This window comes from Pituophis catenifer, unplaced genomic scaffold (assembly GCF_029215685.1).
Source record: "Pituophis catenifer annectens isolate HBS135680 unplaced genomic scaffold, rPitCat1.0.hap2 SCAF_1, whole genome shotgun sequence".
Lineage (NCBI taxonomy): Eukaryota > Metazoa > Chordata > Lepidosauria > Squamata > Colubridae > Pituophis > Pituophis catenifer.
Genome location: NW_027256881.1, coordinates 345,385,416 through 345,519,358, shown reverse-complemented (window position 1 = coordinate 345,519,358; position 133,943 = coordinate 345,385,416). Strand labels below are relative to the sequence as shown.

Below are 133,943 nucleotides of genomic sequence, written 5' to 3'. Positions count from 1 at the left end.
TTGGGGCTCGGTTGCAGTCATACGTCGAGGACTACCTGTGTACAATTTTAGAATGGAAATTTTAACAAGGTAAAGCTCATCTGGCTATTCGGAAGAAATATTAAGGAACAGCCTGTAACTGATAAGGTAGAAATAATAAAAATAAAAATAATAACTGATAAGGTGGCTCAGGATGGAGAGGAGACACCAGGTATGTTCCAGACATCCTAACTCAGGGATCTCCAACCTTAGCAACTTTTAAGATTTGCGGACTTCGACTCCCAGAATTCCTCGGCTAGTTTTGCTGGCTGAGGAATTCTGGGAGTTGAAGTCCACAAGTCTGTCTATTATGAAGTCCACTATGAAGTTGCTAAGGATGGAGACCCCTGTCCTAACTGCTCTAGAGAAAAGAAGGATGGAGGGGGGGCATGAGAGCAGTATTCCAGAATTTGAGGGGCTGCCACAAAGAGGAGAAGGTCAATTGTATATTCCAAAGCACCTGAAGGCAGGACAAGAAACAACAGATGGAAACTAATCAAGGAGAGAAGGAACCTAGAAGTAAGGAAAAACTTCCTAACAGTAAGGACAATTAACCAGTGGAACTGCTTGCCACCAGAAGTTGTGCTTGCTTCATTACTGGAGGCTTTTAAGAAGAGACTGGACAGTCACTTGTCTGAGGTGATAGGGTCTCCTGCTTGAGTTGGACTAGAACAGGGGTCACCAACCTTTCGGACCTCAGGGATCATTAAATTCATAATTTTAAATCCTGTGGACCACTAATACGATCTGCCTAATGACCGGCTGGGTGGGCGTCGCTCGGTGGGCGTGTGACTGGGTGGGTGTGGCCAACTTAATGTCACTCACATCGAGGGGCGCCTCACCGGCCTCTACTCACCCCTCCCCTCCCAGCCACTCCTCACCTGCCCAACTGGGCTCCTTAGGGCCCCAACAGGAAGCAGTTGTAGGAGCTAAGCAGCCACCACGAGAAAGAGTTGGCAAAACAGCTGACTCGGCTCAAATTTTCTAGACTGGGACTCATTACGCACAATCACTCAAGTCCTCATCATTTCCCGACTTGACTACTGCAATGCTCTCTACATGGGGCTCCCCTTGAAGTGCACCCGGAAGCTCCAACTGGTCCAGAATGTGGCCACGTGAGTAATTATGAGAACAACATGGCGCTCACATGTAACACCTCTTCTACGCGAGCTGCACTGGCTTCCGGTGGCCTTCCGAGTGTGCTTCAAGGTGTTGGTTCTTACCTTTAAAGTGCTCCATGGCTTAGGACCTGAGTACTTACGAGACCACCTGCTGCAACCGATAACCTCCCACCAACCAATACGCTCTCACAGAGTAGGCCTACTCATAGTCCCATCATTAAAACAATGTCGTCTAGTAGTTCCAAGGGAGAGAGCCTTCTCTGTGGGGGCACCTACTCTTTGGAACAAAATACCCCCCGGAATACGAATAATCCCAGATCTTCGCACTTTTTTTTTTTTTTTTAATTTGATTTATATGCCGCCCTTCTCCGAAGACTCAGGGCGGCTTACAATGTGCTCAGCAATAGCCTTCATCCTTTTGTATATTTATACAAAGTCAGCTTATTGCCCCCACAACTGGGTCCTCATTTCACCTACCTTAGAAAGGATGGAAGGCTGAGTCAACCTTGAGCCTTGGCGAGATTCGAACCCTGCAGTAATTGCAGGCAGCTGGTCTTAATAAGCTTAATAACAGGGTGCTTTAAACCCCTGTACCACCAAGGCTCTTTCCGACGTGCCCTGAAGACCTCTCTGTTTCAACAAGCAGGGCTAGTGTAAACATCTAAATTCTATGCCAAGGTCTTAGCAGATACACCAAGTTGACTCAATTTATTATTTACTGTTTATTAAAAAAAAACAACTATTATATGTATATGAAATCTTAATCTGTTCACCGCCCTGAGTCCTTCGGGAGAAGGGCGGTATAGACATTCAATAAATAAATAAAATTGGATCTGGTCGAGAAGGAGGCTCAGCAAAAGTACCTCACTGAGGACTAGGAGCATAGGCTTTCCAAGCAGAGGGAAGACCTGCGGGAGTGCAAGGCCAGGTACCGGTGCCTGGAGGCTCAGCGGGCTGAGATGGTCAGCCAGTTCCAGGCCATGATGCTGTCCCACTGGAACGAGGCCCTCCCGCTCTTCGCCACCAGCGGCGCTTCCCTCCAGCCTTCGTACCAGGAGCCCCATACCAGGAGGCTAAAGCAGACCCCGAGTCGGAATTTCTGCCCCACACAAAAAGACCCCGAAGGGGGAGACTCTCTGCAGCAACACAAACGTTCATTGCACGTATCCAGCCCAGGGGGCCGTAGTTTGAGGACCCCTGATTTAGTGCAATATCAAAAATGCAAGTAATTTTTCTCCGGATCACCAAAATTTTCTTGGGGACCACCAGTGGTCCACGGACCACCAGTTGGTGACCACTGGACTAAAAGACCTCCAATGTCCCTTCCAGCTCTATTCTGATTGATTATATTTCTGATTGATTGGATGCTTTTGTTGGAAGGAATGTCCTTCTGGGTTCAGCTCCAAGTGGGGAAAAAGACACTGGAAACATGGAGACTGCTTGGAAAGATGGTTTAATGGTGGACAGGATCACATGGTTTGAGTTCCTGAACAGAAAAGGGGCGAGATGCAGTGAGTCCCCGGGTTTTATGCCCTCTCTGGCTTTGAAGTTCCTGGGGCCCAGAAAGAGTATCCTGATTGGTTGTCAGATTCCCAGGGGGTGGGGGTCTTAGCTAGCCTTGCTGGCTGATGTAATCTTCCCAAGTGCCATGTGGTGAGTTTCTGTGGCTAGATGGGTCCTATTGTGTTAGTTTCTGTTGCTAGATGGGTCCTATTGTGTTGCAGGTGATGGTCGTTTGACAAAGATTGAGTTTCTGCCTCTGGCCCATTGACAAAGGGTGGGGGAAGGAAGATGGGAGCTGCTTCGTCTTTAAAACATGCTTCTCCATTTCTCATCCAGGGAAACATAATATTCTGCCTTTTTAATATTTCCCAAAATATTTCATTCTTCTAGGAAAGGGGTGGGTGCTAACTTCCTACACTTTCCATCTCAGGTGAGACCAGGGGTGGGTTCTCTACCAGTTCACAATGGGATCGCGTGAGCGAAGAGAGCACACGCGCCTTGCTTCTGTACATGCGCAGATCGCCGATGATGATATCCAGGGCTTCGCACCGGTTTTATTACCGGTTCTTGCGAACCGGTCTGAACCAGGGGCAACCCATCACTGGGTGAGACCCAATTACCCCATCCTTAGCATAGCCCTGGGAGTCCATCTCCAAGCATCTGGTTGGGAGAAGCTGCAGGAGCCCACAGGGTTTTCTACAGGCAGTCCTCAGACAGTTCAAAGTTACAGCGGCACTGGAAAAAAGCGACTGAGGACCGTGTTTCACACCTACGACCGTTGCAGCATCTGGATGCCTGGTAACTGACTTACATTTATGACGGTGTCAGTGTCCCGGGGTCATGTGATTCCCCCTTTTGCAACCTTCTGACAATGGAGAAATCAGATTCATTTTACAACTGCATTGTTAATTTAATAACTGCAGCGACTCACTTAACAAATGTGGCAAGGAAAGCCGTAAAATGAGACGGAGCTCCCTTAACAAATTTTTCGCTTAGCAGCATACATTTTGGGCTCAGTTGTAGTCGTAAATCCAGGAGTACCTGTATTTTAATGTCTTTCTTTTCTTTAATATATTTTGCTGTAAGCCACCCAGAGTCTTTGGATATGAGACGAGCAGCCAATAAAATTTTCTAAATAAATATAAACCCTTAGGCATGGACGTCATATTTTTTAATATAATTTTTTAAATTTTATTTTAATCCATCTTTTATTAAACACTGTGTTGTCTGGGTACAAATGTTTGTGCAATAACAGTTAAAATTTAGAATCATATTATTTAATCTATTCTTAGCTTAATACATTAAATATCTAATACTTTACATCCTCTTAATTTGCTTAACTCTATTAACTATTTTCTACATTTTACTCATCTACTTTTATTTCTAATTTTTATATTTGTCCTTTTAACCATCGATAACGTTTCCCATATCGCCTAATAACCAGTTTCTCCTTTCTCTTTAATTGCCAGTGTTAATCTATTCATTTCTGCACGTTCTAATATTTTCCTTATCATATTCTCCTCTGTAGGAATCTCTTCGCTTTTCCAAGGGCCCGTTTAGAATTTTTACACTCTAAATCAGCTTTTTTTTTTTTTACATTCTAAATTGGCTTTTTTTACATTCTAAATCGGCTTTTTTTTTCTTTTAACATTCTAGATCAGCTTTGAAATCGCTCTCACTCCATTTTTCTCTGTAAGGGTTTTTATTTTTATTTATTATTTAATTGTTCCAGCTCCCGCAGATTTTGCTTTCCAGCAGTTCCTAAACAAAAGTGTTCTCTTGGGTTTACCTTATTTGCATTATTTTTTCTTCTCCCAAATTCTAGTTAAGGTAGTTTTTAGGAACTCTCTGGTTTTATGAGCACTAGCTGTTTATGCCTAGGGTCCGTGATGAAGGGAGGGGTGCGTTTTGAAGGCAAATGACAACAAGAAATGGGTGAATATAACGTCCCTTTACAGGCCTCCAGTGGTTGGGATTTTCTTTAGGACAAATTTAATTTTATTCCTCCGTTCAGCCCTCCTTGCCTTGTTCAGGAAGCTGGGGAGGGGAGTGGGGGGGGGAACGGAAAAAAAAAAGCAGAGAATGGGGAGGGCAAAGCAGGACAGATAGTTGTTGACGTTGTGGGTTGACCTTGCCTGCTCTCCAGCCAACTTTTTTTATCACTTCTCTGCAATGTCAGACCCTGAAAAAATGTGCCCGTGAAATGCTGCGGCAGAACCGAAGGAAACCACTGACATCACTTTGCCTTGGGATTCCTGGGCTGCTTCCCACCAGCCATCGTTTCGGGGAAGGGAAGCAAAACCTCAACTGTTAAATCAGGGCTTGGTTGCTTTCAAAGGGATGAGCTGCATCGTTCGCATTGTTTTTTTTTTTTTTTTTTAAATGTATTCAGTTTAGGGACGCCCAGGGTCAGGGATGTGAGATGGGCAGTTCTACCTACCTACCTTTATCTATCTATCTATCTATCTATCTATCTATCTATCTATCTATCTATCTACCTACCTACCTATTATCATCAATCTATCCATCCATCCATCGTCTATCATCTATCGTCTATCATCTATCCATCTATCTATATCATCTATCGTCTATCATTTATCTATCCATCTATGTCTTATATCTATCCCTCTATCTATATCGTCTATCTCTATCCACTGTCTATCTTTCTATCTAATCTACCTACCTATCATCATCAATCCATCGTCTTATCATCTATCCATCTATCTATATCATCTATCATCTATCCATCTATGTCTTATATCTATCCCTCTATATCTATCGTCTCTCTATCCACTATCTATCTTTATCCAGTTTGTGTATCTATCTCTATCTACTATCTTTCTATCATCAATCTATCCATCCATCCATCGTCTATCATCTATCGTCTATCATCTATCCATCTATCTATATCATCTATCGTCTATCATTTATCTATCCATCTATGTCTGTTTATCCCTCTATATCGTCTATCTCTATCCACTGTCTATCTAATCTACCTACCTATCATCATCAATCCATCTGTCTATTAATCCATCGTCTATCATCTATCCATCTATCTATATCATCTATCATCTATCCATCTATGTCTTATATCTATCCCTCTATCTCTATCTATCGTCTATCTCTATCCACTATCTTTATCCAGTTTGTGTATCTATATCTACTATCTCTTTCTATCTATCATTATCAATCTATCCATTCATCCATCGTCTATCATCTATCTATATCATCTATTGTCTCATTTATCTATCCATCTATATCATCTGTCTATCCCTCTATATCTATTGTCTATCTCTATCCAGTCTGTCTGTGTATGTATGTATGTATGTATGTATGTATGTATGTATGTATCTATCTATCTATCTATCTATCTATCTATCTATCTATCTATCTATCTATCTATCATCTATCTCTATTCACTATTTGTGTATCTATTTCTATCCACTCTCTCTCTCTCTCGTCTATCTATCTATCCATCCATCAGCCCTTATAAATATACAGTACAGGTAGTCCTCAACTTACAACCACAATAAAGACCAGAATTTATGTTGCTAAGTGAGGCAGCTGTTAAGCGAGTTTTGCTCCCTTTTACAACCTTTCTTGCCACCGTTGTTAAGTGAATCACTGCATTTGTTAAGTTAGTCACCCGGTGGGGTTGAGTCTGGCTTTCCCCCTTGACTTTATCAGAAGGTCGCAAAAGGGGAACTCACATGACTGTGGGACACTGCAACCGTCATAAACATGAGTCACTTGCCAAGCGTCTGAATTTTGATCACACATGGCTGTGGGGATGCTGCAGCGGTCGCAAGTATGAGAAATGGTCATAAGTGACTTTTTTTTCCAGTGCAGTGGTAACTTTGAACGGTCACTAAATGAACTGTTGAAATGAACATCATTTGCACTTTTATTTCATATTGTTTGTTTTTATCTAGTCTGCTCAGGGTCACAAGATGTGAGGTGGGCAGCTCTATAAATACATTAATAAATAAACAAACAAACCCTTATATAGAGTATTAATCTTTTGGAAGCAGATCTATGGAGATTCTCCGTCATCCGGGTCATGGTTGTCCCAAATACGCTTTTTTTTCCCTTCCAAAGGCAACTGCACTCTTTGTTTTTCCTTGAAGACATTTCGCTTCTCATCCAAGAAGCTTCTTCAGTTCCAACTGAATGGTGGAGGGTGGCACGACATAAGCAGTTCCAAGAAGGTAAGAATTCTGTATTGGCTGAGCGTGATTGGACCCACATGGATCCACACCAGGGGTGAAATGCTCCCGGATCAGACCGATTGCCCGATCCAGTAGCGATTTTTCCCTGTTGTTCGGTGATCCAGTAGCGATCGCTGCCCGGGTGTCATTACTTCCTGGTTTTAACCAGGTAGTCCTCGAAGTACAACCTTTCGTTTAGTGACCATTCAAAATTGCGACGGGGGTGAAAAATATGACTTACGACCATTTCTTGGAGTTGGAAATCCATAACTCATAAAGTTGCCACGGTTGAGACCCCTGTGCTAGAGTCTGTCATTGGATTGCTGAGAGCGACTCCAAGGTTGATGATCCTTCTGGAGAACTCCACTGGTCCCATGTGGTGTGGAGTCTTAAGTCTAGGAGTTCAAGGTCAACATAGTGACCGACTCTTAACCTGACCAACGGTTTATTCCATACATGTCCTTGCTGGCTGGCGAAAGCCCCACAGAAGGTGATGTGTGGTGGAGTCCATGTGGTGACGATTGCTTTATTGAGGGAAGGGATGACACAAAGCCCTCAAGAGGTTCTAGCTGGTCACAATAATCCTGGACAGGCTCCATGAGAAACTGGTTGGGGTGCTCCTCAGAGGTTCCTGGAGGATAGTGATGATCTAGACCTCAAGGCACGTTTGGACAAGGACGTCATGCTGATAGGACATTAGTCACGCTTGATGACCTTCAACAAAGCCAGGACAATTGTAGAACCATCCTGGTTTCTCTTGTCTCTCAATGGCTTTGGATACCATTGACCCAGAAATCTTCCTGGACCATCATGTTGGAAGTCAAGAGGTCCAGTGTTACACGAGGACTGTCCTCCGTGGTAGTCACATCCAATTGTTGTGTCCGTGGGGTGGAGGAAGAGATCAAGCTTGGGACCCTTAAGTTGGGTTGACTCAAGGCTCAACTCTCCACTTTGTTTTATACTTATACGAGGCTGCTGAGTGAGGTCATCCATTGGGGTCAACTATCAACTGTCAAATACTGTTGGCATTTGACATCAACGGATGTCTCAACTAGCACGATACCTTGACCTTGGTCAATACTGTGACCTTGGTAGATTAGCTCTCGGTCTTCTCATGTCTAAAAGTTCAGTGGGAGGAATTTACTCCTGACTTTCAACACAGGGGTGGGATTCAGCCTATTCGGACCAGTTCGGGTGAACTGGTAGCTCCGACGATCAGCTGAGAGCGAACTGGTTCGTCCCCCTCGCGCTATACTGACCTATATTTCCTTTGCTTGAAGCGCAGCTGATCGGCGCGGCAGAGCGGATTGCTGTGCCTCAGCTGTTTTACTCAACGGGGCTGCAGTAGAAGGTAAGTTTTAGAGCTGTTTTCAAAAGTGCGTGCTCAGTGAACTGGTTTTACACTGGTTGAATCCCACCACTGGTTCAACAGCTCTGGATAATTGGACCACTAGATAATTGGATCACGCAGGAGGTTGTTGCCCTTTGGTGTACAGCCCGAGTCAGTCACTCACTAGTGGTCTACTGTTCACTAATGGTCACAGTCACTCATAGAGTAGGCAATGTTTGTGTCCTGGAAGACCTTCTGCATTGGGAGCTAAGCTCGTTCCCAGTTGCCTTCTTGGAAGTGACCGTTATCCCATCTAAAGTGATTCCTGATACAGGACCAGCCCGTTTCCCCGTGGTTTCTACCAATCTGCTTAATCAGGCGTATTATGTCATAGCAGCACAGTGGCCTAGTGGTGAAGATGCTCGCCTCCCATTTGGAAGGTTGAGAGTTCAAATCCTAGGTAGCGGCAGATGTTTCTCGCTCGGGGTACAAAGGGAAAATATTTACTGTGAACTCTCTGTTAGGCATCAGGAAGGGCATCCAGCCAGTAAACGCTCAGCTCCATTCAGTCACCTTGACTCCATCCCAAATTAAGGGGCGTAAAAAGAAAAAAAAAATTCTGGGTCGTGTCAATTAAAATGCCACTTGATGGGGCCCAGAAAATGGGCCTCCTCTGTGTTGGCAGCCTCTCGGCAGAACATTATAGATCCATATGAAAACTAGCGCCCCCCCCCTCCCAATTTTGTTTAAATGATTTCTTAAACCTGGCTCTTCCGCTGCAGTCATGATGGAATTGGCCTTAAAAGTATTAATAACATGAAAACAAAAACAAAAAAACAACTAAGGGATGATTGGTTTGCTATTTTCTTCCAGGATGGCATTCTGGGTCCCTATCATGCCTATACTATGCATTACATGGTGGTCTCCCATCCCTGCTTGGTTTTGGAGCCTAGTCTAGTCTTACCACTAAAATCTAAAATTCTTGTTCAATTGCATCCTAATATAATGAACTTAACCAGTGTTACTTGGCTGAATTGGCTGACTATAGAAACTGAAGAAATGAATGAACGAAGCAATCAATGAAGCTGATGAGAAATTTAAATGTATTTTATAGCAATGGAATCACTGGATAAGGATTTCTTTCTCTCAATAGACACCATTTTGTTTTGTTTTTTAGCTTTACAATTTGCAGCATTATTCAGGTAGTCCTCAACTTAAAACCACAACGGAGCCCCACATTTTCGCTGCTAAGTGAGACATCTGTGAAGTGAATTTTTCTCCACTTTACGACCTTTCTTGCCACGGTTGTTAAACGAACCGCTGCCGTTAAGTTAGTGACACGGCGGTTAAGTGAATCTGGCTTCCGCGTTGACATTGCTTATTAGAAGTGTTTCTCAACTTTGGAAGCTTGAAGATGGGTAGACTTCAACTCCCAGAATCCCCCAAGGTTGAGAGACAATGTATTAGAAAGTCACACCCCCGGTCATAAATATGAGTCGGTTACCAAATGTCTGAATTTTGATCAGGTGACCATGGGGAGGCTGCAACGGTCGTTAAGTGTGAAAACCAGTCATAAATCCCTTCTTTTCAGTGCCGTTGCAATTCAAACGGTCACTAAATGAACTGTTACAAGTGGAGGACTACTTGTAATGGTTTCTTGCAGGGGTGGGCAAATACGGCCCCTTTATGACCTGTGGACTTCAACTCCCAGAATTCCTGAGCCAGCTTGGCTGTCTCAGGAATTCTGGGAGTTGAAGTCCACAGGTTGTAAAAGGGCCACATTTGCCCACCCCTGGTTTATGGAAATAATTTCCTTGAACTGAGCTAATGAAACCCACAGGGATACATCTGCAAAGTTTTCTTGGAAGTAAGAAAGAAATGGCCACGCACTGTCACCTATATTTATACTTTTTTTAAAAAAAAGAGAGAGAAAAAGAAGCACATTGTAATGTAAAGTGCCATTTATTTTATCTCCCCATGATGAAAATATTTCCTTAAAAAAAATTGCACCATCATAATGCTGAACATTCTCCTTAAAACACCCCTAAAACAACTAAAGCCAAAAATGAAGAAAAAAAAATACCCCCAAACAAACAAATTAAAAAAACAAAACCAGAGCAAAACATACCGAACTGTCAAACATTTTTTACTAAGTTATTTTTTTTTTTTTGTTGGTTGGTTGGTTGAAAAATTTAAATAGAGGCAAGAGAAACACGAAAGACATCCCTGGGGCGCACGGACAGTCCCCCACCCCCCCATTTCCCTCCCGTCCCAGCTAAAGCTTCACTGTGCAGATATGGGTTCTCTCGAAATACTCATAATTAAAAAAGGAAAGAAGAAGAAAAAAAAAAAGCAGTGCCCGTTTTTGGACGGAGCGACCTCTGGGACTGCTTCTCAACTCCAAATGCTGAATAGGGTACATTCAAATCTGCAGGAGTCACGTCGCCCCCCCCCAAATCGGAGCAAAATGCGTTCGCGCAGGGGAGACAAGAGAGAATTACAATAGCAGCTAGTGGGGAAATTAAACCCCCCCCAAAAAAAACCAGAGAGCCATGCGCCACAGAATCCTCCTGCCGTCACGCTGCGACACGGGCCACCTCGCAGGGGTGTAAGGTCCAAAATGTCTCGAGCTGGAAGGTTGCAATCGGAGAACGGACGCTCATTTGCAGTGAGCCGCATAAAAACGGACAGGAAGATTCATTCGACCGGACCGTTTTATGATTTGCCATCTCAAAATGTTTTGGACGCAACCCGGCTTTTCAGGATTGCCTAAAGATTTTTATTTTTAGTTTTCTTTGCATTTTTGGGGGGCTCTTCCTGGGGAGAATCCACCATTTCCCCTCACCCTTCTCTCATCGCTCTCCAGCAGTGTTGGGGAGGAATGGAAGCCTCCGCAATAGTGCGCGCACCCTCCATGCTCCACGCACTCTTAGCTGCACAGATCAGGATGGCAGCAATGTGGGTGGAGGCCTTTAAAGCATTCAAATACAGCAGGAGCCTGCAAAGATGGCCGCTTTAAGACTTGTGGACTTCAACTCCCAGAATTCCCCAGCCAGCTGTGCTGGCTGGGGAATTCTGGGAGCTGAAGTCCACAAGTCTTAAAGCGGCCACCTTTGCAGGCTCCTGCAATAGAGCAAGTCCAAAATGAAAGCTTTCAATTGATTGACTTATAGAGCTATGGCCGAGCCAGTTTAAAAAACAAACAAACAATACAATCATTTTTTTTTACTTGCAATATCTGAAACTCAAACCAGCAGCACAGGCTGGATTCAAAGGAGAAATGTGAATCCCATCCCACCCCAGGCTCAAATTGTTCCTCCCGACAGTCTGCTCTGAGTTAACTGCTAGCCTTTTTGCATCTTTTTTTCCTCTGAAGGAAGCCCAGATTTGCTACCTGGGCCGCTGCCCGCTCCTTTCGTCCCTCAAATGAAATTAGTTGAAAGGGAAGGAAAAACAGAAAAGAGAAAAAGAGACCGATGGGCTTTCCTGGACAGTAGACAGATGTCTACTACATCTCTACTACAGAAAGGTAGTAGAACCGGGGAGAAATTCAAAGGAGGAGGAAGAGAAGCAGCGGTCCAGCATTTCTTCTCCATCAGAAGACATCCCTGAGAAGTCCTCTCCCTCTTCCCCCCCCCTAAAAAAAAGGAAGGCCGCAGACTCCATCAGAAAAAGCTGCAACCTGAGCGGCAACCAATTAAAAATCCTTCCTCGCCTTTGAATTTCCTGAGAGCAAGACAATGAAAAACGATCTGCTGCGAACTCCGCAATGGCGACAGGAAAGGCATCCGGCCAGTAAACACTCAGCTCCATTCAGTTGCCCCGACTCCACCCCAATTGCAAGGGATTACAGGGTCATTAAAAGAGAGAGAGAGAAAAAAGACGTAGCTTGAACAAGGAGGCTAACGCAAGCAGATCCTACAAATTTGACTTCCCAGAGTTGTGGGTGCTCCATCACTGGAGGTTTAAAACAAAACAAAAAAAGACCGGACAACTATACCAGGATGGTATAGGGCAGTGATGGCTAACCTTTTTGCCATCGCGTGCCAGGAGAGGGGTGGGGGGTGGGGGGAGGGTCGCGCATGCACGTGCCCACACGCATGCGCACATAACCCCACCCACCCCCGCTCCTGGCACATGATGGCCTGGTAGGCCCATTTTTCTTTCTTACCTGATTCCAGATCCTTTCTATGGATCTGGGAAGGTCGAAAACAGTCTTTCCCACTCCCTTGGAGGCCCTACGGAGGCTGAAAGGGCCCATTTCCCAACTCTCGGTGGGACAGGAAGTGACGTTTTTTGCTGTCCCCAGCCTCCAGAACCTCTCTAGGAGTCTGTAGGAGCCTCTCTAGGAGTCTGTAGGAGCCTCTCTAGGAGTCTCTGGAGGCTAGGGACAGAAAAAAAGTCACTTCCTGTCCCACCGGGAGTTGGGAAATGGGCCCTTTCAGCCTCCGTAGGGCCTCCAAGGGAGTGGGAAAGGCTGTTTTCGCCCTTCCCAGATCCATAGAAAGGATCTGGAGCCTTCCCCACCCCCCCAGGCCCTCTAGAGGCAGGAAATAGCCTGTTTCCCTACTTCTGGCGGGCCCAGAAGGCCCAAAAATCAGCTGTCCAGCACGTGCATGCGCCCCAGAGTTGAGCTGGCATGCCCACTAATATGGCTCCGCGTATAGGTTCACCATCACGGGTATAGGGTCTCTTGCCTTGAGCAGGGGGTTGGACTAGAAGACCTCCGAGGTTCCTTCCAATCCTACTACCCAACTACGGTTGTGGGATCCAGCTACACTTCTACAGGTGCCAGCCATATTCATGGGGACTAATAGGAAAGTCTTGCGAGAAGAGAATGCGTCCATTTTGCTACGAATTTGAAAAAAGAAAAGAGCTTGGATATTCAGTGGTCTTCTGTAAGACTTGGGTGTGAGTCTGTGGGAGCTGGAAAGTATGGACAGCCGAATGGCGTCCGACTGGACAAAGCCGCTAATTAGACCGCTTTCATTGTTGACTTCCTTGCTCCAGGGAGCTTGGAGAATTTACTCTGGCACCTCTGGGCTTGGGGCTGCCACTTTAGGATGGCAGTAGATGAAGTTGGGCGAGGTTGCTCTAAGGGCAACTGAGATAAGATGGCTTCAGCAAGCAGTGGGCTCGAGTATCCGAGGTGCAAACTCTTTGCAAGCATCAGGGCTCCTGGTTAGCCAGCCAGCAGATCAATAGGCCACAGAGGACAGCTCTGTCTGGCCGAGGCCCTTGCTGAGATTTCCTCCCAAATGGAGGCCGAGTGATCGATGGATCAAGGAGAGGAGATTCACTTCCAAGGGGCCGTGGAGGGAGGGGCGAGGTAAAAGGCTACAACCCTTCAAGGAGGCAACGGGCTGATTTGGGACATTTATCATTCCCCTCCAGTAATAACATCACCCTGTTCTTGGTCCTGCAGGACTGTAACCGTTTTTTTTGGGAACCAACAAGTCCGTGTTGGCAATCAAAGCGTGCCTTTAGCCCACGTGGAAATTTTAAGAAGGGGAAGAGACAGAAAAAGAAAAAGGGGAAGGGAGAGGAGAGGGAAGGAAGGAATAGATGAGAAGGGAGGGAGGAAGAAAGGAAATGGAAAGAAAGGGATAAACAAGAAGGAAGGGAGGAAGATGGAAAGACAGGAAGGATAAACAGATGGCAGAGAGGGAGAGGAAGGAAATGGAAGGAGGGAGAAAGAAAAAGATAAATAGGATGGATGGTTGGATGGGAGGGAGGGAGGGAGGGAAGGAAGGGGATGGAGGCAAGGGGGCTGAAAACCTGGCCCAGCCAATGAAACTTTTAGTCCTCCTCCTCCTCCTCCTCCTCCTCCTCCGCAGTGGCTGCCTTTCCCCACAGCCAGGGAGGCTGAGGGCAGCAGCCCCACCCAGAAGAGCCCCAGGTGTGCAGCCCAACTGCTATGATGACACCGCAGCCTCCTGGGACAGCGGTGCAGAAGCAGCCGAGCCCAAAGAAAGGAAAACAGAAGAAGCCGGGCGAGCCTTAAGGGGGAATACAGCCAGAGCGATGCCTGGCTGTATCCAAGCAGCAAAACACGGGAGGGGAGAAGGGACGGCCAAGGCCAGAGGCGCTGCTGGCGTTCAAGGCCCTGAAAAAAAAAAGGGATGGACAACCGGTCCTCGCACTTACAACCGTCACAGAACCACGACCCGACAGCTTTTCTGCCCACCGCGACCTCAAGCTATCCTCCGAGGGCATCCCCCCCTCCCCTGCCAAAATCCAGCATGCTGTAATGGCTTCAGACTCGTCGTGTCACCGAAGCCTTGGACGGAGAAGGTCCTTCAAGTGTGCCAAGTCTGAAGGCAGAGCCAGGACACCTCCTGCCTGCCTCTTCACCCCCAGGCCTCAATTCCTGCCCACTCCCCTTCAAAGGAAGGTCCCAGAACAAAACCGCAGGCAGGCAGGCAAGCGGAGCAGAAGAGAGGATGGTCACAGGAAGGAGTTGAGAGCTTGGCCAGAGACGCATTTCCTTAATCGGGCTGTTTTTTTTCACTATCTGCTCCCAAACAGCTTCCAGGAAGTCAACAGGCCATGGGCCCTTCCGCTTCCTGGGCCAGGGGTCCAAGAGGCAACCACAAAGCCGTCTGATTGGCTAAACTGCCCGCTTTGCCCTGGCTGCCCCAGACAGTGAGATCTCTGCCCATCAGCAAATGCCCACCCTTAGATTCACCTACAGAAAAGGAGAGTGGGAAAGGGAGAGAGGGGGAAGGAGACAGAAAGAGGGAGGGAGAGAAAGAAAGAGACACAGAGAGACAGAAATGGGAAGGAAGGAAAGGAAAGGAGAGGGAAAGAGAAAAAGATAGGTAGGTAGGTAGATGATAGATAGATAGATAGATAGATAGATAGATAGATAGATAGATAGATAGATAAAAACCAAAATAACAGAGTTGGAAGGGTACTTGGAAGTCTTAGTCCAACCCTCTGCTCTAGCAGGAAACCCTATATTATTTTGGATAAATGTTTGTCCAAAAAGAAAGAGAAAATGAGACAGAGAGGAAGAGAGGAAGCTAGAGAGAAAAAGAAAGAGGAAAAGAAGAAAAGAGAGAGGAAGGGAGAGACAAAGAGATAGATGAGAAAGGAGAGAGGAGAGGAGAGGAGAGGAGAAGAAGAAAGGAAGGAAGGAAGGAAGGAAGGAAGGAAGGAAGGAAGGAAGGAAGGAAGGAAGGAAGGAAGGAAGGAAAAGAGAGATACAGCCAGCCTATCCTGGAAACTCTTTCCTCTCTTCTCGAAACCAATCAGCAGCCAGGCCCATCTCGGCCAGCCCTACCCACCCAAACCCGAGAGCTTGCAGAGAGCGAGGGATTCTCCCACCGCAGGAAGAGAAACCAAACCAAACCCGAGAACAGTCACAGGAGGGAGAAGCTGAGGCTCCTTTCTGCTCTCGGGGCCGCAAGAGAGAGAGAGAGAGAGAGAGAGAGAGAAAGAGAGGGACAATCTCTTTCTTGACAACTCTCCTGCCTGGCTTGTTCCGGGTGCAAAGACTGAGGGAGGCGAGGCAAGGGGCTTCTTCCTTCTGCCGGGAGGGCAGCGAACAGCAGCAGACAAGCAGGTGCACGAGAGAGGGAGGGAGGAAGGGAGGGAGGAGGAGGAAGGACAAGGCAGCTGGCGTGGTGGTCACATGGCCGTGCGGGTGGGGGTGCTGGGCTGCTTCAACCGCAGCGTCTTGCATAGCCAGCCGGCAAAATCCACCACTTCCACCTCGGCGCACTTGATGAAGGTGTGATTCTGGAAAGCAGATGGGAGAAAGAAAAAAAAAAAGAAAAGGGGGTTAGAACCAGAGACGACATCGTCAGACATACGGACAGGAAGTGGTGGCCTTGCAGAGGGTGGGGAAAACAAGGGTCAGGGGTCAAACGGAAGCCACAGGGGTTGAATTTCCCTGTCCGAGCCTTTTTGTGAAAGGTGTGGGATAGAGGTATCCAAGCGTGGCCTCTTTTAAGATTTGTGGACTTCAACTCCCAGAATTCCCCAGCCAGCTCTGGGAGTTGAAGTCCACAAGTCTTAAAGGGGCCACGATTGGAGACTGCTGGGTGTGGGGCTTTTGAAAAAGGACACAAAAAATATCCGTCACAGTACAGGTTATCCTCAAATTACAACCAACCGTCTGAAGTTACAAAAAAAGCAACATAAGGACAGTCCTTGCACTTATGACCGTCACAGCACATCAACAAAATTCAGAGGCATGGCAAATGTGTGTGTGTGTTTTACGGGAGGTGCAGCCTCCCAGGACCGGGTGATGGCCATTTGTGACCTTCCCAGATGGCTTCCGACAATGGGACAATCTGGATTCACTTTAACGCCGTGATTCACTTAACAACGGCACTGAATTTCTTAACCATGGTGGCAAAAAAAAAAAGTCCCAAAGGTGCTTTTTCCCAATAGACAACTTAAGTTTCATTGATTTTTTTTTCCCCCCTCTGAAAAAGTTTCGCTTCTCATCCAAGAAGTCTCTTCAGAACTGAAGAAGAAAAAAGCTTCTTGGATGAGAAGCGAAACATTTTCAAAGTCACAAACCAAAAAAGGCCAGTTGCTCTTTTGGAAAGGGCACCTTTGCGACAACCGTGAGAACTGGATGACGGATAATCTCCGTAGACACGTGCAAAAAAGGTTGTAAAATCAGCAGCCACTCATTTAATAAGTGCAGAGAAGAGCAATGAAGATGATCAGGGGACTGGAGGCTAAAACATATGAAGAACGGTTGCTGGAATTGGGGATGTCTAGTTTAATGAAAAGAAGGACCAGGGGAGACAGGATAGCAGTCTTCCAGTGTTTGAGGGGCTGCCACTCTGTGACTTTTTCGGATATAGTGAAAGGTAAGGAAATGGCTGAGCAGCAGCTGCTCCTTGGGGCTTCCTGCCAAGCAGCCTCCAGGGCCCTGCCAGAGGTCGCCTTGAGCGGGGAATTCGGAATAACTGAGTTGGAAGGGACCTTGGAGGTCTTCTAGTCCAACTCCCTGCCCAGGCAGGAGTCTTTATTCCATCCCCGACAAATGGCTGCCCAGTCTCTTCATAAAACATATGAAGAACGGTTGCAGGAACTGGGTGTGTCTAGTCTGATGAAAAGAAGGACTAGGGGAGACATGATAGGAGTCTTCCAGTATCTCAGGGGCTGCCCCAAAGAAGAGGGAGTCAAGCTATTCTCCAAAGCACCTGAAGGCAGGAGAAGAAACAACGGATGGAAACTCATCAAGGAGAGAAGCAACTTAGAACTAAGGAGAAATTTCTTGACAGTTAGAACAATTAATCAGTGGAACAACTTGCCTCCAGAAGTTGTAAATGCTCCAACACTGGAAGTTTTAAAGAAGAGGTTGGACAACTATTTGTTATCCAACCGAAGTGGTGTAGGGTTGCCTGCCTAAGCAGGGGGTTGGATTAGAAGATCTCCAAGGTTCCTCCTATTCTAAATAATTTTAATTTCAATTCTTATTCTTAATTCCATTCCTATTCCTATTCCTATTCCTATGGCATAGGACCTAGCTATCTTCGAGACCGCCTGCTGCCACCGACGACCTCCCATCGACCCGTGCGCTCCCACAGAGAGGGCCTCCTCGGGGTGCCATCAGCCAAACAGTGCAGGCTGGTGACCCCCAGGGGGAGGGCCTTCTCTGTGGGGGCACCTACCCTCTGGAATCAATTGCCCCCTGAGATAAGGAGAATCCATGACCTCGGTGCCTTCCGCCGTGCCCTTAAAACTTTCCTTTTTCAACAAGCCGGGCTGGCCTAATTTTTTAAGTGTTTTTAAGTGTTTTGTTTATTGTTTTTAATTAATGGGGCCAAATTTATATATGTATATTTTAACTGTATTTTAATATTTGTACTTGATGTTTTTACTTGGTTGTTCACCGCCCTGAGTCCTCAGGGAGAAGGGCGGTATACAAATTCAAAATAAAATAAAAAATAAAATAAAAATAAATATTCTATCCACTGGGCTTAGCAATGGAAAATTTGGTCCCAATTGTCTTTGTAAGTTGAGGGATATCTGTAAATTTTGGGGGAGCCCTGTCTAGGTTGTGGCTCTGCAAAACTGGTGAGGAGCACAACAGCAACATTTAGCATAGGCAGCGGCAAGGAATGCTGAAAACTGCAGCTCGTCCGCATTTAAAGAGACACGGGGCTCTTTGACCTTAATGCAAAACTGTATTAAGTAGCAAAAGGCAAATTTTAATTTCCCCTATTTACAAATAATAATAATGGGGAAGCCTTCAAGAATAAAAGATGGACATTTGAATTTAAAGAAAAAAATTAAAATTCCACGCACACACATTGACACATCTTGAATGTACAGGCAGTCCTCGGCTTACGACCGTTTGTTTAGTGACCGTTCGAATTTATAACGGCACTGAAAAAAAATGACTTACAGCTGTTTTTCAGAGTTACGACCTTTGATTATGTGATTAGAATTCAAGGCGCTTGGCAACCGGTTCAAACTTATGACCGTTGCTGCGTCCCAAGGTCACGGAATCCCCTTTTGCGACCTTCTGAGAAGCAAAGTCAAGGGCGGAAGCCAGATTCACTTAACAACCGGGTTACTCATTTATCAACGGTGGCGATTCGCTTAACAACGGTGGGCAAGAAAGGTTGTAAAAACGGGGCCAAACTCGCTTAACCGAAGTCTCGCTTAACAGCAGAAATTTTGGGCTCAGTTGGTGGTCTTAAGTCGGGGATTGCCTGTATTTTAATTTAGGGTGGATTCCTGCCCCAGGTTGTTATTTTCCCCACTGTCATTAATTTGGTTCTCATTTGTTGACGGAGGGGTTGGCTGGGAGCGGAAAGCCCCGTCTTGAAGGCCTCTGTCGAATTTCTGTTCCTCGTAGATAGCAGACCCCTCCTTCAATGCACACATGGCTTTAGAAGGAAGTCAAACCCACCCTGCTGTTTCACATCACATTTGTGTCACATGTGCTTATTCATGACTTTGCGCTCTCTGGACGATATTGGGAGTAAGAAATGCAAGTGGGGAAAAAACGGGGGGATTATCTCACCAGCGCAGAGCTGGATACAATTCTCCTGTTTGGAGATAAGCGGACAGACGAGTCCAATGCAGAGCCCACTTTCTGTTTCTATCAAAAGCCGTATTTTTCAGCCTTGGCAGTTATTAAGATATGTGGACTTCAATTCCCAGAATTCCTCAGCCAGCATGGCTCTTGAGAGTGGGGACAGCAAAAAATGGGCCTTCCAGTCCCACCGGAAGTTGTTAAATGGGCTGCTTCTGGCCTCTGGAGAGCCTCTGGGGGAGGGGCCCTTTTCGTCCTCCCCAGACTCCTAGAAAGGCTCTGGAACCAGGTGAGAGAGAAAAACAGGCCTTCCCCACCCCTCCCACCCCTTGAGGCCCTCCGGAGGCAGGAAACCACCTTTTCCCCTACTTCTGGTGGGCCCAGAAGGCCCGAAAATCAGCTGGCGCGCATCAGAGCTGAGCTCACGTGTTCACTGATATGGCTACGCGTGCCACCTGTGGCACATGTGCCATAGGTTCGCCGTCACGGACCTATACCATTTCAGACAAGTGACTGTGCAGTCTCTTCTTAAAAACCTCCAGTGATGGAGCACCACAACTTCTGGAGGCAAGTTGTTCCACTGATTAATTGTTCTAACTGCCAATAAATTTCTTCTCAATTCCAGGTTGCTTCTCTCCTTGATTAGTTTCCACCTGTTGCTTCTTGTCCTGCCCTCAGGTGCTTTGGAGAACAGGTGGACCCTCTCCTCTTTGTGGCAACCCCTGAGATATTAAAACACTGTTATCATGTCATCCCCTAATCCTTCTTTTCATTAAATGAAAAGGGATGTGCAAGGACTCCATCTACTGGGGGTGTGGGAGGACCCTGTAGCTCATCAGCTTGAGACCACCTCTGCCACAAATGGGGTCTGGAAGAAAAGTATATTCTACCCAATTCAAGGCTTTTCCCTGGACAATCTACACAATCGTTGTGTGATTCTCAGGACTTTTTGCACTTGGCACCGTACCCCCAGGTGGAGGGCAGGGCTGCAATTCCTCAAAGAACACACCAGTGGAACGCCCACTTCCACGCTCAGAGGGGAGTTGACAGTAAGAGAGACGGAGAGGGACCAATATGCCTGGGAACTGAGCAAGGATTTGGATCTCCTTTAGTGAAGGAAATTTGGTGCTTGAGCACACAAAGCACACAACTCGACAATTCTTACCATCAGCATCTTTAGATCTGCCCGTTCAGCAGGGTTTTTAATTAAGCTGGGGGAAAGAAAAAAAAAAAAGATTAGTCAATTATGATCACTGCAAAATGAGCATGCATATATTCCTTGGGGGACTCAGCCCCCGTGTTTGGGGGATGCCAGATGCGCAAAGCTCTCCTCAGCTGTCTTGACCCAAGTCCATCCAGGTGGCTCCGTCATAAACAAAGTCACACCAAGAGCAGAGCTAGTCCTCGACTTACAACAGTTCCTTTAGCGACCGTTCAGAGTCACGACGCCACTGAAAAAAGTGACATTACGGTCGTTTTTTTTTCACACTTCTCACCAGCAAAGTCAACGGGGAAGCCAGATTCCCTTAACAACTGTGTTACTAATTTAACAACGGCAGCAATTCCCTTAACAAACGTGGCAAGAAAAGAGTCATAACATGGGGCAAAACTCACTTAATAAATTTCCCATTTAGCAACATGAATTCTGGGCTCCATTGTGGTCGTAATTCGAGGACTACCTGTATGTGACTCCCCTAAAGTTATATAGGTAGTCTTGGACTTACAACAAAATTGTAATTCTCTAATTCAAATTTCATTCAGTGACCGTTTGAAGTTACAATGGACTGTAAGAAGTGACTTAAGACCGTTTTTCACACTTACGACCGTTGCAGCATCCCCCGTGGTCACGTGATCAAAATTCAGACGCTTGGCACACGACTCAAATTTATGACAGCTGCAGTGTCCCCAGAGGGGAGGGGTGTGTGACTTTCTAATAAGCAATGTCAGCAGGGAAGCCAGATTCACTTAACCGCCATGTCATTAACTTAACAATGGCAGCGATTCATTTAACAACTGTGGCAAGAAAGGTCATATATTGGAGCAAAATTCACTTAATAGATGTCTCACTTGGCAACAACAATGTGGGGCTCCGTTGTGGTTTTAACTCGAGGACTACCTGTACCGAGAAGCCTCATCCTGAAGGAAAGAGAGGAACCAACAGCTTTGCCGAATTGCATTCAGAAGTTACTTTTTCTAATCTTCTGATGAAAATAATCTGTCACTACCAAGGAGCCCTGGCACTTAGACCTAGACCAGGGGCCGGCAAATGTGGCTCTTTTACAACCTGTGGACTTCAATTCCCAGAATTCCTGAGACAGCCAAGCCACATTTGCCCACCCCTGACCTAGACTAACTTTATTGTCACTTTGAATGTACATTAATTGACATACATTAAAAATGAAAATTTGTTGCATACAGCTCTCAAAGGGTCACCACCTCCAATATACACTACATAAACATGATAAAAATAAATAAATACAAAATTACGCATATGCCCACACACATTCTATGACCCAGAGGAACCAAATAGTCTAGCTCGGATGTATACATGTACATGGCAAGAAAAACCAATCTTGCGAATTTACCAGACGGATGTCATCAGGGAACAAAGCTGTTCCAGAATTTGACAGTCCCGCAAGAAGTACTTCGGAACCTCCTCCCAGAGGGAAGCAACAGAAACAGACGTAAAGTGGGTGTGTGGGGTCTCTAACAAGGCTTCAAGTTCTAAGCACATAGCGCTTATAAGCAGCATCCTGAATAACAGGAAATGAGTTTGCTATGATCTTCTCCACTTTCCTCACCACTCACTGTATGGACTTTCTATCCGAGTCACTGCTGCCACCAAACCAAACAGTGATGCTTAAAGTCCCCATTTGTAGGCCTCGCACCCAAAAGGGAGAATCCCTTATCCTGAGCCAGCATGTTTCCAGGAAATGCATTCACACAGACTCCTGGGCCCCTAATCCCAAGGTTTTATATTTCCCACCGATAAGTGCGAGACATCTTACCATTTATTTACAAACTCCTGGAATTCTTGGGTGAAAACTCCGGCTGGCAGTTTTGGAGGTGGCTGAAATACACAGGGGGAAAAAATTAAGGTGAGGTGAGCACATCAGTTTAGGAAAACAGCCTTCAGCCAATGGGTTGACTTAATGACAGTGGCATTTGCTTAACAACCACTGCAAAAAAGGTCATCAATTCAAGTCAGTCACAGGGGGTAGACCCTTTAAAACCACCATGACTCAGGACTGTAACAGACAGGCTCCATTATGGTCGTAAGTTGAAGTCTTCCTGTAGGTTTGGAGAGATTCGAACACATTTATGTAGAAGGATGCAATTCAAATAAACGGATCCTTAGTTGATTCTAACATCATCAAGCCTTGGCAGGGAGTAAACATTAAGGTATGAAAACTGATGATGTTACCTAGTTGGGTTATGAAAAGTCTGCAAGAAAAGAATCAAGCTCAGAGAGCACCAAGGACCCTCACAGCTCAACCCTAAGATACAAATAACCTCTTCTATTTGGATAAAAGCTCCTAATCCTCACTGGTCGAGAAGAAAAGCCACAAATGATAGGGATGGAGAAAACTCAGCATGGTTCGGGGCCTTGGCTCTGAAGTCCCCTTGCTCTCCTGAATCTGACAACTCTCCTCATTAGTTCATCATTCAAGACCCCAAAGAACTTGGCATATTAATAACTTAGTAGCAAAGTCCTTTTCCCCGAAGTGACCTCTCCACAGAATGGGATCAGGGGTGGGTGGGCCATTCTTGCTCTCTGTGCAGAATGGAAATAGTCCCGAGGGAGCCACACAGTTTCCAGGGACTCAGTCGTGTTGCTTTCTTACTTCCGATGTATTTATTTCCGTCTGCACCCTCTTCATTCTTTGTTTTTTTCTGCGCAAAGCCCAAACAGAATCCTTCATCTGTGTGACCCTCCCTTTTTCTCTCTCGTTGGTCCACAAGAAGAGAAATTTCCTGGTTTTCCTCCTCTTTCATTTTAAAAGGCAAGAATGTAGACAGAAAGGCCCAGCCCATCTTCATTCTTTCTTCCTTTCTCTGTATTTTCACTGAGGCTGAAAACGTACACGCATGCGATGGCGCTGTTCCCATTTTATTGGCAGCACCTTATTTTTACATGCAATCAGACATGAACGACACTGTGGTGGAGGACAGATTAGACCAGTGGTCCCCAATCTTTCCCGCTGGAGGAGAGGGGATGGTTCCATGCGAGTGGCCGGATTCCATTTACACAAGGTGTGCATGTGCGACTCGCACAAATGGAGCCTTGCACGTGAGCGCCTGCCGCTTGAGTAAATGGAGCTGCGTTCACAAGCGCTCGCTGGTCATGTAAATAGAGCTGTCCATAAGTATATAGTTGCCCGCTGCTTGTGTGGCTCGGTTCTGGGACACAGCCCAGGCTTTGGAGACCCCAGGATTAGAGGCTTCTAACCTGTGGATTCAATGAAGTGGTATAACAGACAAAGTGTTTTTTGTCAGGGCAACCTGGTCTACCCAATTATGGGACGGAGCACACTGCTTCCGTTTTTGCCTTTCCGCCCCAATCTAGGAGCCTTTGCAGGCAGTCGCTTTCGCGACAAATTACTTTTGTGTTGAATTTTTATGTGTTACCGACAAAGAAATAAAGGGAGACTAGTATAGATCTATTTCAAGCTCTTGTTAGCTAGCCATACCCTTTCTGGAATTCGAACCCGGGCTAGTTGTATATTACGTAGATGTATTAACCTCTATGCCATACTGCTTCTGAAGCAGTATGCTCCATCCCATAATTGGGTAGACCAGGTTTGCCCTGACAAAAAACACTTAATCTTTCCCCTGGCATAGCCGACAAACAGAGTCTGTGACTTAGAGGTTAATACGTCTATCTAATATGCAAGTAGCCCGGGTTCAAATCCCAGAAAGGGTACGGCTAGCCGACGAGAGCTAAATAGCTTGAAATAGATCTATACTAGTCTCCCTTTATTTCTTTGTCGGTAAAACATAAAAATTCAACATAACAGACAAAGCTTCAACTGGTCGGGAGCTTTTATTTAATAAATAGATATTGACAGAGAAGGGAAGAGAAGGCTCGCAACGCAGAGCAGGCTGACCAGCAAGGGCACCTGGCCACGAAACACGAAAAGCCAGATATTCCACCAGGTGTTTAATCCGCCCACCATACCGTTTTAATCCCACGCCTCCAGGGACCTGATTTAAAGGCACGAAAGCAAACGGCCAGCCCACAGTAGAGAGTCAAAATGTCTTCTTTCGGCCACTCACCTCATTCACAATGTAGTCAAGCAATTCAAAAATGGCCATGGCAGGGCGGCTGTCCATCCCATGACCTGCAGGGTTCAAAAGAGCAAAGGTGGGATGAAAAACTGCCTGTGAAGAACACGCCAAGAAGCGTGCCCATCTTCAAGAAACCATATTTATGGTTTAATATTTAAGGGGAGCAGGATCCAACACCAACCGGTAGCCTGGTCGGTTGGCCTTTGGAACCTAAAGGTATGCACAAAGCAGCAGCAACGGGCTTCTGAGAGACAGGTAGTCCTCGACTTACGACAACGGAGCCCGACATTTCTGTCGTTAAGTGAGACATTTGCTAAGCGGGTTTTGCCCCATTTTACGACCTTTCTTGCCAGAGTGGTTAAGTGAATCACCGCAGTTGATAAGTCAGTAGCCTGGTTGTTAAGCGAATCTGGCTTCCCCACTGACTTGGTTTGTTGGAAGGTTGCAAAAGGGGATCACGTGACCTTGGGACACAGCAACGGTCGTTAAGTATGAACCAGTTGCCAAGCGTCCGAATTATGATTGTGAGGATGCTACAATGGTCATAACTTTGAAAAATGGTGCTCAGTCGCATTTTTCAGTGCCGTTGTAACATTTGAATGGCCATTAAACGAATTGTTGTAAGTCAAGGATGATTTGCAATCAGTCCCAGCTTCTATCCAGTCCCAGGAGTTCATATGAGAGGTTAGGGGGACATAGGGCAGAAGGCTGGGCTGAAACAGCCCGACCTGTCTGTGATCCACCTTAAATAATGACCTCACCTGGTGACTTTTCGCCTAAAAGGTAAGATAATAAGAACAAAGTTAAGTTTTCTGAGACCCACAATATTCCCTTTTTTGTTTTGTTTTTATTTATTTATTCCACTGTTCTTATTTTTTATGAATAACTCAAAGCCTTGGTAGTACAGTGGTCTAAAGCACCCTGTTATTAAGACCAGCTGCCTGCAATTACTGCAGGTTCGAATCTCGCCAGGCTCAAGGCTGACTCAGCCTTCCATCCTTTCTAAGGTAGGTAAACTGAGGACCCAGATTGTGGGGGCAATAAGCTGACTTTGTATAAATATACAAAAGGATGAAGGCTATTGCTTAACGCACTGTAAGCCGCCCTGAGTCTCCGGAGAAGAGTGGCATATAAATCAAATTAAAAAAAAAAAAGCTGTGAACATTCCTAATACTCCTACCTCTTCCTATGTCCCCCACAACAAAGACTCTGTGAGGAGAGTTGGGGGGGGGGAGAGAGAGAGAGAGAGAGAGAGAGAGAGTGGGAGGGGTGATTGGCTCAAAAGGTCATGCAGCTGGCTTTCTTGCCTAAGGCAGGACTAGAACTCCCAGTCTCCTGGTGATTGGCCCAAAGTCACCCAACCAGCTTTCACGACTAAAGTGGGACTAGAACTCCCTGTCTCCTGGAGACTGGCTCAAAGTAACCCAACCGGCTTTCATGACTAAGGTGGGACTTGAACTCACTGTCTCCTGGAGACTGGCCCAAAATCACCCAACCAGCTTTTGTACCTGGCGGGATTAGAATTCACTGTCTCCTGGTGATAGGCCCAAAGACACCCAGCCAAGTCAGAACTAGAACTCACTGTCTCCTGGAGATTGGCTCAATCAGCTTTCATGACTAAAGTGGGACTTGAACTCACTGTCTCCCAGTGATTGGCCCAAAATCACCCAGCCAAGTCAGAACTAGAACTCACTGTCTCCTGGAGGTTGGCTCAAAGTAACCCAACCAGCTTTCATGCATAAAGTGGGACTAGAACTCACCATCCCCTGGTTTCTAGCCTGGTGCCTTCATCACTAGATAAGCTGTATAGGCCTGAACCTCTTTATCTATGGGGAAAAAACATGAGTGAAACTGGCTAAGTGCCATCGAGAAGTCTCCTTCTTTCCCTTTTGGATACTGGATATTTTTATCCTCTGATTCCCTGAGTTTGTGGATCTTTGGGGCTTGAAAACCACGTCCTTTCATTCTCCCAATCTTCACCACGTTGACAAGCAACATCTTGCTGCAACATCCCCCCCCCACAACTTATTTGCCTTAGTACGTGCCATGTTCAACTTTAGCACTGCCAGTCAGCATGACTTGTGCCAGCTAGGCATAGCTTAGCTGCAGTCCAACGTATCTGGAGGGCATCATATCAGGAAGGATGGCTGAGCTGCCTTGAAAAGAAACTCACTGCAGGTTTCCCAGGCAGCTTGTCTCATTTCAAAGCATATTTAAAGCAAACTGGTAAGCCGAGGAGAGTTAAAAAACCATGTAAAGAATCAGTAAAATCATAAGTTCAGGTAATCCTCAATTTATGACCACAATTGAGCCCAAACTTTATGTTATTAAGTGAATCACCGCAGTTCTTAAACTAGTAACACTGTTGTTAAGTGAAACTGGCTTCCCCATTGACTCTGCTTGTCAGAAGGCTGCAAAAGGAGATTGCATAACCCAGGGACTCTGCAACCGTCATAAATGTGAGTCAGCTGTCCAGCATCCAAATGTAAATCACGTGACCAGGGGGATGCTGCAACGGTCATAAGTGTGAAAAAATGGTTATAAGTCCCTTTTTTTCCATCTCGTAATTTCAAATGGTCAATAAATGAACTGTTGTAAATTGAGGAGTACTTGTATACAGTAGGTAGTCCTTGACTTACAACCATCTGCTTAATGACTGTTTGAAGTTGAAGAACGGCACTGAAAAAGTGACTGAAACTGTTTTTCATGCTTTATGACAGTTGCAGCATCGCCATGGCCACATGATCAAAATGCTTGGCAACTGGCATGTACTTAGGACGGTTGCAGTGTCCCGGGGGGGGTCACATGATCCTCTTTTGCGTCCTTCTGACAAGCAAACTTAATAGGGAAGCTGGGTTCACTTAACAACAATCTTAACAACTGCAGGGATTCACTTAACCACTCTGGCAAGAAAGATCATTAAAATGGAGGAAAACTCACTTAACTGTCTCACTTAGCAATGGGAATTTTGGGCTCAAATGTGGTTGTAAGTTGAGGGCCACCTGTAACTGATTATTTTTAAAACTGAATATCTCTGAATTTCTATAGTTGAATAGCTACGAGTATTTATTGAAATGTGCATAGGCATGAGTTTAATTCTGCTGGTACTGACACTTAGCCATGAAAGCCAGTTGGGTGACTTTGGGCCAATCACCACAAGCCTGTGAGTTCTAGTCACACTTTATGCGAATAGAAAGCCAGCTGGGTAACTTTGGGTGGCCTGTCAATCTCTCCCATGTCAAGTTGGTTGGTCAATTCCTTTCATAACCAGTGGATCAACACTCTTTGGAAAATGCTAGAATAATTAACCACAGTCCAGCTACAAACGATTATGCTTCCTTCCGACATTTAATAAAAACAACAACAGTGATATAATTTCAATTATATCACTGGGCCTGGTGGCTCAGCAGACTGATAGCATTGTGATTAACACCAGCTATCTGCAATTACTGTAAGTTCGAATCTCACCAGGCTCAAGGTTGACTCAGCCTTCCATCCTTTCTAAGGTAGGTGAAATGAGGACCCAGTTTGTGGGGGCAATAAGCTGACTTTGTATAAAATATACAAAAGTATGAAGGCTATTGCTTAATGCATTGTAAGCCGCCCTGAGTCTCTGGAGAAGGGCAGCATATAAATCAAATTAAAAACAAAAATAAAAAATTGGCAGTAACGTCCCAGGAACGAACTCTTACCACTAACAGGACGTCCTGGGGGCCTGGGCCGTGGAGAGATGCTGTGGGGTTCCCCTTCGGCCCCATCGACTATGGGACGACCAAAGATCACTTCCAGTTCCTTGCCATCGGGCGGGGGGATGGGATACCGTCCGATTGACAGCTCCACCAGGGAGAGGCCCATGCTCCAGATGTCCGACTGAACGGAATAGTGAGTGCCTTGTAAACGTTCAGGCTGCAAGCAATTGCAACAGAGGTGGGTGAGTGCCCATCTTGCAAAAAACACACCTGTCAATCCCAGTGGCTCCTTCGATATCCAGGTGTCTGTGGGTACACACCTATGTGAGAAATTTATGGCAAGCCAGCAGGAACATTAAGGCGGAATTTGAAAGAGGTTTTCCCTGTCTGCATACTCAGTTAATTACCAGAACAGCTCTTCAGAAGCCAGGCCAAGAGAGTTATAATAATCTACCTAGAGAACTTTTGCTTACTGGATCATATGCAAATAAATTAAAAAAGCAGAAAATACAGTTGTGCACTTAACAGAGAGCATAAGGTACCTTCCTTTGCCTGCAGTTGCAAAAAGCTACTTCTGTGCTGCCTCTGTTGTCACAACAGACGGAGAGCTGAAACTACTGACACTTAACGCTATGATTTATGATTTAATTTATAGGGTGCCTCAGCTCCTAAATGACTTGCTTCTGCTTCCTAGATTTTGACTGAAGAACTGTTTTTTTAAAACCATCATCACCCAGATTGGCTGAAGGGGGCAAATATTCCAGCCAATAGGTTGATCACTTTCCAGAAAGACAGATTTATATTAAATTTATATTGTATTATATTATATTAAGAGCCGTGGTGGCGCAGTGGTTAGAATGCAGTACTGCAGGCCACTTCTGCTGATCACCGGCTGCCAGCAGTTTGGCAGTTCGGGTCTCACCGGCTCAAGGTTGACTCAGCATTCTGTCCTTCCGAGGTGGGTAAAATGAGGACCTAGATTGTTGGGGACAAGAGGCTGACACTGTAAACCACTTAGAGAGGGCTGTAAAGCACTGTGAAGTGGTATACAAGTCTAAGTGCTATTGCTATATCAAATAGCAACATACTCTTTTTAAGTGCTGCAATCAAGATTATTCTTCTGAATATGACTATCTTGATACCACATCTGCTTTAATACCTGCCGAGCTAGTAATCTAGTTGCTACCCAACTTCCCTTGACAAACACACAGTTCCAGTTAGGCATAGGAAGTAGAGTGCGCAGAGGTGCGGGACAGTCCTGGAGGCCCCGTGGCAGTCACATGTAACACACCTCTGTTGTGTGAGTTGAACTGGTTGCCGGTTTGCTTCCGGGTCCAATTCAAGATGTCGGCTATTATCTTCAAAGCTCTTTATGGCAGTGAGTTCAAGGTATTTCGGGAGCCATGTCACCCCAATGGAACCAGCCTGCCCAGCTCACGTCAGCAGAAGAGACATACTTTAGATCTTGTCTGCCAAAGGATTTCAGCTGGCAGGGCCCAGGAGAAGAGCCTTTTCTGCTGTGGCTCCCACTCTTTGGAATATTCTCTCTGCTGGAGTCGGGCCCACAATCCTGGCTTGTTGGAAGAGCCTGGAAAACCCCGGCTCTGCCGGCTCATCTGGGGCCCCAACAAGAGAGCACTATGTTGGGGGCGGTTGACTGGCTAGAAAGATCCCCACCCTCATGTCACCTGTCCTCATGGTTTTTAGTCTCTTATTTAAGCCTCCTGATTTTAATCGTTTTGCATCATCGTTTTTACCTATTTACCATGCTGCAAGCCGCCCAGAGTCACTGTAACAGTGAGGTGGGTGGCACAGAAATGCAATCTCTATATAAAAAAGGCTGTATGTATGTATGTTCCAGCATAACTCTGGAACACTTTGAGCAATTTCAACCAAACTTGGTACACAGATGATTTACTATCTGGAAACAAATACTGTGGGGGTAAGATACCCCGGAGATGTGTGTGAATGTGTGTGTGTGTGTGTTTTCCAGCATAACTGTGGAACGCCTGGGCCGTTAAGGACAGCGAGTGCAGCGTCCTAGAGCAGCAATTGTTTGTGATGTCAGTTCCTTCGCAGCTTCCTCTGGAAAGGCAGTGTGATGTTCTCCCTCCAGTGGAGCAATGGGGAAGCGCCTGATGGATTTGGGGCAAAGTGCCAGGATTATAGACAGGGCGGGAAAGAGGAGCGCACGGGAGGGGAAGGGAGAGGGCAGGGATGATGGGCATGGGAGTAGGGGGAAGAAAGGCCCCTCTCAATGGCTCCCTGTCAGACAAAGGCTTTGATGTCTATAAATACCCAGGCAACACCGGGTTACCAGTTAGTATATAAATAAAAAAACAGAACATAACACCGGGTATCCAACTTCTTTTGATCCAGTCAAGACTGTGCCTTCACTCCCCATTTTGTTCCTGCTGAACAAACGAATCTAAAAAGATCCACTCATTTTGTATATACGGTAGTAGGTTTGTACTTTGGTTCTGTTCTTTGAATCCAATAGAATCGGAAGTCAGATTCTGTATTTCATGCTTATTGAGAAATCAAACTAGGGCCACAGGAGAAGCTTCCTCTTTTTAATGTCTATGGAAATTCTCAATCATCTAGATTATGGTTGTCCCAAGGGTTTTCTTTTTCCCCAAAAGGAGTCGTGGTGATGCAGTGGTTAGAATGTAGTGTTGCAGGCTGACTCTGCTCACTGCCAGCAGTTTGATCCTGACCGGCTCAAGGTTGATTCAGCCTTACGAGGTCGGTAAAACAAGGACCCAGACTGTTGGGGGAAAGAGGCTGATTCTGTAAACCGCTCAGAGAGGGCTGTAAAACACCGTGAAGCGGTATGTAAGTCTAAGTGCTATTGCTAATTATCATATATCCCTCTATCTCTATCTTCTGTCTATCTACAACAGGGCTGTCAGTCTCGCAGCCCACAGGCTGGATGCGTCACACCCTAGCCACGTCTGGTTTAGCGAATGGGGAGGAAAAGTCCCGATATGTCATGTGATGCCGCGAGTTTGACACGCCTGATCTACAATATCTATCTATTGCTATCTATTGCTGTGTCTGTCTATCTACCTATCCTCCCTCTCCCTCCACCTAACTACCTACCCCACCTCTCTCCCTCCCTATCTCAAGAACTATGGTGGTGGTGCAGTGTTAGAATGCTATATTGCAGGCTGACTCTGTCCACTGCCAGCAGTTCGACCCTGACAGGCTCAAGGCTGACTCAGCCTTCCATCCTTCTGAAGTGGGTAAAATGAGGACCCAGATTGTTTGGGGCAATATGCGGACTCTGTAAACTGTTTAGAGAGGGCTGTAAAGCACTGTGAAGTGGCATATACCTCTAAGTGCTATTGCTATTTCTAAAGGGCAACTGGACTTTGTTTTCTTTGAAAACATTTCGCTTCTCGTCCAACAAGCTTCTTCAGGTCTAATTCTAACTCTTCTTATTAGTCAAAGCAGCCCAGTGGAAGCAACCAAATGGCTCGCCAGCCAATCACACACAAGGTCAGAATTGTAAAGAATTCTGGTTTTGTCTGCTGCTTTAATTTAGCTGTTTATATGACTTGTTGTATCTGATATAAATGCCTGAGCTTCCTCTCCATCAGACAGGATTAAGGATAGGCTTGGAGAGGAACAGTTTCTACCAGAAAAATGAAGGCATTCACAACCCAAAGGTAGTTGAGATCAGAAAAAAACAAATCTAGCTTAAAGGAAGACACCATTTATTATGGCAATGTTGCTAACCTTGGGAACTTTAAGATGTGTGGACTTCAAGTCCCAGAATTCCCCAGCCTGCATGGCTGGCTGGGGAATTCTGGGAGTTGAAATCTTCACGTTAAAAGTTCCCAAGGTTGGAAAAATATCGGTTTAAGGCGACGTAGCTGTAACAAAGCACAATCCATCATGAGAGAGAGAGAGAGAGAGAGAGAGGGAGGGGGGGGTTGAAGTTAGGCAATCTTCATTACAACATCCCCACACCAGCTGTCATATAGTAGCAATCCCTCCCCACAGGACAAACTTTATGTGCCCTAACTCCGTTTTTAAAAAACAGCACGTAAGGAAGAGGACCTACAGACATGTAGGATCGGGTGCCCACGAAGGAATTGGCCATGGAGTCGATGAGCTGCCCGCTGACTCCAAAATCACACAGCTTAATCTCACCTCGGGAATTCACCAAGATGTTAGAAGGCTTCACATCTGCAAACGAGAAACTGTTTTAAGAGACGAAGAGGGGGGTGGGGGGATGGAAACCACAACCAAACACTGAAAAGGCATCCTAAAAAGGAATTCCATTTGGAGACTGTTCTAGATAAAAGCTCTATGGTTTCTCCCCCCTAATGAAGACAGGAAAGAATCTTGCAAAGGGTCTTTTAGACCGTGGCCAAACTCTTGGATTAAATCAACATGGCTGGCTGGGGAATTCTGGGAATTGAGGTCCACCTATCTTAAAGTTGCTAAGGTTAAAAACACTCAAATTAGATAGCAAAAAATAATAAACTATTAATATTAATAAACCAATGAATACAGGTAGTCCTCAACAACCATTTGTTTAGTGACTGTTCAAAGTCACAACGGCACTGAAAAAAGCATCTTGGAATCGTTTTCACACTTACAAATGTTGCATCAATATCCAGTCACGTGATCAAAATTTGGATGTTTGGCAACTGGTTCATTTATGACGGTTGCAGCGTCCCAGGATCACGTGATGCCCTTTTGCGACCTTCTGACAAGCAAAGGCAATGGGGAAGCCAGTTTCACATAACAACTGTGCTACTGACTTAACAATGGCAGTGATTCACTTAACAACTGTGTCAAGAAAAACAAGGTGGTCTTGCTTAGCAATGGAAATTTTGGACTCAACTGTGGTCATAAGTTGAGGACTACCTGTATTCCCAATGGCCGTACTGTGGGCCCAATGGACCTGTGACTTTGGGCTGATTTTATGTAGGCCTAGATGTTGTCCATCCCCTGGTGTTCTTCAGAGATCATCGTGCAATCCCTTTCCCCTGCGTGTATGGTCCCCCAAAACTTTTCTGAGACTCAGGAAACTCACAATGGAAACGAGCCCCTGCCCAAATTCTCCTTCCATTGCGGGAAAGCAAAATTTGGAAGACTTAAAACTGCAAGTGGTGAATTTCATTACTGTGAAGGGCTTTTCTTAATAAGCAACCCCTCCCCCCCCTCCCCAGTTCTAACACGAACACAAAGGTGACAGAAGAGGCTTCCCTCAAAAGCAGCTGCCAGTAAGAAGCTATGGTCTGTGTAAGAACTGTGCAATATAGAACACAACACAATTTCCAGATTTTTTACAACCCCCACAAAGTTGCAAAAATCCACAAGTACCATACAGCCACTATGTATGTATGTATGTATGTATGTATGTATGTATGTATATGTATATGTATATGTATATGTATATGTATATGTATATAATAAGAGCTACACAACCCCAGTTCACTTACATATGCAGACTCCTCCTTCTATTACAACCAATGCTTACCTCGGTGCATGATTTGGTGCTTCTCTCGTAAATAAGCCAATCCTCGCAGAACCTGAAAAGAGGAGAGGAGAGGAGAGGAGAGGGGAAGAGGAGAGGAGAAGAGAGGAGAGGAGAGGGGAAGAGGAGAAGAGAGGAGGGGAGGGGAGAGGAGGGGAGGAGAGGGGAAGAGGAGAGGAGAGGGGAAGAGGGGAAGAGGGGGGGAGGGGAAGGGAGGGGAGGGGAGGGGAGGGGAGGGGAGAGGAGAGGAGAGGAGAGGAGAGGAGAGGAGAGGAGAGGAGAGGAGAGGAGAGGAGAGGAGAGGAGAGGAGAGGAGAGGAGAGGAGAATCAGTATTTGAGGGATGGAAGCAAGCATGATCCCCATTTTATAAATGGGAAACTAAAAAATAAAGAGCCATACAAATGTGTGACAGAACAGAGGGTGGCCGTCTCTGACTGAAGGGATAATTTGGTGCCCAAATGCTTCTAGAAGGATACAGATGAGACTCTGTATCTCGCAAAACCTTGTTTGGGGTAATTAAAAAGAGGCAGCTGCATACTCACTGCTATACTGACTTTGCCCAAAATTTCTTCAGGAATCCTCTTGGCTTCTTTCAAAACCTGATCCAAGGAACCGCCATCCTAAAACCAGGGAAAGGTAAGTAGGTTGATTTATTCGTTGGCTTTTAATCCCGCCTTTATTGCTTTATCTCAAGGTGGAGAACATACACACTCCTTCCTCCTCCTATTGTCCCTGCAGCAACAACCCTGCGAGGTGAGTTGGGCTGAGAGAAAGGGACTGGCCCAAAGTCACCCAGCTCTTTTGTGTTAAGGTGAAATTACAACTCACCATCTTCAGGTGATTGGTCCAAAGTCACCCAGCCAGGTTTCATATCTAACGCAGTTCTAGAACTCAGCATTTTGTGCTTGCATGCCTAAGGCAGCCTGTTTTCAGGCTTAAGGTGGGACTAGAATTCCCAGTCTCCTGGTTTTTAGGCCAGCAGCACCCTACATTATCTTAAAATTTAGAATCAGAAAACATCCCACCCAACCAAATGAATAAGAAACCAGATTTAAGTAAGAAAGAGCCCAAAGAATATCTTAGTATCACTTGAAAAGTACAAGGCATATAAAATTTCAAACAATTTGCCTGAAATTAGACAAAGAAAGGACAGGCTACCCCATCAAGAAGCATTCTGCGAATGGGGTGTTGGTAGAGAAGACACAACCCCACCTTGCCACAACCAAACCTCTTAATAATGAATTCTATAGGAAAGTTGATTGACAGAGCCAAAGACAATTCTCAGGAGCTCTGATCGACAGTCAGGAAGCAAAATGTTAAATCCTCTTTGTTGTCAACCATTCTCCATCTGCTTTAATCAGCTATAGTTCAGGAGGACTAATGAAGCAGATTCCCATTTTTAAAAATTCATTTATAAAATTTATATAGCTGTCCATCACACAAAAAGTGAGGTTTTCCTGAAGATTCTTAGTATATTTTTGTAACACAAGGTACCTTCCTTCTTACCCTGTTGCCCCGAAAATAAGACATCCCCTGATAATAAGCCCAATTGGGCTTTTGAGCACATGCGCTAAAATAAGCCTCCCCCCTGAAAATAAGCCCTCCCCAAAAATATTTAAACGCAGAGCTGGAAATCAGGTAAGACGGCAAGAGGAGCCCCATCTTGCTCCACACGCCCCAAAAATAATAAGACCTCCCTGAAAATAAGTTCAAGTGCTTATTTCGGGGTTCAAAAAAAAAAAAAAAATAAGACAGGGTCTTATTTTTGGGGAAACATGGTAACAGAATGTATTACATCTGGGTTACTTGAAACAATATATGGCTTGACTAAGGCACCCCATTCACTGTAGAAAGCAATAATGTTCAGAAGAGTTAGCGGTAAAAGGAAACCAGGCCTCCAAAGAACACGGCGGCCTGGATACCTTCAAAGATGACATCAGCCAGAACATGGAAAAACTCAAAAGAAGCAAGATCGGAAGAGACCTGGTCCGTAGAATCGCCAAGAATCAGTTATGACTGAATGGATATCATCATCATGAAGACACCCCATAAACCTATGCAGCACATCTACTGTTCTTGTACCACAGGAGGTTAAAATCTTTGCAGAACGCATGGGGAATATTCTGTCCTGAAAAGGGCAGAATGCTGTAACAAATCCTAATGGTGGCTTCTGTGCCGATGGCACTGTTGGGCTGAAAGGGGACCAGGAAGGCTCATGTTCGTGTCCTCACATGACCATCGGCCTCAGTAACTGTCAGCCGCGATCAATCTCACAGGATGGTTGCTAGGAGAGCAAAATGGATGAGGGAGTATTACGTGTATCACCTTGACCTGCTGGGATGCAAGATGACATTTATATTATATGTATTTTATTTGGCTGTTCACCACCCTGAGTCCTTCGGGAGTAGGGCGGTATTCAAATTTAATAAATAAATAAAATAAATAAAATAAAATAAATGAATACACAAGCCACCAGCTGAATTTAGCAAGGTGAGGAGAACATTCAAGACCAGGCCACTGGAAGACCTGGCAGAAGACAAAGTGAAGGGAGACGAATACCCATCATATTTCTGGGACAAATTGGTTTAATCGGAGAAAACCTCCTCTTCCTCCTCCAGCACTACTACAGGGTTATCCCATTTTTATTATGTACATGCTGTAGCGGCTTTAATATGGCACCTTAAAATTGTACAAACGGTGGGATCCTTGTCGTGAGTAACTTAAAATGCAGCAAAATAGAGAAATGACAGAGGAGGGAGAAATAAGTGCTATTTTCCAAAGCACCCGAAGGCCAGACAAGGAATAACAGATGGAAACTGATCCAGGAGAGATTCAACCTGGAAATAGGAGGAATTTTCTGACCATGAGATCAATCAACCCATGGAACAGAAGTTGCCTTTGGAAGTTGTGAGAGCTTCATGACTGGAAGCTTTCAAGAAGAGACTGAACTGCCATCCAATGGGAAATGGCGTAGGGTCTCCTGCTTGGGCAGGGGGTTGGACTAGATGACCTACAAGGTCCTTTCCAACTCTGTTATTCTAAATAGGACAGTTAAAACAGGGAAACTCAATTTATTTATGGTGCATCTATGCTTAGATGTGTTATACAGGTAGTCCTCGACTTAAGAATGGTGAAAATTACATCAGATTCCACCCCCACCCCCTGGTACTTACAACCTAATTCCAAAGATCCAATAACCATCCTGGTCATGTGAACTGCATTCTGGACACCTGGCAATCGACCCACATATTTATGGCCGTTTGTAGCGCCCTGCAGTCACATGACTGCAAGTTACAACGCTTTTGTCAAAAAGCATCCTTCAGTTTTCGGCGAAAATGCCCCATAGTGAACACTAGGTTCACTTAACGACCACAGCATTCACTTAATGACTCCTGAAAAAAAAAAGGTAATAAAATCGGGTCGGTCACATGGATGACCTGCTTTACGATCGTCACAATTTATTGATTTTTCACCTTTTTGAACTGCCGGTCTCCCTCAGAGAGCGACTCTTGAGTGACGTATAATAAAATGTACCTATATGGACTCACGACCATAATGGGCGGGCTCCATTACGGCCGTAAGTTGAGGACTGCCTCTATGTGCCAGGTGGGCCGAGCGGTTAAGGGGCATCAGGCTAGAAAATGAGGACTCGTCTTGCTTTAGCCATGAAACCAATTGGCTGACTTTGGGCCAGTCCCTCACTCCCGGCCCAATCCACCTCACAGAGTTGTGGGAAAAACAGGAGGAGGAAGATGAACGTATCTGCCACCCTGAGTTATTTGAAAAAACAATAACGGAGAGGTATAAATAATAGTGGATGAGAAGCGAAACGTCTTCAAAGTAACAATCAGGAAGTCCGGTCGCCTCTTGAAAAAAGGCTGTCTCACCTTTGGGGACTGAGAATCTCCATAGACATATAAACAAATAAATAAATTTGCCATCAGGCCTCCCTTTATATAACATTGTCTAAGGGCAGCTTTTAATCCCCAATGTTTATCATAAGAGACCAGTTCTTCCCACTCCTTTTTTCGTGGAAAATGCTCTGCAATCATTTATTTTTTTCCAAGCCGCACAAATACGGACGTAATTCTCAAGAGGCAAAATCCGAACCCAAGAGAGTCAACGGTTCAGGCGGTTAGGATTTGAGCACCTGCTTCCAGGAGAGGAACTAAAGAGGTACCTAAGTCTTGAGACGTGGGAAGAGTCATTTCTGGGCATCTTAAAGAAGCTTGTGAGGCTGCCTGCAGTTGGGTACTCGTTGTCGTAATGTACAATGTTTAGGTGGCTTTGCTTTTGAAAAGGGGACTCTGCCAGTTTTAGAATTAAGTCAACAGATGGCAGCACCGACTTTGTACTACAAACAAGGATGGCGGGGAGATGACATTTTCCCCGGTGACAGATTCCATGCTCAGAGATATCGGCCTCGCCAAGAAACTGCTCGTTCTCTATCCTATGAGACAGACAATTATCATATTTCTCAGAGATTACTCCCCAGGTAGTCCTTTGTCTTACGACCACAATTGAACCCAAAATTTCTGTTGCTAATACAGTTGGGTTTTGCCCCGTTTTATGCCCCTGCTTGCCATGGTTGTGAAGTGAATTGCTGTGTCGAACTGGAAGCTGACCTGACCGAAGCCATTTTGTCACTTTAGTGTTGCCACACTGGAGCTGTGGGCTAGGGAGGGAGTGGGGGGAATAGAGATAGCTGGGGTTTTGTAGCCAAAACAAAATACTTTCTCTTGGGAACCAAGGACATTCTCACAACTAGTCAGAGAGAGAGAGAGAGGAGTGATGTTACCCAGCAACCAGACGGCACCTCAATTGGACCATGTGACTGATTGTTTGGGGAAAGGGAAAAACTTTTACTTTTAATTAGATGAAAACTGACTCTGAAGTTTCCCATGGTTTTCACCAGCTCTATGCCAATATGATATATCCAATAAAGCTATTCTTTGAGGAATCCACTTGCCTCGGAATTTTGTTTGCTATGGGTGCATCACTTGGAACCCTGATACGATGCTGTTGTTAGTGAATCTGGCTTCCTCGTGGACTTTGCTTGTCAAAAAAGCGATCCCATGACCTGTGCAACCGTCATAAATAGGAACCAGTTGCCAAGGGTCTGAATTTCAATCGTGGCACCATAGTAGGTTGCTGCAACAGTCGTAAGTGTGAAAAACATTTTTTTCATGTGCTGTTGTAACTTTGAACAGTCACTAACAAGTGGTTGTAAGTTGAGGACTACCTGTACAGCTGTGATTGATTCACTTAACAGCTGTGGCAAGGAAAGTTATAAAATGGGCCAAACTCACTTAACAAATATCTCACTTAACAACCAAAATTTTGGGCTCAGTTGTGGTCATAAATGGAGGACTCCCTGTACTTCATGTGCCTTTTCCTGTTATAATATTCAGTCTGCCTGACACCCAGATTATTGTGCAATGGCAGAAAGCTATTGTCTTACAAGCTGGGAGAACAGAGAAACGTAGAGGCTGTACCACTACAGATTCTTTTTAAGGTGCTGGCCTAGGCGACTGTGAGTTATAGTCCTTATATGAAAAACCAGTTGGGTGACTTTGAGCCAGGCCCTCTCTCTCTTTCTTAGCCCAACTCATCTCACAGGGTTGTTGATGTGGGAAATACAGAAGATATATTTGCTGCCTTGAGTTATTTATAAATAATAATAAAGGTGGGATCAAAATCAAATCAAATAAAAATCAAATAAAGGAGCCTGAGTGGCACAGCAGACTAATGCTACTGTTAAAGGTAGTATTTAGCTTCCAGCTGCCTGCAATTACTGTGAGTTCAATTCTCACCAGGCTCAAGGTTGACTCAGCCTTCCATCCTTTCTAAAGGTAGGTAAAATGAGGACCCGGTTTGTGGGGGCAATAAGCTGACTTTGTATAAAATATACAAAAGTATGAGGCTATTGCTTATCACCTTGTAAACCGCCCTGAGTCCCCGGAGAAGGACGGCATATAAATAAAAAAAATAAAAAAAATAAAAAAATACATAAATAAACATTTTAAGCGAATAAATACCATCATGGCTGGAATCTCAATGGATTTCCACCGGCTACTAATATTTCCTAAAGAAGGAAACAATTAAGCAGCCATCAGCATTCTCAAATAAACTAACTATCTCAGTAATATCCAATGATTTGATCTCTTATCGGGATTAAGCATGGGAAGGCTAAGCAAACTATGGTATCTCAGCCCATAGTCTGCTTGCTTTTATGTTACATCTGGAGTGGATTTCTGGCTTGTCCTCCTGATAAGCCATTCACTATCTGAAGCAATCTGGTAGCAAAGATCAGGAAGATTAGCCAATAATCCCAATAAATCAAGAATTCTCCTCATATTGTGGAAGAAAGTGGCTTGTTATTGGTAATGGAGACCTAAGCAGAAAAGAAACATTGGGAATACTACAGGTAGACCTTTACTTACAACAGTTCATTTAGGGACTTTTCAAAGTTACGTCGTCACTGAAAAAAGAGACTTATGACCATTTTTCACACTTACGACCACCACAGCATTCCCGTGGTCACCTGATCAAAATTCAGATGCTTGGCAACCAAGTCACGTTTTTATGATGGTTTTAGTGTCCAGGAGTCATGTGATCGCCTATTGCGACCTTCTGACAAAGTCAACGGGGAAGCCAGTTTCACTTAACAACTGTGCTACTATTTCACTAACTGCATTGATTCACTTAACAACAGCGGCAAGAAAAAGTGGTAAAATGGGGCAAAATTCACTGAACAAATGTTTCGCCTAGCAACGGAAATTCTGGTCTTAGTTGTGAAGTGAATTGGCTTCCTGTAATCAAAGCTCGGTAAGGTCCATGAAAACCTTTGATGCTGAATAAGGCACCTATCCCATTCTGCACAGGGAATATGCCCTTACCATATGCTCCATGCAAATGCTGATCTCCCCGTCACTGTAGAAGGCGCCGTAGAAACCGACGATGTACGGAGAATTGCACTCGTGAAGCACTTGGAGCTCCCGGATAATCTGGTTTCGTATGGCAGGCTTGATCTCCAAATGAATCAGCTGTGGAGGAAACGAGAGAGAGACACACACATATCAAAGGATGAAGATAGTGCAGAACAGCTCCAAAAACAATTGTGCCAGGCATGGTAGGGAGGACTGGTAAAGGACTATAATTCACAGTCGCCTAGTTCCTAGGCCAGCTCTGGTACAGCCTCTACATGTCTCAGCCTCCCAGATATATATGGACTAGATTACTTTAATCAGACAAAAGACTAACTCAGTTGGGATTCAGTCCTAGTTTAACAACAAATAACCCAGTTGGGAATTCTGGTATCCTTGGGGAAACTTTTCCAAACTTTACCATTCCGACTTGAAAGAATTTTATGCTTTTATAGTATTACGGTCTACTGCTTAAACATGAAACTATTTTACTTATGCTAAATTGTTTCATTTTTTAAAAAAAATATTCTTCCAGGCCATGGAAGGTACATTAGCCGATAAACAGCAGACACAGGCTCTACCCTCATTACTCATAGGGGAAAGGTAGTTAGAGGGGAATGGCTGGCTGTGACTCAGTCAAGCCCGTACGTCTTTCCTGGAGGGGGGGAAAAAAATCACTGCTGTTTTTAAATGCTTTGCTAACAGAAATTAAAAGTTGTAATGTAATGCTGTTAATAGAATGGCATGTTCTGCTTTCTTTTAAATCTGAAGATGTGCCATAGAGTGTTTGTTATTTGAAATTTCACATTGGGTAAAGGTAAAAGGTATCTCTGCGGGTTTTACTCCGCTAGTCTCTTTTTCTAAGCCACTGAGCCAGTGCTGTCTGAAAATATTTGTGGTCCTGGAGCCAGCATGACATCACAGCGCAGAGCATGCAGCAAAACACGGAGCACTGTTGCCTTCCTACCGAAGTGGTACCTATTTATCTACTTGCACTTACATGCTTTCAAACTGCTAGGTGGGCAAGAGCTGAGGCAAGTGATGGGAGCTCATTTCGTCACACGGTGGTAGAACTCGAACCGCCAGAGCACAGAGCTTCTCTGGCATCTTTTAAGCCACTGAGCCACCGTGCTTCTTCCCATTAGGAAGAGACCTAAATTTGCTTGCTAGACGCAGTTTATTATAAAATAGCCCCATGCAAATAAACCGGTATTAGTGGATTCAATTGCTACTGACAAAATTCTATGTTGGTTGTCATTAGTCACTACAAACCTTTCTTAAATTAATCAACAGCCTTGATTATTAGACTATTAATACATTTTGAAAGAGAACTAAACTGCTTATGACTCATTAAGTCATCCTTTTATCAATTTAACTAACCATGGTGGCCAGTGATGGGTTGCCCCTGGTTTGGACCGGTTCACAAGAACTGGTAGTAAAACAGGTGGGAGGCTCCGCTCACCGACCCGGACGTCATCAGGAAGTTTCTGCGCATACGCAGAAGTGCGCGCGTGGTCCCATTGCGAACCGGTAGTAAAGTAGAACCCACCCAATGGTGGCACAGTGGTTAGATTGCAGTATGGCAAGCTACTTCTGCTGCCTGCCGGCTGCCTGCAATTTGGCAATTCGTATCTCACCAGGCTCAAGGTTGGCTCAGCCTTCTATCCTTCTGAGGTTGGTAAAATGAGGACCCAGATTGCTGGGGGCTATATGCTGACTCTATAAACCTCTTAGAGAGGGCTGTAAAGCACTATGAAGAGGTATATAAGTCTAAATGCTATTGCTAACTACAGAGATCAACAGAATGACTCGGGGCAAGCAAAAAAGCAGTGGGAACAAGAACCACCTCCGACTTCCTGCCAGCTTCCACACTGACTTCACTTAGGAGAAGTGGCAGGAAGCACTGAAAATCACGATTACGTGAATGCAGCTGACCAAAGTGGCACTGCAGGGACAACCAGTTTGTGAGTACAACTGGTCTGGAGATCCTTGAAATTTCAATTCCACAGAAGTAACGAGCCCCACATTTTTAGTACAAATTCTTTTAAGTTAGTACATTTGAGATACGTTGATTCAAAAATTGTTGCCATATCATGTTTTGGATAATTGAAGGTTACAGACAAAAGCGTTTTAATGGTGTATAGATGACAGCCAGACAAACTACGGATAGACTGCAAGATTTGGCATTCTCTATTTGCACAAGAAAAAGCTGCTTCTGATTTTACCACAGATCAGATTTATTCAAATCTCTATTGGGATTCCAAAACACTAATATTCATTCAATGTTTCTTTTTGCATTTTTCCCAACTTGCTTAAAGAATTTTTAAAAAAATCTTCCATTTTATTAACATTACAGAATTTAAAAGACCAGACTAAAATAAGCCCTCAGAATTTGACTGTTTCCTGCAAGTCATTTTTGCAACTGAGAAGCACATTTTGCAATTTAAATAGAATTTAATGTTCTGGTGACCATCTGGACAATTTCCATTAATTATAAGTAATATATTTACTTATAACTTACAATTAATTATATGTCTTTCTTTTTGTTTTTATAGTGTTCCATTTTTTAATCCATTCGCTGTACTCGAACTGTTGTCCATACATTGAGGCAGATCACCCAACAGTGAAATAAATCAATAACCCCCCTTTAAAATCGTAGAAACAGGAATATGTATAAATATAAAAGACACAAGTTTAGAAATATGATTTTGCAATACACAATTCATTCACGTAAGAGACCAAGTTGTATTGTGTTATGATTGCAGTGTCAACCCTGAGATGTGTTTCTGGCCTTTTAAAAGCTATTGGCAGACACCCTTGCTCAATAGCTGAGAGTTATGGGACTGCAATTATAGCTCTACATTTGCTAATGATTCTGCATCCAAGAAGGCATGCAGTATAACCTACTTAGCAGTGCAAAAAAAGAAAAAAGAAAAGCAGCAGCAGAAGAGAAGTGGGAAGGAAGCAGTCACCATAGGAACGCTCGCACGGCTCAGGAATGGAGCACCGAAACCAAATTTATGGAAGACGGTTCACAGAAGAGTTGAAGCCTTATGTTGCGCAAATGTTCTTTCCGTACCAGATGTACAATTTTGCAAAGGAGAGCAAACCAATCAGCCACCCAACCTGCTAGCGTATCTTCCATAGGAAAAAGGTACAAGATATCCATCCTTTGTTATTGTTGTTCAATCACTATGTCGTGTCTGACTTTTATGACCCCATGGGGCACAGCACACCAGGTCCCCTCTGCTCTACATTGTCTCCCGGACTCTGCCCAAATATCACATTCATTGGGTCAATGACACTATCTAACCATCTCACCCTCTGCTGTCCCCTTCTCCTTTTGCCTTTGGTCTTTCCCAACATCGGGGTTTTCTCCAAGGAGTTCTCTCTCTTTTTTTTTTTTTGATTTGATTTATATGCTGCCCTTCTCTGGAGACTTAGGGCGGCTTACAATGCGTTAAGCAATAGCCTTCATACTTTTGTATATTTATACAAAGTCAGCTTATTGCCCTCACAAACTGGGTCCTCAATTTACCTACCTTTGAAAGGATGGAAGGCTGAGTCAACCTTGAGCCTGATGAGATTCGAACTTACAGTAATTGCAGACAGCTGGTGTTAATCACAGTGCTTTTAGTCTGCTGAGCCACCAGGCCCCTCTCTTCTCATTGGGCGGCCAAAGTATTTGAGTCCCAAAGGTGCTTTTTCAAGAGGCAATTTCTGGGGTTTTTTTGAAGACGTTTTGCTTCTCCTCCAAGAAGTTTCTTCAGCTTCTTGGATGAGAAGATGAAGAAGTTTCTTGGATGAGAAGCGAAACGTCTTCAAAGAAAAAACAAAAATTGCCTCTTGAAAAAGCATCTTTGGGACAATCATGACCTGGATAACTCCATAGACAAAAGTATTTGATCTTCAGCTTCAGGATCTGTCCTTCCAAAGAACAGTCAGTGTTGATTTCCTTTAGGATTGACTGACTTGATCTCTTGCAGTCCAAGGGGCTATCAAAGGGTCTTCTCCAGCACCACAATCTGAAAGCTTTGGTTCAATTCTTTGATGCTCAACTTTCCTTATGCTCCAACTCTCATAGCCATACATTTCTACTGGGAAGACCATAGCTTTGACTATAATATCCATCCTACCAATCATCAAACTTTCTCTTCCATTAAAGCAGAAGATAGAAGCACCATTTTTTTTTTTAAAAAAAAGAGGCTGCTAGGTCTCTATTAGTGCTCCTTCCTGTCTTTTTCTCTTTGATTTTCATTCTCACTCACATTAGGTCACATAAGCCAAATCAGAAAACAAAGGCCAAAATTACAGATGAATTCCAACTTCTCTTATCGCAGTGCTTCAGAGACAGGAGAAGTCCATCTAAGTGCTTTCCATCACCTTAGAGGAGAAACACCTATTAATTTTTTTACAATTATGGGTGGGACATGGACTGAAAATCACTACAGGAAGTCCTCCACTCACAACCACAACTGGGACCAGAATTTCAGGCGGTTGCTAAGGTGAATCACACCTGATTTGACAACCTTTTTGCCACAATTGTTAAATGAATCATGGCAATTGTTAAATGAGTCATGTGGTCATTAAGCTAATCTGACCTCCCACAATGTGATCACATGATCCAAGATGTTGCAACTGTTGTAAATACATGCCAGTTGCCAAGCACCCAAATTTTGATCAGGTGACTATGAGGATGCTGCGATGGTCGTAAGTATGAGAACTGATTTTAAGTCATCTTTTTCAGTGCCATTGTAATTTCGCATGGTCACTAAATGAATGCTTGTAAGTCGAGGAATACCTGTTAGTTAGAAGCCACAGGAACTTCACATTTGCAGTTTAAATAGGCATCAATACAGTATCAAGAACACAATCTTGCACCAAAAAAAAGATTATTTAAATAAATTTACATGGCTGCCCATCTCACATTAGTGACTCTAGGCAGCGTACAAATATTAAAACTAGCAATTAAATATAAGAACATGTGACACCTTAATCATAGGACCACATCACCAGAAGGGCTTGCCTAGCCTCCTGGCCCAAATTCCCGTGGAAACAGTCAGCTCTTCAGAGTTTTACGAAAGGCTAACAGGGTCAGATCCTAATAACAACAGAGAAGTCATAGTAGATGACAAGTTTATTTATTTTATTTATTTATTTTATTCAATTTGTATACCGCCCTTCTCCTAGTGGACTCAGGGCGGTGCACAGCCAGAACTAAAACACATATCAATACAAAATTTAAAATTTTTAAAAGAATTACATGACTTTGGCCCAAAATTTAAAACATTCAAACTAAAACCCATTGACAATTTAAAAAGCTAAAAAAAAAAAAAAAAAGGGGGGGGGGGTTCAAGCCAGCCCTGCTTGACGGAAAAGTTTTTAGGGCACGGCGAAAGACCCGGAGATCCGATATCCTTCGTATCTCCAGGGGCAAATTGTTCCCAGAGGGCAGGAGCTGCCACAGAGAAGGCCCTCCCCCTGGGGGTCGCCAGCCAACATTGCCTGGCTGACAGCACCCTGAGGAGTCCCTCTCTGTGGGAGCGTACTGGTCGGTGGGAGGCTATTGGCGGCAGAAGGGGGTCCCGCAAATACCCAGGTCCTATGCCATGGAGCGCTTTAAAGGTGGTGACCAACACCTTGAAGCGCACCCGGAAGACCACTGGAAGCCAATGCAGCTCACGCAGGAGAGGTATCACATGGGAGCGCCCCCTCGCTCCCATAATCCCCTGCGCGGCCGCATTCTGCACCAGATGAAGCCTCCGGGTGCTCCTCAAGGGGAGCCCCATGTAGAGAGCATTGCAGTAGTCCAGGTGGGAAGTGACGAGTGCCTGAGTGACTGTGCGTAAGGAATCCCGATCCAGAAAGGGACGCAACTGGCGAAGCCAACCTTGGCTGACTGTGAAAAGCTAAACGGGATAGTTCAGAGTAGCAGGCTGGATTTGAAATGGGGGAAAAAGACACTCTAAAGTTGCCAAGAAAGCCACAACAACATGCTTTTGTCATCAAATGAAGTCGTCTCTAGTAAAGGGTGAAGCAAATCCTTAAATAAAATTGTGTAAATACCACAAGAAATCTAGGCAACTAGATTTATTGCCTAGCCCTAGGCAATCCAGAAAATTGGATTTAAAACAATGACCTTACATTCATAGTAGTGAGGCTCTAAGCTGTTGCAATATTTTAGTACAGGCAGTCCTCGACTTACAACAGTTCATTTAGTGACCGTTCAAAGTTACAACGGCACTAAAAAAAGTGACTTAGGTCCATTTTTCACACTTTGTAGCATCCCCATGATCACGTGATCAAAATACAGATGTTTGGCAACTGACTAGTACTAATGACCGTTGCTGTGTCCCAAGGTCATGGGATCCCCTTTTGCGATCTTTTTTTTTTTTTTTAATTTGATTTATATGCCGCCCTTCTCCGAAGACTCAGGGCGGCTTACAATGTGCTCAGCAATAGCCTTCGATTTTGACAAACAAAATCGATTGGGAAGCTAGATTCATTTAATAACCAGGTTACTAAGTTATCAACTGTGGTGATTCACTTAACAACCGCGGCAAGAAAGGTCGTAAAAAGGGGAAAAACTGACTTAAAGGTCTCACTTAACAACAGAAATTTTGGGTCAATTGTAAACATTAAGTTGAGGACTACCTGTATTCATGCTCTGCTGTATTAATCAGGAGTCACATTCCAGATTACAGGTAGCCCTCAATTTACAATCATTTGTTTAGTGACTGTTCAAAGTTACAACGGCACTGGAAAAAACAACTTATGACCGTTTTTCACACTTACAACCATTGCATCATCAATGTTATCACTCTAGAAATTTTGCACAGAACTCCTCCTTCTGACTACCTGCTTAAGATCTGGTTGTTTCCCTTTTTCCTTTGGCAAGATTGGGGTCAAGCCCCTTTGGATGGTTATTGGGTGCTTGGCTTTTTTCAATTTTGGGTTTCCAGTCATCTGTCTTTGGGTGGGGTTTATTTTTTAAATTATATGGCTGCCCTAAATAAAAATTGTCAAAGAGGCTAAAAGTAGTTCTTGACCTATGACCGTTCAGCAACTGTTCAAAACTAAAAAGCCGTTGAATGAATAGAGTCCTTGGGGTTCTAACTGCCCCAGCATTTCTGTAGTCACATGCCTGAGATCCGTGGCAACTGGTTTGCACTAACCACTAGTCACAGCGTCCTAGGATCACGTGATCACCATTTGCAACCTTTCCTGCTGGCTTCCCCAAAAGAGTATATGGGGAAGCCAGTAGGAAACGTTGCAAGTTGCTGGGGTAGATCTCCTTCCACCCACGTACACTCAGCCCCAGCCCCTCTGTGCTCACACTGTGCCGGTCAAAGCGCACACTCTCACCAAGTCTCCCTTACACGCCTGCCTGGAATTTGCAACTTCCTGCCAGCTTTCCCACTAACTTTGGTTATAGAATATAGAATAACAGAATTGGAAAAGACCTTAAGTCTTCTAGTCCAACACCGAGTGCAGAACGGGAGTGCATGTGCCGGAAACCGGAAGAGCAGCCACATGGTGTGCATGCGCACACCAGAAAGATAATCTTCCCGTTTCTGGTGTGCACATGTGCACCAGCCACCTGGTCTTCCGGTTTCTGGCGCGCATGTGCGTGCGATGACCAGTTGAAAATGGAAGATCATCTTCCCGGCATGCGTATACACAACGGTGGCTGCTCTTCCAGTTTCCATCGCTCCCACATGTGTGAAGACAAGCTGGCCAGCGCGCCTGAACCCGGAAGAGCAATGGGCAACGGCTCTGCATGCCACTTTTAGCACGCATGCCATAGGCTCGCCATCAAGGCTTTATACGATGTCAGACAAATGGTTATCCAATCTCTTCCAGTGTTGGAGCATGTACAACTTCTAGAGACAAGCTGTTCCACTGATTGTTCTGTCAAGAAATTCCTCCTTAGTTCTAAGTTGCTTCTCTCCTTGATTACTTTCCACCCATTGCTTCTTGTCCTGCCCTCAGGTGCTTTTGAGAATAGTTGACCCCCCTCTTCTTTGGGGCAGCCCCTGAGATATTGGAAGACTGCTATCATGTCACCCCTAGTCCTTCTTTTCATTAAAACAGACATCCCCAATCCCAGCAACCGTTCTTTAAATGGTTGTGAGCTGGCAGGAAGTTGCCTCTTCTAACAACTGTGAGATTTAGTTAATGACAGCAACCGGAACAGCTTTACGACCACATGCTTAGCAATGGAAATTCCAGCCCCAACTGCCATATACACAGAGGACTACCTGCATGTCTCTGAAAGCTCAGTTCAAAAGTTGCAGCTGGCATTCTTATTACTTGATAAGTTTATTGCTTTGATGGTGTCCCTTCTTGAAGTCGCTGAATTCAGGCCCACGTTTGCACAATGAGTTGCCCCTTTTCTCCCCCTTACCCGGTCTCACCTTCCGTGCCATAATTAGCCCTGAGGGTTTATGTTGTACTTTGGTGACCACCCCACCATTGCCAGCTCCCAGTTCCGAAATCCTCTCGAAATCGTCGTCTTTCAGTTCTCCCACTTTGGCCTTCTGGGTGAGAAAAGCTTCCAGCCGTTTCTTCTGCTGCTCATCCAGCTCCAGTTCTTCCAGTTTTTTCTGGAGGTCAACAAGGTGTGCTCTAAGGGGAAAGAGGGCGAGAGACATCAGATCTACGTAATACACCACTGTATGCAACGGAGTGAGGCAGCGTGGCCATTACTACTATTTGCTGGTGAACTTAGAAGGCTGTTAGGATGACTTGTAGGAAAATCACCTGGCTCCCAGTGTTTCCCAAACTTATATACAGGTAGTCCTCAACTTACGACCAAAATACAGCCCAAAATTCCTGTTGTTAAGTGAGGAATGTGTTAAGTGAGTTTTGCCCCATGTTACGATTTTTCTTATCGCATTTGTTAAGTGAATCACATGCATTTGTTAAACTAGTACCAGAATTTGGTTTCCCCATTGACTTTCCTTGTCAGAAGGTCGCAAAAGGGGATCACATGACCCTGGGATGCTGCGACCGTCATAAATATGAGTCAATTGTCAAGCATCTGAATGTAAATCACGGGACCACGGGGATGCTGCAGTGGTCATTAGTGTGAAAAATGGCCATAAGTCACTTTTTTCAGTGCCATTGTATCTTCAAACAGTCACTAAGCGAACTGTTGTAAATTGAGGACTACCTGTACAGGTAGTCCTTGACTTACAACCATCAAATGACCATTTTTTCACACTTATGACTGCTGCAGCACCCCCATGGTCACATGAACAAAAGTCAGGTGCTTGGCAACTAACTCATATTTATGAGTGTCCAGGGGGTCACATGATCCCCTTTTGTGACCTTCTGATAAGCAAAGACAATGGGGAAGCCAGATTCACTTTACAACCGTGTTATTAACTTAACAACTGAATGATTCCCTTAACAATGGTGGCAAGAAAGGTGGTAAAATGGGGCAAAACTCACTTAACAACTGTCTTGCTTAACTATGGAAATGTTGAGCTCAATTGTGGTTTTAAGTCGAGGTCTACCTTTATTGAAGACTATTCAGTATTTTCTTAGTTCTGTGCCAGGCTAGATTCTAATATTTACTGTTGGCTACGAGGAATGTCTATTTTCTCAATCTAAACAAGAAATTCTCCAAGCCGACTAAACAAAATGTGAATAGGGCTTTCCAAATATATATTCTGCCTGTTTTATTTTTTTATTCTATTTGACTTTTTAATGTACTGTACATTGGGATTATTTTCCTTTTTTCTTCTTGATGCTTTTACCAATCCCCTTCCGTTATTCTAAATTGCCTCAATCTTGCCTATTGCATCCCACTGATAGCAGCTTCTTCCAAATCCTCTTTCGTTCAAGACAATTTCGTGCCCTTTTTCACTCACACAACAATTTACGCTGTTTCCCCCAAAATAAGACATCCCCTGATAATAAGCCCAATCAGGCTTTTGAGCGCATGGCGATAAGGCCAAGCGCTTATTTCAGGGTTTAAAAAAAATATAAGTCAAGGTCTTATTTTTGGGGAAACACAGTACTAAACAAGCTCCTCACTTTTTTCTCTCCCCGCTGCATGCATCCCCATCCCCATGCCATTCCACCTCTACACTTTGCTTCCATTTAGCAACATGCGATTTGCGGATGGAATTGTGAATTACAACACCCTACACTGTGGCATCTACAAGATTACGAATGGCAGTTTAAATTGACTGAGCTTCTAACTCAGGTTAAGCAGTATTGAGGGAAGGATTAACATTATTATTCATTTTTTAAACTGTTGTAATCTGCACAATGTGTTTTTGAATTACACGGACTTTAAAATCTGTAAATAAAGGGCGTGTCACACTTCACAGGGATACAACTAAAAACCTCCAGTTTCTGGACACTTAACCCTTTATTCAGGGACTCACTCACTCAACAGAAGGCTCACAGACAAAGCTTGACCAAATCAATTTCTTTGATGCAGACAAGAAAGAAGTCTTATATACACAGAACGTTTGATTACTATAGTACAAGTATCAAAAATCTCTATAGGCCTATGTTCCAGAGTTTTTTTTAATTTTTTTCCCCCCTCTCACGTTTCCATATCAATGGTTATTTGAGGTATCTGGTAGCAGATCGGCGGCGGCGGTGGCGGCCCCCTGACGACGGCGACGTTTGAGGCCCCTACGGAGGTTCCCCACGCCCCTGGATGCCTCGAGGAAGATCTAGAGGCAGGGGGTGGCTGGGGGCGTCCGTGGGGAGGCCGATGGCGACGGCGACGATGGTGGTGGCGGCGGCCGCGGCGGCGGCTGCGGTGACGGCAGCTGATGTCGGGGCGGCTCCCAGCGGCTTGCAGACCTGAACTACAGCATAGGATTCTTCAGCAGCAGCCTTAGACTGAGCTCTGGGAGATTGGAGAGTGTTGGACCCTTGGGGGAAGGGTTACCTCCATGGGGACCCAGAGACACCCCCCCCCAGGATGAGCTGGATGGGGGGGGAACGAAATAGGGCAGCATTATCCATCAGATAATGGTTGAGGGATTTGCAGGGGTCGGAAAAGAACTACAAACCTATGCGGCTTGAATTTCCCCTCCCTCTTCCATCCTTTGGACCGAGTTTAGGCCTATGGGCCTTACTACGGTTACAGCTACCCATCTACTTTGGCCTGCTGAATTATTCCAAATTTTCCCCCTTTTACATCTAGTCTGTCTGAACTCCCTGCCATGTAAAATCTCTTCAACGTGAATTTACGAACTTAAACCTCCTTCTGAGCAGGATACTTGGACCCCCGGATGCTACTAATCCCAGGAGGGATACTGGTTCTATGGACATAAGGCCAGTGGGAGGCGGACTATGGCTATCTTCACGCCCGGATTTCCATCAGAGTTTCCATGGGTGGCCTAGGTGAGAGCATGGCTGCCCTGGAAACCTCCGGGGTCGAAGGATATGCACCTCCTTGGCCATTGTCGTGAGAGGACAATGGGCTTGATGGCCTAACCATGGACTAGAATTTTTCCCTATGTTTGTAACATCAGCGGTACTCCCTTCCCTTGGACTCTGTCTCCCCTGATGATTATATGTATTCGGTGTCGGAACTCCTCGCCCTGCGAGATTCTCCCCACTCGCAGGTTTGGCCCTCCACATTATCGAGGGCCTATCTCGATGACGGACTTTGGAGTCCAGAGAGATGGCATGGAGCAAGGAAGAATTTGTGGGGTTTTTTAGGGAAATTTTTTAAGATTTTAAGGGGTTCTGGGAGGGGGGTTTGTAATGATCTTTCTAGAGAAATTGGGAAGAAGACTCTGGGGGATGGGGGGGGAAATCCACCAGGGTCAGAGCCGAGCCCGGCACAGGGTAACGATTTGGGAGGTGTTGGTCGAGGGACTGGGAAAGGGATGGGGGACGATACCTATGAGGTCTGTACCATCAGCACGGTAGATGGGAGGGGCAGATATGGCGGGAGCAGGGGACCATATCATGTGTTGGGGGCTCGCACTCGCTGTTTGAGAGCAATTGCTTGCCCCGGTCCCCATGGCTCCTCTTGGAGACTAGGTGGCTTAGATACTCAGGATCTGGGCCTTCGGCTGATGTTATGCAATGCCAGGTCCGTGGTTAATAAGGCCCCCCTCATTCACGATCTTATACAAGAGGGAGGAGCGGACCTGGCGGGTATTACGGAGACCTGGTTGGGCCCGGAGGGTGGCGTCCCTCTGGTTGAAATGTGCCCACCAGGCTTCAGAGCATTCCATCAGCCGAGGGCCCAGGGGAGGGGCGGGGGGGGTGGCGGTTATTATTAACGAGGATCTGGATCCGAGGGAGACCACTGTGCCTCAGATAGCCGGATGTGAGTCCCTCCTTGTGAGGTGGGGCCGTGGGGTTCAGATGGGCTTGTTGCTTACGTACCTGGCTCCCTGCCGCGTGGCAACAGCCCTTCCTGAGCTACTCGACGTGATAGCCACGGTGGCAGTAGATACACCCAGGCTTTTAGTCATGGGTGATTTCAACTTGCCATCTGTCGGTGAAACGTCTGAGGTGGCTCGGGAGTTCATGGCTTCCATGACGGCCATGGACCTGACCCAGTTAGTTCATGGCCCTACTCACAGGGGAGGTCACACTCTGGATCTGATTTTTGTCTCTGGCCAGTGGTTGAGTGGTCTTGTTATAGGGGATATAGACATGGAACCCTTGTCATGGACTGACCACTCACTCCTTCGCCTAGATCTTCGAACCGCGACCCCTCGCCGCAGGGAGGCGGACCCAATTAGATGGATCCGCCCCAGGCGCCTGATGGATCCTGATAGGTTCCAGACGGAGCTTGGGCCATTTCCTGAGGATCTAGCACATGACTCGGCCGAGGACCTGGTAGCCGCCTGGGATCGGGCGGCTGGTGGGGCCTTGGACCGAGTTGTGCCTTTGCGGCCTCTGACCCGATGCCGATCCCGGGTGGCTCCTTGGTTTACCGAGGAGCTGAGGGAAATGAAGCGCCGGAAAAGACGCCTGGAGAGCGGTTGGAGGGCCAGTCTCGCTGAATCTGATCGAACACTGGTAAGGTCGCATATTAAGGCCTACCTAGTGGCGATAAAGACGGCAAAGTCTAACTACTTTTCCGCCTCTATTGCGTCATCAGGGAATCGTCCGGCCACCCTGTTTAGGGTGACCCGCGCCCTGCTCCATCTGGGAGTGCGGGAGGATCCCTTAGAAGGCAGGGCGGAGGATTTCGGACAATACCTGTATGACAAAATCGCTCAGATCCGGGGGGATTTGGACTCTGACTGGGTAGATCAGGGCAGGGTGACGAGGAACAGTCTTGAGAATGTTATCTGGGAGGAGTTTGATGCTGTGACTCCCGATGATGTGGACAGGATTTTGGGGAGACTTAGTGCGGCCACATGTTTACTGGACCCGTGTCCCTCCTGGTTGGTACTGGCTTCCCGGGAGGTTACACGAGGCTGGCTCCAGGGCGTCATTAATGCTTCCTTGAGTGAGGGTCACTTCCCCGCTGCCCTGAAAGAGGCGGTGGTGAGGCCTCTCCTCAAGAAGCCGTCCCTGGATCCAGCAATATTGGTTAACTATCGTCCTGTCTCCAACCTTCGCTTCATTGCGAAGGTTGTTGAGAGTGTGGTCGCGCAACAGTTTCCACAATTCCTGGAGGAAACATCCTATCTAGATCCGTTCCAGTCGGGTTTCAGGTCTGGGCACAGCACGGAAACGGCATTGGTCGCGTTGGTTGATGATCTCTGGAGGGCTCGGGACAGGGGTTATTCCTCTGTTCTGGTCCTATTAGATCTCTCAGCGGCTTTTGATACCATCGACCATGGTATCATGCTGCACCGGCTGGAAGAGTTGGGGGTGGGAGGCACCGTGTTACGGTGGTTCTCCTCCTTTCTCTCCGACCGGTCGCAGTTTGTGTTGGCAGGGGGGCAGAGGTCGACCTCGAGGCCTCTCATTTGTGGAGTGCCGCAGGGATCGGTCCTCTCGCCCCTTCTGTTCAACATTTATGTGAAGCCACTGGGCGAGATCATCCGTGGCTTTGGGGTGAGATACCACCAGTACGCTGATGACACCCAGCTGTACATCTCCACCCCAGGCCACCCCAACGATGCCCTTGAAGTGATGTCCCAGTGCCTGGAGGCTGTGCGGATCTGGATGGGGAGGAACAGGCTCAGGCTCAACCCTTCCAAGACTGAGTGGCTGTGGCTCCCGGCATCCCGATATAGTCAGTTGACTCCATCACTGACTATTGGGGGCGAGTCTTTGGCCCCCACTGAAAGGGCTCGCAATCTGGGAGTCCTCCTGGATAGGCAGCTGTCTTTGGAGGAACATCTGACGGCTGTTACCAGGGGGACCTTTTATCAGGTTCGCCTGATTCGCCAGTTGCGGCCCTTTCTTGATCGGGATTCCTTGTGCACAGTCACTCACGCCCTCGTCACCTCTCGCCTTGACTACTGTAACGCTCTCTACATGGGGCTCCCCTTGAAGAGCACCCGGAGGCTCCAGCTGGTCCAGAATGCAGCAGCGCGGGTAGTGATGGGAGCAACATGGCGCTCCCATGTAACACCGCTCCTGCGCGAGCTGCACTGGCTCCCGGTGGTCTTCCGGGTGCGCTTCAAGGTGTTGGTTATCACCTTTAAAGCGCTCCATGGCATAGGGCCTAGCTATCTCCGAGACCGCCTGCTGCTACCGATGACCTCCCATCGACCCGTGCGCTCCCACAGAGAGGGCCTCCTCAGGGTGCCATCAGCCAAACAATGTAGGCTGGTGGCCCCCAGGGGGAGGGCTTTCTCTGTGGGGGCTCCCACCCTCTGGAATCAGTTGCCCCTGGAGATAAGAAGAATCCAGGACCTCAATGCCTTCCGTCGTTCCCTGAAAACCTATCTTTTTCATCAAGCCGGGTTGGCTTAAGAAGAAATTTTTAAAATTTTTAAATTCTTTTAATTAGTCTGCGATTCTTAATTTTTTGGGCCAAATTTTATATATATTTTTAAATGTTTTAATATTTGTATTCTATGTTTTTTATCTTGGCTGTACACCGCCCTGAGTCCTCAGGGAGAAGGGCGGTATATAAATTCGAAATTAAATTAATTAAATTAATTAAATTAAATTAAATTAAATTAAATTAAATTAAATTAAATTAAATTAAAATCTACTATTGACCCCAGAAGACACCTAAGCTATGTTAACATGAAGGTTCTCTTCAACATGGGAAGCACTGGGTTAAGCTTTATTCCTGAAACCAAAACGTGTTAATATTAAACTTCTCCAAGTCTCAGGCTATAAATAATTAGGAGTTTCTCCTTTGCAATGCCCACTTTGTGGATTTTTTATTATCTCAGCTCAGTGCAAGTTTTACATTTACCGTAACTGCAATTCTATGCGTATTTATTCAAAATAAATGGATCAGAATTCAGAGATGCTATTTTTAAGTAGGAATCCATTGACTTGCCACCTTAAAAAAAATTTTTTTTTTATTTTAGAAGACAGGGGACAGTCCATTTGGATAAAGGGAAACTATCCCTTAGGAAAAAGAGAAAAATTGAAACAAGCTTTTTTTTTTAAAGAAAAAAGAAAAATGGAAAGATGAAAAGACAGTAAATTCTGTATCCTGGTGTTTCCCAGATCCCAGCATTTAAGTTCCAGAAATTCCTCTCTTCCCGTTTAAAATATGTCCTGTTTAAAGTATCTAAGTCCATAAGTACTTTTATAAAAGACTGGAAAACTTTTACAGATGTTTTGCTGAAAATGGACACAAATAAACTGGTGATTTTGGGGTTTGCTAATTAAAAGGGGTTAAATACGTATAGGAAGAAGAAATAGCTTTAAAGGGTGGGAGATGATAAAAATTTGCAATTATTGTAATGAAGATTGGAAGTGGCTTTAAATTTTCTTTTTCTCTCCTGTTTCTTTCTCTTCTATATTCTCTATTTTTTTATAATTTGTTCTTCGTTATCTTTTACTTAGGTAAAATCTTTAAACAAAAATGATAAAAGTGGGCAGTTTTCCTTGTGCATTGTTTCTGCTGCTTTTCCTTTTTCCCCCTACAGTTCTGACTCCTCTTCCACACACAATTCTCCTTACATTTTATTCACACACCTTTAGCAAAGTCTTTGAACACTACTCTTCCTTTGATCTGAATCCCAGTGCTTATAGCAGTTATTCTGCTATAATAGTCTCCATTACAAATATGTGCATGTAATTTCCTGATACATTTACACAGCTCTTGAAAGGACTATATACGGTCAGCTGCCCCTCCATCAAGCTGCTGTTTTCCTGCAAATCTGCAGCATTTCCACCAATGTACCTCAATTTCTTTAAGTATCACTGCTCCTTATAAAATAAGTTCCCCCCCTAAGCATTTCAGAATCGCCAACTCATCATTCTTTCCTCCAAATATACTCAACACTCTTTTTTCGCTATATCGATCTGAACAATTTAATTATGAAGCACATATAATCTTTCCCACCATCAGCAGTTTACATATTCAGCCCCCTGCCCTTCTTCCCATACTGTACCCATTTTTATCTCTGTGCTTTTAACAGTTAAAGAAACTGAACCTGTCAGCTGGAAAGCAGACAGCCTGGGTTCGAGACCCAAGTACCATGTGACGGGGTGAGCTCCCATTCCTTGCCTCATCTTCTGCCCACCTAGCAGTTTGAAATCATGCAAATGCAAGTAGAACAATACGTACCGCTTTGGTGGGAAGATGCATTCAGTGCATCTCAGCGTATAGCCATGCTGGCCACATGACCACGGAAAATGTGTTCAGCCAACATTGGTTCCCTCAGCCAAGAAACAGAGATGAGCACCATGACTTAAGAGTCGGAACACGGCTGGACTGGGAAACTTTACCGTTTTGCTTATACTTTTCCAGCCCACTTTAAATTAAATACCTTCCTATAGCCCCGTGATGGCGAACCGCACTGGCCAGCTGATTTTTGGGCCTTCTGGGCCCACCAGAAATAGGGAAACTGGCTGTTTCCTGCTTCCGGAGGGCCGGGGGGGGGGGGGGGGCGTTTTTCTCACCTGGCTCCAGATCCTCTCTATGCATCTGGGGAAGGCAAAAAGAGACTCCTAGAGAGGCTCTGGAGGCTGGTGACAGCAAAAAGCATCACTTCCTGTCCAACTGAAAGTTGAGAAATGGGCCATTTCAGACCTCTGGAGGGCCTCCGAGGGGTTGGGGAAGGCTGTTTTTGCCCTCCCCAGATGCATAGAGAGGATTTGGAGCCAGGTGAGAAAGAAAAACGGGCCTACCAGGCCATCGCGTGCCAGGAGCAGGGGGGAGGGGGGTCGCACGTATAGAATTATGGGTGTGGGCATGCACACGCGCGAACCGCCCCCCTCCCCCTCCTGGCACGTGATGGCAAAAAGGTTAGCCATCACTGCTATAGCCAAATCAGAGCATTGGTTTCCCGTGAAAATCAATCAGCTCATTTTTTTAAACAATCCCCAATCTATTAAATTTCCATCCCATTTGCAGGTGATGGATCTCTGGCATATATTGTAAGTGTGAGGGACTGAAGTCCCAAGTTCAAATCTCTATTCAGGAATGTATCTTACCACTCATAAAGGTCACAGACCATAAGTCTCACACCTTATTACAGGTAGTCCTTGACTTACAACAGTTCATTTAGTGACCGTTTGAAGTTACAGCAGAACTGAAAAAGGTGACTGATAGTTTTTTACACTTATGACCGCTTCAGCATTGCCACAGTCATGTGATCAAAATCCAGCTGCTCATATTTATGATAGTTGCAGTGTCCTGTGTCATTTGATTTTGCAACTCTCTGATAAGCAAAATCAATGGGGAAGCCGGATTCATTTAACAACTGTGTTACTAACAACTGCAGTGATTCACTTAACAACTGTGGCAAGAATGGTTGTAAAATGGGGCAAAACTCACTTCACAAACATCTTGCTTAACAATAGAAATTTTGGGCTCAGTTGTGGTCCTAAGCCGAGGACTATCTGTATGTTACATGTTTCTTAGGTTGTTGAGATGTGACACTGAATTTGGACAACACTATGAACAACGAAGAACATTTTAATAGTATGCTATGCAAATCCAGTGAGGATGTCTTTCTATGCTTCTGTGTGTCAGTGACTAACTCATGGCTAAATTAATGAGGGATAAGCAGGTTATGCAAATACACCGTAATTATATTTGAGTGTAAGGGTGAGTTATGTGAGAGACACACAAATACACATACATTAGGTTTTAAGCTCTCTGAACAGGGATTTCTATAAATAGTAAAATACTAAAATTAATGTATACACAGACATACATATTCCAAATTTTTAGCTTAGATGGCATAAGATTTTTGTGAAAGTGTCTTGTGTACCCTCACAAACTAACTGCCATGAGGGATAACCAATTCCCAAAATGGCTGCAGCTAGTAATAGACTGTGGTTAAAAACAGTATAAGAATCTGAATAGATGGTGGTCCTAGTTACACATTTCCATATTCCCAACTGTTCAAAGTTGTTACAGGAATAGCATTAGAGTGAAAACCCGGGGGGGTGGGGGAGAGAAAGAGAATGCCATTACAGAAATAGTACCCTGAACTCCTTGGAAAAGACAGGATAAAACTATGTAATAAAAATAATTGCTATTCAGTTCTTTTATTATTGGCTTTAAACTACTGCTCATCTTTCCACACAATTTCTCTACTCTATACCTCCAATGCTTCCTAATTTCCTCTCCCTGCTACATTATGTGTACTTAATTTTTTAGACATTTTATGGCACACTCATTTTCCAAACTAATACTGATTCTCTCTCTCCAACATTAATAATAATAATAATAATAATAATAATAATAATTATTATTATTATTATTATTATTATTATTATTTTATTTCTATACCGCCCTTCTCCCGAAGGACTCAGGGCGGTGTACAGCCTATTTAAAAACACAAGACAAAACAACGATTAAAAATTTAAAATGATTAAATAGATTTGGCTCAATTTAAAACCCCAGAAATTTAAAATACCCCAATTTAAAATTATTATGTTGATAGCCCGGCCTGGCGGAACAACGTTCATTTCTAAATTATCAATAGTACAGAAGCAGATTAATGAATTATTTTAACTATGTGAGCCACTACCATACTAATATAGATCGTAAGAAAAACTTTTGCTGTATCGGAGAAGAGACCCTCTCAGTGCCGTATCCTATGTGGTTCAAGTCTGGAAGCTAAAAATACAGGGAGGAGACAGTTCTCTTCCATTGTCACTCGTCAGCAGATGGTAATTATTCAAGCCCGTGAATCTTGATATTGTTCCACTACAAAATCAACAGATCCTACCAATAATTTGGATTTCCAGTTTCATGTAGTCCATGGGTGTCCAACCTCGGCAAGTTTAAAATTTATGGACTCCTCAGCCAGCATAGGGAATTCTGGGAATTAAAGCCCACAGGTCTTAAAATTATCAAAGTTGGATGTCCCTGATCTAATCATTTTTAAAAATAATCAAAATTGGTGATTATCATTATAAATGTGATTAAAGCATAATTTAACTACATATATACATATATGTGTGTGCATACATATACATACACACCCTTTCTATTTTTTTATTTTAAATAACATTCTACATAAAATTTCATGTAGTTTCAATGACCACCCTCTCCTTCCATCAGTAAGAGGGCAAAATTCTTATTTTTGTCAACACTTTGTATAAATGTAGAAATCTACATCTATTAATGTAAATATGAAATGCTATAACCTTTAAACGCTGTAATTTTAATAGCATCACTTAGAAAAATTAATCAGTGGAACAACTTGCCTCCAGAAGTTGTGAATGCTCCAACACTCAAGTTTTAAGAAGAGTTTGGACAACCACTTTTTTGAAATGGAATAGGGCTTCCTTCCTGAGCAAGGGGTTGGACTAGAAGACCTCCAAGGTCCCTTCCAACTCTGTTATTCTGTATTGTATTCTGTATTCATCCATTCCCTTTGCTAATTGCCCACATTTCTATATAGGCTTCATCCTTTACATGGCTAACATCTCTCATTACAATTATTCCTTTCCAGGTCATTGACAGTTGTTCCTCACCACAATAACTAACAACACTTCAAAATTTATGAAAATACAACATTTCAACACAAATCATTCTACAAGTGAAGTCTTGAATGTCATTGCGGTCAGCCCAACCTTCACTTCTATTCTTACAGACCTCTTCGGCCCCCCTCATCATGGACCTTTTCAAGGCTAAAACCTTAAGTACGCTTTCTTGAGAGTGTGGTCCATTGGATTAGAAAGTCAGCTTCTAAGAAAATTTGCAAAGTATTATGCTTTAAACACCCAACATTCACTTTCTTCCGTCTCCCCAGTCATTACTTTGCCAGTTCATTCTTCCTCTTTTACTGTATCAGTACTTCAATTATAATAAATCATTTCCTCAGTTCTTGTTTTGTAATATTATAAAATGCATTTTAAATATTGCTTGAATGCCTCATTTTATCTTAGCAAGAATAGTCTGGAAGAACATTTCACTTATTAAGGAGCTTGAAGAATAGCATGCCATATAAAATATGCTGGAAAAAAAATGAAAACATCTTTTAAATCTATGTAAGTTGTTCCAAACAGCCTTTCGGCCATAAAAGAATGAACTATTGCTTCTCAGGCATAACATTCAATTGGAATAGTGAAACCAGGATTCATTTGGACAGAATGTTCCCAAGATTATTTTAAGGGCAGCCTTTAAATTCTTCCTACCAGTGCTCCAACCTGATCAACCGAATGAGGTCCTACAGCCTGGTTCTATCTTACGTTAACATCTCTATTATCTGTCAAACATGATAGGAAGCATTCCATTCTCCAAAATTTGTTCATCAGGAATTACAACTTCACCCACAACTTTGGTTGAACACACTGTCGACCGAGAAAGGGAAGGTGGAGATGCTGTGTTCTTTCAAGAGATGTATCGAGCACAATCTTTCTCCTCCCTTAATTACCGAATATTCAGCCCGCCAGTATGAGGTGATAAAATGACCTGTTTTCATTGGTTTTTAAATGAACTGTTATTTGATTTTTTTTATCTTTTCACCAGGTCTAGGAGGATATTGCATCTCTTCTCTCTGTCCAGGTTCTTCACAGAATATAGAATAATAGGACTGGAAGGGACTTTGGAGGTCTTCTAGTCCAACCTCCTGCCTATGGCAAGAGATCCTATACCTATAGGCGATCCTATACCATTCTAGACCCAGAGGGGTCCTTGGTTGTTTCCTTGCAGATGCTTCATGACCCAAACTAGGTAATATCATCAGTGCTAGAAGGGAGTGAGGTTGGTGAAATGAAAGAGAAGGAAGGGGACTCTGGAGTCCTTTGTGCTCTCTAAACTTGGTGGTTTTCTAGCAGACGTTTTAGGATCCAAACTGGATAACATCATCAATGCTAGAAGGGAGTGGGGTTTGTGGAGTGGAGGAGGAGAAGGAGGAGGACTGTGGGGTCCTTGGTACTTTCTGAGCTTGGTGGCTTTCTTGCAAGTGTTTCATGACTCAACTAAGTAACACTATCAGTTTAGTTTAGTTTAGTTAGTTTAGTTTATTATATTTGTATACCGCCCTTCTCCCAAGGGACTCAGGGCGGTGAACAGCTATGGTAAAAACAATGTGCAACAAAAATTAGAAGCTTATTAAAATAATTCAATCATTCGGCCAAATTTAAAACATCCAACTAAGATCATTTTAAAACCCCCATCAAAACCCAATTTAAAAAACCTTTATCCTGTCAGTCCAGTTTGCTGGAATAATAGGGGCTTCAGAGTGCGACGGAAGGCACGGAGGTCGGGGATCCTTCGTATGTCCGGGGGCAGTTCATTCCACAGGGCCGGGGCCCCCACAGAGAAGGCTCTCCCCCTGGGGGTCGCCAGCCTACACTGTTTGGCTGACGGCACCCTGAGGAGGCCCTCTCTATGGGAGTGTATTGGTCGGTGGGAGGCAATCGGTGGCAGAATGCGGTCCTGTAGTGCCAGAAGAGAGAGGGGATTGGGGAGTGGAAAAGGAGAAGGGGAAGGAGGAGGGCGGCGGCAAGGTCCTTGGTATTCTCTGAGTTTGGTGGCTTTCTTGCAGACGTCTCAGGACCCAAACTAGATAATATCAGCAGTGCCAGAAGATAGTGGGGATTTTGGAGGAGGAGAGGAGGGCGGCCGTGGGGGTCTTTGGAACTCTCTGGTGGTTTTCTTGCAAGCATTTCATGACCCAAACTAGGTAACATCATTAGTGCTAGAATGGAGTGGGGTTTGTGGAGCAAGACGGCTGTGAGGTCCCTGGGGGCTCTCTGAGCCCCGGTTGGCTTTCTTGCAGACGTCTCACGACCCAGACTAGGTAACACTATCAGTGCCAGTCCATTTATTTATCCCACTTCGGCTCCTGAAACGTCTGCAAGCAAACCACCATCCTCAGAGACTCCCGCCCCCACCCCAGGACCCCTCATTTCCACCCCGAGCTACAAATCTTCTCCTTTATTGGCATTTTCCCACCTCAGGACAGAAGAACCTGCCTGGCCTGCATCCTAACGCCCCCCCCCCACCCCCAATCCTTCCTCCACCTTTTCCTGGACCGAATGAAGTTTCTTTCCTCCCACCATCACCACCAACAGCCCGGTTCCTCCCAGCTGCTTCCCCACCCACCCCCGGCCTCGGGTTCTGCCTTTGGGGCTTCACTTTGAAGGAAGACAAACACCCCCCCACCCCCCAAATCCAGCCAAACAAAAGCTCCCCGTGGTTCGTAGCTCGGGATGCTTCTCCAAGGACCGACGGGCAGCCACCATCCCCTCACACACTTTACCTCAGCCCCGAAATCACCTTTCCGTGAGGAAAATCTTCCTCTTTTTTCCTCCCCCCCCCTCAGAAATACCTCGCCCTCCCCCCCCGGCTTCCCCTCAGACCCATCCCCGCCGACCCCTCACTCAGCCCCACTCACTCGGAGCCGTCGCCCTCGCAGCCGGTGGGGCTGGGTCCCTCAGCGATGGTCGGGGTGATGTTGAGGGCCGGCGGCACCAGTTTCCTTTTAGCCGGCATGGCAGCGGCGGAGGCCGGCGTTCCGTTGCGCCTTTAGCGAGGGACCCGCCTCAGAAGCAGCACCACTACCAGCAGAAGCAGCAGCAGGAGCGGCGACGGCGTCGTCGTCATCGCCCGGCTTGGCTGCCCTAAGCGAGGCCGAGGCTGCGCGCGAGGCCTAAAAAAAAAAAAAAAAAAAAAACCCAAAACCCTGAGGGGAACGCGAAGAAGGCGAGAGGAAGGAGGGGGGCGTGGCCGAAGCGCGAGCGAGCGCTGAGGCGCGCGAGGGAGAAGGGGAGGAGGAAAAAAAAAGTCTCCTCCCAACCAACTTGCCGCCCCCGCGATTGGCTGAGGCTCTCGCCGCCGCCTCGCGATTGGTCGGCTCGCCCGGGAGGATGGAGTAGTGGGAGGGGGTGAGGCAGGCGCGTTCGCTCGCGCGCGCCAGCCACCCCTTCTCCCGATTGGCCGGCCGCTGGAAAAGGGGGCTGCGCGAGGCCGGCCAGAGGAAGCGAGAGAGCTCGCCACCCCGCCCGCCCAGCTGAGGAAAGCTTCACCTCGCGATTGGTCGAAACGGCTGTATTAAAAGAAGTGAGAGAGATCGACGTCGAGTCGAGAGACGCATGCGGAGAAAGAGTTGGGAGGGGTGGAGGGGAAGAGGCAAGTCTCGCGAGAATAGACCTCGCGGTGTTTTTTTTCCCCCTTCATCTCACCCCTCCCCTCCACCTGACAGCAAAGCTTGACCCCCCAAACCGCCGCAGGAAAGGTTGGCGCATGCGCACGGCGAATGGGGGCTCGAGCTGGGGGGAAAGAGGCGGGAAAACTTTTTTTCTTTTTTGGCGCGAGGGCAGAAGCTCGTCAGTTGAAGGTGAATTTGAGGTGAGGTAACGGCTTCGGTTGCTGGCCTCCCGTGCTGTGGACAAATGTCAAACAAGAGACTCCCCGAGAGCTTTTTTATTTTTTAAAAACTCTTTTCCCACTTGAGTCGTCAAAACCAGGGGTTAACATTAAACCCGCTCTTGGTCTTGGCTTCCAGCGAAATGCTTCATGAAGAAATCTAGAAGTTGAGTCATGGCAACTGGTTTTCTTTTTCGGTTCGAGACGTTTGGCTGCTTACCCAAAAGTAGCTTCTTAAATCATGAGGAAATGTTCCCAGGGAAGATGCTCCTGGTTGGGTTTCCTACAGAAAAAGAAGTGTGCGGAGGTTGCATACTCTCTCCCCTTTCTTACTCAACCTGTATGCTGAAATGGTCATGAGGAAGCTAGATCTTGAAGAATCAAAAATGGGCGGAAAGGTGGGTGGAAGAAACGTCAACAATCTTTGATGTTCTGATGATTTAACTCGCCTCTCAGAAATCAAAGGCAGCCTGGAATATCTGCTCAAGAAAATCAAAGAAGAAAGTGAGAATTTTGGTTTCTATCTGAACATCAAAAAGACCATGGTCATGGCCATTGCAAGGAAGGGGAACATCAAAATAGAAATTGATGGTGAAGAGAGAATGTGTGGAAAAATGTACTTCCTTAGCATCAATATAAACTCAAAATGGTGAATGCAGGGTCATGTGATTGCCATTTTGGGATCTCAAGTGGCGTCCAAAAAGCTTAGTCGGGGTTAACCCAATTCACTTAATAATTGCAGTGACTCGTTTAACAATTGTGGCAAAAAAGGTCATAAAATCTGGCATGACTTATTTAACAACTATCTTGCTTAGAAACTGAAATTCTGGTCCCAATTGTGATTAACTCGAAGAGTATGCTGATGATTGATATAAACCTCCAGTTCTATCCAGTCAGATGATGCTGTTGAGGAACTGACCAGGTGTCTTGAAATGGTGCAGCTCTAGAGGAGGAGGAATTTGCTCCAACTCAACTGTTGCAAGACAGAATGGCTTTGGGTTCTTGCCCCCCCCCCTTTTTCTGGATATAGTGATGTGTCATCTTTAATCCTCCCTGGGTCTTGGAAGGGAAAGGAGAAAGGAGATGCTATATGCCTAAAGCCAAGCAGACTTTAGAAAAGACCATAGAATAATACAGGGAAACAAACACAGGGAACAAATCAATCGAGTTCTCAGATGCTCAGGCTCAAATTATTGAAACCTAGCTCTCTTGAAAGTCAATAATAGCAGGAAAGATGAAAAGGAAAACAAAGGAGGAAACCAGCCAGAAGGTTGATGGACTTGATTATAGCAGTAATGAGTACACCATTGGAGAAGATCTGAAGGCCCACTTGGGGACAGTTCATGGAAAAGGTTTGTCTAGGTCGGGTGTCAAACTGGTGGCCCGCCGGCCATATGCATCATACACAGTCCATGCCCACCCCAGCTCCACAAAGGCAAAAAATGTCATGTCACATGATATCAACGTGATGCAGCGAGTTTGACACCCGTGGTCATTAAAAATTGGCATCAACTTGATGGCACATAATCAGTACAACAGCTTCTTTGTCACCCAGGCTGAAGCATCCCTGAGCAGTCTGCCACAAGAGGCAGAAAGTAGACCAACCACAAATTGATCAGTCAATACAAGACCTTCTAAACAACAATAGCAGGAAATTGGCAGCATCTTCAATAAAAGTCTTTCTGTTAAAAACTGGGGGAAGCAGAAATCATGTTTGTTGAATGCTGAAATTAAAACAGCTGGAAATGGCCCCTCAGGCTTCTACTGTGTCTTAGAACTAGAGTATGAAATATCATCTTCCAAACCAAGACAACAAGGGATCCCATTTTTGTCTCACCTCTCCCTTATATTTGTCATTAAGTTTTTCTCAGCACTAACAGAATAGCCACATGTCCATCTAATCATCCTGAAACACAGCCAGGCACGCTGAGGAAAATGGCTGTGTACATGTGCTAGAAGAAGATTCACACCCGCAGTATTGTTCTGTTCCTTTCATTCTCACCCACTATTACCCTATCCATCTGCTGAGCCGCTCACATTGTTCTCCCCACATTCCCATGGCAGCCAAACACCTCTTAGTCACTTAAAAATAGAAAGAACAGATCTCTCCTCTTCCAATAAAAGACAAATCAGGGTTTGGCAACAGGTTGAGGCGTTGATGTGACACACACACATACAGAAGCGTTGCATTACACGTGCCTGGCTGAGAAAGAAACACATTACATAACTATCTAGATTCTGGTGCATATGAACTCACCCTGATTTTCTATTTCTTACTTATTGTACATCCATATAAATGGATCTATTCATATAATGTTTATAGTTCTCTATAAACAAAAGTGAGGATGTGCACAAGTACACCTTAGTTTAAAGTTATATTCACATTTGAGAAGCGATATCTGAGATTTATGCACTTAGGATATATGCATGAATATTAACATTCAGCTACAAATTGTCTATTGTGCAAACTATAAGTTGCAACTGGTATCTTGAAATCTAAACAGCATGTGAATGCCTATTCTCAATAGAACAAATTCTTGCTTTTATTCATCCAACTGCTATTTGTTTATGTACTTTTTATACAAAAGCAGACATACTATATTTGTTTTGGAGTTAACTAAGGATGACTAGCATGGAGCAGTGAAGAACAAAAAACTGGACAATGCTTTACATTTTTATGCTGTGATGCATTTCTTTATGTTTCTGTTTTGTTTTCCTGGTATCATAGAATGAAAGACAGATTATGACCACAGTTGAGCCCAAACTTTTTGTTGCTAAGACAATTTGTTAAGTGAGCTTTGCCCCATTTTACTACCTTTCTTTCCTCAGTTATTAAGTGAATCGCTGCAATGGTTAAGTTAGTAACACGATTGTTAAGTGAATCTTGTTTCCCCATTTACTTTGCTTGTTAGAAGAATGTCAAAGGAGATCGTGTGACCCTGGGTCACTGCAACCATCATAAATATAAGTCAGTTGCCAAGCATCTGAATTTTGATCAGCTGACCATGGGGAATGGTCATAAGTGTGAAAAACCGTAATACATCACTTTTTTCAGTGCTGTGGTAACTTTGAACGGTCAATACAGGAACTGTTATAAATCAAGGATTACCTGTATTTAAATAGCAAGAAATTACTTATGAGTTATTTTATTAAGCCAGTTTGCGATATAAACCAAACGGGTAACCCAGTACCTTTTCTCACAATTTCTTAATGCATGTTTTGAAACACACATTCAAAAGGACTATAGTTATGTTTTGCCACGTGACCAGAACTTGAACACTTTCAATGGTCAAAAAGGATGCACGTGACCCGCTGGTGGTTCAAATCCAGGAGCAATCTAACAAGAGCCTTGGCTTTGCTCTTTTTGCTACCCTACCAAAATAGATATGTAGGTTAAAGGTTTGTTATTGTACATCTTTACACTGCAAACATCCCTCTAAATGAATATATAAACAAAGTAATCTGCTTTATGGTGCTTTAGAGCAGTGCTTCTTAAGATGTGCTCCTAAGATCTGGGGGGGAGGGGTATCCCCAAGACCATCTCAGGGCTCCTTAAAATCAAAATTATTTAGTAACCTATGTTGAAAAATAATACAATATTAATATTTCATCAAATAATCATGAGAAGCAGTAGCAGTAGTAAATGTGTCAATCTTAATTTTTGATATGGTAAATTGATAAATATAATCCATATAAAGAAAAGTTAATTTGGAGTCCTCTATAATTTTTAAAAATAGGAGGAGCTTCTGAAAGAAAAAACTCAAACACTTTTTGATCATTGCTTTAGAAATAGGACTACTAACGGCGGCAACTCTGCAATGGTTCAGATGATAAATCCTGAAGAAAACCAGATGAGCAAAAAGTAATTGTATAAAGTAATGATTGTTTTAGGTGTTATTTTGGTGCTTTAGAAATAAGCAATGTTGGTTGCTTTTTTGCATTTTAAAAATCTGTCTTGAGCTGCTTTTTCTGAAAAGCAGGAAGTTTGGAGTTGTGTAGCCAAAGACACAAAAGCAAGGAGCGTTTTCCCTAGCTGCTGCTTCTCACATCAAAGTGAAGTCAAGCAGTTGCTGATTTCTCTCTCTAAAGTAACCTTGGAGAACAGATGAGTAAAACACTTGTGATCAGGGTGAGGCTGAATAGGACAAAGATTGGGGTCCAAGGGGCACCTTGACAAGTGTGCTGGCGCCGGCATCATATAGTTATGTAATTATCTTTAGGAGTAAAGCCAATGGACTGGTTATTCAAAGATAAGATTGATTTCTTTTTATCAATACATTTGCTTTCTCCTTCCTCTGACAGGGACTATTCAAGTACAGCTACTCAGCCAAGAACTAGGCAAGATCTTTGGTCGGAACTCCTTCAGGCTCTGCCTTCAAAATCTGAAAAAAAAAGATATTTTAAAGTAGGTTTATTATATAGCAGTGATCCCTCAGGGCACAGTTGGTCACCTGATGGGAGTCAGTGGGGTATATCTTATCACATCTGTCCTCAGGTCTGTGGATTTTCAGACTTTGTTTTCAGGGAAATTCTGAAATTTCTTAGAAGCTTATCAGCTTGAAAATAGTGATACGCTACTATTAAAAATTTTGTGTATATGGAAGACACCTCTCAATGCTGAAGTACTGTATAGTGTAGACTTTAGAGGAATATAGATATATAGGAATTGTAGGTTTGAAGGATTACCTTGATTTTATACTAGACTCTAAAGACCATCCAACTTGGGCCCATTAATTTTGAAGGTTAGAATTGAATAGAGTTGACATTTTGTCCATAGAAAAATCCATTCCTGATTAACAAAAGAGAATTGTTTTGTTGTTTTTGCTTCTCTGAGCGAGGGTGCCTTTCCTGCCGCCTTGAAAGAGGCGGTAGTGAGGCCCCTCCTCAAGAAGCCTTCCCTGGACCCGGCTGAATTAGCCAACTACCGTCTGGTCTCCAACCTTCGTTTTGTGGCGAAGGTTGTTGAGAGCGTGATGGCACGACAGCTTCCCCGACACCTGGATGAAGCTATCTATCTGGACCCGTGCCAGTCGGGCTTCAGGCAGGGGTACAGCACAGAAACAGCATTGGTCGCATTGGTGGATGATCTCTGGAGGGCTTGGGACAGGGGTTGCTCCTCTGTCCTAGTCCTATTAGATCTCTCAGCGGCTTTTGATACCATCGACCATGGTATCATGCTGCAGCGGTTGAGGGGGTTAGGAATGGGGGGCACCGTTCTACGGTGGTTCTCCTCCTTCCTCTCTGGCCACTCGCAGTTTGTGTTGGCAGGGGGACAGAGGTCGACCTCGAGGCATCTCGCATGGGGAGTGCCGCAAGAGTCGGTCCTCTCGCCCCTCCTGTTCAACATTTATGTGAAGCCGCTGGGTGAGATCATCCGTGGTTTTGGGGTGAAGTGTCATCTGTACGCTGACAACACTCAGTTGTACATCTCCACCCCAGACCACCCCAACGATGCCCTTGATGTGATGTCTCGCTGCCTGGAGGCCGTGCGGATCTGGATGGGGAGGAACAGGCTCAGACTCAACCCTTCCAAGACCGAGTGGTTGTGGCTTCCGGCGTCCTGATATAGACAGCAGGTGCCATCGCTGACTATTGGGGGTGAATCTTTGCCCCCCATAGAGAGGGCTCGCAATCTGGGTGTCCTCCTGGACGCACGGCTGTCTTTAGAAGAGCATATGACAGTCGTGGCCAAGGGGGCCTTTTATCAGGTTCGCCTGATTCGCCAGTTGCAGCCCTTTCTGGACCGGGACGCCCTGCGTACAGTCACTCACGCCCTTGTTACCTCCCGGTTGGACTATTGTAATGCTCTCTACATGGGGCTCTCCTTGAAGAGCACTCGGAGGCTCCAACTGGTCCAGAATGCGGCCGCGCGGGTGGTTATGGGTGCAACCCGTTGCGTCCACCTGACACCCCTCCTGCGCGAGCTGCACTGGCTCCCAGTGGTCTACCGGGTGCAATTCAAGGTGTTGGTCACCACCTTTAAAGCGCTCCATGGCATAGGACCCGGGTACCTTCGAGACCATCTTCTGCCACCGATAGCCTCCCACCGACCAGTCCGCTCCCACAGAGAGGTCTCCTCAGAGTGCCATCGGCCAAGTCATGTCGGCTGGCGACACCCAGGGGGAGGGCCTTCTCTGTGGGAGCCCCAGTCCTGTGGAATGAACTGCCCCCGGAAATTCGTAAGATTTCTGACCTCCGGGTATTTCGCTGCGCATTCAAGACCCTGTTGTTCCGCCAGGCTGGGTTAGCAACATAATTTTAAATTGGATGTTTTAAATTTTGGGGGTTTTAAATTAAGCCAAATTTATTTAATATTTTTAAATTATTTTAAATTGATGTTGATTCTGTTTTTAAATAGGCTGTACACCGCCCTGAGTCCTTCGGGAGAAGGGCGGTATAGAAATAAAATTATTATTATTATTATTGTTGTTGTTGTTGTTGTTGTTATTATTATTAATATTATTATTATTATTATTATTATTAAACTGTTGACATCCTTGTTGATTTATTTAGCGAATCAAAAGTAGATCCAAATCTCTCATCTACTGAACCCTATCAGAATGATAGGCTTTTTGAACAACCAATCAATGTTGGATGGACTTAATAATAGCATAATTTTTGAAAACCTGTATCCATTCTAGAAGTATATTTGTAAGTCTTAAATGGAGAATTAGTGCCTGAGAAATATATACTGGTAATGAATAGGATTACCCATTTTGGAAAATTCAGTGTTCTTGGAAACAGGCTCTGAGACAAATGCTCAAGAGTGATTCCAGTGGTGGGTTGCCCCTGGTTCGGACCGGTTCTATAGAAGCAAGCGCATGCGTGCGCGGCTCTATTGTGAACCGGTAGTAAAGGTAAGTAGAACCCATACTTGAGTCATTCCCGTGGCATCAAACATGATGCAAACCTGCTCCAGCAGCCTCTTCTTTCTGCCATGTCCTGTTTCTACTATGATGTTGGCTTTGTCCTGTCATCAGCCTACTGAGACAGAATTAAGCTTCATTTAGCTCTACCGGCAGTAATGTAGCCTTTCCCACTTGTTCCTACCCTATCTAATCTCAAGATACATAAAACTAGTTAGCATATCACATGAAGTTAGGTAAGGGAGTTCCTGGCCATAACAGTCACCTGCTTTGTAAAAGATCACCAGATTACCTGCCAATTTGTCCGGAGAAGTGCCACTCCATCCAGAACCTAAAGACAAATTCCACGGTACTAGAAGAAAAAGAAACTCACAACCATTTGGTCTTGTCATGACTGAGTTTAAGCCTGTTCCTCCCCATCCCCAGTTTCCAAGCACTGGGTTAAGATCTTGAAAGCATTGCTTACACAACCAGGGATTGAGATGTGTAACTGGATATAATCAGCCTATTGAGAATACTTGACACAGTTGAGGGAATGACCTTCCCCAATGATTTCGTGTAGATGTTAAAAGGACAGATAAAAGCATTGAGCAATATGGTAATCCGCAATCGCAGGCCATAGGCTTGACCTCTCGATCTCACGAACAGCAGCTGAAATAGTCTGGATAGAGGAGAAGGGAACAACTGCAACATGATGTCTCCTACATCTGACCCCCACCCCCAATCCAGAAGGATATCATAATTGTGGTGCCAAAAGTTGCTGAGAGATGAAAAAGAACCAGGACAGTTGCATCATTCTATCTCTGTCAATAGTAATCAACAAGTAAAATCAATGCCATCACTATTATACCTTTGCCTGGAACAGGTCCAGGTAATCCACTTTTGCCAGGGCCCTTGAAGCTGAAATCTGATCACCTTCTCAAACTTTCCCCAGAAAATTAAGTTGGAGAATGGGCAAACATTGTCCAGAACTGTTGGATCCAGCAGTGGCCTTGTTCAAGATAGAAACGCCTCATCCCTCAAGGAAGCAGTCGTCATCTCATGGACAAACCACATTTGTGACCCAGGAACTCTTGGCTACCAGGATGGGCATTAATTTACCAGACAAGGGGTTAGATAAACCCCCCCCCAAGGATCCTGGCCACTTCCTAGGAGTTATATTTCTCACATAACTCATACTGTCTCAGTCAATGTACAAGGATTCGGCCAGGCAGAACTAACTTGAAGCAGATCCAAGCGACTTTATTTGACATCAACATTTCAGGCTTTGCAGACCGGCTGGTGATGAGAGGGGATGGCTCCATACAAGTGGTTGGCAAGTGTGTGTGCAGCTCCATTTGCACGAGCGGTGTGCACGTGTGCTCGCCCACTGCTCATGCAAGTGAGAATGCGGGTGCATGCACGCGCACTCACTGGCTGTTTCCGTGGCCCAGTTGCAAACAGCTCACAGATTGGGGATTTCTGGTCTAGAATATTTTATTTTTTCCATTGTCCCTGAAGACATTATGGTGAGCCCTCCCTCCCCAGCAAAGAATTGGGCCCCTGACTGGATGTGAGGAGAAAAATAAGCTTTTGCTGCTCTTATTACCACAGTATTTTACACATTTAGTTGGATTAACACTTTTTTTTTTCACCAGTGGTGCCCTCTTCCCTCTTCATAAGTGCAGTCACCTTTACGGTTTTCCTTGTTCAGTTTTTTCCCTTGGCTGCATCTCCAGTTTTTTTAACTGCGTTAGTGATACTATCCTCCACTTTTCTCAAAATTGTCAGTTCTTGCCTACACACATATATATACAGGAGACTAACAGATGCGTTGATCAGGAGAGCATCTCATGCAACTAGCTTCTGTTCAGAAAAAGTCAGGCCGCTACTCTGGATTATCAGACCAAGATATGGAACATTTTTGATGAGCTTGGAAAAGACAAAGAAGTATTAAAGGCCAAAATGATGGCAAATGATAGACAAGCTGAAGATAGATAAGTACTGTAGAGAAAGAAAAGAAGAATCTGCTACCCTTGTATTTACTATTACTATTCCTGCTCCTACTAATAGTAGTAACAGTTTCTTTTCTCATGCTTAGCATTACTATCTGGTAACTTAGGAGAAGCAAAAGTTTATTTATTTGTAAAACAATTTGTACACAAGTTTCAACCCTGGCTGTGATCCCTAAGAAGGTGGATTCAAGTTTAGGGCAATTTGTTCCTCAATTCTTCCCCTGGCTTTCTGAGCTATTATTTTGCAATGGTGACTTCTAGGATTGTCCCGAAGGTGTTTTTTTCAAGAGGCAACTGGGCTTTCTTTGGGTTTTTTTTTTTTTCTCTTAAAGACATTTTGCTTCTCATCCAAGAAGCATCTTCAGGTCTGATTGAACGCTAGAGAATGGAAGGATTTACATTCCTTGTCATCTGGTTGTTATTCCTTGCTGTCGTCTGGTTGACTTCTATGCTTGGCATTAGCTTTCTTCTAAAAAACAAGGGTAGTTCTTGCATGCTTCCTACCTCTTTATTTGTGGTTTAGCCAATTCATCCTGCTGAGATTTTAAAGAACAAAACATGGGCCTTTTATAGACAGATGTAGAATGACATTTTGGAAATCTAAAACTATCAAAGAGACCATCCTCTGTTTGCAACATGTTTGACCCAGTTAACCAATAACCTGGTCAGATCTCTTGATCTGCTGTGGAAGCACATAATCATGCTAATGGGAATGAGGGAACACTACTTATTTTCTCCAGAAACTAACGAATATGTCCCAGATTTGCCTTCATTCATGGACTTCACCATCATTTCTCTTCTCCGACCTGGCTGCAGGAGGCAGAAGACAAAGAAGTAAAGAAATGGCAAAAAATTCACATGGAGCTGGATTTAAGACAATTCACCGTGGCCAATTCACTCTGTCGGCTCATTCTGGACCACTCACTGTGGCCAACTTGCCACAGGAGAACTCGCTGTGGGACAATTCAACACGAGATAACTTGAGAAAGGGACAAGTGAATTGTAGCAGGCCTTATCTTGCTTTAGGTTTGAACCTTCTCAAATTAGAAATCCTTGAGGGTGGGGTGAGCTCAGGGGTGAAATTCAGCAGGTTCTGACAGGTTCTGGGGAACCAGTAGCGGAAATTTTGAGTAGTTCGGAGAACCGGCAAATACCATCTCTGGCTGACCCCAGAGTGGGGTGGGAAAGGAGATTTTGCAATATCTTTTCCCCAGGAGTGGGGAGGGAATGGAGATTTTGCAGTATCCTTCCCCTGCCACACACACCAAGCGACACCATGCCCAAGCCACGCCCACAGAACCAGTAGTAAAAAAATTTGGATTTCACTACTGGGTGAGCTACAATTGTATTTATCCCTTTCTTGAGTTATCCTGCATTGAATTGCCCCGCAGTGAGTTGGCTGTGGTGAGACAGTCATGGTGAGATGGCTGCAGCGAGTTGGCCAGGATCGGTGAACCATAGTGAGTTGGCCGTAACAACTTGTTCCGCTCTGCATGGAACTGATTGCATATTGAGCTAGAATCCCCACAGACCATCACCCTGTAGTGGAGACACAGTTCTCGACTCACATCATCAACACAACAAGGAGAGTGAAGAACAGACACACAAACACAATGTCTGAACAGAGTTGGATTCCTCACAACGTACATCATACATGCAAAGATAATGCCAGCGGAGAAAGGATTTCTAACCAGACCACATCGGGAGAACTCAATGCACTGCCTGGAATAAGGAAACTTCATATAGCTCACTTTCTTCCTCCATTGAACTATTTTGAGTTGGTCCCATCTTAAGAAGCACTAGTTTCTTCATCAGACAATTCTGATAGTATTTGATGTTCTTTTTTTTTCTTCCATTCAATCCTGTCCCATTCTCAAAGACTTCCTGGATAGGTCTCTGCCATTTTCTTGACAAGGTTTTTCAGAGGTGTCTTGCCACTGCTTCCTTCCTAGGGCTGAGAGAGAGCGACTGGCACAAGGTCACCTAGCTAGCTTTGTGCCTGAGGCGATACTAGAACTCACGGACACCTGGTTTCTAGCCTGATGATTTAACCACTACACCAAGCTTTTATTTATATGGTAATATGCAAAACCAGAGCATCATTGAACTAGCCCTGGCATCGTACAGCAGGTGCGAGAGCATCGAAAGTGGTGTCTCAATGCTGCAATAAAAGATTACCCCAAGGAATCTTACGGCTGCTTTGAGGCATGAAGGATTGGGTCCATTCATCATTTAATTTATTTATTACATTTCTGTGCCAACCACCTCACTGATAACAGTGGCTCTATATCATACAGGTGCATTAAACAGAGAAGACGAGAGTTGAGCATAAACCAGTTTTGTGTTTTTCCAGTAAGTTCTCAAAGCCTATATAAACTGCTGAGATCGATAGGCCAACTGTGATTAAAATCCAATTAATGGGCTCACTATTGTTGTTTCCTTGAGCAAAGAGGGAGAGAAAATTATTTTTGAAAAGTAGGTAATAGGTCACTGTGACACAGCCCAGCCAAAGACTTTGGACCTCTCAGCCTAGCGCCCACTCAAATTAGAAACGAAAGGCAGGATGGACTAAAGTTATTTAGATAATGGTTACCCAATTTGTCCCAGTTATGATTGCCTGACTTCTTTTATGTCTCTGCCCGCTGAGATGACAGTCTTTCTCCCATTGGAGAGCTGGACGAAAGGGAGGGATTTAATGAGCCTGACGCTATTTTTGTATCGTTGGAGTTTAAACTTTGCCACCCAGTAGGAAAAAAAAAGATTTTGGCTGGACAGACGGAGAACGGAGAAGAAAATAACCGTATTCAACTTCGCAGCAAGGAAAACCTTTGGGATTGGAAACAATTGGCTAAACCGAATCAACACTGGAGAACACTCTCAGGAGTAGGTAAGGTGGTACAACCTCATTTTTTTCCCTCCAAATTAACTCAACGGGTTTCATCTTTGGAAACAAGTGCAGGACAAATAAGAGGACGGAGGTCAGGGCTGTGTGCGGAGAAGAGAAACATGCACGAAGCAGTGGTACATGGAGATAAGTCTGTTAATCAGAAGGCGATAGACAAGCAAACGAACTAGTTTTCAGAAGACCAGCCTCAGATTAGAAGAACCCCCAAACTACTCAAATTTCTTCAGCTTTTTTTTAAATTACATTTTTCAAAGCTGGATATGTCCTCTAAATTACTGGGTATAGTTGTGTTGTATTTGGGTGCAAACTGGAAGAATAAATGTACAGAGACTAAGCTTTAATTGCAAGATATCTATTGTGCCGAGAATACATTAATTGTTATTTATTAACAGAAGTTAACAGAATAACAGAGTTGGAAGGGAGCTTGGAGGTCTTGGAGTGTTGGAGCATCCACAAATTGTGAAGTTCCACTGACTAATTGTTCTAACAGTTAAGAAATTTCTCCTAAATTGCTTCTTTCTTTGATTAGTTTCCATTCTTCACTTCTTGTCCTGCCTTCTGGTGCTTTGGAGAATAGCTTGACTCCCTCTTCTTTGTGGCAGCCCCTCAAGTATTGGAAGACTGCTATCATGTCACCCCTAGTCCTTCTTTTCACTAGATTAGACTATTAATTGAAAGTAAATATAATTTGGTTTTCTGCACATGGTTTTCCTCAAATCTTTGTGCGTGTTTCTGGAGGTAGAGAGATAGATACATCGCTGTCAATACACAGATTCATTTCTTTACACAGAAATAAAACAGATGTGTCTGATTACAAAGACGATTAGAGGACCCAAAGGTGATTAGGGGACTGGAGGCTAAAACATATAAAGAATGATTGCTGGGATTGGGTATGTCTAGTTTAATGAAAAGAAGAACCAGACGTGACTTGATAGCAGTATTCCCATATCTCAGGGGTTGCCACAAAGAAGAGAGAGTCAAACTATTCCCCAAAGCACCAGAAGGCAGAACAAGAAGCAACGGACGGAAACTATTCAACTTGGAATTAAGGAGAAACTTCCTAACAGTGAGGACAATTAACCAATGGAACAACTTGCCTCCAGAAGTTGTGAATGCTCCAACACTGGAAGTTTTAAAGAAGAAATTGGACAACCATTGACTGAAATGGTATAGGGTTTCCTGCCTGAGAAGGGGGTTGGACTAAAAGACCTCCAAGATCCCTTCCAGCTCTGTCATTCTATTCTATTCCATTCCATTCCATTCCATTCCAATTTTCTAATCTAATCTCAGCATCTTAATCAATGGCGTACTCTGTGCACAGAGTGTGTTTCTTGACGAATCTGTCTCAGTTGTGGTTATACCTCCCATTTTTTTAAAGAAACAATATCAAGTAGTACAGGTTGCCCTCAACTTACAACCATAATGGAGCCCAGAATATGTTGAGCCACACACGAGACCAGACCCGATGTTAGGACATTTTTTCAGTGGTCATTAAGCGGACACCATGATTGATAAGTAAATGTTGCAGTTGTTAAGCAAACGCCATGGTCATTAAACAAATTATTCTATGCCTATGGCCATGTTTGTACACCACCCAAATCCCAGTGACTCTTCGCCGTGGATCCCAAATTAACAAAAACATCTGGATTGAGTAATAATCAACGGTAGACCAATTGAGACAATGATAGCAGTAGTATAATAATACTGATGAAGCGATCATCAAAGGAATAATAATAATAATAAACCATCACAAAAATACAGTAACCCCTACATTCTGTATGGCTGTGGAGTGTAGGACCAGAGCTGATATTCAGCCAGTTCAGACCGGTTCGCCCGAACCAGTAGCGGAAAGTAAGTGAGTACCACCCCTATGTAGGATCAGAAGAAGAGACTAAAACTACCAGGAGAGAAATCAAGGCTAAACATCAGGAGGGTTGACTATGACTATAGGAGCTGTCAATCACTGGAATCGACTGACACCTGAGCAAGTAGCAAGTTCTCCCTCACTGGAAGTCTTCAGACAAAGGCCGGATAGCTCTGAGCAAGGGGCTGAATTAGATAACCTCTAGGATCCCTTCCAGCTCTACGGTTCCAGGTGCTCTCCAGAACAGCTCCATTTTAGCTTACTTCTGGAATGGGTCTATGACAATTCGCCACAGCCAACTCGCCGCAGCTAATATGCTGCGGGACGATTCGCTGCAGAATAAGAGTTACATTAATATCAAAGAAATGGTGGAATAGAATCATTAAAGAAAGAATGTGAATGGCAAAAATTACAATATTATTTTATTTATTTTGAATCATTAAATTGAATTGTCAAATTGTCTCACGGCGAGTTGGCCATGGCGAGTTGGCTGTTGCGAGTTAGTCACAATGAGTTGGCTGTGGTAAGTTGTCCCATTCCGTTCTGGAATAGCGTAATGGTAGTATGTCCGTGGAGATTCTCCATCATCCAGAAGTGTTTCTTCCAAAGGGAACTGGACTTTCTTGATTATTTTTTTCTTTGAAAACGTTTCGCTTCTCACGCAAAAAGCTTCTTCAGCTCAGGTTCCGTTCAACCGAAGAAGCTTCTCGGATGAGAAATGAAACATTTTCAAAGGAAAAACAAAAACAAAATCTGATTTCCTTCTGGAAAAAGCACCGTTGGGAGTGTAATGGAAGGCTCGAACCTAAATAAAGACAATTCCATGAGTCTAGCTTCAAGTCCCTTTAGAGTACAGGTAATCCTTGACTTGCAACCGTTCATTTAGTGACCATTCAAAGTTACAATGGCCCTGAAAAAAGCGATTTCTGATTGTTTTTCACACGAGCATTGCAGCATCCCCATTGTCATGTGATAGAAACTCACATGTTTCACAACTGACTCATATTTATGTTGGTTGCAGTGTCCCGGGAGTCATATGTGATCCCCTTTTGCGACAAGCAAAGTCAATGGGACAGCCCGATTCCCTTAACAACCGTGCTACTAACTTAACAACTGTGGCAAGAAAGGTGGTAAAATGGGGGCAAAATTCACTTAACAGATGTTTTGCTTAGCAACAGAAATTTGGGGCTCAATTGTGGTTGTAAGTCGAGGACTACTCATACTTTATGAACACAGGGTAGAGCCAAAAACTTCTCTTGGGACAGGTAAACTGGCAGACCTTTCTGGTAGGACATCCTTCCTTGAAGATAAACTAAGTTTCTAGTCCCCATGGTCATAAATGAAGAGGCAAAACAGGAATCAGTCTTTGAACAAGTGATTTATCTGTTTGTTTTGTTGGGCTTTATTTACATGAATTGCTGGAGAATCAGAGGTGGTTTTTTTAACTAGTATCGATTTATTTTCTTGGTTTTCTTTGTCCTTGTTTATTTTGTTATTTTACTTTCATTTTGTCTAAGCTTCATTTTTATTTCTTCTTTCCAAACTTCTTTTTCTTCTTTCATTTCTTCTTTTCTTCTTTTCTTTCTTCTTTATGAAACTTGGTTGTGAACTGTCTAGAGCAGTTCCATGGCAAGATAGGCAGCAAATAAGTTTAATAGTAAGAATAATTTCGGGCAAGACATTCCCTCCCCCCAAAGATGCTAGTTTATCTGCCTGCAAAAATAAAAGTAAAAATTGGCCACCAAGTTTTAGCTAATATTAATACCGTCCTTATAATACTCTATTCAATAATACCGAAGTCTCTGACAGATTTCCAGAAGATTTTGTGTTTTTCCTGAGATCTTTCATCAAACTAAATGGATAAAGAGACGTTTGTCTCAAAGGTCCAAGCTCCGGACTTAAACCAACATCAGGATGCCACTCAATCTGGGTTCCAAAGGGTTTATTAAGCTGGATTCTTGGCTGAGTTCCGTCAGCAAGTAATAAGGAATGAAGTTAGCGCTGGGAGCCTCCAATTGAAGAAGCCTGAAGAACTGAAGGAGCTTCTTGGATGAGAAGCAAAACATCTTCAAAGAAAAAACAGAAAGTCCATTTGTCTGTATTAATACAGAAGAGTCTGTATTTTTTGCTGAGACCTTTCATCAAACGAAACAGATAAATCCCAAAGGTGCTTTTTTTTTCAAGGGGCAACTGGACTTTCTGTTTTTTCTTTGAAGACATTTCGTTTCTCATCCATGAAGCTTCTTCAGCTGTGACGGGATGGAGGGGAATGGAAGGAGCTGTCTCCTTGCAGACAGCTGGTCATTTGCATCCTTTTAGTGAGTCGTTGAGGCCACTTGGAGGTTTATCTGTGTCCTCAGGGTCACCTGAGTGGCGCAAATGGGTATGGAGCCTTCTTGGAACTGCTTTAAGGACCGTGTTGTAGATTGGAGACAGATGGTGCTGTATCCCTCCCTCTCTCTTGAGAGAGGGCTGTTAAATTTGGACGTAGATGGCCTCTTTGAGACCCTCTTTCCAACCAGCGGTCCTCTCTGTCCAAAATGTGCGTGCTTTATAGGCTACAAATCATCTGTTCTGTGACCATAACTTCAGTTGTAACGGATTGGTCATAGTGTGTACTACCTGTAATTTAACAGTAATCTGGCTGGAGTCATGCACCACAGCAACTATACTATAAACCTGGGGAAATAAGTCTCAGTTACTCCTTTCCCATAACCTGCTAGGCCAAACCCGTAAACCTTATCATGGCATAAGGTGACATCTGAGTTGATGCATTGATTTGGTTGGTTGGTTTGGTTTCCATTCACAAGTTCAACTAACTCCATGGTTTAACTACCCTGTTTGTTGGGTCCACCCAACTGTGCCTAGCAGCTGCTCCCAACCCTCTAACTCAGGGGTGTCAAACTCAAGACCTGGGGGCCAGATCCGGCCCATGGAGTACTTAGATCTGGCCTGTAGGGGTGCTCTGGAAACAGCGAAGGACCGGCCTGCGGTGCCTCTGCCAGCGAAAATGGAGCTCGGGGGTGGCCACGGATAGCCCTCCGGAGCTCCGTTTTGGCGGGCAAAGGGTTGCAGGAGGCTGTGGCAGCCGAAAACGGAGCTCAGGAGCCCGTTTTCGCTGGCAGAGCGCTCAGGCCACCCCAACATGAGTGACATTGAGCTTGCCATTCCCACCCCAGCCATGCCTATCCCAGCGAGGTCATAAACACAACCCTGATGTGGCCCTCAATGAAATCAAGTTTGACACCCCTGCTCTAACTCATCTTTTCTCTCTTGCAGTCATGGCCTGCCCCAATCTTGACGGCATGGAGTTGCTGGATCTCCTCTTTGACGGGCAGGATGGAGTCCTTCGCAATGTGGAGCTGGGATCCTCAGAGGCCCCTTGGATGGCACAGGAAGGCAGGGTGAGCAGATGGCACCGGGATGAGAAAGGGTGGGGGGGAAGGCAGCAGCTGAGCAAGACGTAGGAGAATAGGGTTAATTGCTCCGTTCTGGCTAATAGTATTGAAAATATTCTATGCTCGGAGCAAAACTTAGTAGCCTGGCACTTGAAGATTAATATCCCAAACAAGAGGAATTTAAACAATAGTGGTAGAATGGAATGGAATGGAATAAGAATAGAGAGGAGAGGAGAATATTGGAATGAAATATTGGTAGTGCTGTAATAAACAGAATTTCTAACAAAAACAACCAAGCTCAGAGAGCACCCTTCAGAGGGATACCAGCTTAATTCTGGCCTTAAATTTTACTAGGCATTGTCCTTATTAGGTATTGCCCTCTTTGCAATTAAGACAGAAAACTGAGAATATCCTGTTTCAGCACTTACATTGCCTGGTTAAAACATTCAGAATGATATGAATGGTTTATGTAAGATTTCAAGAGGAAATTAGTTTTGGGTTTGCTCTGTTGAAGCTTTGTTTGCTTGTAGGAAGGTTGCTTTCTGAGGTTGCTTTTTCACGGAGAACCTCTCCATTCTGTTTGTAGGATTTGCTGAACCCTCAAGAGAACGATGACTTCATCAACTCCATCTTAGGAGCGGCAAACACCGTCCTAGATTCTCCAAGCTGGTCTCCAGCTGCCAGTGACAGCGGCATATCTGAGGATCCAAATTCTGATCAGCTGGACAGCCCTCCACATTACGTCCCAACCGGAAGCCCAGAGGCCTACTCTGATGGAAGTTCAGCTGGTGACCTGGCCTACGTCCCGTGTCAGGACTCCTGTCAAGCCTTACCTGTCCTAAAAGGACCAGCCACCGAGCTGAGAGAGATGGATGTCTCCATAGACTTCAGTGAGTGCCTTGTTTTTCCTTCCTTGAATGTAAAACCAGGTTGAACTACCATCTCTGGGGCACTTGAGAGAAGTGTCTATGGAGATTCTCAGACATCCAGGCCATGGATGTCTGAGAATATATAAATAATAGATACAAACTCAAGGTAAACCGTTCCAAACTCGATTGCAGAAAATATGACTTCAGTAACAGAGCGGTCAATACCTGGAATGCTCTACCTGACTCTGTGGTTTCTTCCCCAAACCCCCAAAACTTTAACCTCAAACTGTCTACTGTTGACCTCACCCCATTCCTAAGTGGTCTGTAAGGGGCGTGCATAAGAGCATCAGTGTGCCTATTCTTTTTTACTTACTCTTTTTATTTATTCAAATTATGCTTATACTTTTACCTGTTATCTTATATATGCTTGACAAACAAACTTATGATTATGAAATGATTATGGTTGTCCCAAAGGTGCCTTTTCAAGAGGCAGCTGGATTTTCTGGTTTTTCTTTGAAGACGTCTTGTTTCTCATCCAAGAAGCTTCTTCAGCTCTGACTGGATGGAGGGGAACAGAAGGATTTATACTCCTTGCAGACAAATCTGTTCATTTGCATCCTTTTAGAGAGTCATTGAGGCCACTTGGAGTTTTAGCTGTGTCCTCAGGATCACCTGAGTGATGCAAATGGGTGTGGAGCATTCTTGGAACTGTTGAAAAGATCCATGTTGTACACTGGAGACAGATAATGTCATATCCCTCCCCCTCTGTCGAGGGTTCTCCAAGTGGCCTCAACGACTCTCTAAAAGGGTGCAAATGACCAGCTTTCTTCCGCAAGGAGTATAAATCCTTCTATTCCCCCACCATCCAGTCAGAGCTGAAGAAGCTTCTTCGATGAGAAGCGAAATGTCTTCAAAGAAAAACCAAAAAATCCAGTTGCCTCTTGAAAAAAAAACACCTTTGGGAAGGGCTCTCACACCGCGTCCATACATGGAGAGCCTTAAGCATCTGGTCATTAGTGTGAACAATAGCTTTCATCAGCCCCACTCAATCATTTGTCCAGAATGGTATAGGATCTCCCGTTGGTGAAAGGGGTTGGACTAGAAGATCTCCGAGATCCCTTCCAACTCTGTTATTGTGGTAAACAGAAGGAAATGAGAATCACAGCACAGAATACACAGGGTAGTATGATATCATTACATATGATACATGTAGACAGATTATGGGTAGTTGCCCCCAAAGAACCAAGATGTATAAATTGGCTTCCACAGCATACAGGTAGTCCTTAACATACGACCACAACGGAGCCCCAGATTTATGTTGCTAAGTGAGGTGGTTGTTAAGTGAATTTTTGCCTCGTTTTACGACTTTTGCTAACATTTGTTAAGTGAATCTGTGCGGTTGTTACATTAGTAACACAGTTGTTACATGAATCTGGCTTCCCCACAGGCTTATCAAACAACAACAAAAACCACAACCACAAGAATTCAGATTAGCAAGTAACCAGAAAGGCCTGACTGACCTCCGAGGAGTGGCTCTCAGTCAGATAAGATAATAATGTACTGGAAGAACAAATCTTATCTGCTCCAAAGCAATTTCCATGTACACTGAAAAGCTGGATTTTTTTTTCCTTCACTAATCACCAGGTTCCCTCCCTAATTTCTTTGCAGATATGTGGGCTGCTGGTTTTTATCCAGAGGAGAGGCAAGTAACAGATGCCACCCATCAAAACCCACCCTCCTGCACGCTCACAATTAAGGATCTCCTCCTTTCAAACAACTCTGAAATGGCAAGTATTTCAGTCGTAATAACCGTGATGGGAATATCTAGAAACCCAGTTCATTTTTTTACAGTTACTTCCAGAGGTGGGCGTCACATACAGTGACAACTGGTTCACCCAGCACTGGAAATATGAGCATGCGGGGGTGCACGCTCACTTTGCTCGCGCACATGCCGTCCACGCATGTGTGCAGTGTCACAAAACACAGGAATTTGCTTGCACGTGCCATCCAGACATGTGTCCGGTGTCAAACAATACAGCGATATAGGACAGGATTGCGCCTGGGCGGGGGTGGACCCACCTGCAGGTCGCAACTACCAGTTCACCCAAACCAGCAGCAGCTGGCAGCAGCTGGTTATTTCTAAGTACACTTGTACATGCTTTCTACTGAATCAACCTGACTCAGGAAAAAGTAAAGAGAAGAGCCACAAACATGATTAGGGGACTGGAGGCTAAAACATATGAAGAATGGTGGTTCCTGGCTCAATAGCAGTAACTGTGAGAGGGATCTTGTAATGGACAATCACTGAGCCATCTGTGTGCGGCAGCTGCCAAAAAGGCCAACGCAGTTCTAGGCTGCATTAACAGAGGGATAGAATCAAGATCACGTGACGTGTTAATATCACTTTATAATGCCTTGGGAAGGCCAGACTTGGAATAGAGCATCCAGGTTTGGTCATCACAATACAAAAAAAATATTGAGTCTCTAGTACAGTGATGGCTAACCTTTTTGCTGTCATGTGCCAAAAGTGGGGGGAGCGTGGGGGGGGTCGCACCCGCGTGTGCCCACGCCCATAATTCAATGCCCCCTGCCCCCCGTGCATGCGCCCATTACCTCCCATGCACCCCCCGCTTTTGGCACGCGATGGCACGGTGGGCCCAGTAGGCCAGTTTTTCGCCCTCCTCAGGCTCCAGAGCCTTTCTAGGAACCTGGGGAGGATGAAAACAGCTTTCCCCACCTACCCGGAGGCCCTCCAGAGGCTGGAAACAGCCCCTTTCCCGACTTCTGGAAAATCAGTTGGCTGGCGCGCGCATGCTCACTAGAGCTGACTAGGGCAATGCTCGTGTGCCCACAGATATGGTTCCACGTGCCACATGGGGCACGCCTGCCATAGTTTCGCCATCACGGCTCTAGTAGATCAAGTAAGTATTAAAAAAACTAAATCACAGAAATGTATGCCTCCCTATTTTTATAAGTTTATGAAACCATGTCTGCGGAGGTGCAGTTCCGTGTCACACCCACCCTGGGCCTACCCCACACCCCCACCCGGCCCTCCAAGGTTAAACTCAATCCTGATGTGGCCCTCAATGAAATTGAGTTTGACACCCCTGTTCTAGAAAGAGTGCCGGGAAGAGCAACAAAGAGGATTAGGGGACTGGAGGCTAAAACATATAAAGAACGATTGCAGGAACTGGATACATCTAGTTTAATGAAAAGAAGGACTAGGGGTGACATGATAGCAGTGTTTTAATATTTAAGGGGTTGCCATAAAGATGAAGAGGTCATACTAGCTTTCAAAGAGCCTTTGTGGCGCAGCAGACTAAAGGGCTGTTAAGTAGCACCAGCTGCCTGCAATTACTGCAAGTTCAAATCTCACCAGGCTCAAGGTTGACTCAGCCTTCCATCCTTCCGAGGTAGGTAAAATGAGGACCCGGATTGTGGGGGCAATAAGCTGACTTTGTATAAAAAAAGAACACCGCTTAGGGGGGGCCCCGAAAGCCCTACTAAGCAGGTATATACAAAAGTACGAAGGCTATTGCTTAACGCATTGTAAGCTGCTCTGAGTCTCTGGAGAAGGGCGGCATATAAATCAAACCAATAAATAAATAAATAAATAAAGCACTGAAAAACAAGATGACAAAGAACAAATGGAAACTAATCAAGGAGAGAAGCAACTTAGAACTAAGGAGAAATTTCCTGACCGTGAGAACAATTAATCAGTGGAACAACTTGCCTCCAGAAGTTGTGAATGCTCCAACACTGGACACTTTTTCAGAAGAGATTGGACAACCATTTGTCTGAAAGGGAATAGGGTCTCCTGCTTGACCAGGGGGTTGGACTAGAAGACCTCCAAAGTCCCTTCCAACTCTATTATTCCATGTTCTATGATGGGGATATCTAGAAACCCGTTTTTTTTTAAATGGCTATTTCATTCTCCCCTTGTGACGTTCTAGCACCAGCAGGCTATCACCTCCTCAGTGATGAGACAAGTCCCAGGGACCTGCCAGGAGCTGGTGCTGACCGAGGATGAGAAAAAATTGCTGGCTAAGGAAGGTGTGATGCTTCCGACCCAGCTGCCTCTCACCAAGGTAAGCAACATTTCGGCCAGGGCAGGGGTGAAAGGCTACCGGTTCGGACTGGTTCAGACGAACTGGTAACGATGGCGGCGGGTGGTTCGGAGAACTGGTAGTAATGGCAGCGCAAAGCTCCGCCCATCTACCTGGTTGTTGTTACTTCCTGATTTTAACCAGGAAGTAATCTGGTTTTTTACCCTCTGCGCATGCGCAGAAAGGTTTGCGCATGCACTTCCGAACCGGTAGGGAAGGTAAGTAGATTTCATCCTTGGGCCAGAGGTCTCCAACCTTGGCAACTTTACGCCTTGTGGACTTCAACTCCCAGAATTCCTCAGCCAGCGCATGCTGGCTGAGGAATTCTGGGAGTTGAAGTCCACAAGGCGTAAAGTTGCCAAGGTTGGAGACCCCTGATTTAGGCTGTGCTTTTTCTCAGATATAATCTTGGAAAGCAGGGCTTGCTAATCAAGTAGTCCTCGTCTTACGACCACAATTGAGGCCCAAATTTTGCATCGCTGAGCAAGACCATTCTCCAACGGGTTTTGTCCCATTTTACTATGTTTTTGCCACTGCAGTTAAGCGGATCGTGTGGCCGTTAAGGGAATTATGCCATCGTTAAGCAAATCTTGGCTTCCCCTATTGACTTTGCTTGTCGGAAGCCAGCTGACTAGGTTACAGATGGTGATCCTATATGACCCTCTGAATAGTGCAACTGTCATAAGTACGTGCCAAGTGCCCAAATTTAGATCGTGGATCATGGGGATTGCTGCAATGGTCGTAAGTTTGGAAGCTGGTCATAAGTCACTTTTTTCAGTGCCGTTATAACTTTGGGAAAGCAGGGATTGCTAATTAGTACAGTCCTTGACTTACAATGGGTATATTTCTATTACTAAGTGAGATAGTTGTTCAATGAGGTTTGACCCATTTTACGACCTTTCTTGCCACGGTTGTTAAGTGAATCACTGCAGTTGATCAGTTAGTACCATGGTTGTTAAGTCAATCTGGCTTCCCCCATGGACGTTGCTTGTCAGAAGGTCGCAAAAGGGGATCACGTGACCTTTGGAACCCTGCGACAGTCAGAAGTACGAGTCTGTTGCCAAGCATCTGAATTTTGATCATAATGATTCATGGGGATGCTACAAAAGTCGTAAGTGTGAAAAAATGGTCGTCGGTTATTTTTTTCAGTGCTGTTGTAGCTTTGAACGGTCACTAAATGAACTGTATAGTAAGTCGAGGACTATATACAATGAGAAATTCATTGACATACTTTTTAAAAAGAAAGGACTTTGGTCATTGCACGTCGTGTTCACAAAGAGCCTCGGTGGCGCAGCAGACTAAAGTGCTGTTAAGTAGCACCAGCTGCCTGCAATTACTGCAAGTTCGAATCTCACCAGGCTCAAGGTTGACTCAGCCTTCCATCCTTCCGAGGTAGGTAAAATGAGGACCCGGTTTGTGGGGGCAATAAGCTGACTTTGTATAACAAAGAACACCGCTTAGGAGGGGGCCGAAAGCCCTACTAAGCAGGTATATACAAAAGTATGAAGGCTCTTGCTTAACTCATTGTAAGCCGCCCTGAGTGTCCGGAGAAGGGCGGCATATAAATTGAACTAATAAATAAATAAATAAATAAAGGGACCAAAACCTCTTCAAATTCGATGTGTAAAAAACGGATATGGTTAAAAAGAAAACGAATAGATAAGGTGGATCTCTTTGCATCGGCAGTATGAGGAACGGGTTCTGAAGAAGATCCGTCGAAAGATCCGGAACAAACAGTCAGCTCAGGAAAGTCGCAAGAAACGGAAGGAATACATCGATGGTTTAGAAAGCCGGTATGTGATTTTTCCCTTCCTCGTTTTGAGTTGGATCTGATCATCAACAAGCTAGACTAGAACATGGATGAAGGTTCGTTTGTTCTGAACACACAGATTTTGTAAAACCACATTGGTGGGATTTTTAGGCACCATCATAATCCATCCTCTTGTGAGTGGTGCGGTGGCCTAGAGGTGGCACTCTCGCCTCACAATCAGGAGGCTTGTGAGTTCAATCCTAGGTAGAGGCAGACATTTCTCTCTCTGAGAATATATCTGCTGAACAAAACTCTGCATTGGTGACAGGAAGGGCATCCGGCCAGGAAACATTTAGCTCCATTCAGTTGCCCAGACTCCACCCCGCAAGACTCCTGATCCATCTTCTTGATTATAGTCTTCCAGTATTTGAGGGGCTGCCCCAAAGTTGACCCCCTCGGTCAACTTATTTTCCAAAGCACCTGAGGGCAGGACAAGAAACAACGGATGGAAACTAATCAAGGAGAGAAGCAACCTGGAATTAAGGAGAAGCTGTTGTGACCTAGGCTCACTTAGTCATTACAAGACACAATTAGTCCCAAACAAAACTATTTTATTATAACAGCTGAGAATTACTTCATTCCCAGCTTAGTCCAAATTAATTCCAAAACAAATCCTTCAGAAAAAGTCCTTCGGGCTTATCACAAACCTTTATCTTCTTTGGCACCCTGCCAAAGGCATTTCTTGGCAAAGCCCCACAAAGTTCAGAAACAAGAGATGCCAACTGGAAACAGATTTAGCAATGTTGCTTTCTTACAAAGAGCCCAAGAGCCTTTGCAGCTCTGCACAAGCGTGCACTAGGAACAGGCTCCTCTTGTTCTTCTGCCTCTCCACTGTCCGACTCTGGAGGCTCCGGTTTCCACCCATCACTCCCAGATGGCCCTGGCCCCATCTCTGCCTCCGATGCAGAGCCCTCGTCTGGGCCTTCCCCAGACTCCAGGACTGGCCCATGGTCCTCCCCAGCCTCCTCACTGTCCGACTCTGCTGCCAGCTCCACAGGCTGCTGGTGGACCACAACAGAAGCTTCCTAACAATGAGAACAATTAATCAGTGGAACAGCTTGCCACTAGAAGTTATAGACGCTTCATCACTGGAGGTTTTAAAGAAGAGACTGGACAGCCCCTTGTCTGGAATAATATGGGGTCTCCTCCTAAACCTCCAAGGCTCTATTCTGATTGATTGATTGATCGATCGATCGATCAATCAATTTCTCCTTTCCACTAATTATTGTATGTCAGGCTGGAAAACTTAGAAAGATGACGAAAACCATCTGGGAATAAACCAATTCCTGCCTGTTTCACCTCTGTTGGCCTTTTGCTTTTCAGGATGTCGGCTTGCACAGCTCAAAATCAGGAGCTCCAGCGGAAAGTGGTTCACCTGGAGAAGCAGAACTTGTAAGTTGTCCACCGCAATGGGTGTTTTGGCAATGTGGCAATTTGGTGTGTTTCCCAATAAGCCCGAATACTTACGACCACGATTGGGAGCAGAATTTCCTTTGCTAAGCGAGGCACTTTGTTCCTGTGAGTTGCGTCCAATTTTATGACCTTTTTTTTTTTGCCACCGACGTTAAATGAATCTGGGTCCTCCCACTGCCTTGGCTGGTCAGAAGATGGTTGAGACGGTCCCCAATGGCAGTCACATGATCCCCGGGTCTCTGTAACCATCGTAAATACATGCCGGTTGCCAAGCATTCGAATTTTGATCATGTGGCCTTGGGGATGCTGCAACGGTCGTAAGGGCGAGGACCGGTTGTGAGTTGCTCTTTTCAGTGCCATTGTAACTTCAAACAGTTGCTAAACGAAAGTTGTAAGTTGAAGGCTGCATGAATGCAGAGCACACGTACATTAAAATACCAGTTCAATTACATTATTTTGATTTTGCTCTGAAGTTAGCCTTTAAATCAGGGGTGAAATCCAGCAGGTTCTGACAGGTTCTGGCGAACTGGTAGCGGAAATTTTGAATAGTTTGGAGAACCAGCAAATGCCACCTCTGGCTGGCCCCAGAGTGGGGTGGGAATGGAGATTTTGCAATATCCTTCCCCCAGGAGTAGGGAGGGAATGGGGATTTTGCAGTATCCTTCCCCCAGGAGTGGGGAGGGAATGGGGATTTTGCAATATCCTTCCCCCAGGAGTGGGGTTGGAATGGGGATTTTGCAGTATCCTTCCCCCAGGAGTGGGGAGGGAATGGGGATTTTGCAGTATCCTTCCCCCAGGAGTGGGGAGGGAATGGGGATTTTGCAGTATCCTTCCCCTGGAGTGGGGAGGGAATGGGGATTTTGCAATATCCTTCCCCCAGGAGTGGGGAGGGAATGGGGATTTTGCAGTATCCTTCCCCCAGGAGTGGGGAGGGAATGGGGTTTTTGCAATATCCTTCCCCCAGGAGTGGGGAGGGAATGGGGATTTTGCAATATCCTTCCCCCAGGAGTGGGGAGGGAATGGGGTTTTTGCAATATCCTTCCCCCAGGAGTGGGGAGGGAATGGGGATTTTGCAATATCCTTCCCCCAAGAGTGGGGAGGGAATGGGGTTTTTGCAATATCCTTCCCCCAGGAGTGGGGAGGGAATGGGGATTTTGCAATATCCTTCCCCCAGGAGTGGGGAGGGAATGGGGATTTTGCAGTATCCTTCCCCCAGGAGTGGGGAGGGAATGGGGATTTTGCAATATCCTTCCCCCAGGAGTGGAGTAGGAATGGGGATTTTGCAGTATCCTTCCCCCAGGAGTGGGGAGGGAATGGGGATTTTGCAGTATCCTTCCCCTGGAGTGGGGAGGGAATGGAGATTTTGCAGTATCCTTCCCCCAGGAGTGGGGAGGGAATGGGGATTTTGCAATATCCTTCCCCCAGGAGTGGGGAGGGAATGGGGTTTTTGCAATATCCTTCCCCCAGGAGTGGGGTGGGAATGGGGATTTTGCAGTATCCTTCCCCTGGAGTGGGGTGGGAATGAGGATTTTGTAATATCCTTCCCCCAGGAGTGGGGAGGGAATGGAGATTTTGCAGTATCCCTCCCCTGCCACGCCCACCAAGCCACGCCCACATAACCGGTAGTAAAAAAAATTGAATTTCACCACTGCTTTAAATGGAACGAGGGAATCAAAGATCCAGAATGGGACAACTCGCCACGGCCAACTCACCGTGGCCATCTGGGCCACGACCAACTTCCCACCGGACAACTTGCTGAGAGACAATTCAGCAGTTTTATTTCATTATCTTAAATGATTTTTTAAAATGGTTTTGATTTTTGTCCTTCGTGTTTCGTTTTGTCCCTCTTTTTTTTGTGTATCCTTTAATGATTCTGTGCCAATATTTTTCTGATATGAGGTAATTTTTGTCCTGGGGAAGTTTCACTACCGCTTTATAAAACTCTTAGTAAGGCCACACCTGGAATACTGCAGCCAATTTTGGTCACCATACTACAAAAAAGATGTTGAGACTTTGGAAGAAGTTCAGAGAAGAGCAACTAAGAGGATCAAAGGCCTGGATACTAAACCATTTATTATTTGTTTATTAGTTTGTCAAATATGTACAAGATAGCAGGTATGAATATGAACATGGACATGAACGAAGGAAATGAATACAAATACACGGAAACCATAGGAAAAACGGCTGCAGGATTTGAGTTTGGCTAGTCTAGAGAAAAGAAGAATTAGGAGAGACACAATAGCAGTATTCCAGTATTTGAGGGGCTGCCCCAAAGAAGAGAGGGGTCAACTTATTCTCCAAAGAACCGGAAGGCAGGACAAGAAGCAATGGATGGAAACTAATCAAGGAGAGAAGCAACCTGGAATTCAGGAGAAACTTCCTAACAGTGAGGACAATTAACCAGTGGAACTACTTGCCACCAGACGTTGTGGGAGCTTCATCGCTGGAGGCTTTGAAGAAGAGTCTAGAGACAGTTTGCTTGGGCAGGGGGCTGGACTAGAAGACCTCCAAGGCCCCTTCCAGCTCATTCATTCTATAGACTTCAAAGTTGGCCGTGGCCAATTGTCCCGTGGTGAGCCTTCTTGTGGCGAGTTGTCCTAGACCCATAAAGAGGAGCTGTTCCACAACAGCCTTGTTTCTTTCCTGGCCATTACCCCTCCCCACAATGCCCCCCCACCCGCCCAGTGTGCCCAAATGGCATTCACTGAATCAATAGAAGAAATTCTGCCCTTGTTAAATGTTCTGAATTCACCCTCTGCCCCTCAAAAACCTGCCCCTAAACTGGAGCCTTCTTCTCCTCCTCCTCCTCCTAGGTCTCTTCTGCAGCAGCTAAAGAAACTCCAGTCCATCGTGATGCAATCTAGCGGCAAGGCTGCACAAACCAGCACCTGCGTGGCGGTAGGTTAGAGCTTGTGTACCTGCATCCGTGTGCAGTTAAAGAGGAGTCCTCGGCTTATGACTGCAATTGAGCCCCTAAAGTTCTGTTCACTAAGTGGGACAGGGGTCACGTGAGTTTCGCCCCACCCAAGAGTCCTCGGCTTGCGACCACAATTGAGCACCAGAGGTGGGTTTCAGCAGGCTCTGACCAGTTCTGGAGAACCGGTAGCGGAAATTTTGAGTAGTTCGGAGAACCGGTAGTAAAAATTCTGACTGGCCCCGCCCCCATCTATTCTCTGCCTCCCGAGTCCCAGCTGATCGGGAGGAAATGGGGATTTTGCAGTATCCTTCCCCTGGAGTGGGGTGGGAATGGAGATTTTACAGTATCCTTCCCCAGCCATGCCTATCAAGCCACACCCACCAAGCCATGCCATCAAGGGTGAAATCTAAAATTTGTAACTATCAGTTCTGTGGGCGTGGCTTGGTGGGGGGGGTAATGTGACGGTGGGCGTGGCCAACTTTTTTTTTTTTTTACTTTTAAAAGCATTTTTTCTACAACTTTAAGAGGTTGCAGAAAAAATGCTTTTAAAAGCCTCTGACGATCCCAGCTGAGCCGCACAATCATCAGAGGCTTTTTTTTTTTCTTTTAAAACCATTTATTCGGCCAAAGAGGTTGTAGAAAAAAATGCTTTTAAAAATAATTAAAAAAAGCCTCTGAGGATTGCGTGGCTCAGCTGGGCAATGGGGGGGACAGGGATTTTTGCTACCGGTTCTCCGGGCCACCCGCCTCCATCACTACCGAATCGGGCGATTTGGTCCGAACCGGGAGCATTTCACCCCTGCATGCCATGCCCACCAAGCCACACCCACAAAACCGAAAGTATATTTTTTTGAAACCCACCACTGTTGAGTGCCCCATTTCTGTTCGCTAAGGAAGACAAGGGTCACGTGAGTTTCACCCCCATTTGACGAGCTTTCTTGCCACCGTCATTAAGGGAATCACTGCAGTCCTTAAGTTAGTCACAAGGTTGTAAAGTGAATCTGGCATCTCCATGGATTTTGCCCGTTGAAAGGTCACAAAAGGGGATCACATGATCCCGGGACACTGCGACTGTCATAAATGTGAGTCAGTTGTCAAGCATCCAAATTGTCAATCACGTGACCATCGGGATGCTGTAAATGGTCCCTTTTTTTTCAGTGCCACTTAACTTTGAACAGTCACTAAAGGAACTGTTGTAAAGTCGAGGACTACCTGTAATAACAGAATAACAGAGTTGGAAGGGACCTTGGAGGTCTTCTAGTCCAACCCTCTGCTCCAGAAAGATACTAGCGTCTTTTTTAATGTCCTCCTCAGGTCTTGCTTCTCTCCTTCGCCCTGTTCATCTTCCCGTCCATCGGCCCTTTCACCAGCAACAAAGCCGAGACCTCAGGTGACTTCGTACCTGTGAGAGGTGAGCAAGGGGGGCTATTAGGTGGGGGGGCACCTGGGCAGAGAGAAGGCACTGAAATCACTCTCTCTCAGCCTCAAATAGTTGGCATCATAGCCGAAAAGCTGATGATTAATCCCCTCGAAGAGCCCAACGTCTGTAGAGATTCTCAAGCCAGCCAGGTTGTCCCAAAGGTGCTTTTTCAGGAGTCAACTGGACTTTCTTGTTTTTTTCTTTTGAAGACGTTTCACTTCTCATCCAAGAAGCTTCTTCAGTTCTGACTGAATAGTGGGGAATGGAAGGACTGATACTCCTTGCAGACAGCTGTTCATTGGCATCCTTTTAGAGGGTCGTTGAGGCCACTTAGAGGTTTATCTGTGTCCTCAGGGTCACCTGAGTGGTGCACCTGATCCCTGTAGTGTGCAGTTTTTTCCTCTGGAAATCCATTCCTTATTCCCACACCATTCAAAGGGGGTTCATTCCAAGTTGCACAGCTAAAAATCTGTAGAGATTCTCAGTCATCCAGGTCATGGTTGTCCCAAAGGTGCTTTCTTCTTTTTTCTTTTTTGAAGAAGCTTTGCTTCTCAGAAATTTAAATTGTAGAATCTGCACAGTTGTCAGCATGATACAGCAAAGTGGTAGCTAACGTGCAGAATACAGAGTTGGAAGGGACCTTGTAGGTCATCTAGTCCAACCCTCCGCCCAAGCAGGAGACCCTACACCATTTCTGACAGATGGCAGTCCAGTCTCTTCTTGAAAGCCTCCAGAGATGAAGCTCCCACAACTTCTGAAGGCAACTTCTGTTCCATGGGTTGATTGTTCTCACTGTCAGAAAGTTCCTCCTTATTTGTAGGTTGAATTTCTCCTGGATCAGTTTCCATCCATTGTTCCTTGTCTTGCCTTGGAAAATAGTTTGACCCCCTCCTCTCTGTGGCAGCCCCTCAAATACTGGAAGACTGCTATCATGTCTCCCCTGGTCCTTCTCTTCACTAGACTAGCCCAGTTCCTGCAACAGTTCATCGTATGTTTTAGCTTCCAGTCCCCTCATCCTCTTGTTTGCAGCTTAGTAGGAAAGGCAGAAGATACCTTAAGAATCAGTCCTTTGCAATTCCCCCAATCCTTTGTGCGTGTCACTCATGCTCCATGTCCTTTTCCCTCCCAGTTTTTTCTAGGTCCCTCAACAACGATGCATCATCTAGAATTGTCAATGCCCTGGGCAAGGAGGCCGAGCAGAGTGCCAAGGAGAGCGTCTGGAAGGAGCCAGCTCACCGGGCACACGATGCTCCCAGCACCTTAATCAAAGACCTCTTGAAGCTTCAGAAGCAGGCAGAGACCCTGCCGGACAACCACACTGAGGTCTTCACAGAAGATAGAGCTGCCCCTTCGGAAGGACTCGGGCCTGAGGTTCCGTATCCGGTCCAGAATTTGACCTCGGTGGCATGGACTGAATCGGAGCAATTTGGAAATGGGACCTTGGAACAGACGGACGAGCTGTGACCTTCCGTCCGGCTGCTTCCTCTCCCTCGCTGGGCCCGTGTGGACTAAACCAGGAAGGGGAATGGGGAAGCTGTGTGTATGTGTGTGTGCAGCAGGGTTACGTCTCTCCTACTCAGGAGGACGGAAACGATGTGGAAGAGAGTCACAGTGTGAGAAAGCAAGGGGGCTGAATCCTCTCAGGATATTTGAGGACCCCCCGAAAAAGTCAAGCTGAGCCCCGGTTCCCCTCTTCCATTTTTAAACCCAGGGGGGCAGGGAGGGGGGGGGAATTCTCCAGGATGGTGTGGGAGTCTCAAACAGAACTGTAGTTGTGACACCTTCAGGGTCATTGCAAAGTGTGTCGCGCCCGACATCCCTCGTAGAACTAAGGGTTTTCAGTGTTTTTATTACAGGGAAGATTTGGAGTTTGAAATCTGAATTTTTTTTTTTGTTCCTCCTGGCTTCTTGAGATTTCTATTCATCTGGTTTGCAGTGAGGATGAGTGAAAGAAAATGTTCTTTTCTTTCTTTCTTTTTTTTTTGCAAGGTGGGGAAAAAGCTGAAATGTATATATGGTTACCCCTAACAGCTTTGCACCATCCGAAGTACAGGTAGTCCTTGAGTTATGACCGCAATGGACTCCCCCAAATTTCTGTGGCTGAGTGAAACATTTAAGTGAGTTTGTTCCGTTTTACGATTTTTTTCTTGCCACCTTTGTAAGTGGACCACTGCACTTGCTCAGTTAGTAACATGGATGGCTAAGTGAATTTGGCTTCCCCCGTTGACTTGGCTCATCAGAAGGTCGCAAAAAGTGGATCATGTGACCCCGGGGACACTGCGACCATCATAAATACGAGTCAGATGTCAAGGATCAGAACATAAATCTCAGGATGTTGCGACAGTCGTAAGTGTGAAGAAATGACTTTTTCCACTGCCGTTGCGACTTTGTCACTAAATGAACTGTTGTAAGTCGTGGACTACCTGTGGTAATCTTTTTGGTGAAGGGTTAAGAGTCCAGAAAAGGGAGCAAAGGTTCATCTCAATCAGCCTCTGCTATCTTTATTTGGGGAAAAAAAAAATCTTAATCAGGAATGTAAAATGTAATCTGCCTCTATAAGAATGTTCAGATGGCTTCGGCTGCGTCTTGCACGTTCGATTATGTAAGGAAGCGGCCGGCCTTCAGGGAAGCTCAAAGCAGCTTTGGGAGGCATCTGTTCAGATTATTTTCTTCGCGTTCCCTGAACTGCCGCTTTCGGCCCCCACGGTTTGGCTGCTTTCCCTTCTGAGGTGTCAAAGCGTGGCGTGGGGTTTTTTTTCCCCCGACATGTGACAGCTTCTGAGGATGAAATCCAAGTACCGAAGCCAGCTCAGAAGTTTCGCTGTCTCAGATGTCCTCCTAGTTCTAACTTCCTGATTTATTTTCTTTTCTGGGAGAGCAGCATTGGATCTATTGGAGTAGTGTGAATGGCCTTGAGGGGTGGGGGAAGGAGGGAAAGAGATGCTGCCTAGGGAGCGGTTGGATAAGAGAGGCTACGGCCTGCAGCTGAATAGCAGGTAGAGGAACGAGGCTCAGAAGGGACCCTCCCTAAGTTCCCAGGCTGTATAAGAGAGGAGGGGGAAGAAATGCTGCCTGGGGAACAGTCAGATAAGAGAGGACTTAGCCTGCAGCTGCATAGCAGGTGGAGGAAAAGACTCAGAAGGGACCCTCCCAGTGGTGGGTTTATAATATTCTTACCACCGGTTCGCCTCGCCCGCGCGCCATCCACGCATATGCCTGGCCTTCCGTGCATGTGCTTTGCTTGCGCACACGCCTTCCGTGGATGCACCCGGCCTCAAAAATGTGGCAAAATAGGACAGCATTACGTCCGGGCGGGTGGGCAGGCCCACCCACAGTCACCATTACCGGTTCGCCTGAACCGGTATGAACGGGCTGAATACCACCTCTGGACCCTCCCTAAGTTCTCAGGCTGTAAAAGAGAGGAGGGGAAAGAAATGCTGCCTAGGGAATAGTCAGATAAGAGAGGGCTTAGCCAGTAGCTCTTTAACAGGTGGAGAAAAAGATTCAGAAGGGACCCTCCCTAAGTTCTCAGGCTGTAAAAGAGAGGGCAGGTGTTTGTACTGTCCGATTTGTGAGATTTTACTATTGTAGCTTTACTGTAAAGTAGAAATAGCTAATCTGGTCATATTTCCTCTCTGGTCTGCCTGGTGACAGCCCCAGTCTAATACGATCCTATGGATTTTTTGAGCACATCCTGCGGTCAGCCCAGGGTACCTATTGAGCACGGCTGAGCTAACTTTGAAGGATTGGGGGGCGGTTTGGGATCAGAAATTGCGACATGGATCCCTTCGCACACCTGAAATACCAGCAGCTGGAAAACGGACAGCTGAGATAATGTGGTCGCCCATTTTCGTGTACAATAAATGATTTGAGAGAAAGCAAATGATTCATCAGCTGGTGGATTGGATTTATTGATATTTTCCCCCATAAAGACTGCACTTGAAAAGAAGAGGGGGTAGAAAAGAAGTGGGCCAAGCAAGAGGGAGGGAGAGACCCAGAGCGGGAAATGGGGCACAAATTAAGACTTAATACAGGTAGTCCTCATTTAGTGACTATTTGACATTACCAATGGAACAGCTTACCTTCGGAAGTTGTGGGAGCTTCATCGCTGGAGGCTTTCAAGAAGAGACTGGACTGCCATCTGTCAGAAATGGTGTAGGGTCTCCTGCTTGGGCAGGGGTTGGACTAGATGATCTACCAGGTCCCTTCCAACTCTGTAATCTGTTACATTGTCAAAATGACCCAAGGGTGCCTTTTCAAGAGGCAACTGGACTTTTCTTTTGAAGACGTTTCGCTTCTCATCCAAGAAGCTTCTTCAATTCTGAGAGGATAGTGGGGAATGGAAAGATTTATACTCCTTGCAGAGAGCTGGTCATTTGCATCCTTTTAGAGAGTCCTTGAGGCCATTTGGAAGTCTGGCTGTCCTCAGGGTCACCTGAGTGGTGCAAATGGGTGTGGAACCTTCTTGGAAGAGCTGAAAGGGCTAAGTTGTAGACTGGAGATAAAGGATGTTGTATCCCTCCCTCTCTGTTGAGGGTTCTCCAAGTGGCCTCAATGGCTCTCTAAAAAGGATGCAAATGCCCAGCTGTCTGCAAGGAGTATCAATCCTTCCATTTCCCCACCATTCAGTCAGAGCTGAAGAAGCTCCTTGGATGAGAAGCGAAACGTCTTCAAAGAAAAACCAGAAAGTCCAGTTGCCTCTTGAAAAAAAGCACCTTTGGGACAACCGTGGCCTGGATGACGGAGAATCTCCATAGACCCTTAATAAACAAGCATTTTATTGAGTATCGCCTCTTGAGTGAGTAAAATATTCTAGGAATGGGCACTTTCGGTAAAGGGACTTGACAATTTTAGCAGGCAAGAAATTACAGATTTATAAATACCTTTGTCCCAATTGCCCAATATCTGTAGCGTCCTGGGGAAAATTATTTTGGGAGACAGGAGGAAGAGCAGGGCGTGAAGGAAGAGTCAGATAAGAGATCGCTGAGCCTACGGAAAAAAACGGAAATGTGGCAAATATCTCCAAAGGAACCCGGTCTAAATTTCTGGGACTGAAAAGGTGTGCGGGGAGGAGATATGTACTTCCAGACTTGCAAAAATTGGTTAATGTAACCTCAGAGTAAAAATAAAATTAGTACCCCTGGGGCAGTGGTGGGATTCAGCCGGTTCGGGAAAACCGGTAGTTAAACTGCTGGCTGGCCCCACTCTTCCCCACGCATCCCATTTTGGCTCCCAGGTAAGTGCAGGGAGGCCTCCCAGGACCAAAACGGGGCACGGGGAGCAGCGCGTCTCCCCCTGCGGCCCGTTTTTGCTTCCAGGGACGTGCAGGAGGCTGAGTGCTGCCTGTCACACCCCTTGGCTACGCCCACCAAGCCACGCCCACAAAATCAGTAAAAAAAAATTTGAATCCTACCACTGCCCTGGGGGAACTTCTTATCTGGGCCACCTTGAACGGGTGACACATTTTGGACAGAAACGCACGTTTTGCAACTTCCGATTCCAAAACGTTTCCGAAGTTTGCAGGAAAGCCAGAGATCCATAAAAGGTCTCTTCTACCCCCAACACTCATTTTCTTCCTTCCTCTTAGCAGGCATGTTTCCAAGAGTTTTGCTGCCACTTCATTGCAAATATCGCTGGCAAAAATCCGTGCCTCGTGCGGCACACGGTTCCGCAATCGATCCTGAAAAAAAGATCGCACTTTTATCCATTTAATTTCGTGGCCTAACTGGAATCTGTTGTCTGGAAATAACTGAGCCCTTCTGTGAACTAAGGATGCCACATGCGGAGACACATTTGTCGTCGTGTACACTTGCTTGGTTTATTTCATGTACCGCTACTCCTCGACTTAACGACCGTGATCGAACCCAATGCTTCTGTGAGACGTACGTTGAGTTTTGCCCCATTTTAGCATCTTGCTTGCCACGTTTTAAGGGAATCGCTGCAGTTCCTAATGTAGTATCATAGTCGTTAAGTGAATTTGGCTTCCCCCTTCACTTTGCTTGGCAGACGGCCGCACAAAGAGATCACGTGACTTTCCTCCCCCACACCCCAGGAGACACTTTGGCCATCATAAATACGAGCCGGTTGCCAAGTGGTTGAATTTTAATCAGGTGACTAGGGAAGGCTGCAGCAGTGGTGGTGAGAAATGGTCATAAGTCACATTTTTCAGTGCCATTGTAACTCCCAACGGTCACTAAACGAATGGTTGTAAGTGTCTAGATGGCGATTCTCCGTCATCCAGGCCATGGTTGTCCCAAAAGTGCTTTTTTTCAAGAGGCAACTGGACTTTCTGGTTTTTCCTTGAAGACATTTCGCTTCTCCTCCAAGAAGCTTCTTCAACTCTGACTGGATGGTGGGGAACGGAAGGATTTCTACTCCTTGCAGACAGTTGGTCATTTGCATCCTTTCAGAGAGTCCTTGAGGCCACTTGGAGATTTGTCTGTGTCCTCAGGGTCACCTGAGTGGTGCAAATGGGCATGGAGCCTTCTACAACACAGTCTGTCAGCCTCCGCTTTTGCTGCTATAGGAACCAGGAGGGGGGAGAACTAGGGAGTTGGGGGGGAAGCATGCTGGAGGAGGGGTGTGGCTTCGGAAGAAACGAAACTGATTCCTTGGAGTGGCTATCGGGTAACCGTCGTGGCATTCCTGATTGATGACGCTGGCAGACGTGCTTCCACCTGACCCTGGGAGACCTTTGGATTGGATGATTTACGATGGACAGTGGGAGGGGATGTTTTCTATATGCACTTTTCGCGCCTGTTGCTTTAATTTCAGCTTAGCCGTGGTTGCGTTCATTTCATTTCTAGTAAAAGTACCTGTCTCTATAAATCATGGAGTCTGGGTCTTTCTTTCCTGGATTTTGAAGGAAGCACACCTGACATTGTCCTTTCAGCAGTTCCAAGAAGGCTCTCGGTTCGGCCCGGTTCGCGCGAGCCGGTGACGCTATTACGTCACCGAACCGGTTCTCTTTCTTCGGGAGCTGGGCCCTCCTGCCCGCCCCTGCGTTATTTTGACCTTATATTTCTGCTGTTTTCGCTCAGCTGAGAGGTGCGGCAGAGCGGATTGACACACCTCAGCTGGGCAGATTCGCAACGCGCTTGCGCGAAGCGCTCGTTTGGTGTGCCTGCGAGCGAACCAAGCATGCGCGCGGCGATCGCGCGGAAAGCGCGCGCACACAAAGAGAACCGATAGTAAAGCCGGTTAAGACCCACCCCTGAAGTGGCCTCAACAACTCTCTGAAAGGATGCAAATGACCAGCTGTCTGCAAGGAGTATCAATCCTTCCGTTCCCTGCCATTCAGTCAGAGCTGAAGAAGCTTCTTGGATGAGAAGTGAAACGTCTTCAAAGAAAAACCAGAAAGTCCAGTTGCCTCTTGAAAAAAAAGCACCTTTGGGACAAGAATGGTTGTGAGTCAAGGACTTCCTGTATAATAGCAGCCTACTTTGTGTGTGTGTGTGTGTGTGCTGAAAACTGCTATTCTTTTAGAGCTACAAATATCCACCAGTAACAACCTGGTTGCTGCCTTATTCACAAAGATCGCACAATTTGTTTCCTCTGCATGCGACAACTTTGGAGACCCACTTTATATGGTTTTAATGGGACAAGATCTGCCCTTTCCAAAGACCACCGACCGTGGCCAGCGACTGTCGGTCAACCACGAATCGCCGACCTCTCTTCCTGCCGTTCCCAGCCTCACTTAACCAAGCAGTTAGGTTATTCTGGACTGTTTTATTTTTATTTTATTTTTTAATGTTTTTTTTTTTAAAAAGCTGCCATCTGATTCCTTGGCAACGTGAGGTGCTGATCACGCTGCGTGAAACCTGTTCCGGGCTAGGAAGTGAGACATAATTCCCACAGATCCATTGCCTATTTGGTCCGTGTTCAAAAAAATAACACGGCAGGTCACGGGGAAGCCCAGCAAGAGCTGGGATCAAAACAGCCATGAAGAAAAGAAGAGCACAGACTTGCAAATGGAGAGGGAGAAGGAAGGTTTCCTCCTTCGGTGTGGCAATATCTTCCTTTGTCTTTCGAAACAGCTCGGAGTTGGAAACTGACTAGGAGCTGGAAACAGGCACTTGAGGCCAGGTGAAGGGTTTGCTAAAAATCATCTTGCTCGTGCCGGAAGGCAGATTGTGTTGCATTTTGGATCAGGCAGGCAGAGGAGATATAGTATATAAAAATAACAGCCAGCCCTGCTCCCTTCTAGCACTGATGATGTTACCTAGTTGGGTAATGAAACGTCTTTAAGAAAACCACCACGCTCAGAGAACACCAAGGTCCCCACAGAGAAGGGTGGTGCCCCCTGCCTACAAATAGTCCTCGACTTACGACCACAGTTGGGACCAGAATTTTGGTTGCTTAGCAAGGCACTTGTTATCCCACAATTTTGCAAACTTTTCCCCGACTGTCATTAAACAAATCACTGCAGTCGTTAAAAGAGACTCGTGGGGTTGTTAAATGAATTTAGCTTCTCCCATTGAATTTTCGCTTGTCGGAAGCCGGATTGGGAAGGTCAACAAAAGGCGACCACACAACTGTGGGAGATTGCAACCACAGTAAATACATGCCAGTTGCCCAGTAAGTACTTGAATTGTTATTGTGTACTATGGGGATACCGCAACAATCATAAGTGTGATGACTCCAGCTGTACGTCACTTTTGTCAGTGCTGTCGTTCACTTCATACGGTCGCTAAGTGAATAAGTCAAGGACTACCTGCACCTGGTTTCTCGGTGGAACCAGAGTTCTACGTTCAGAAAAATCCAGGGATATCCTAGAGGTCATTTAGACCAACCCTGATATTTGTAAGGAATTGTTTCCCATCTTCGGTTTTGTCAGCGTTAGCCCAAACCAGTAATTTAAGTCCTTGAATTGTGACCCAAATTAAGTCCAAGATTTCCGTGCTAAACCAGGCCGTCGTTAAGTGAGTCATGGCCCATTTTACGACTTTGGGCACGGTTGCTAAGTGAATCACTGCAGTCGTTCAATGAATTATGGGGTTGTTCAGCGAACCTGGCTTCCCGCATTGACTGCTTGCCAGACACTGGAGGGAAAAGTCTCAAATGGCGATCACATAACTCCAGGATGCTATGACGTCGTAACTCCATGCCGGATGCCAAGCAACCAAATTTTGATCACCGAACTGTGGGGATGCTGCAACAGTTTTAAATGTGAGAACTGGCCATAAGTCTCTTTTTCAGCCAGTGCCGTTTTAACTTCGGTCACTAAACAAACGGTTGCAAGTTGAGGACTACAGGTAGTCGAGGACTTATGGCCACAACTGAGCCGTGGATTTCTGCTGTCAAGTGAGACATTTGTTGAATGAGTTTTGCCCCATTTTACAACCTTCCTTGTCACAGTTGTTAAGGGAATCCCTGCAGTTAAGAAGACGGTTGTTAAGTGAATTTGGCTTCCCCATGGACTTCGCTGGTCCGAAGGTCGCAAAAGGGGATCATGTGACCCAGGGACGCAGCGACTGTTGTAAATATGAACCAGTGGCCAAGCATCTGAATTTTGATCATGTGACCATGGGGAAGCTGCAATGGTCGTAACCAGAGGTGGGTTTCAGATATTGTTACCACCGGTTCGCCGCGTGCGCTCACCTCGCACGCACCTTCAGCAATTTCCGCTACCAGTTCGCCTGAAATGGTACGAACCGGCTGAATATCACCTATGTTCGTAACTGAAAAACGATCACAAGTCCCATTTTTCATTGCTGTCGCTAAATGAACTGTTGTAAGTGGAGGATTACCTGTACCTGTAGTAACCGAGCTCCCAGGAAATTCCTCCCTCCGTGGTCCGTGTGGTTTCAAAGCCAGGCCTGCTCCTCTAAGAAAACCCCCCAGACTGCAGAATGAGAATTGTTATCAACTCTGCTTGGGAGGGATTTTCCCAGGAGGTGGAAAAAGGAAGTATTTCCTTTTTTTCCTGAAATATTTGGAATGCCATTTTTTTTTAAAGTATTATTATCAAAATGAGATAATGTGTTCTTGTATTGATAAATATCTATTAATCATTAAAAGAACAGCAAAAAAAGAAAAAATTTGGAAGGTTGATTGGAAAGTTCTTTAAAGTCAAGCTTGCAGCCGTAACTGCCTTCCATCAGCTTACAACCGTAATTCAGCCCAAGATTGATGCTCTTCAGTCAAACCTTTGTTAAAGTGAGTTTGGCTCCGTTTTACCACCTTTTTTGCTGCAGTCGTTACGCGAATCCCTGCAGTTGTTAGCGACGTGGTTGTTATGTGAATCTGGCTTCCCCGTTCACTTGGCTGGTCGCAAAAGGAGATCACATGACCCCGGGACACAGTGACGGTCATAACTATGAACCAGTTGCCAAGGATCTGAATGTTGATCCCCTGTTCATGGGGAAGCTACAAAGGTTGTAACTTTGAAAAACTGTCACAAGTCACATTTTTCATTAAGCCTGAACGGTCACTAAACAAACTGTTGTAAGTTGAGGACTACCTGTATGAACCGGCTGCCAAGCAGCTGAATGCTGATCACATGACCGCGGGGTTGCTGCAACGGTCGTAAGTGTGAAAAACGGTCATAAGTCCTTTTTGGGGGGGGCGTTGTTACTTTGGTCACTAAAAGAAGGAGACTGTTTTGCGGTGTATTTTTTGTTCCGATACAGAAGAAACGTTACACGCTTGTTCTCCGCACCCCAATTTCCGTTTTATTACTTAGTGAGCACTCGCACATACATATTCCTATGACTGAAAAATTGCACTGGAAATGAGGAGGGGGGCTTCTGAGAGGGAGAAAAATCCTATGCATGACTTCATTCCCCCCCCCCCCCAAAAAAAAAGAAAGCAGCCGTGGCATCCGAGGGTTTTGGCCGATACCTGGAATGCTCGGGGCCCTTCCCCTCCATTTGTATTCCTGGGATGGGCTGACCTGAGAAGTGAGGAAGTGGGGGACATGGGCTGGAAGGAAGGGCCCGAGCTTCCGCTTATGGGGCACGGCTTTTTATATATATATATATATATATAAAATACTTTTTTAGTCAGGGTTTTTTCCTATGTAGATCAAGTTGTTTACTTGGCCATGGTGGGGTGATTTGAGATACCACCCCACCATGGCCAAGTAAACAACTTGATCTACATAGGAAAAAACCCTGACTAAAAAAGTATTATACATTTGAACCTATGAATTAAAAAGTATATATATATATATATATATATATATATATATATATATATATATATATATATATATATTTTCTGAGGTTTTTGCGGGTGTTTGTATGTAGGTCTTTGGTTATTCGGGTTTTCTCCCGCGTAAAATTGGAGGTGTCTTGGTAACGTTTCGACGAAGTCTCATTCGTCATCTTCAGGCTGGTGTTTTCGGCTTCATGCTTCTAGGAGCAATGTTATTGCTCCTAGAAGCACGAAGCATTGCTCCTAGAAGCACGAAGCCAAAAACACCAGCCTGAAGATGACGAATGAGACTTCTTCAAAACGTTACCAAGACACCTCCAATTTTACACGGGAGGAAACTCGAATAACCAAAGACCTACATATATATATATATATGTATGTACACACACACACACACACACACACACACACATATATTGCAATATATATATATATATATATATATATATATATATATATATATATATATATATATATATATATATATATATATATATAAAGCTGTGCCCCATAAGCAGATATATATATATCCCTGACACTATACATATGTATCAGTGGTGAAATCTGAACTGGTTTACTACCGGTTTACTACAGTGTGCACCACGCACCAAATGTGAGGTGTGTGCACGCACAGTGCACGCCAAAAGGAGGCATGGGGTAAGTAGAACAGCGCCCAGGGGGCGCTCGATCTTTTTTTCAACTTTTAAAAGCATTTTTTTACAAGCTATTCGGCTGAATAGGTTGTAAAAAAAATGCTTTTAAAAGTAAAAAAAAAAAAAAAAAGGCTCTGACGATCAGGCAGCTCAGCTGGGATCGTCAGAGTCTTTTTAAAAACTTTTTAAAAGCATTTTTTTAAAAAGAAGCGGCAAGTGGGCGACCGGACGATTGGGTGGGCATTGGCGGGCGGGGGGGCAGGAATTTTTGCTACCGGGTCTCTGAACCACCGGCGCCATTGCTACCGAATTGGCCTATCTGGTCCGAACCGGGAGCATTTCACCCGATATATATATATATAATGTCAGGGAGACAAAGAGTGACAACAGATACGCGACTTAAGGGACGCTATTTTCTATTCTAAGTGGTTCGATAAAGGTAGTTCTTTAAAACGCTATTTTCTCCTTCTCACGCTCCCTCCGCAGCGGTTTATCAAGAAACAGAGGAGAGCTCAGTGTTGGCAAACCAAGAGAAGGGTTTGGGGAGTAGCAGCAAAACCAGTGGACCCGTAGCGAGAATACCGGGGGGAAGGAATGGGAGTGGACTAAGGAGAAGAGGAAGGAAGGAAGGAAGGGAACGAAAGGAGAAAAGGATGAAAAAGGGGATGAAAGGGGGGGGAGAGAGAAAGGAATTCAATGGATGAAAGAGGGAAGGGAAAGAGAGAGGGGAGAGGATTGAGGACGGGGAGGAGGAGAGAGGAGGGGAGAAGGAAGGAGAAAGGGAGAGGGAAAAGGGGAGAGAGAAGAAAGGAGACGAGGGGAGAGAGAAAGGGGAAGGAAAAAGAAGAGAGGGGTAGAAAGAGGGGAGGGGAGAAAGGAGAGAGGGAGGAAGAGTGAGAAGGGAAGGGACCCTGTCCCTCAACAGCACCCATGAAGCATAAAAAGAGGGCACAAGCCTTGTTTCCTGGCCTGCCCCCACAGAAAGAAGGATAACTGACTAGCCGTTACCTTCTTCCAGAAATGGAAAATCTGGGCTCATCCAGAAAAGCTTCAAAATTTCAGGGAAAGAAGAAAATTACATACATACAGAACCCGGAGGAAGACAATTCTCAAAAAAGTCAGGTAGAAACGCCCAGGCCGAGCTGTTTTTCTAAGATACCAGGCAACGCCCACGCAGAGAAGCCCCGCCAGGATGGCATCCGTCAAGTTGGCAACGGCTCCAGCTTCGGCCGCTTAACTGGGACTGAGCTGCCATCCAGCAGGCGGGATTCCTGTTTCAGGACCGCCGTGTGTCCCAGGCCCTCCCGCGCGCCATTCCAGCAGGGAGACGGCTCTTCCTTGCTCAAGAATGGCAAGTCCGTGCCTGTCTTGGTGAGCGGTTTGGCCTCTTGCTGCTCCGTACTCTCCACCACCAGTGGCCCCGTCCACTCCGGGATCTCCAGCCCGAGGAGTTTCATGAGCTTCGTTATGACCTCGTCCACGTAGCCGTGGATGCGCAGGTCCGCCTGCCTGTCCTGAGGGCCAGAAAAAGAAGGGGCAAAGATGTGACATGGAACACAGAACGAGGACCGGGTCTTGGGAGTGGTTAGTGGCTTGCTTCTGGGTCCAACCCAAGATGTTGGGGAGGGGAGGGGAGAGTAGAGAGAGAAGGGGCGTGGAGAGGACAGGGGAGTGGAGAGGAGAGTGGAGAAAGTAGAGTGGAGAGGAGAGTGGAGAGGAGATGGGAGTGGAGAGGACAGGGGAGTGGAGAGGAGATGAGAGTGGAGAGAGTAGAGTGGAGAGGAGAGTGGAGAGGAGATGGGAGTGGAGAGACAGGGGAGTGAAGAGGATAAGAAAGAATGGAGGAGAGAGGAGAGGGGAGTGGAGAGGACAGGGGAGAGGAGTGGATGTGAGAGGAGATGGGAGGGGAGTGGAGTGGAAAGGAGATGGGTGTGAAGAGGACAGGAAAGAGGAAGGGAGAGGAGATGGGAGTGGAGAGGGTGGCAGAGGAGAGAAGTGGAGAGGACAGGGGAGAGGAGTGGAGAGGAGAGTGGAGAGGAGATGGGAGTGGAGAGGAGATGAGAGTGGAGAGAGGAGAGTAGAGAGTAGAGTGGAGAGTAGAGTGGAGAGTAGAGTGGAGAGGACAGGGGAGCAGAGAGGAGATGGGAGTGGAGAGGAGAGGAGAGTAGTGTTCTGACCTAGGCTTCCTTAAAAAGCATGAAGCAGAGTCTTGGTCCCGGCAAAACCCCTTTTATTTACACAACTGTGAATTCCCTTCATTCACAGTCAGCAAGACTTGGCAAACAGTCTTTCAGAGGAATATTTATCAATACACCTTATCTCGCTTGGAAAGCTGCCAGATAACTAGTTTCCATATGCAGAGTAAGGCAAAACTTGGCACAGTCTTTTATAGTCACGAACAGAACTTTCCACTGTTGAAATGACCAACCGAACGAATTGTTTCCTGGAAAAGCCCCCTCCCCGTTCGCTCCTCTTTTGTTTCCTATGGGAGGGGCCAATCACCTCCAAGGTGTGGCTTTACTCCCAAGTGGACCCTGCTTTCTGAGTTGTTCTTGTCTTCTGGCAGCTCTGTGCATGAGCACACTGGGAACAGGCTCCAGCTGTTCCTGTGCCTCACTGCTGTCTGTCTCCCTCTCTGCCTCCAACGCAGAGCCCTCGTCCGAGCTTTCTCTAGCCCTCAGGTCTGGACCAAGTTCCTCCCCAACCTCCTCACTGCCCGACTCTGCTGCCAATTCCACTGGCCGCCGGTGGGCCATAACAAGTAGAGAAGAAAGGGAAGTGGAGTGGAGATGGGAGTAAAGAGGACAGGGGAATGGAGAGGGGAGTGGAGAAGAGAGGAAAGTGGAGAGACGGGAGTGAAGAGGATAAGAAAGAGTGGAGGAGAGAGGAGAGGGGAGTGGAGAGGGCGGCAGAGGAGAGGGGAGTGGAGAGGACAGGGGAGAGGAGTGGATGTGAGAGGAGATGGGAGGGGAGTGGAGTGGAAAGGAGATGGGTGTGAAGAGGACAGGAAAGAGGAAGGGAGAGGAGATGGGAGTGGAGAGGGTGGCAGAGGAGAGAAGTGGAGAGGACAGGGGAGAGGAGATGGGAGGAGAGGAGATGGGAGTGGAGAGGACAGGGAAGAGGAGATGGGAGGAGAGGAGATGGGAGTGGAGAGGACAGGGGAGAGGAGTGGAGAGGAGAGGAGGTGGGAGTGGAGAGGGTGGGAGTGGAGAGGACGGGAGAGGAGTGGACAGGAGAGGAGATGGGAGTGGAGAGAATATGGGAGGAGAGGAGATGGGAGTGGAGAGGGTGGGAGTGGAGAGGACAGGGGAGAGGAGTGGACAGGAGGGGAGATGGGAGTGGAGAGAATATGGGAGGAGAGGAGATGGGAGTGGAGAGGGTGGGAGTGGAGAGGACAGGGGAGAGGAGTGGACAGGAGAGGAGATGGAAATGGAGAGTGGAGAGGAGATGGGAGTGAAGAGGATGGGAGTGGAGAGGAGATGGGAACGCAGAGAGGAGAAAGGGGAGTGGAGGGAAGAGGAGAGGAGAGAGGAATAGAGAGGACATGGGAGGGCAGAAGGGAGGGGAGAGAGGAGCAAATATGGTTTCCCCCATTTATTTTGTTTGTCAGAAGCTGGCTGGACAGGTCACAAAAGGGGATCGGATGACCTAAGGATGGTGCTCACCACTGGAGGTGGCTAATAGGATAAGAAAGCCTCGATCCTGTCCCGTCCCTTTCCTTGGCTGGAGTTTTTGCATTGTTTTAAAGTTTTAATAACTTTTTCTATTTCTCTTTTTCCATTCTGTAAGCTGCCTAGTCGCCGTATCGGGAAGACAAGCAGCATATAAATTCAATAAATAAACAAACTTCAATGAGGCAGAATTACACAACAGAACTAGATAAATGGCAGTAATTGTGGGACAGGGACTACAGATTAACAATGTCAACTGCATATAAAGAAAATCTGTATAAGACGTTTTATAGATGGCACTTTGCACCTGCGAGGTTGGCAAAGATGTTTAAAGATAAGTCAGCTAAATGTTGGAAGTGCCACCAGACACCTGGGACACCCGGCATCTCAGTTCAGGGGAGCGGTGCCATTGCTGACTATAGGGGGTGAAGTTTTGCCCCCTGTAGACAGGGTGTGCAACTTGGGCGTCCTCCTGGATTCACGGTTGAGCTTAGAAGATCATATAACGACTGTGACCAGGGGGGAATTTGCCCAGATACGTCTGGTGCACCAGTTGCGTCCCTACTTGGACCAAGATGCCCTACGCACAGTTACTCATGCGCTGGTCACCTCACGGATTGACTACTGCAATGCTCTCTACATGAGGCTGCCCTTGAGGACCACTCGGAGGCTTCAGCTGGTGCAAAATGCAGCCGCGCGGGTTGTGATGGGAGAATCCCGATACTCCCATGTTACACCTCTCCTGCGCGGCTTGCATTGGTTACCGGTTGCCCTCCGGGTGAGGTTCAAGGTGCTGGTGATGACCTATAAAGCCCTACATGGCTTAGGCCCAGGATATTTGGCGGACCACCTACAGCCAGCAACGATATCCCATCGCCCGGTTCGCACCCATAGAGAGGGACTGCTCAGGGTGCCGTCGACTAGACAGTGCCAGCTGGCGGCCCCCAGGGGTAGAGCCTTCTCAGTGGGTGCGCCCACCCTCTGGAATCAACTCCCCTTGGAGCTCCGATTAGCGCCTGACCTTTGCACCTTCCGTCGTGAATTAAAAACTTGGCTTTTTAAATCGCTTGATCTGGTCTGATGGGGGGGGGGTTAAGGGTTAAATTTTAAATTTTTTAGATTTTAGATTTTATTTTGTATTGTGGCTTGTGTTTTTATTATTGTGAGCCACCCTGAGTCCATTGGGAGATAGGACGGCATATAAGCCGAATAAAATAAATAAATAATAAAAAAAAAATATTATCATCTGTAGTGGACATGTATAGAAGCAAAAAAATACTGGACAAAAATACATACATGGCTAGAAAAGATGATAAAACAGCACACAGATTTAAAATCAGAAATACTTTTGTTGAGGATTTTACCTGAAACTTATAATAAAGGGAATGCATATTTAATTATCCATGTATTAACTACAGCTAGAATTGTATTTGCACAAAACTGGAAAAGAGATCCCTACTGATGAGAATCTGATTAGGAAAATATTAGAATGTGCAGAAATGAATAGATTAACACTTGCAATTAAGGAGAAAGGACAAACTGAATATTATATGACATGGGCAATTATGTTATCGATGGTTAGAGAATAAAAATGGAAGTTAGAAATAAAAGAAGATTGGTGAAATGTAGAAAATATGTTAAGATAGAGACGTAAACAATATGATTGTTATTATGACTATTAGGATTATTATGTTCAATATTATTATATTCTTATTAGAAGATATATTAAGAGGGAGAAATGAATAGGTAGTAGTATTGAATTATTATGTTCAGTGCTATTGTAAGATTAGAGAATTAATATCAATGTAATGAATACTGTTGTAAATTATGATTGTTATTGCACAGAGATATTTGTACCCAGACGACACACCATTTAATGGAAGATGGAATGTTCATATTAAAAAAACATTTTTTTAAATGAGGCCTGAGGAGAACCAATGTGGGAGATGACAAGACTGAGCCCAGAGGCAGGGTCAAATGCGTCATTAGTTTGGAGTCTCTCTGCTCCTACAAGAGACCTAATTTTTTTTTTTAAATTAATTTATACGCCGCCTTTCTCCGGAGACTCAGGGCGGCTTACAATGCGTTAAGCAATAGCCTTCATACTTTTGTATGTTTATACAAAGTCAGCTTATTGCCCCCACAAACTGGGTCCTCAGTTTACCTACCTTAGAAAGGATGGAAGGCTGAGTCAACCTTGAGCCTGGTGAGATTCGAACTTACAGTAATTGCAGACAGCTGGTGTTAATCACAATGCTTTTAGTCTGCTGAGCCACCAGGCCCTTTTTAATTCTAGTACCCCCCTTGAGGTCCATTCTTATCTGTGGACAATTTGCCTGGACCATGAGTAGATCAGATTATTGTGTATATATAGCAGGAAATAGACGGTGGCCTAGAGGTGGAGCTCTCAACTCACAATCAGGAGGCTGTGAGTTCGATCCTAGGTAGAGGCAGATATTTCTCTGGGCACAATGAGAATATATCTGCTGAACAAAACTCCGCATTGGTGACCAGAAGGGCATCCGGCCAGTAAAACTCAGCTCCATTCAGTTGCCCAGACTCCACCCCGCAAGGGATTATGGGGTCGTTAAAAGATGACGATGATATAGCAGGAAACAAACTCTGAGTACTTTTGAACTCTATTCTGGCTCCTGGTTTATTGAATCTGACAGCCGAGTACTGAAGACCTACCTTCCTCCTCCTTCTCCAACTAGCCCAAGAGAAGAGGATCCTGGCTTGTCGGTTATCCGTTGCTCTTTTTCCCAACCAAAAGGACTGCCCTAGAGGAGCTGAAAGCAAAGCATTGAGGGTCAACGGTCCAGTCGTGGGAAGAGCCTGGCGCATACTCACGTGCTTGGTGGGCTGCAGGTTGACAATCACCAGCTTCCCGCCTTTCTTCTTGGTCAGTAGCGGAAGGTCCCCGCTGGGCTTAATTTGCAGTGAGGTCCCCAGGGTGATGGATAAGGATGCCCTCCTGGCAAGCAGAGGAGAAATCAGCCGTGGAGACCCTTTTCAAAGGGGCAAGTGGAGCAGGATTTTTACCACCCCTACCTTAATTGTCCTGCCCGCAAAAATAATAAAGACAGGATACAAATTAAGTATAAATGAATAAATAAATAAGACCTGGTTGTCGTTGTTGTGGCCCGTCTCTTTTATTTTTTAAGGCCATATGGGAGGGACACCATTGTGGGCAAGATGGGACTCAAGCCCACTGGCTGGCTCTGCTCTCCCTAGTTTGGGTATGTTGTGGCTCCGTTGCCTGAGCCTGGGCTATCGACAGATGCAGACTCTGAGAGTGAGGGAGAGGAGTTGGCAAGGCCTCCCTCTCCAGGACCCTCCTCTCTGGCAATGCCTCCGGAGGACACCAAAGGCCAAGAGATAGGCCCAGAGCCAAGCACGTCCCCGCAGCCACAGTTGGACAGCGAAGAAGGAGATAAGTGCTGGCTGGATCCTCGGCAGTGGCGCAGGGAGAAGCGTGCGCAGCAGAGGGGAAGGCGTGCCAGAGATTAGCTGAGTCACTGGACCACATCCCACAGGGTATAAATGTGGGTGTGGTGGCCGGTTCAGTTTGTGACGAGCAAAAACTAGAAATAATCCATGATCTCTGCGTTACTGGACTTCTGCCTGCCTTGTCGGACTGCATTTGGACTAATCCTTGTATTGTTGAAACTCTGCCTGCTTTATCGGAATACTTGCAGTCTAATCTTTGTTTTGTGTGAGTAAAGTCTGAATTGGCAGCTAGCCAATGTGTTGCTGCCAGCTTTATCTTCAAAGATTTTGTTGTGTGGCTTATTAACTCCGGGCCGTCCGTGGGGGTGCGTGTGTGGGATGGGGACAGAACAGGGTAAGGCAGTGAAGTTTTGTGGAGGAGGAGGAGGAGGAGGAGAGCAGCTGTTGGGTCCTTGATGTTCTCTGAGCTTGATGGTTTTCTCACAGACGTTTCATGGCCCAACTAGGCAACATCATCAGTGCTACAAGGGAGGGGGCTTTGCTCTCTGTTTATATGCAAGTGAGTAGCCCTGCCAATGTTGGTGGGAGTGGTCTTGATGCCTGCTTGGTTAGCTTATTGTTTTTTGTTTGCTTGTTGGTCTCAGTTGGTAGCTCCTTGGAGTATTAATACTTGACAACTTGTATATAAACAGAGAGCAAGTGCGACTCCCTTCTAGCACTGATGACGTTACCTAGCTGGGTCACGAAACATCTGCAAGAAAACCACCAAGCTCAGAGAGCACCGAGGACCCTTCATTTCAACCCTGAGCCCTCCTCCACCTCCTCTCCACAAAACTCACTGCCTTTTAGGACTGATGATGTTACCTAGCTGGGTTGCGAAACGTCTGCAAGGAAACCACCCAGCTCAGACCTCACGGTTCAATCCTGTGCTACAAATATTGTCTTCTATTAGTGACATTTCAACTGGTTTATGAGCCTCATTTGTGTTCACCTTGGGTTCCTCAACCGCAGCTTCTGCCAACCGCTGTATAGATTCAGAAAGACCCAACCCAACAGAAATTCAGAACCAGTGGTATTTGGAGAACCAGAAGTGTTGCGGCGAGACGGCTGGAAAAATAGTGGGCTCCGACAAGCTCTGTGAAAATCCAGCCGGACAAACCCCTGTCGGGGGGGTCTTTGGACCAGAACCGTCCTGTAGGGACGGTGAAGAAGGAGAGGTGCCTCGGACAACCAAGAGGAACAGACAAGTTCCTCGAAAGGTCGGAGGCTGCTCTTTGAACCAGTGGTGGGCGTGGCAGCCATTGAAAAATGACCGCTCTGAAGCGGGGGCAACTGGACTACGTTTTCTGTGCAGGAGCGGTGTCTGAATGGAGTGCTGGTACCGGGTGAGTGATTGGCCAACTCACAGGTAAAAAAGAAAATTTTTTAACAACTTTGAAAGGTGTCCTGGAGCGGAAATGAGCAGCTAATTGGCACTTGGGAAAGTTAATAGAGGGAGAAGAATAAAGAGGATTTATTTATTTATTATTATTTATTAGTTTGATTTATATGCCGCCCTTCTCCAGAGACTCAGGGCAGCTTACAATGCTTTTAAGCAATAGCCTTCATACTTTTATATATACCTGCTTAATAGGGCTTTTGGCCCCCCCAAGCGGTGTTCTATTTTATACGAAGTCAGTTTAAGGAGGAGGTTAAAATACCAAAGCCCAAGAAAGAAAATTTTACAACTGGATTTAAAATTGGATTTGGAGAAATTAAAAATAATAAAAGAAAAAAAAAACCAAGGGAAAGTACTTTCTATGTGGATTAAAAATATTTTTCATAATTTTTACATTTGAAAGGAGAAGAACAAAGAGGATGGTAAAATACTAAAGCCCAAGAAAGAAAATTTTACAACTGGATTTAAAATTGGATTTGGAGAAATTAAAAATAATAAAAGAAAAAAAAACGAGGGAAAGTACTTTCTATGTGGATTAAAAATATTTTTGATAATTTTTACATTTGAAAGGAGAAGAACAAAGAGGATGGTAAAATACTAAAGCCCAAGAAAGAAAATTTTACAACTGGATTTAAAATTGAATTTGGAGAAACTAAAAACAATAAAAGAAAAAGAAACCTGAGGAAAAGAACTCTTTATGTGGATTTAAAACATTTTTGACAGCTTTGATACTTAGCAGACCTGAGAATATTGTGGATTTGAGAGAGACATCTGCTGGCGGAAAGTGAGTATTGCAATATAGATTGGAAGATAGAAGAAAAAACAATAGCTGTGACCTTGATTTAATCCGGAAACTGTGAGAACTTTTAAGGAGTATCTGTTTTTCTGAACTGCTTCATTTCATCTTTCAACGGTTGTGAAAGAGAACAAAACTTTAATTTGGAGCGGATTGGATAAATATTTGAATTGGATACTATAAGAGACTATATAAACTTTAGAATTTTAATTAAATATAAAGTAAAAGTTTTTTAAAAATTTAAATTGACAATATGGAGTCTTGGATGTGTGAGGAATTAATTGAGATGCTTAAAAATATGTGTGAATCATTAAAGGGTAATAAAAAGTCAGAAATTTTGTTGGAATACACAGAACAGGAAAAAGGGAGCATAAATGAGGAGCAAGAAAATAATACTGAAAGAAAAGGAAATGAAAGTAAAAAACAGACGATTTCACTGGGATTAACAGTGGCAAAAAAAGAGTGGATGGGGGGAATATTCCCCCAAAAAGATTCAAACAAAGGGAAAAGAAGAAAACAGTGAAAAGAGACTAGGAGAAAGCTTGGGGAGATTTACTCAAGTAATATATCTAAAAGTGAGAAAAAGATAAAATAAATACAAAAAGAAAAAAAAGAAAAAGGAGAAGTTAAAAGAATGGAATAAAAGAAGGAAATTACCAAGAAGTGGAATTTTGGAAAGACCAAGAGAAAATGGTTGAAGAGGGAAAGAATAGTGGAAAGGAGAAAGGGGAATAAGGTATATAATAGTAGATTTAAGGAAACCGTATTAATATTATTAATTGTGGATGGTCAATTAAGTTAAAGGGTTTTAATGTAAGAAATGAATATGATGATGTATACTGCTTATAGCAAAACGGAATAACAGATGAAAAATGAAATGGTAATTGGGTTAATTATGAAGATAAGTTAAATTAAGAGACAAAATTGAAATGTTAAAAAGTGGGATGGGATCTTGAACAATATATGATGTAAATGAAGAAATAAGATAATTAATTGATGTAAGAAATTAGGAATTAAGGGCAGATAGTGATACTGTTTATGTATTATGTATTAAGAAGAGATTAAGATAAGATAAAGAAACATGGAAAAAAAATATTATGGCCAAAATTGGAAATATGTAAAATGTACTGGGGGGGGGGGAGGGAGAAGAGAGATGAAATAACAAGACATGGTGAAAAATGATGAATTTGTGATAATAATAACTTTATTGTCATTGTGTGTGTATACCCAGTTTACCCATACAACGAAATTCACTTTTCGTTGGTGTACCCCCCCAAAGGCCAGGTCCAACACATAACAATCCACAAACACACTCCCACCCACCACAATTTCCCCTCCCCTAAACCACCCAAACATCCACACAACAGACCAAGTTATGCTGTCCGTATATATAAATATAAATAAATATATATAAAGAATTATATAAAAGGGATGAATATGGAAAAAGCGGGAAGATTGGAATAGATTATAAAAATTAATATATACATATAAGATGTGACCCAGTCATAAAGTATGTATAATGAAAGAAAAATTTTAATAAAACTTGTTTACAAAAAAAAGAAAGAAAGAAAGAAAGAAAGAACCGTGAGGAGGAAAACATACCTGCTGGCTTCGGAGGCCAAATTGAGGTCCCGGTCTGGCAGGGAATCTTCCCAGTCTAAAATGGTGTCCATTAATTTGCCTCTTTAAGAAGAAACACAAAAGGCACACCGATCAAACCAACTGTGAATAGGAAATAAAAGCATTTTTTAAAATACATTCCCTCCCTCCCAGAGTTTTGGGGTGTATTTCTATGATCAGGAGGCTCAACCCCCCCCCCCCTTCTTCTTCCTCCAGAGACTTGGAAGAAGTGAATGAAGACCCCAACTCACCCTTCCTAGCCCTGCCTTCCAAACTCCAGCGGCCAGGAATTGGGAGCTGAACGGGTATTAAGTGCCTTTTTAAAGCAAGCAGCTCACAAAATAGAGAAAGGGAGGATCTGATTTTGGGAGGGAGGAATAGAAACGGATCTCATGGGATTTTTTTTTTGCAGGAAGCTTGACAGACAGCTTGGACTTCTCCTGTTTAGCCAATCGGAGTTTGCATCCGATCTCCGCCTCATTCTACAGATCAGGGGGGGTCTCCAAACTCTGCAACTTTTAACACGCGGGGACTTCAACTCCCAGAATTCCCCGGCCAGAGAGACCCTTAATAGGTAGTCCTCGACTTACAACAGTTCATTTAGTGATCGTTTGAAATGACAACGGCGCTGAAAAAAGTGACTTAGGACTGTTTTTCACACTTACGACCATTGCAGTTACTATGGGCGACCCCACCCCCATAGCCCTGATTTGAATTTCTGGTGCCTACACCACACCCCCATGGTCATGTGATCACATTTTGGCGTTGGTGCAAGTTGGTGTTCGAGAACCAACTTGCATTTATGGCCATTTGCAATCTCCAGTTGAGAGAATCTTGGATAGGCCAAAGGAAGGGAAGAATATGAAGAACAGTTGCAGGATTTGGGTTTGGCCAGTCGAGAGAAAAGAAGGACTAAGGGGGACATGAATGCAGTCTTCCAATATTTGAGGGGCTGCCCCAAAGAGGAGGGGGTCAACCTATTCTCCAAAGCACCTGAAGGCAGGACAAGAAGCAATGGGTGGAAACTAACCAAGGAGAGAAGCAACCTAGAACTAAGGAGAAACTTCCTAACAGTGAGGACAATTCACCAGTGGAACAGCTTGCCACCAGAAGTTGTAGGTGCTTCATTACTGAAGGCTTTTCAGAAGAGACTGGACAGCCACTTATCTGAGATGGTGTAGGGTTTCCTGCTTGAGCAGGGGGTTGGACTAGAAGACCTCCAAGGTCCCTTCCAACTTTCTTCCTGCAGTCGATGGCGCAATGAATGACTGAGAGACGGGTGTAAATTGACAGGGAGACTGTTGAGACAATCCATCTTCTGCCTGCCTGTTTCCTTAGCAGCTCTCCTCTCCACGAAGGACCCCAATTAATAATCTTGTCAAGGAGATTTAATGCCAGTTTAAAGCATTTAAGCTGAGAAGCGATTCCCCTTTGCCCTTCCCAGATTCTAGTGGCAGCTGTGGGGTGCAAAGGCCACCCATTAAGAACTTCCCAGTCCATAACTCACATTTTGCTCCAAAGTACGAGGGGGAAGGGGAGACCCACTGCATCCTCCCCAGCCTTTAGCTGACACTTTTTAATCACTTTGAACCAAATTAACCAGTGGAACAGCTTGCCACCAGAAGTTGTGGGGGATCCATCACTGGAGGTTTTTAAGAAGAGACTGGACAACCACTTGTCTGAAATGGTATAGGATCCCCTGCTTGAGCAGGGAGCTGGACTAGAAGATCTCCAAGGTCCCTTCCAGCTCTATTCTGATTAGAATTAAGGGAGCCCAGAAGGGGGTTCAAGAATTGGAGACTGTGAGAAAGGCATTGTTGTGCAGGTACTCCTCGACTTATGACCATAATGGAGCCTTTCCATTATGGTCGTGTGACAGTTGTAGAGCAAGTTATCACATGAGCAACTCAATTTTACGACCTTTTTTCCCCAGCAATTTTTAAACAAATCAGCATGGTCTTTAAGCGAATCTACAGTCGTTAAATAAACGCCACAGTCATGAAGCAAATCTAGTATTCTCTGAAGGTTGTTTTTTTTTCTTTTGCCGAAAACTGGAAATAAACGCCAGCATTTCGGCAAAAGGTTATAAATCGTAGTCCTGCGATCCCTGTAAATGGCCATAAATGCAGGCCGGTTGCTAAATGCTGAAAATGGGCTCACGTGCCCAGCTTATCAGAATTTGGGAAATGCATTGTAATTACTGCTGGGGGAAGGTCTGTCGTAACTTTGAGTGGTTGCTAAGTGACCCGTCGTAAGTCAAGGACTATCTTAGTGGCAGAGGCAGAGTTAAAAAAAGAAAGGAAGGCCAGGCATGAGGGAGGGAGGGAGGGAGGGAGGGAGGGAGGGAGGGAGGGAGAGAGAGAGAGAGAGAGAGAGAGAGAGAGAGAGAGAGAGAGAGAGAGAGAGAAGAACCAAGGGTTAGGCAAAAGCTGGGGAGGAATTCTTCAAAAGAATTTTAAGTTTTTTAAAGTGGAAAGAAATTCACTGATTCACAAATGAGTCTTAATGAGGTGACTGGCTTCGGAATAGGCTGGATATGGAATAACCAAGTACAAGGTTGTCCTTGACTTACGACACAATGGAGCCCAAACTTTCCATTGTTAAATGAGACATTTGTTAAATGAGTTTTGTCCCATTTTATCACCTTTCTTCCTCCGGTTGTTAAGTGAACCCTGACAGTTGATAAGTTAAGTAACTCGGTTGTTAAGTGAATCTGGTTTCTCCGTTGATTTTGCTCGTCAGAAGGTCGCAAAAGGGGATCATGTGACTCCCCCACCTGGGACACAGCAACCGTCATAAATATGAACCGTTTGCCAAGCATCTGAATTTGGATCACGTGGCCATGGGGAGGCTGCAAAGGTCGTAAGTGTGAAAAACAGTCATAAGTCCCATTTTTCAGCGCCATTGTAACTTTGAAGGTCACTAAAAGAACTGTCGTAAGTGGAGAGCTACCTGTAATTAAGGTATCCAATGGGTTGCGTTCACACCACATTGCCAATCAATGAAAAGGCAAACGGAAGTGTAGCACGTCATGTGAACAGATGCCGGTTCTGTCTTTGTGTGACTTGATGGAGTGGGGTGTGATCGGGGCTCTCCGAAGGACCCATGGGGAGCGGTCAGGGGAGGCAGCCGTGGGGCACGCACCTGCAGGATCGGAGCCCTCGGTGTTTGGAGACGTCGCAGAGCCGGCCGGTGGGTTTGAGCCCCATGGTGCCCACAACGGTGTCCCTCACGTATTGCCTTAAAAAAATGAAAAGAAGACACGGCTGCGGCAATGATAACCAGACCTTTATTTATTCATTTGTATTTCTTTAATTTGTATCCCGTCTTCCTTATTTTTACGAATAACTCAGGCCGGCAAAACTATCTAACACACCTTCCTCCTCTTACTTTCACAACAACCTTGTGAGGTGGGTTGGGCTGAGAGAGAGGGACCGGTCCAAAGTCACCCAGCTGGCTTTCATGGCTAAGGCAGGACTAGAACTCACAGTCTCCTGGTGATTGGCCCAAAGTCACCCAGCTGGCTTTCATGCCTAAGGCGGGACTAGAACTCACAGTCTCCTGGTGATTGGCCCAAAGTCACCCAGCTGGCTAAGGCGGGACTAGAACTCACGGTCTCCTGGTGAATGGCCCAAAGTTACCCAGCTGGCTTTCATGCCTAAGGCGGGACTAGAACTCAGAGTCTCCTGGTGATTGGCCCAAAGTCACCCAGCTGGCTTTCATGCCCTAAAGCAGGACTAGAACTCTCAGTCTCCCAGTTTCTAACCTTGGTGTCTTATCCAGTAGACCAAATGGGAATATTGCTGCCATCCAATTCTTGGACGGAGGGGTGACTGTGGATTAACAGCTCCCAACCCAGATGAGCATCTTCTACTTCCAGGTGTGGGAACAGCTGCCTCTTGGGCTGAGTCCCTGACTTGTGGGGAATCGGCAACCGGATAGGCTGCTGAGATACTTTCACTGGGCTGGGGAAGATCCAGATCCTGCTCTTGACTAAAATTAGGGGAGGATGTCTTGCTAAGAGAGAGGAGTGGTGAAGTGGCGTAGAAGTGGAGCTCTCGCCTCACAATCAGGGGGCTGTGAGTTCAATCCTAGGTAGAGGCAGATATTTCTCTCTCTGGGCACAATGAGAATATATCTGCTGAACAAAACTCCGCACTGGCGACAGGAACGATATCCGGCCAGTAAACAGTCAACTCCATTCTGTTGCCCAGACTCCACCCCACAAGGGATCATGGGGTCGTTAAAAGATGATGATGATGATGTCTTGCTAAGAGAGACCCAGCCGAGGATGCTTTAAGAATTCTGAGCATCCTTAGTTAAAAAAACCACCATGATTAAAAGTGACATTTGTTTTCAGGCATGTAAAAGAAGCTTGGGGGGGGGGAATAAAAGGAACATACTTGCCACATTTCATGCATTCCTCTACGAACATGTTCCCATGCAGTTCTGCTAGCTTGTCCCTAGAGCAGAGACATGAAGAAAAATTGCTAGACGGGGGAGATCAGATGCACTAAAAGGGGACTTTAAGACTTGTGGAATTTCCTCCCTGTTTATATACTAGTGGCGTAATAGCGTAATCAAGGAACTACCAAGAACATTCAAGCTACTAGTACATAAATGGAGAGCAAGCCCCACTGCCTTCTAACTCTGATGATGTTACCTAGTTGGGTCATGAAATGTCTGCAAGGAAACCACCAAGTTCAGAGAGCACCAAGGACCCCCCTAACCGCCCACGTTCTTTTCTTCCTCCTCCTCCTCCTCTCCACAAAACCCCCTCTCCCTTCTAGCACTGATGGTATTCCAGGTTGGGTCATAAAATGTCTGCAAGAAAAGCACCAAGCTCTGAGAGCACTAAGCACCCCACAGCCAGCCTTCTCCTCTTCCAACACTTTTTTCTTCTCCTTCTCCACCACTTTCTCCTTCTATCTCCCCAACACTTTCTTCTTCACCACCACTCTTTCTCCTCCTCCTTCTCCAACTCCACCTCTCTTTCTCCTTCTTTGCTCAGGAATTCTGGGAGTTGAAGTCCACAAATCATAAAGGGGCCATCGTTCTCCATCCCTGATCTAGGACGATTTCTTGGAGAAGCCCTAACTTGACACCTCATTGGCCGCAATGTTTCAAGCAGGTAAGCGTTACCTGGGGAAGCCGGACCTCACGTGAAGCCCATCTATGTTCTGGCTGACCAGGAAGTGTAGGATGCCCACTCGATGGAGCTCCAACAGAGCCATGTGAGTCTTCGACGGCCTCGCGTTCTCAAAGGTGGTGTCGAATTTGGGCACCAAGCCCCGCTCCTCCATGGTCCACACTCCATTCGGGCCTCTGCACGAAGGGAGAGCAGCACAGTTGGTCCTCCACTTACAACAGTTTGTTTAGTGACTGCTTGAAGTGGCAACCGCATTGGGGGAAAAAAAGTAACTTAATGACCATTTTCCACACCATTTGCGACCGTCGCGGTCACGTGATCAAAATCCGGGCGCTTGGCCATTGACTCATATTTATGACCGTGCCCCGGGGTTACGTGATCCCCCTTTTGCGACCTTCTGACGAGCAAAATCACTGGAGAAAGACAAGATTCGCTTAAAACAACCATGTGACTCATTTAAGAACTGCAGGGATTCGTTTAACAGCGGTGGCAAAAAAGGTCGTAAAATGGGACAAAGCTCACTTAAGAACTGTCCTGCTTAGATGCCAGAAATCTGGGGCTCAATTGTGGTTGTAGGTCGAGGACTACCTGTCGGTGGTATGACTCAGGGCTACCGGAGGAACCGTTTCACCTGATGGGATTGGACCGACCTGTTGACAGCAGAAGGGACATCCTGGCTGAGGAATTCTGGGAATTGAAGTCCACAAGTCGTAAAGTGGCCAAGGAATTCCGGCCAACAGGGATGAGAAGGCCTTTTTCTGCTGTAGCTTCTGCCTTCTGGAACATCGTGCCCCTTGAGGCAAGATCTGCCCCCCCAGCTTTTAAGACCTGGCTCTGCTGGTTGGCCTGGGGCTCGGAGGGGGTCAGGCCATTCTGGAGGAGGTCACTGGGGTTAAACAGAAGACCCCCCCCACCTCCTGCCCCATTGTATGCTCCCCTCCTCCATCTTAATTGCCTTTGATTCTAATGTTATATTGACGGTTTTAACAATTACTGTTTTTATTGTGTCGTAAACCGCCCGTCACAGCAAGATGAGTGGCGTATCAATTTAATCAATAAAATAAGAAAAATAACCAGCTTTGAACAGGGTAAGAGCAGCTGTGGGCGGAATATTCCTGAAAGCTGATGACCCCCTTGTGGGTGAGAGGAAAAAGAGGGGAAACTGTAGGTATACCAAGACAGAAGGATTTTATTTCCTTACTGTTCACGAAAAAGTCATGGAAATAATTTCAAGGATAGGCTATACTCCTTCAACCTGGCCTTTAATTCAACTGACTTCCTGGATTAATCAATTAATCAAACATAACCAGGAGAGGCGTCTGATCCTGGTTTATATTCCATTATACAGCTAGTCCTCGATTTATAACCACAATTGAGCCCCAAGTTGCTAAACCATACAGTTGTTAAGTGAATCTCCAGTGATGAAGCTCCCACAACTTCCGAAGGTAAGCTGTTCCATTGGTAATTTCAAATAGTCACTAAATGAGGACTACCTGTATTAGATGGAATATTCAACTATAAATCTGCAGGCTTTTTCTTGTATCCCCCCCAAATGAGATTGAGCTTTCAAGGCATCATCCGTGCACTGAGCATGGCTTCCAATCCAAAATCACATCCTCATTTAGCTTATTCAAAGCCTGCTGTTCCCGTCCCTGGAATCCAAAAACTTGGTCTGAAAATTGTGAGTTAGGTAAAGCTTGGCCTCTGAGCCAGACCTCTGGCCTCGGCTGTCCATTTCCTCACCTGAAATCCGGGATCCCTGAAGCTGTGCTGATACCCGCCCCCGTGTGAAAGACCACGTTGAAAGAATTCTGGATCAAGTCAGCCAGCTGATGGATCTTCCTCTCCAACTCGTCCGGCGGATCGAAAATCTGAACAAAAGATGGAAGACATGAGATCAGAGTGAGCGTCGATTGGATTGCATGGCAGAGGTGAGCAACGGGTCCCCGAAACACCTCTGAAGGGGTGAACCCCCACACTGGGTACCGGCAGCCAGCAGTGTAAATGCCATGTTAAGGCTGAGAGAGAACCCACTCCTAGGTGCCCCCTGCCCAGATTAAATCTGCCCTTGTTGCTTTCTGCTATTTTAATATATTAATTCTATTAATATTGACATACTTAGGGATTCCAGGGTTAATGCCTGCTAAGTATTTGAAGCAGGTTGATAAAATGTTGAGTAAGTGATGGTTAAGTTTTTAGGTCTTCTTTGGCTAAATTGAGGTTTTTATATGATGGGGGAGATCTGTTCTTCCGATTGTTTTATCTCAGAGGTGATTAAGGACTTGTGTTATATCTTAGTACAGGAAGTCCTGGACTTACAACCACGATTGAGCCCAAAATTTCCATGGCTTGTGGTTAAATGAGTTTTTTTGCCCCATTTTACAGTACACGCTATTTGCCACGGTTGTTAAGCGAATCACTGCAGCGGTTAACTAAATGACGCGGTTGTTAAACACATCTGGCTTCCCCTATTAACTTTGCATATTGGAAGACTGCTGGAAAGGTCACAAATGGTGATCAAGGGACCCCAGGACATGGAAACAATCACATGTCAGTTGCCAAATGCCTGGATTTTGTATCATGTGACCCCGGGGATGGGGCAATGGTCATAACTATGAAAAATGGTCATCCATCACTTTTTTCAGTGCAGTTGTAACTTTGAACGGTCACCAAATGAATGGCTGTTACAACCACAATCGTGAAAACGATTAGAATAGATTAGATTAGATTAGATTAGATTAGATTAGATTAGATTACATAAACAGACAGACAGACATGGATAGATCAAGATAGAAATAGATGATAGATAGATAGATAGATAGATAGATAGATAGATAGATAGACAGACAGACAGACAGACAGACAGACAGATATAGACAGACAGACAGACAGACAGACAGACAGACAGACAGACAGACATGGACAGATCAAGATAGAGATAGATAGATGATAGATAAATAGATAGATAGATAGATAGATAGATAGATAGATAGATAGATATAGACAGACAGACAGACATGGATAGATCAAGATAGAGATAGATGATAGACAGACAGACAGACAGACAGACAGACATGGACAGATCAAGATAGATAGATAGATAGATAGATAGATAGATAGATAGATAGACAGACAGACAGACAGACAGACAGACAGACAGACAGACATGGACAGATCAAGATAGAGATAGATGATAGATAGACAGACAGACAGACAGACATATAGACAGACAGACAGACATGGACAGATCAAGATAGATAGATAGATAGACAGATAGATAGATAGATAGATAGATAGATAGATAGATAGATAGATAGATATAGACAGACATGGATAGATCAAGATAGAGATAGATAGATAAGATAGATAGATAGGATAAATACAGATGGATGATAAATATACAGACAGATAAAGAGAGATACAGAGAGATGATAGGGACAGATAGATGATAGAATAGATCCGTGATGGTGAACCTATGGCACGGGTGCCACAGGTGGCACGCGGAGCCATATCTGTGGGCACGTGAACGTTGCCCTAGCTCAGCATCAGCACGCCAGCCAGCTGATTTTTGGGCCTTCCAGGCCCACTGGAAATCAGGAAACGAGCCGTTTCCGGCCTCCGGAGGGCCTCGGGGGGGGGGGGGGAGAGAATGCTGTTTTCACCCTCCCCAGGCTCCAAAAAAGCCTCTGGAGCCTGGGGAGGGCGAAAAATGGGCCTACCGGGCCCACCATTAACCTTTTTGCTGTCACATGCCAAAAGCAGGGGTAGCACGGGAAGGTCGTGTGCACATGCGTGGGGGGCGCGAGGGAGGCATTGAATCATGGGAGTGGGGACGTGTGCGCGCAACCCCCCCATGCTCCCCACGCTTTTGGCATGTGATGGCAAAAATGCTAGCCATCACTGGAATAGATGAAGAGATACAGAGAGACATGTACAGATTAAGATAGAGATAGATACAGATAATAGATACAGAGACAGATAAAGAAATACAGATAGATGATAGATGAAGATACAGATAGACAGACGTAGGTAGTTAGACAGAGACAGGCACCCACCCACCCACCCAGAAAGCTCCCAAAACTTTAAAAAACCAAAACCAGAGCTTAATTTTGAGAATAGGCACTACTTATATACAGCTAGTCCTTGACTTGCGACCTCAATCGAGCCCAAATGTATGTTGCTTAAGCGAGACATTTGTTAAGGTGAATTTCGCCCCATTTTACCCCCTTCCTTGTCACCCTCGTTAAGTGAATCACTGCAGCAGTTAAAAGTCAGTTAAAGGGATTTTTAAGTGAACGTGGCTTCCCCACGGAAGGTCGCAAAAGGGGATCAGCACCTGACACCCCGCCCCCCCGGGGACGCTGCAACCGTCATAAATACGAGTCAGTTGCCAAGCCCCTGAATTTTGATCGCGTGACACCCCCACCCCCACGATGCTGCCACAGTCGTAAGTCTAAAAAAGGGTCCTAACTCCGGTCACTAAACGAACTATTGTAAGTAGAGGACACCTGCCTGTATGGACACCTCCCCCCCCCCCCACACACACCTCCAATGGGGCCCCATTGGTAAAACCCCTTGAAAGGAAAGATAAAGGAACACACACATACACACAATGATGGATGGGGGATTCTGGGAGTTGTAGTCCATGATGCCAACTTTATTTAATGTTAACTTTATTTCATTTTATCTTATTTATTTATTTATTTATTTAATGCCAACTTTAGAGACACCCCCCACCCTTTGCCCTGGAAGGGGGAGAATCAGCTCCCTCAATGCCCCCCCCCTCGCCTCAGGGGCAGCCCCTGTGCCTCAGTTTCCCCCCTTCTCCTTCCGTGCCTCAGTTTCCCTCCAGGCCTTCTTGCTTCAGGCTCTTAAGTCCCCCCTCCACCCCACCCCTTCGTGCCTCAGTTTCCCCACCCCCCCGACGCCTTCGCTCACTCCCATGGCTGAGGGTCCCTCAGCGGGGAAGGGGGGGCGGTGGGGGGGGCTGGCCCGTTCCCATGGCAACGAGGCCTCTTCTCGCCTTCCTCGCCTTCCCCTCACCTCCGGGAGGCCACATTTCCCTTTGTCCGGGTAGGGCGACAACCCCGCCGCGTAATTCACCGACATCCCGTCGTTGTCTTCGCCGCCCCGCTACGTCTTCATCGTTTCGTTGGGAATCATTAGGGAGACCCCCCCCCCTCGCCTCAGCAGATAACTTCCGGTAGGGGGAGGGAGAAAAAAAAGGAGGCCGGAAGGCCTTTTAGTTGCGCAAGCGCATTCCGGGAGTATTAGTTGTGGGTGAGAGAAAGAGAAGTTCGCCATCTTTGTTTTGGGCGGAGAGCGCTGCTTTCTTTGGAAAGGTGATGACGTCGCGGCCGTCATGTTTGGTGCTGGTCTGAGGAGGGAGGCCGCCATGTTTGGGAATGAGAGAGAGAGAGAGAGAGAGAGGGAGAATGTGTGGTGGTGGATAGGTGAACTAGCCGGCGTCGCCATCTTTGTTTAGGGCAGTTAAGGTGGAAAGGCGGGAAATAGGGAGGGAGAGCAGTATTTAGTTCTCCAGCGGGTTTTTTTTGGGGGGGGGTTGCTTTTTTTGGGGGGGGGAGGAGAGTTCAAGCAACCCCCCAAAAATAGGAACATGGCAATGTTGATCAAGGTAGCAGTTTATAAATAACAGTAACAGAGTTGGAAGGGACCTTGGAGGTCAACTAGTCCTTCCTCCTGTTAATGCACCAAGACGAATTTCTATCACACAATTTTTTTTTTTTGCTTTAATTTATATGCCGCCCTTCTCTGGAGACTCAGGGCGGCTTACAATGCGTAAAGCAATAGCCTTCATACTTTTTGTATATTTATACAAAGTCAGCTTATTGCCCCCACAAACTGGGTCCTCATTTCACCTACCTTAGAAAGGATGGAAGGCTGAGTCAACCTTGAGCCTGGGGAGATTCGAACTTGCAGTAATTGCAGCACCCAGCTGGTGCTATTTAACAGCACTTTAGTCTGCTGCGCCACCAAGGCTCTATTTGGGAGAGCTGAGAAGAAATGGATCAATTCAGTCAATCAATTGAGTCTGTTGGGTGAACCCAGCTGGTTTAAAATGCCAGCTTGCACGTGTAATATAACCCTTTTGGCCTGAAATTGTTTCCTGCTCCAGCAGGGGGTTGGATTAGATGACCTTCAAGGTCCCAAGAGAAGAGCAACCAAGATGATTAGGGGCTCGGAGGCTAAAACATATGACGAACGGGTTGCAAGTATTGGGGAGGCGTAGTTTAAGGAAAAGAAGGACCAGGGTGACAGGATAGCATCTTCCAACATTTGAGGGGCTGCCACAGAGAGGAGGGGGTCAAGCTATTGTGGGAAACAGAGCCTATTGTTTTTACAGAAACTCTTAAGAAGACATGCTGGCCTGTGAAGAAAATACATTGTATATATTTCTAATCTCATGAGCTAGGCTGAAGCTTGAGAATTGTATGTAGGAGTTAGGACCAGAGGGCCTCTGGAATGCTAAAAGCCAGCCTTAAGCAGAATTTACTGATTTAACAGATTAACAGAGTTGGAAGGGACCTTGGAGGTCCCATCACCCCCAGCACCATTTCTGACAAATGATATTGTTGGAAGAAATATCTTGCTGGGTTCAGCTCCAAGTGGGGGAAAAAGACATTGGAAACATGGAGACTGCTTGGAAAGATGGTTTAATAGTGGACAGGACCGCATGGTTTGAGTTCCTGAGCAGAAAAGGGCAGAGATGCTGAGAGTCCCTGGGTTTTATACCCTCTCTGGGTTTTGAACTTCCTGGGGCACAGGAAGAGTATCCTGATTGGTTGTCAGACTCCCATGGGGTGGGTGGGGGGTCTTAGCTAGCCTTGCTGGCTGATGTAATCTTCCCAGGTGCCATGTGGGGAGTTTCTGTTGCTAGATGGGTCCTATTGTGTTGCAGATGATGGTCCATTGATAAAGGTGTGGGGGGGAGGGGATTGGGTTTCTGCCTCTGGCCCATTGACAAAGGGCGGGTGGAGGCAGGAAGATGGGAGCTACTTTGTCTTTAAAACACACAGCTATACATCTCCACCCCAGACCACCCCAATGATGCCCTTGCTGTGATGTCCCGTTGCCTGGAGGCCGTGCGGATCTGGATGGGGAGAAACAAGCTCAGACTCAACCCCTCCAAGACCGAGTGGCTGTGGCTTCCGGCGTCCCGGTATAGTCAGCTAGTACCATCACTGACAATAGGGGATGAGATCTTGCTCCCCACAGAGAGGGCCCGCAACTTGGGTGTCCTCCTGGATTCACGGTTATCTTTAGAAGATCATTTGACGGCCGTGGCCAGGGGTGCCTTTTATCAGGTTTGCCTGATCCGCCAGTTGCGTCCCTTTCTGGATCGGGACACCTTGCGCACGGTCACTCATGCCCTAGTTACCTCCCGTATGGACTACTGTAATGCTCTCTACATGGGGCTCCCCTTGAAAAGCACCCGGAGGCTCCAATTGGTCCAGAATGTAGCCGTGCGGATGATTATGGGCGCAGCTCGTTAGACCCATGTAACACCTCTCCTATGCGAGCTGCACTGGCTCCCGGTGGTCTTCCGGGTGCGATTCAAGGTGTTAGTTATCACCTTTAAAGCGCTCCATGGCGTAGGACCTGGGTACCTACGAGACCGTCTTTTGCCACCAATAGCCTCCCACCGACCAGTTCGTTCTCACAGGGAGGGACTACTCAGGGTCCCGTCAGTCAAATTCTGTCGACTGGCGACTCCCAGGGGGAGGGCCTTCTCTGTGGGGGCTCCAACCCTTTGGAATGAACTGCCCCCGGAGATACGGAATATCCCTGATCTCCGTGCTTTCCGCCGTGCCCTCAAGACCCTGATGTTCCAACAGGCGGGGCTAAACATACGAACATGTGAATGATTTTTTAAATGTTATCTAATTCTGGGTTTTATTTAATTGACCAAACTAAGTAATAATTTTAATTAGCAATTTTATGATGTTTGTGTGTCTATATTTTTCTTGACTGTACACCGCCTTGAGTCCTACGGGAGAAAGGTGGTATAGAAATATAATAAATAAATAAATAAATAAATAAATAAAACATGTTTCTCCATTTCTCATCCAGGGAAATATGGGGCCTTCGTAGTACAGTGGTCTAAAGCACCCTGTTATTAAGACCAGCTGCCTGCAATTACTGCAGGTTCGAATCTCACCAGGCTCAAGGTTGACTCAGCCTTCCATCCTTTCTAAGGTAGGTACATTGAGGACCCAGATTGTAGGGGCAATAAGCTGACTTTGTATAAATATACAAAAGGATGAAGGCTATTGCTTAGCGCATTATAAGCCGCCCTGAGTCTCTGGAGAAGGGCGGCATATAAATCAAATTTAAAAAAAAAAAAAAATCTGCCTTTTTAATATTTCCTAAAATATTTCATTCTTCTAGGAGAGGGGTGGGTGCTAACTTTCTACAATATGATAGAGACAACCTCTAGGAACTTAGGAGCAGAAAAGGAAATTCATAAATAATAAGGGCGGGGGGGGGGTGATAGAATTAAGAGTAATGGGAGATGTAATCAGGGGTGGAGATAATGTATTCCCTTTTGACACTTCCGATAGATTGTGACAGCATTAATTACTAAGCCAATGAAGAAAAGGTGGGAGGTAAATATTGGTAAAGGCAATAGAGGAAGGGGTCTCCAACCTTGGCAACTTTTAAGACTTGTGGACTTCAAGCTTTGCTGGCTGAGGAATTCTGGGAGTTGATGTCCACAAGTCTTAAAGTGGCCAAGGTTGGAGACCCCTGCTTTAAAGAATAAAGCAAACATATTGATGTTTTAGGGTGGGTCCACTCTGTGTGTGTGCGCGTGCATGCGTGTATGTGTGTGTGTCTCCCATCCTCTTTGCAAAGTGAATAAAATTATCATTGTTTTCTCTTGGAACGTTTTGGCTGGCGATTGTTTCTTGCAAAACTAGACAACGAATCCCACACTATTTTCCAAAGGCCAGACAGGAAGCCACAGGTGGGTTGTAAACAGGACGAGTTTTGCATATGGAATTCCCCCAAGACACTAACTCGAAAGCAGCGAAGAATTTTATTCCCTGTGTTTGCAAACACGGGGTTCCCAAAAGGGGGTACCCAGAATAAAGCATACATTCGATTTTTTATCCCCTTACACAGACTGTTAATACTACATCCTGTCAAAAGCATGTAGTTTATTGCCTCTAAAAGCTCCCACTCCCTTTATTCCAACTACATTTAAACCATAACCTACTTTTTGCTAGCATAGGCTCTGGTTTTGCTTGTACTTCCTCTGCTTGCCGTTTCGGCTGACATTTTTAGCTCGGTGGGCTTGTGGTTTTACACAGCCAACATCTTACCTGGGACATGTTTGTTCCACTTAATACATTTATGCTAAGCATTTTAGAAACAATACTAACTCCATTTTGTTTATATATTGTATCTTTTTATTCTTGATGAATGTATTTTATTCTCTTTATGTACACTGAGACCATATACACTTAAGACAAATTCCTTGTGTGTCCAATCACACTTGGCCAATAAAGAATTCTATTCTATTCTATTGAACAATTTCCATTTCCCCCTCTTTAATGATTTCTTAATCTTCTTTTTAAATTCTTAGTTCCTAGAGGATTGTCTCTAGAATAACTATCATTACCACTTGCTAGGTTAGCTAAAATGCTTATTTATTTATTTATTTATTTATTTATTTATTTATTTATTTATTTATTTATTTATTTATTTATTTATTGGTTCGATTTATATGCCGCCCTTCTCTGGAGACTCAGGGCAGCTTACAATGCGTTAAGCAATAGCCTTCATACTTTTGTATATATCTGCTTAGTAGGGTTTTCGCCCCCCCCCCCAAGCTGTGTTCTTTTTTATACAAAGTCAGCTTATTGCCCCCACAATCCGGGTCCTCATTTTACCTACCTCCGAAGGATGGAAGGCTGAGTCAACCTTGAGCCTGGTGAGATTTGAACTTGCAGTAATTGCAGGCAGCTGGCAGCTAAGTGCTACTTAACAGCACTTTAGTCTGCTGCGCCACCAAGGCTCCTTATCCTTAAAAATATGTCTAGCAAATGTTGGAAATGTAATAAAAAAACCAGGCACATTTTATTATATGTGGTGGACTTGTGCTAAAAAAAAAAATTGGGCAAAAATACATAGGTGATTAGAAAAGATAATAGGAAAACATGTAGATTTTAAATCTGAAATGTTTTTATTAGGGATGATATCATAAAAATTTGATAAGAAAAGTATGTATTTAGTATTACAACAGCAAGGAGGATTATCTTCGCACAATATTGGAAAAATGAAGAAACATTGCAAGATGAAGAGATAATTAAGAAGATATTAGAGTGTGCAGAAATGGATAGGCTTACATTCAAAATCAAGGAAAAAGAAGACACAGAATATTATCAAACATGGAACTTATTTTTACCAGTGGTTGGAAAAAAGGGGTGGAGAGTAAGAATGGAATCTAGATTGCTAAACAAATTAAATACCCAGACAATATGTTGTTTATGAAGCACTAAGAAATGTAATTAATAGAAAATTAATAAAATTTACATTAGAATAACTATCGTAGCAGAGGCCTTCCTACATACAATTCTCAAAACTTCAGCCTAGCTCATGAGATTACAAATGTACACAATGTATTTTCTTCACAGGCTAGCATGGCTTCTTACAGGTTCTGCAAGAAACAAGAAACTTGTTTCCCGCAGATGGAAACCGATCAAGGAGAAATTCAACCTAGAAATAAGGATAAAATTTCCGACAGTGAGAACAATCCACCAATGGGAACAGAAGTTGCCTTCAGCTGTTGTGGGAGCTTCATCACTGGAAGCTTTCAAGGCGAGAGTGGACTGCCACCTGTCAGAAATCGTGTTGGGTTTCCTGCTTAGTCAGAGGGTTGGACTAGATGACCTGCAGGATCCCTTCCAAGTCTGTTTATCTGTATCTGAGCCCCATCCAACTCTTATTCTATGTTCTAAAAATGGTTTTCACTGCATTTTTAATTCCTCTCTTTCGTTCATTTTAGTTGCCTTTACTGTTATTTGTGAGAAATGCACTTGCTGGTCAGAAACCGGACAGGGTCATGTTGGAAGAAATGTCCGTCTGGGTTCAGTTCCAAGTGGGGAGAAAGACCCTGGAAACATGGAGACTGCTTGGAAAGATGGTTTTTAATGGTGGAGAGGACCTCATGGTTTGAGATCCTGAGGTGGGCGGGGAAGGGAAGAGATGTTGAGAGGGCCCCGGTTTTATGCTGAGCTTTTGAATTTGAGATTGTGTTCTGATTGGTTGTCAGACTCCCATGGGGCCATCTCTGTAGGCTGTCCTGAGTCCCAGACTTGGTTGACTCTTGCTGGGTGATGATGCAATGAAAGGGCTTTGGGCAATTCCTACTATGGCTCTGCCTGAAGGAGGTAGAACTTTGTTATGTAGAATAGACTGCCCAGGCCTTAATGGCCCATTGACAAAGGTGGGGGGGCTGAGTTTGTGCCTTCCTTTTAGGGGAAATATTCTGCCCTTTTTAATATTTCCTAAAATATCTCATTTTCCTAGGAGAGGGGTGGGTGCTAACTTCCTATAGTCATTAAGTGAAGCAGCAAGCAATGTTATTGTAAAATATGTTCTTGCAAGGGGGGTTGGCTAGCGAAAGTAGGCACACCCCAAAAATAGATTTCAAGAGCATTTTATTCCCTCCGCCCGAAGCCTTCTTCTTATCAATTGTTGGAAGAAATATCTTGCTGGGTTCAGCTCCAAGTGGGGGAAAAAGACACTGGAAACACGGAGACAGCTTGGAAAGATGGTTTAATGGTGGACAGTGTCACTGCGTTATTTTATTTACCAGCTGAGCTTCATATTTCTGGACTGTCAGACTTTCCGTACCTTGCCAAGAATTGTTATCAAAAGCTACTACGCATGTCCATCCACCCACATTCCTTCACACACTCTTTCCTTTGTTCTCTTGCCAGGAGTGCCGGGTGCTGAAAAAGCAG

At 45.2% G+C, this 133,943-nt stretch overlaps 2 protein-coding genes across 6 annotated transcripts; one reads left to right on the top strand and one right to left on the bottom strand.

Annotated features, from left to right (window-relative positions):
- Nucleotides 1-12,653: 12,653 nt before the first annotated feature.
- LOC139317575 (dual specificity mitogen-activated protein kinase kinase 2) lies at nucleotides 12,654-127,123 on the bottom strand. Of its 5 annotated transcripts, XM_070944672.1 has the most exons (13): nucleotides 126,997-127,123; nucleotides 123,697-123,824; nucleotides 121,947-122,129; nucleotides 49,009-49,219; nucleotides 40,565-40,711; nucleotides 34,208-34,285; nucleotides 33,667-33,718; nucleotides 32,239-32,363; nucleotides 28,173-28,386; nucleotides 24,469-24,533; nucleotides 22,200-22,261; nucleotides 20,357-20,402; nucleotides 12,654-15,923 (listed from the first exon to the last, which is right to left on the bottom strand). In XM_070944672.1, exons 1-13 carry the CDS (start codon nucleotides 127,060-127,062, stop codon nucleotides 15,813-15,815), a joined length of 1,488 nt encoding a protein of 495 aa, XP_070800773.1. In that variant the 5' UTR covers nucleotides 127,063-127,123; the 3' UTR covers nucleotides 12,654-15,812. The 5 variants fall into 5 exon arrangements, with proteins under 5 accessions (XP_070800773.1, XP_070800777.1, XP_070800785.1 ...); XM_070944676.1 differs by lacking the exons at nucleotides 121,947-122,129; nucleotides 123,697-123,824; nucleotides 126,997-127,123 and adding an exon at nucleotides 63,487-63,719; XM_070944684.1 differs by lacking the exons at nucleotides 12,654-15,923; nucleotides 20,357-20,402; nucleotides 22,200-22,261; ... (5 more) ...; nucleotides 40,565-40,711; nucleotides 49,009-49,219 and adding exons at nucleotides 64,887-64,936; nucleotides 112,351-112,474; nucleotides 116,787-116,867; nucleotides 119,949-120,044; nucleotides 121,208-121,267.
- On the top strand, nucleotides 76,101-97,888 carry CREB3L3 (cAMP responsive element binding protein 3 like 3). Its single transcript, XM_070931912.1, has 10 exons — nucleotides 76,101-76,204; nucleotides 81,366-81,490; nucleotides 82,071-82,374; nucleotides 84,022-84,140; nucleotides 86,307-86,441; nucleotides 88,146-88,252; nucleotides 89,593-89,661; nucleotides 92,496-92,580; nucleotides 93,914-94,010; nucleotides 95,149-97,888. The coding sequence occupies exons 2-10, from the start codon at nucleotides 81,368-81,370 to the stop codon at nucleotides 95,481-95,483; spliced, it is 1,374 nt and encodes a 457-aa protein (XP_070788013.1). The 5' UTR covers nucleotides 76,101-76,204; nucleotides 81,366-81,367; the 3' UTR covers nucleotides 95,484-97,888.
- Nucleotides 127,124-133,943: the final 6,820 nt, after the last annotated feature.

Coding starts and splice junctions, on each gene's coding strand:
- CREB3L3 (XM_070931912.1), top strand. CDS start 81,368: ATGGCCTGCCCCAATCTTGACGGCATGGAGTTGCTGGATCTCCTCTTT. Junction 82,375..84,021: donor GGATGTCTCCATAGACTTCA/GTGAGTGCCTTG, acceptor ATTTCTTTGCAG/ATATGTGGGCTGCTGGTTTT. Junction 84,141..86,306: donor TTTCAAACAACTCTGAAATG/GCAAGTATTTCA, acceptor GTGACGTTCTAG/CACCAGCAGGCTATCACCTC.
- LOC139317575 (XM_070944672.1), bottom strand. CDS start 127,062: ATGTCGGTGAATTACGCGGCGGGGTTGTCGCCCTACCCGGACAAAGGG. Junction 123,825..126,996: donor GGAAATGTGGCCTCCCGGAG/GTGAGGGGAAGG, acceptor TCTTTTGTTCAG/ATTTTCGATCCGCCGGACGA. Junction 122,130..123,696: donor TCAGGGATCCCGGATTTCAG/GTGAGGAAATGG, acceptor CCCTTCGTGCAG/AGGCCCGAATGGAGTGTGGA.